This window comes from Equus caballus, chromosome 6 (genome assembly GCF_041296265.1).
Source record: "Equus caballus isolate H_3958 breed thoroughbred chromosome 6, TB-T2T, whole genome shotgun sequence".
NCBI classification, from domain to species: domain Eukaryota; kingdom Metazoa; phylum Chordata; class Mammalia; order Perissodactyla; family Equidae; genus Equus; species Equus caballus.
In genome coordinates, this window is record NC_091689.1 from 56,839,185 (window position 1) to 56,983,363 (window position 144,179).

Genomic DNA, 144,179 nt, shown 5'->3' on the forward strand with positions numbered 1-144,179 from the left:
GTTTCAGATCCAGGACATTTTACCAGGATTGTGTGAGGAGCTTCAGTTGCATTTGTGGGTATTCTGTCCCCATTTGTCCCTCTATTTTTTTGTCGAAGCATGGCTCCTGTTAGCACTTCAATCTGATTTAGGAAAAAAAAAGTTTCTCTGGCTTCCCCCTACTCCTTCCCATTTCCATGGGCCCACGACCGATATCCACACAGAGCAAGGAGACAAGAAGCTTCGTTACAGTCGGTGTCTCAGTCCCAACCCTGAAACCGATGAGGGTTGCTTTTTTCCTACACTGTTTGACTCACATTCTTATAAAGTTAAAGGCAGGCTTGCTTAAGTTTTATCTTGTTTTCTTTTGCTCAACCTCCCTTTCTCAGTTCCGGATGTTCTGAAGATTATGTGTGGAGATCTGACACCCATCTTTTCTCGGCTATGGAATCCTGGCAGATTAAACTATGAACACAATAGCACTACATTCTTTTTAAGGCTTCCAGAGAAACACCCCCACCCTTGTCCTCAGTTTAGTAGTACAAGGTTTTGAAATAAATTGGTCATGTTTAAAAAGGGCTTTTTACAATAAATGTCAAAGTTATGAATAGGTGTAAAAAATGTTTGGTAGTGATTTCTGATCACTTTTAATGATATCCTTAGAATTTCAAGGAAGCTAGAGTTCTAGGGGATAATTTTATAAGTGAATTTGAACTTTATTCTTAAATCATTTAAAAGAATTATACTGTTGCCAGAAAAGTTTTTTCCAAACCTAGTTCACTTTCCTTCTATCTAAAAACCACACTTTCAGCTTAATCTTGAAGCAGTGTCTTTGTTTGAAAACAAAAACTCAAAATTATGCCATTAAAATAATGTGCAGAAATTAAGCAAAGTATAACCTCTATAATTGAAAAATATAAAGTATTTGTTTGAGATGGATAAGACACAGCAATAAACTGGAAAAGGAGAGGTTTTCCTTATAACAACAGCTATTTTTAGCCTTATTGTACAAAAATTAATTTCACTTTCCCTTTTTCCTTTTCTGCCTCATCCACTTCTTCCTTCTTGCTGTTATTTTAATGATCAGACCCTGAGCTCTCTGAAGGCAGAAACTATCCTAATTTTGCTCTCCATTGTATTGCACTAGAATGTAAGTTAGACTCCTTGAAGGAATGTGTCCGTGGCTGTATCTTATAAATGCACACTAAGTATTTGTTGAAAGAATGAATGGTTGAATGGATGGATGAATAAGATGTCATACCCCGCTCATATCAACTGGTAGTCTTCCAACCGGTATAAATTCTCTCCTATTATGTTTTCCCTTAGATGATAATTGAAAGTTTATGTCGTAATCAGTTTCATTCTTTTCATTTAAAAGTTCTCTGATTTTGAAAGCCACCAACCAGAGCCATTCTTCTGCTTTTTGATGGAACAGGAGACATATCTACGTAATGATAAAACTGGGGAAAAGAACCACTGTAGTTATTTGGAATTTTACAAGGAACCCCTAATTTTTGCTTAAATGAATGTTTTATTTTTCAATTTATGTGGCTGCTTTGTAGACACAGCCAAACCCAAAATGCCACTCCCTACGGACCTCAGAAAAGGAGCTCATGCTGCTGCCTTATTTGGCAATGTTTCTTTCCACATGTCCTCTTTCCATAGAACTTAAATTTAAATTCCCTGAAAATATAGCCTTTGCTCTGATGCAATGCCAGGAAAAAGACATTACAACTGAATAACCATGTATCTTTTATGCTCAAATAGACTCACTCATCATTCACTTAACTTTTTTTCATGATACTTATCACTTTTGACAGTACGCTTCTTACTCTCCTCTGGCCTTCTCTGGGCTTGGTGAAATGTCCTAATTTTAAAAGGTTGAGGGAAATTTGGGTTAATGATTCTGTATTCACGTTGCAATTCTCTTTTCTTCTCCTTCAACTTCACAGTGCTACTCTAGCCTATCTTCTTGATGACTTGATCAGTTTAGTGACACATTTCAAACAGTTTCAACCCTTTTAATTTGAATTTACTTTAAATATTTAACTTACTTTACATCTTAAGTTTTCTTCCATTCCTCAAGTTTTCATTTCAAAACCAAAAAGTTACCTGCTTTGTGTGCCTGACCCCATTGTCCTTCAATGGCAGTGTTTATTCCTCTAGAGCTCTACAGCTGATACTGTGAAGATTTGGGGCAAAATTAATTCAGAGGAGTTTTTTGCCAGAGCAGAGACCTATCTGCTTTGAAGGCTTTTGCCCATCGTGATGTTCACACGTAGTAGGTACTCAACATATATGTGACTACTGGTGAAAGTTATCATTAACTATTCATACTGCTATTACAAGAGCAAAGTTTATATAGAGAAAAATCAGTACATCTATTTATCATTCTTTTTTTTTTTTTTTAAAGATTTTATTATTTCCTTTTTCTCCCCAACACCCCTCGGTACATAGCTGTATATTCTTCGTTGTGGATTCTTCTAGCTGTGGTATGTGGGACGCCGCCTCAGCATGGTTTGATGAGCAGTGCCATGTCCGCGCCCAGGATACGAACCAACGAGACACTGGGCCGCCTGCAGCGGAGCGCTCGAACTTAACCACTCCGCACGGGGCCAGCCCCTATCATTCTTTTTTTTAAATAAAAGCAGAGTTGCAGTAGATCACAAATATACAGAAAACCATTATGCATTTTCTTTTAACCTGAACCTCACTGTGACATGTAAATTGACTTGTTTATGTTAATAGCAGCCATTTAGGAGTAAATTCCCAAAGCACTGCATGATAATTAGATTGGGCGTAATTCACACACTGGATGCTACTTTGAAAACAGGTTCCTTCAAAAAGATATAAGCTGGAACAGAACATGTACCTCCAAACTGTCTCTAAAAGGATTCTCATTGAGTAAAACCACACGCACAGTGTGGCAAAGATAATGTCAGCGCTTAATGCAGAAAAATAATGCGACGTGTTCTTTTTTGGTTCATTTACTGCCATGTGCTACTTGAGGAATGAAAACCTATTTGGTCTAGAGACAGACATAGATATAATCTGAAAATCCTAGTCAATAATGAAGCTTTACATTTGCTATTTCGGTAGTGACTACTAGGTGTTTGATTATGAAACGTCTCCAGATTATTAGGAAATTGCATTTGATCTGTTCCCTATAAGGACTAGAGGAGGCCTTTCAGTTTTTTTCCTTCATTACCCAGTTACTGTGTAATGAAAACTCTTCCAAATTTGGAAATGCCTAATAACTATGCAGTTCTGATAGTACTAAATTAATTAATATTTAAACATTTTATCTCCATAAGAGAATGCTGTTAAAGAATTACCGGTTGCCAAAATACTCATATTTATCATTACTTTATATGATGTTAAACAGAACTGTGAATTAAATATTAATTTAAATTATTCTAAAATGTATCAAAAATTCTATTAATTATCTAAATTATTCTAGGTTGTGGAAGAATCTGGAGTACAAATAATAAACTTTATCAATATTTAAACAGAAGAGAATTAAATAACTTATTTAATATTACTCAGAAGCAATGTCTACAGCTCAAATCTGAACAAATAAAAACCATGTTTTGCTGTTTATTTTATACGATTGCAGGCGACAAACTGGTTCCAAGATACGAAAATAATTAGAAACACACAGGCAAATGATGGCAAATATTTTATGAATATGGATTTTTAAGTTTTCTTGTAGGTTATAAAGAGATTTTTTGCCAAGACAAAAAAAATCTGAATCAACCTTTTTTTTTTATAGACTCTTTCCATTCAGCTAGTAAGTTTTTCAGATATTTAGGCAGACTGAAGACCAAACTATGAATCTGTGGTTTTTAATTCAGTTTGAAATTTTGAAATTATCTATCCAAGTCCCTAGTGAATAAGCACGATTGTGTGGGATTATACCCTCTGTTTAAATTAACCTCAAAGATGTTTTTCTATGGTGTGGTCTTAATCCACAAATTTTTATAGCTATCATTCATTGAGATAATATCTTCCTGCTTTGTATAGTATTTGTATAAATTAAAATATAATAAAAATAGGTATTTGAACTTAGCCCCTTAAGCCTCGTACAACTAAAAACAGTGGCTGATAATTACAAAGGGAATAATAAAGCAATTCACAGTGGTAATTTGCTAAAGCTGAATTTTAAGTAGGTATCAAAAAGCAATGAAGTCAAACAAAGACAGTGTTTTACTAAATGGTTAGAAAACAAACTGAGCCCTTCAAAATAGAAGCAGTACCCTCTTTTCTTTCTTGTACTCCTCCCATGAATGTTATTGTCTGAACATATATAAATTGCCCTTTTAGAACCTGGAAAGAATTTAGGGCAGAAACCATGTGGCTAAGGGAACAGGAATTCTGTACTTTAAATTCTGGGTATCAGAAGCACGTCTTGCCTCTTGCAATCCTGGTCACAGACTATGGAACTCTTCCTACGTCATGGTCAGAAGATGGAATTTCTCCAGCTCCGAGCTACTAGAGCTAGCTCTAGGATCTTGAGGTCAAACAGAATCACATGAAGGAGCACACACTGGAACAAGTCAAATAGAATCTCAGAGGAGGGAGGATCCAGGGTGATGTTGAAGTGTTGGTGGCAAGTAAAAATGAAGGAAATGAAAAAAGTTAAATGAAAGTTTGAGGGGAATAGTATTTATCTTCTCTTTTTCCTTCTCTTTTCTTTTCTCCTTATCATTCCCTAACGTAGTTTGGGTGGACAGAAGTGTAAATGTGAGCGGTTTCAAGGGAGGGAAAAGAAGGAACAGTTGGCCTATTGGTATTTTCCCTACTTTTCTCCTCTTTCTTGGCTTTGCTTTACTCACAAATGTTCTCCACCCCTCATTCTTATTTCCAATTTTTATTCCCTTTCCCCAAGCTTCAGGTGGAAGCGGGCAAAGGTAGTAATCTATAAAAATCTAATCAAACCACAAAGAAAACAATCATTCTGCCATCTTTCTTTCCCTTCAACTTTCCTTGCTTTTAGGATGAGAGATAAAGGACATGAAAATTTTTTTCCGCCGCTTGTATCCCCTCTCTACCATTGGCTTCATAACTGTCCATCATGTCAGCCTAAGTAATGTTGCTATTCTGCACTGGGATTTGGGGACCAGAATAAACAAAGTACCGTCTGGAAGAAAAATTCGTGGTCTTATTGAGAGCTGTACTATCAAGTGGCCTCCTCATTTTTTGTGTAACCCCATTAAATACTGAGGCCCCAAGGAGCCCAGTCTAAATATTGTCTTCTCCTCAAAGAAACAGTCTAGTAAACAAGGTGAGTAAAAAGGAATCCAGATCTTTACTTTCAGCCCTCAAAAATCATGAAAGGAACTCTTGCTTACAATTCACAGTTCCACTTCTTTAAATCCATTTCCCACTATTCCTCTTGCTCTACCACTTTCTCACTTGCTGCTTTGAAATCACTTTTTCTCAACTTCCAAACTTTCAATTCCCCACCATAAATTGCCTATGGTGAGGGCCTTTTTCCTTTTCTATTTTTCTCTTTCCTTCAAATTTATTTTATGCTCTCTCTCTAGTAAATTTTTACCCTTTCTGAAGCAAGTCTCTCCATCTCTTGTCTGGTTCTTCCCCCATCAATTACTCCAATATGGCTGATAAGGCTAAGGTAGAGATGAGAATGTGGAGCCTAGGGTAAAGAGAAGAAAAAATGTCAGAATTTCCTTAGCAGGTCAGGGAATTTAAAAATGCTGTGAGTACTCACACAGTAATATGTTTTGCCCTTATTGTAACATCTTTAATTACTTTCTTCCTCTGATGTCTCCTTTTTAATTTCAAGCATACTCAAGTCTCTTATCCTCCTGAATAATCCCCACAAACCTTCTTAAAATTTAACCTTTCATCCTAATCCTCAGGCAATCTGTAAAAATAGCTTACTCATTCTGCCTCTACTTTCTAATCTTCCTTTTGTTTTGTAATCCCACTGAGGCCTGGCTCTAGATTGCCAGTCACTAAATTTAATGTCCTCTTTTTGGGCCTTAATCTACTCGACTTCTCTGAGGCCTTGGCATTCCTTCTTGAACCTTTCCTGTTTCTGTCTCCACAAACTATTTTGTATTTATTTTTCCAATGACTTTTCAGGGAGGAAATAAATAATAAGAGAATAAAGTAATAATAACGCAAAAGTACACTAGAAGTAGTGTTTCCTTTTATTTATAAGTACTTTGGAATCCTTCATGATGATGTTTTATGGGAAGGGACCAAGAAAGTCACCCACTTCATGGGCTCACAGCCTGAAGTTTTTAACCTCTGCTTGTGAGAAGATTTTGCTTTAAAGATGTGACATTTGCAATTGTTTCCTAGATTTGGATTTCTAAGACTAATGCTCTAGAGATCTTCCATAAAGTATGATTTACAAACACTATCACCTAGACTAGAGTCGATGGAAATGCAGATTCCTGGGTCCCACTCCAACATTTCTGTGTGTCCAGAAAGTTGACAAGTTGACAAGCCAATTCCTACAAAAAGGCACAAATCAAAGTTTGAGAACCATTGTCTCAGAAACTGACAAATTACAGAAGCAATGTTTATAACCATAGCAACTCTTCTGTTATCTTCTTACCATATACACATTCCAGATGGTAATCTCAACCATTTTCTGGAGGAGTCCCAAATCTTTAACTCCAGCCAACTTCTTTCTAGAAAGTTACCACAGGGCCTTTTGAGAGTCTAATGAAAGGCATCAACACCTTCCTCAGGAAGAAAAAGAAAAAAGACAACTAGGCAACAGGCATACTAAGTTTTATCTCTATTTTCTCACTTTCTACAGATTCCCTGAGATTCATCCACAGACAACTTGCTCCAAGAGCTATAGACTCAACTGCCTGTTAACATCTCTAGCTGAATCTTCTTTAGGTTCCTTAGATTTGGTCCTTCAGGTCCTTAGCCTTCCCTATGGGCTCCCTATTCCATCAAATCTATGTCAAGTTCCCCCTAATTTCACTTTCAAGTAATGCATTGCTATCTAATGTCCTTTGTCACACAAGCTATACCAGTATGGCACCAAGTCCTGGCAACAACATGGAATTATTTCCTTTTTATCTGCTGTACTTGTCATTATCTTAGTTTGGGCCTTCTTCTTATGTTTTTCTGGAATATTAGCTTATCCTTCAACATTTCATTCTAGATTTCCCTCATAATAATTCATCTACACATTGTCAGTAGAGTTGTCTTTCTAAAATTCAGATCTAAACTAATTCCTTGCTTAAAAAAATACATTTGGAGGAACATTATTGCCTTGAGCAAGGGTCGCAAACTCAAAGGCCCATAGGAGCCAGACAAGGAATATAAGTCAGTGAAGAGTCTGTGTCAGGAAATAGCCTAGAGGTGTGGAGACCAAGGAGACAGCTACCACTCAGTTCTTTTCATTTGTTGTCATGTGGAAACATTGGCCTGATATTGCCAAATATTTCAGTTTTTAGGAGAAGGCAAAAATTGGGACTTTTAAAAGTAAAATCTCTCAAATTTAAATGATAGTCCCTAATTATTTAAAGTATGGTTTAGGAAAAACTATCAAGAACTCTGAGGAGTCTGACACTTTATCCTATTATATTTTAGCCTGATATAGTTTTATGAATGCTGGCAGAACACAGGAGATAAAGGACATTATCACTCATGGTTAGCAACAGCCAGTGTCAGCATGTCTCCTGGTTCCTAGAGTCCAATTCCCACAGGGTGCATGAAAAGGGCCATGAGAAACCTACACACATAGTGGGTTGTGTTACAGAAGGGAAACCCTAAGTTTTGGAACGTTAACCTTTTATAATGGGCAGTACACTTGTCTGCCCTCTGCTCTAGAAGGAGACACTATCCATCTTCCAAGTCTGTTCACTATTCAAACACCTTGTAAAGATAGTGTGGAACAACAAAGGCAGTCAGCTCCTCTGTTTGCATCATGGACAGAAATATGGGCGACCCATGGAGAATTCTCTCTCAACAACAACAACAAAAACATGTTTTCAGAGAAGATCTAATTTGTGGGATGTGAGTCTATGACCTAGAGTATAGAGCCAAGGTCATCAAACCACAGCCTGTAGGCCCATCATCTATTTTTGTAAACAAAATTTTATTGGAACACAGCCATATCCATTCATTAACATATTGCCTATGGCTATTTTTGTGCTGCCATGCAAAACTGAATAGTTGCAACAGAGACAAAGCTTAAAATATTTACTATCTGACCCTTTAAGAAAAAAGGTCACTTTTTCTTTCTTGACCATTTGTATGAAGGATAAAAATTTTAGCATGTCATCTAAGATGCTGTACTCAAACACCTGAATCAACAACTAATTCATTCCTGCGTTAAACAAATATATTTTTAACAGTTACTGTTATTAGACATGGTACAAGACGTTGATGCTGCTCAAACAAAAAATATGGCCCTTATTTTCCAGGTGCTCCAGCTCCAACAAAAGACCCAGACAACAGAGTAGTGAAATAACGTAGAATAGACTTTCCTGTGGTCAATGTAACCACATGGATTTATGGGAGTCCATAGGAGAGGCACCTATGCAGGCTGGGAGAGTAAAGGGAAGCTTCCTAAAGGAGAGAGTCCTCAAAGATGAGGAGACATTTCCTAGACGCACAAAGGAGTAAGGACATTCCAGATACAGGAAACAGAGTGTACAAAAGCATGGGGATTTGAGGAAGAAGATGGCTTTTCACATATAACTGTGTGTGTCTTAGGATGGGAGGGAGCTCTTTACATACTTGGAATTTCCGTCCCCACCAGATTATAAGCAACCTGAGGGCAGGCACCATGCCTTGATCATCATTATATTCCTAAAATACTAGAAAGTTCTTGTACATGTTGGATACTCAGGACACAGCTGGTGAAAGAATGAGTACAATTTGACCTTCTTTTGTACTCATTCATTAAAGTTCAGCTCAAAAAACGGTCTCCTTATAAAGCTAAATTCTCCTTCTCTGCTCCTGCTACTTTCAACAGAGTCCTGTGCTACCAGAGCATGTTGCAGTATTACATTAAATCAAAATGAATAGTCATGGTCTTTGTCAGCCCCAAGAGAGTTTTAGAATTCAGAGGGAAAGTCTTATTCTTTTTCCTATCCTTAGTGCCTGGTATAGTACCTAACACACGTTACGTAGTCATTGCCTAATTAATGTTAGTAAAATGAACATGTATTTACACTTTATCAGATTGATCTTTGATGAATCCATCATCTTTCTAGATAATTCAGACTGACTATTCATCATCCTATTTGGCAATCCAATCCAATCCATGATTTGATTTTCAACTTTGATGTATCTTTAGCCTGACGACGGTTTAATTGTTGTGCTAGGTGGAGCTGATCACAGTCTCAGTATTTCTGCCTGATCAAATGAGTATATCCTTAATATAGTGAAAATTTCAGACAAACTGGATGGTAACAGGAAGTCTAAGAACCATAACAACAAAGAATAATATAGGCAGTTGCTCATTTGTATTATAATTGTATAGTCGCTGTTTTAGCTACCATCGGCAAAATTAGCATATTAAGTTTTTCCCAAGTGTAAAGTGTGAATAGTAGGTGGTTAGTGGGTATTTGGGGCTTACTGCATCCTTTGCCAGGGGTGGTTTGAAGATTCTTGATGCTGCTGCTATGTGCTTTTATCCCCTCTGGGAGCACTTCATTTGCCTCATTAACCATAGGACTTGAATTAATATGAATTATTGAAGCTATTTTTTGTTGTCTGCTTTTCAAAATCATTTGGCTAAATGTCATTGTTCTTTTCACAGGAAATCTTGATTAACCCTTTAAGATGACTGCTTAAAATAAAGAAAACATAATATTGTCAGTTTTTTTTCAATGCCTTCAGATAGTATTAGTAATGAAATATAACCAATTAATTTGGATGACCCTGTTTCCCACTTCCATGGAGAAGAAAGTGCTATGAATGCACAAGCAATGGAATTCCTTTGGGTTACCATATTTCTTTTATCTTGCCATATTTCTTCTTTCTTTTCTTCTGTTTCTTACAGATCCCTCCTCCTATTATCACTCTTAGAATGTCACCATCAATCTTGGATTTCATGCTTCTGAACATTAAAAATAAACCAGGGCATTGTCTTAGACATTCAGCCGCAAGAGGAGTTTGGTAAACTTTATGGTTTGTTTCACAGTGTAGCTTTAGTCATTCACAACTGAGGAGCTAAAAATCCCCTATAAGTATTGTTTGAGATAGATGTATAAACTAGCTGGACCCCAATTGGCAACCATTATCAAGATGCATGAATCCAGAGTGGGTAAGATGGTGGACCTTACATATTGATTCTTAAATATATTTATCCATATCTGAGTGTACTCTCATTACACATGTCTACAGGAGCATGTAGCCTTCTACAGTCAATTGTGTTGACCATGTGTCTCTGATGCCTGAAATAAACTTTAAGGGAACAAAGATAAAACTCACTTCCTTAGGTTGTATACCCTCTTTCCAGAGTTCTCAACTTGGATATACTTAGGTAGGAATGATTCAGAGCTTTGTGCCCAAACCTGCTCACAAAGGAGACAGTATAAAAGAATGAATTCTGACTCTATAATAACTATAATCTGTCTAAACTTCTGGACAAGTTAATACACTTACTTTGAGTCTCAATTTCTTCAATTATACAAAGTGAAGTTTTATGAAGATTAAATAAGATACTCTCTGTAAAGGGCTTAGAACAGTGTGAGCACATAGTAAGTCGTCAATAAATGTGACTTCCAGAGCAGTCAGCAAGGCTCTGTCAACTTGCAACAGGCTTCCTCAGTCTTCTAGGATTTCCTGCTTCAGTTTGCAGACATGACATGGGATCTGACCTTATTTAAACATTGGAGGGAGGAAGGAGAGAAGGAGGGAAGGAAGGAAGGAGAAGAAAGGAAAGGAAAGGACGAAAAGGGAAGAAGGGAGGGAAGAAGGAGGGAAAGAGAGAAAAAGGTAGGAAGGAGGGAAGGAAGGAAAGGACGGAGGGAGGAGGTACTTTTTTCTCACAAACTTTAACTGTCTATTGTAAAGACAGTTTCACTATAGAGTAATTAGCAAACTGTTTTTAAATTTGCACAAAAATAGTTACAGATGAAACAGAAAGCTATGTTTTAACACATTGCAATATTGTGTCATGTTTATCTTTATTCAGTTGATTCAACAGTTGGTATTGCCACCCATCACCTTATCAGTATGCAAAGCTTGGTTTTCCATTTTGAACATGTATTTTTGAAACTTATATTAAACATATCCCTATGAATAGCATAGCACTTCTCTTATATTTGAATGATAATTTTGGTTAATGATGAAACTAGTTTTTCTATAACACTGTAAAATCATTTTATATCTTATTATGCAAAAACAATAAAATTTATGCTAGAGCTGAAGGTAAAGTAAGTCTGAGATATTTCTTCCTGGTTCTAAAAATGAAGTCTTTAGTCAAGAAAGTAAATAACTAATATTTAGCCATGATATAATTAGGAAAGACAAGCAAAAACAATTGTTATGACTTTTTAAAACTCTCATGATTATTTAATTTGATATTTATAAGCTTTTTTATAGTGGAGAATGCTGCAATGAGAAAAACCACAGTATGAACTACGAGCCAGAAGTCGACTATTTGGTCTTAACTTTGGTTAAATAAAGTACTAAAATTCCATCTAGAAAAGAGATAACTAGTTGTATTTTACAAATGTCATGTTTGTACAGCAGTTCACGAATATAAGTCAACTGATATGATTTTAAAATTGCTTCCAAAGGTTTTATTTTTTGACAATTATAACAGCTAAGCTAAAAGTGTTAGGTGATGTTAAAATAGGCACTGAGAAGACACTTTTCTCGTCCTCTTGATGGTCATTGATATAATTAACTGCCAGCAGCAAGGTTAGATATATATTCTGCGGCCTTGAATTTGAGTCCAGCTAACTGGCCCCTGTGGGGCTAATGCCCATGACTTTGGCCTTTTTATGCTATACTTAATAGTACAGAAACATAGATTTCTTTTGCCTCCTAAAGGATTAGAGTGTTCTCTATCTGGTCTTCTCTTTGATACCCATGCTGATCTTTTTCTTTTCTCTTAGCTTTCAAGGAGCTAAATTTGGCAATAATTGGTGAGTGCTGATTTTATAAACTTAAAAAAAATCATATAGGCAATCCTTTTTTTCTCTCTAGTATCAAAATATCAGAAATACTAGAGAGAAAAAATAGAAATATCCTAGCATTCCTGGAGGACCTTGTTCTGTATGCTCCCTTTAGGCTAAGAAAGGAGGTTCTATTTCTTCTTCCTTGTTCTTAAAAAAGGAAGAGAATGCAAAGAATAGATCAGGAGAATGTTCCAGTTTTTCAGTCTTATTAATGTGTCTTTCCCATCACTACTGGACCATCACTTCTCTTCTTTGTCCTCCCCTTCTCTCACTAGCAACAATTTCCTGAGGACAGAGAAACTGATAGTGAAAATAGGGTCACATTTGGAGACAGGTAGGTGATGTATGTTAATATCCACTCTGGACTAGCTGGGATCACCAATTTCATTCGTCTTGTTATCTACACCCTATGAACTGCAGCCTCCAGGGCAAAACGTATTTAACCTGCAATGATACATTGCCCAGGAGCCATTCAGTATTTATGTCATTCTGAATTTTTATTTAGAAACAATTAAAGCTACTTGGATTTCAAGAATTTTCTTGGTTTCAGGTCAAAGTTTATTTTTAAAAAAAGACAGAATGATCTACAACTTTATCAGCATGCAGCTAAAATAATGACTATAACTTTAGATTGCTAGTTCTTCTTTTTTCCTCTGACTGTATTTATTCCTTGCCTTGTAAAGTACGCATGAATATGCACACTGAGAACACGTGTGGCGAAAGATGTGGGTAAGGATGATGGGAAGGATTTGTGGTAGATTTGTACTTGGTGGCAACAAGAAATTCCAATAAGCACAGTTTTCATAGGATAATTTCATCTCTAGAGAACAGTTTGTTGTTAGTACCATAGAGTCCATTCTAACTCCTAGTGACCCCAAGTAGAGCAGAGCAGAACCCTGCCTGTTCTTTGTGCACCATCCTCTCACCTGCTGGCACTATATCAGAAAATGCTCTGCTGCTATTCATAAGGTTTTCAAGGCCAGTTTTTTCAGAAGTGGGAGGCCAAGTTCTTCTTTCTGGTGCGTCTTAGTCTGGAAGCTCCGCTGAAACCTGTCCAGCATGGGTGACCCTGGTGGTATTTGAAATACCAGTGGCATAACTTTCAGCATCACAGCAATACTCAGCTGTCATGGTATGACAACCGACAGACCAGTGAAGTGGTTCCCTGACCAGAAAACTAAATCAGGCCACAGCATGTATTTATTTCATCCTTGGAAATAAATACTTGCTTATATGATAATTTCATTCATGCCTGAAATATGAAATCTTTGTATGACATCACAAGACAAAACATAAAGTCCGTTCAAGTCTGATCCCTTGATATGGACTGAGGTAAACAGAAGCCATGTCCAGCATCACTGAACTTCCTCAAAGGCTAATCTAGTACATAAATCAAATAACCATTTCCAGTGAGGGGAATTGCATGTGCTCTCTAAGTTTTAGTTAGGCTGTTTTTATAGAAATGAATAAAAATTCATCTGAGTTATTTATACACTACCATATTAAAATGATATACTTGGGAATAGGAAACAGTAATCTCATGAGAATCTCATGAATGATAGCCATTCAGCCAGATGGCCTGACAGCCAGAACTCAGAGGAAAAATAGAGTTTAGTAACTGGATGTATCGTCAACCATCTCCAGGGACCTCAGAACAAGTGTTTGTGACTCATCTACTCTCCCTCCCAGTGAGCAGTAATTAAGATTCTGCACACTTGCTTCTCTCTGTATCATTAGTCAACAGGTCATTCTTTCATGCGATTATATATATAAATATATGCCCTTATATCCTCTGCCTACTAATAGTTCTACTTCTTCATCTTACTCATAGTTTATGCTCCCTCATAACTTTGGGTTTTTATGAACTCTGTGGAATTCTTTCATAACTTATTTTCAGTTTTAGCTCTCACTGCTTACTCTGGTTCTTTCCGCCCTTCCCATTATAAATTCCTTAAAAGGAGAATTTCAATTGTTTAATTTTTTTTAATGCCAGGCCTTATCCTTTGTCCCTAACCAGGCTTGGGTTGCATGGCCTGTGCTGACTCAAATCAGTTCTGGCTTATGAATCTGTGTTGAGCTGCCTCTTCAGCATGGGCTATAGGCCAGATCGTCTCACATAGAAGAGTTTGACATGTCTAGTACATTCTGTCCCAAACTATTGTCCTCTGGCTTACCATGTTTACTGAGTTAGTCTTTTCATTATGCAAAATTGTTATCTAATGGAAGTAACATATCAAGTCATTATCAGCCATAAAACCCTAACTCAAATAAATTGATTATGTCAAATAAGTTGATCATACAGGCGCCTGGCAAGGCCTTAAGAGAATAGGTAACACTGGTAGGATTTTATGGTAAGGATATACAACTAGGTGTCAGGAGACCTGGAGATTAGTTCTGTTTCTCTACTAGGAACTGAGTCTCAAAATTGGGCAAGTTGTTTAACCTTTCAAGGCCTCAGTTCTGCATCTGAAAATTTTGGGTATGAGTTACACAGTTCACAAGGTGGCTGCCAGTCTGAAATTCTGTGAGTCCACCTGATGAAGTTTGAGGTCAGAATAAATCTGGAACATGATGAGGACGATAAGCCTAGTGGTGGACTGTGGGTGATACAGGATCACAATGAAGATGCTGCTTTTCTAAAGGAGGAATGCACATCAGGAATGGCTTCCTTGAGCTGATATATGCTGTTGGTTTAGGATGGGTCAGGGCCAAGCCTATTGACTGTAATCAACATAAGAAAATTGTTGAGGCAGGGCTGAGAGAGTCAAAGCCTGAGAGAAATTGATTCATGAAGAAAAATGTCAACCTGTCAATCACTTCCAAAGATGACAATTTTTCATTAGTGAGCATGCCTACTCTTTGAGAGTCAGGAATGGCTACGCCCATTTGATTTACCTCTACAGTCCCCTTGTTCCAGTTGCTGTCAGTTTTTTGTGGCTACAATGGGGCAAACCCCCAAGAATTTAGACATGAATAAAATTGGAGTTATGCTGAAATATTGATATGCAACCTGAGAATTGGTACATAAAGTTATTGGCGGGAGACAGAATGGCTCCCAGGCCAGCAAACTTCATGATCATCTTACTTAATATAAGAGATCTAAAGAAAGACTGCTTCCCTTAGAAGGCAGTGAGCTAATCATGAAGACACGGCCATGGGAGAGTGTCAAAGGCAAACTTGGCCTCTGCTCCTCTGAGCACTATCCAGGGGTGAGAGAGTTTCAGTCAATGGCTTCCACTATTCCAGATTTGTTAACAAAGTAGAGATATATGCCAGGGGCTGTAGCAAATAGACTTCTAGATTTTTGGACTCTCTGATAATTTCTTACTAGAGATTAGTGCGTGGACATTCTCGTTTTGTATATAGATCCTTAAGTCCTTGCTTAGGGTGTGTTTAACCCTAAGAGATGTATTTCCAATTGATTTGATGGAAAAAAACAAATTTTGTCTTACCAGCATAAGGATCAGATACAGGGCAGTGAAAAATTTACCAAAGTGATGGATGCCACACTGAGGCCTTTAACAGAGAGGAACATAAATAGATACAGACAACCTTCCATGGAGACCACCCAGCATCCATGCATTCTCAGGTCACTCTCATGCTTAAAACATAAATTTTAACATTTCCACATTTGCACTTAGAGTAAAACCGAAACTTCTTCCATGGCCTATGCGTTTCTACCTCATCCACCTGCTGCCTCATTTTCTCTAACTCCTCCCTTCACTTGTTTCATTCAAGCCACACTGCTCTTCTTCTGATCTGATAAGATGTCAAGGTTGCCTCTGTTTAAGAGTCTTTGCACTTACTATTCCCTTTGCTTAAAATGTTTTTTCCTAATACTATGTGCCTTGCGCCTGCTCATCATTCAGGCCTTGACTAAAATATAGTGAGAAGGTTTCTGTGACATCTCTATCTAATATAGCTCCCCCCCACTTCACTCTATCTCATTTATTTTTGAAACATTTTATTTATGATATCTAAGACTATCAAAAATGATTTCATTTATTTCTTTTCTTCCTTTTTTTTAAAAAAAATCTATTTCTCTCACTAAAATATATATTCTCCTATGAGAACAGGATCTTGTCTGACATGCTTGTTAGCTCTGAATCCTCAGCACCCAGAAGAGGTCCTGAAATTTATAGAACACTCATTTTAATGAATATGATAAATTTTTATAAGGTTATTCAGGACACTATCTAACTAGCATAAGTGTCCCATATCAAAGAGAACTCACTGGTTTATTTCGGTCAGACAGTGACGGTCCCATGGGATTCACAAATGATCCTAATTTTTAGGACAAAAGAAAGTGGTTTAGGTTGTGCTTCTCTCTAGAACATTAATCCAAAGCCAATAGACAATTTAGCACTACAGAAAGTGTGTGCCCTATCTGGAGGCCTGAGACTATTGTAAATGTTTGATTCATAGGGAATATGTGAATCAGAATAGCTATACCGATAATGCTAGAACCAAGCTTATTTTGGGAAGTCTTTCATATGTTTCTGGCTGGGTAGATAACTTGTATGTGACTTATACAAGGAGACTCAAAGGAAGCTTTTCTAATTCTAACATTACTTTGTATTTCAGGGGTTGAGGAGGCAGTGTGCCATAGTGGAAAGAGCTCATGTTTTGGAAGCAATAGAGCTGGGTTTGAATTCAGCTCCATTCCTTAGTAGATGTATGCCCTTAGACAGGTCCTTCCTTTCTTTTTGAGTTCCAGTTTCCTCATCTGTAAGCTTACCTCCCAGAGCTGCCTTTAGGGAGGTAAAAAAATAAGCATAAAGTGCCTGGCACAGGATAGATACTTACTGACTTGTAGCCACCATTGTTATGAAGACGTCACAGCTTTGCCTGATATTGTGTTTTATTATTTGTTTTATTTATCTAGCTTCAAGTTATAGTGACTGCTTCTAGGAAGATCAAGTTATCTTGGGTCATGGGAAGGTGGATATCTTGAGAAAAGAAATGTACAAAAACCACATCACAGTTGCGTATCATTTGAACTGGCAGTGGATCCAAGGTGGCAGTGGGGACTATATAGCTGGCATTCATTTGTGTGTATACTAGAGAACGCCAATATTAATATGGCCCAGTTGCTCTCCAAGTAATTATTCTATTCTTCTTTTGCTACTAACGTAGTCTTTGTATTGTATATATCTTTTCATTACCTCATGCTTTCTGCTAAGAAATGGAGTCTGCTTCCTTACAATTTCAGGTTCCATGAGTCCATGTCTCCATAGCTCCTCCTTTCCCATTATGACCTGTCCTCTGCTTCATATCTATGGAGTCATACGTTCAGCTTGCATATACCGCCTGGTTCTTGATTTGTTTCACTATTCAATTCTAGAAAACAACTCAGATTGATCTTATTCAAGCTTTACTATCAAACTATGCCATCATTCTCTGAATAGCCATATATTAGTTTGATCCACAAATCAACATTTGCATATGCCAAAATGAGCAAATATCAGCAATTTCATGTGGCACAAGTTACTATATAATGCCTCTGGTGAGGGACCATTGCTGGAGCCAAGGGTAAGGTGGGATCATGTAGAATACAAACAAACAAGAACAATAATTTTTTAAAAAGAGTCTTTTTTCATGCCATGTAGAACGGGTTGTGGCTGCGCAGGCACTGTGATTAGCCTTTTAGCAAAATATTCAATCATTTTTATTGCCTGAAATTTTAGACCCAGAAGGGACCTTAGAGACGCTTTATTTAGCCCAATCCTTTCACTTTAGAGATGAAGAATCCAAACCTCAAATAGATATGTCCCATGTGACACATGGTAAATTAAAACTTGGAAAACTAAGTCAGTGAAAGAATGTTATAAAGAAATTGGATTATTTATGTTGGAAAAAAAGAATCTGAGTATACAAAAATGAGTAAAGACAATTTATTCTGTTAGAAACATCACAGTCTAGTAAGGAAGGAAAAATTAGTTTTAATATATAAATGCTATAATAAATATATGCACAGGGTCAGAATGCCTAATTATAGGGTTGGGGAGATTAAGGGAAATTTTTCCAGAAGAACAGATGTCTGAAGTGAGACTTGAAGAACTGAATCAGTGTTAGGCAGTTACCATTGTGAAGCATGTTCCAGAAAGTGTATTTCCGAGTGATCAGAAAGCGTATCTTGTGTGGGAATGTGGTATGTGTGGAGAACAGCAGGTTGGGCCATAGGTTGTATATGAGAAGTGCCAAAGTCTCTTTCCTCTCCCTCCCCATCCTCCTGCCTTCTTTTTTCCTCATCTCTATTGTGTTCACCTCCAGTGAATCTTAAAATAACTTTACATTCTACCTTTCTCATCAGAACAGCAGTGTGAACAGGTTGTTCAAGAGCATGTAGAGTGGTGGGAGAAAACCAGTTTGAAATTCATCATAGTAAAATCATGAGACGTAAGTGGTCTGTTTCATTTGGGGGTGCCCAATAAAATTCTCTCTAGCCCCCTTCTTGAGAGTGCTGTCATTTCCTTGGTAAAGGTCACATTAAATGTAATGCAAGTCTTCTCAGACGTCTGCCATCTAGACCAAAATGTTGTCATTTTCACACTTAATAAGCACACTTTCAATTTCTTCCCCTAGTCCTGATGCCCTATAGGACACCACTCAATACATCCCCCTTTCCTAGGATGACAGCAAGCCATAAGCCATTGATTACCCTTCTTTGGTTACTCCCCTTCAGATAGTTATGTACCACCTACTTCAGTGTGGTTTGTACCACGTATTCTGAATGCTGCTGCTTTTGTGTGTGACTCAGGTTATAACAAATGATTCATGTGAAGAAAATCAGTAATCTCCCTTGTCAGAAGAGTTGTACCACAAATAAAATCCAGAAAAACCTATGCAGATTCCAAAAATGCAGTTATAAAACTACAATCTTTTGAAGTTTCCATATAACCAAACCAAAAATGACCACTTATTGAAAAAGCCAGAATTTCACATAGGCATTTACATTTTCCACTTCCTCCTCTTTTTGTGGATTAAAAAGCAAATCTTTGCCAAAAATAAGAACTTATTCAGAGGGAGACAAGAAGGAAAAGCTGAATAGTAAGCACTGCTTTAGGCAGGAAAGAGTTTGATTCAATACATTTTACCCTAAATTTAACTACAGAGCTCAACATTTAAATGTATTGAGGGATTCAGAATCAAATCTGAAGCAAAGTTTTCAACAAATGTGCCAAAGCTTTGTGTGTGTGTGTGTGTGTGTGTGGCCTTTCATTTTGTTGGAATATAACTTTTTTTTTGTCATTTCTGTTTAATGATGAGAATTAATTTGCTAAGAAATTTAAATCAACATCAAAGTGAGAAGAGACAAGAAGAATTCATAGGCTGAGATTAGCATTCCAAAGAAAGAAAATCAGGATACAGCAATAAGCTACTACTCTTCGTAGGCTGTAAATGTTCCTCTGCTTTTAAAATTCCCTAACAAGGTGAGCGAAACCATTCCAAGAACACTATTGTCAAGAGACACCTTTGAACTGATCTATCCTGAAGAATAACCCCCAGAAAGGTAGGAAAAAAAATAACTTTCATATGTTTGTGGCCACACAGTGCAGCTCCGACTTCTGAACATTTTTCCCCAATTATTTTTGTAAAGTATTGATCGCAATTTAATTTTGCAGTCCCAACATGAGAGGCGCTTCATGCTGAAACGTCTCACAGGAGATTGTAATCAGGGTGTAGCCTGAAGGTGAAGCGCTGGTACATAGGTTTTACTCTATTTCTCCACTCTTCATCAGCTCGGGGATTGGAGCAGAGGGCATTCTCAAGCAGATTAATTTTTGACGATGGGATCGATGGAAGATGTTTTTTCCTCCTGACATTGAGTCATCTAATTTGCTGTTTATCTTTGGCTTATTGAGTTTTGAGCATTGTTAAATCATACCTTTCAGCTGTTTAATTTCATATGTGAATTTTGCATTCCCCTCTTGTACTTTGGCATAACTCTTTTACCGAAAATGAGCAGGATGAGGGGACTTTTTTGACACAGGGTTACTGCTTTTGAGTCTGTTAAGTACTCCAAGGTAATGTTATGGTACTTTCTAGCCTTTTTTCTTTGCTTGTGGCCATAGATCAGTTCACCTCTAGGGAAATCATTACTTGCCATCATTATTATCCCTAGCACCTTCATCTATTCTCCCTTGTTTCCTGACTCCATGCCTTGATGAAGTGCCTGGATGTGCGAACACCTTATCTCAGGTCTCATAATTAACCCCTTCATAACACAGGCTGGGGAAATTATTTTTCCTGGGATATGCTCCATCTAGTTCAATATTTGGGCTTCTTTATAGTAATCACAGCAGCTTTAACAGTTTCAACTCTATTTTTTGCAATAAGATATGAATTTTCTAAGTGTGCTGATGGCTATAAGAAAAACACTTTCCACCTAGAGAAACTTGGCCTTATATAATCTTTTCTTTTCATTTCTTTTTAAAAGTAATCGAGCTGTATCTCAAGACAGCACCTTATCTATACACAGTGAATATTTCCCACAGTGGCAATATTACATCAGATGTTAGCAATTCTATCAATTTTCATGAGTGTACTCATAATTATCCAGAAATTAATAAAATATGAAAGGGTGTTTTTTTAGTTTGAAAGGCATATAATATTTTAAACTTGAAAATAAAATAAAAGATGTTAAGAGAATATCTTGCTAGATTAGAATTTAGCATTACAAAATATCTGTTAGTTTTATTAATTCAGTAAATAAAAAACATCCTATTCCATACTGGAAACCACTTGCAGATCTGATCAAATGCAGAGATGTTATTCCTATTATCATGAAAAGAACTCTAGACCAAACCTTAGTGAGCCTATTCCTTCTCGCTAACTAGTTGGATTTCCATGAGAAAGTCATAATTTCTCTTTGATTCTCAGTTTCTTTATCAGTAAAATTAAGGAGTTTAAAAGAAGTTTCCTTCTAGATCTAAAATATATAATCTGTGACATATTACTTTGTAATGTTATGTACTTCATCTCTGTCCATCAACCAAGGCCTAGCTCAAATTCTGCCTCCTCCAAGAAGCTTTCTTACCTATCACTGCCCACAGTGTATTCACTATAAGTATACTCTCAACCATTTGTTTGACATTGTTTTCGTATGAGTTTTGGTAATACTTTCTGGTACCTTAAAAAATATTTCATAACTGTATTATGGTTCCATTTTACACATTACTCCAATATCCCCAAAAGATGACTAATATCTATTATTTGAAGATGCTTTTGATTTTTGGAAAAAGCACAAATTTGTTTGTAGGCATTCTTATAATGAAGGTGAGTAATCAAGACTGGAAACTTAATATAGAGCTTTTCAGGTAAACCTCTATATTATCTAAATTTCTTACTGAAAGTGACCATAACCACAACTCCAGTAAGGAGGTCTCAACATGCTTTTAATTATGTCAGCATTGTTAGAATAAGCTTGTAGTCTGGTGAATTAACTGCTTTGGAAAACAATTTCTATTTTGATATAACAACAATAATTATTATTTAATAATATTGATATGTTAATATACCAATAATATAATGATCTTATTGTTTTGTTAATCAATTTCATGTCCTTAGACACACATCGTACATCTTGTCCTACTAAGTTACAAATTCCAGACAAGAAAGTAGTGTTAGCCTTTGAACATTTGTTTTGTAAACCTTTCAAGTTTTTTCTCAGTCCAGACATTTAAGTTGCTATTAAAGAATCAACCAACTGAAATTTATAAGAGTCTGTTACTTCATTAGCTGAGAGCAGAGGTGAGAACAAGTTAGCGTTTAAAAAAAGAGGAAATACATTTTCTGCTCCACAGGAGAATATATGAATTGCACATGTAAATAAGAATTTACAAATGAACATCCATATCTATAAAAATTAATGTGGGTTAATGTCTTTATGAATCATAATGTCGTAATTTGGTCCGAAATGTTTTTGTTAGCTTAGCATAAAAAAAAAATTGCTTTCAAACTTGTTTGTGAAAAAAACAGCTGAAAAGAAAGTACTGTTTCCCCCAAGTGTCTCGTTCCTTGGAATCTGAATAAGTTGTGGAGTTTGGAGTAGAATATTGGGCTTATTAATGATGCTTGAGGCCAAGGGATTATAGCCATGAATTCTGTGTGTGACGAGAAGTTCCATGATGCTGTTGATCAGATCAGTTCAAGTCTAAGTGCTCATCAATCAGATACTAAACACAGAAAAACAAGATCAGAGGGAACGAACAATCTGTGAAACCTGTCTGGTGTTTTTGCATATTCATAAAACAGTAATGGTCAGTTTGTTCAGAACCAAACCTAAACTTATAAGATATTTCCATTCCAATGTTTTTGTCTTCATTCCGAGTATATTTTGTACCTATTGTACAGATCTAACTATTATATACATAGCTTACATATTTATACTATATGTATAGTAAGCATGCCTATGTAGCATGTTCATACTATGGTAATATAACAGTCTTGACAATAAATATCTAGGATAAATAATGAAATAATTATTATATAAATATTTAACTTATTGATCTTTTGCTAATGTCCTTATAATAAACTCTATGCTGAATATCATTTAATCCTCATGCAAACTTGCGGATGGCTACTGTTATTACCTTCACCTTATACATAAGGAAGTTTATCAGGAAAGGATTTTAAAGACCATGGAACCTATTTTATAAGTAAGAAATATAAGACCCAAATAAGCTAACAGGCCTACACAAAACTGCACGGCCAAATCTCAGGTTAAAACAAAGATCTCCTGACCCCGTTGGAATATTCTTTCTACTCTGTCATCCGGTCTCCTAGAGTGGTATGTTTCTTAGCAGATATCCTAAACTTTTGTTTGTGATTATCCCATTATCTCACTGAAAGAAATCAGACTGTGCATGAGAATTTCCTACAGAATATTGTTGAGATTATCTTCCTTTGGAAAAAAGAAAACTCATACTAAACATGTTAAGGTTTTGATACTACCTTTTTGTTTAAAAGGTACAAACACACTTTGATTTTCACTACCAAGTCCTGGCCATAAAAATGTTTGACTCATAAATATGAAGTTATTCTATCACCATAAATTAGGTAAAGTAGTTGCAATAACAACCAGGTCTTAGGTCATAAATCACTGAGAGAGAAATCCTATCATTGGTTTAAATAGCCTTGTGACAAGTGGGCCAGGGAGGAGGAAACTGTTGTGAATGCTGGAACCTGGAAAAAGAGAATCACGAAGGCTCTAAGCCTGCATCTGACATAGGGCTGCAGCAGTTGATGTGTTAAAATAATGTTTTACTGGGTGCTTCAAAACTCCAGTCTCTATCGTGAATGGGAACTAAGGTTCCAAAAGAGCTGAATCATGATCTATGATAAACTATTGCTGTTGCATCTGTCATCATCTACATCCATCCTGAGGAGAATTCCTGGGCTGTGAGACTGTCTAGCTCTAGGACAGAAATGTGGAGACAGAATGGTGATACTTCATTTTCAATTCATCACACACCAGTAAAAATACCTTCCCCCAGTCCATTTTTAGGTGCCTGGTGCTAAGATGGTATTATTTGTTTCAGCCAATCTGAAACATAAATTTTGCCCTACCGTATATATGGTCTCTTTGTATATTTTAAATACTAGCGACTTTTCCAAAAGTATACCAAAAGAAGGAAAAGAATAAATTCAAAAGTCCTAAATAATCCACAGAGTCACAACTAGCCCTTTAATAATTTAGAAGCAATTGTAGTACCTTGTAAGTCCAAACTATATGAACCTAATAGCCTTTATGTCTTGCATTAGCATCATATTTTTAAAAATCTTTGGAATTATGATAGGCCTTGGTCAGGTTTATTGCACTAAAATTTTGAATAAGCCTAAGAAGTCAAACATGGCAGTAGTAGGTTATGTAACAATGGAGCAAGAGATTATGAACCAAGATGTTAAATTTGGGTAATTTGGCCATATGTAACCCATTCCAATCACTCCTCCACCAACCTCAAATGATTTAAAACTCAGTGAGTTCTAGAATCTTCCAGCTTGGTGGATACTTTGTTGTAGTGGGTTGCTAAGACTATCAAACTTTAGGCATGCATTCATGGGGAATAAGACGCCACCAGGCAGCTGCATCCGATCACATCTTCACCTAGCTTTCATCTTGCTTTTATAGACCTTGGACAGAGTCTTTGTTGGGGTCATTCTCACTAATCTTGGAAACTGAACCAGCTTTTCTGGTCTGGTCCATCACTAAAACCTAGCATATACATTGCTTTATTTGATTTTTCCAAACACTAAACGAGGCAGGCAAGGGAGATGATATTAACCCCCATTTATAGGAAAAGAATGTAAGGCTCAAGGACAATAAGTTGTTTATCCAAATTTAGAGCCAGGAAATATGTGTGATAAACTCAAATCCAGGTCTCTTGAGTCCTATTCCTCCAGTGCTCTACAGAGTCTGTGAAGAAGGGTTGACAGAACTGCTTACTTTAGAAAGGGCAGGTATTGTAGACCCAGCCAAATTGTGAATTAACAGAACAATTAATTCCAGATCATTTTGGCTTCTTTTCTCTAGGCAAAACAATGTCCACCTTTTTCATTTTGTGGGCTAACCTATAAACTTTTTCTGGCTGCATTGTGTGGTTCATGTGGTCCATAGTCAACCATGTGCTAAACATAACTCAAGATACAGTGCTATGGGAAGGAGTTTGGGAGGGGAATTTATATGGAGAGATTTGTGTTACAGAACTCAAAGATACTAGGAATGAAAATGAAAACAGACATCGTCCAAATAAGCTAAGGATAAGACCTATACTCTTAAGAAAATTATTAACAGAAAAATATCCAGAATTTATGAAGCATTATTTTCTTTCTCCTAATGTCATATATCTAGGTAGCCAGCCATATGTCTGTTCCTTTGGGAATAACTATCAATTTCTGGTGGCTTGATAGCCACACATGATGAATTTTACTTTTTAATCATTTTGTCTTTGATAAGTGGCTATGCCTAATGCAAGATGCACTAGGTAAAAGGATAGTAGAGAATATACATTTTAGTGCTAGCAATATATTCTAGTCAGCAATGCTTAGTAAGGCCTGTTAAGTGAATCTACTCATCACTTAGCCTAGTAAGACTTTCATGTTCTAAGGAAAGTGGTAGTTTGCCAGGAAGAGTAGGAATGTGAAGCACCCAAGTCAATGTGGCTTGAAGAAGGGGGTTAGCCTGGGTAGAAGGCAAATGCCATTTTGGTTTAACATGTATCTGACATGGACCAATTTGAGAAATATTCATCTACTTGTCTAGGTTCTTACAGTTAATTAGACTTTATTAGAGGATGAAAGTCAACGAGAGCTCTTAGCTTTTGATGACTCAGGGAAAAAAGGGCCTAAATTGACCTGAATCCTAAACCATTTGTCAATCCACTTAACCTCATTTGTTCTATATGTGACCACTAATTTCAGGGCACTTTTTGCTTTTCATTGGCTCTTTTCCCCTTTAGTGCTACTTTATATACAAATTCCTCTCTTAGTGTCTCATTCTTTCTCTCTCTCGCTCACCAATTCTTGGGAAATGACTTTCTTCTTTTCTAGGGTATCCAGACCACTGTGACAATGATGATTTATTTCCCTCCTGAGATTACTCAATTTTTTTTATGACCCCTGGTACATTTATTTAACAACCGAGTGATATTCTGCTAATTCAGCATCCAAAGAAAAATTCTTGATGTAGTGCCTTCTTTCTAATCATACTTTAAGGCTTAGTTAAAATGTTACATTTTTAACAAGGTTGTCTATGACCTCGTAGCAGAATTAAATACTACTCCTTCACCTGGCAGTAACTGGTACACAATTCTATTAATGACTGTATTGTATTTTATAAATTTTAGTATACGTGTCTTCACAAATAAAGTGAGAACTTCTTCAGGCAGGGGCCGAATCTCCCCTATTGGTATAACCCCAGCAACTACTGGTGTCTGTCACTTAAGAGACGGTCAATGAATATTAGAAGAAAGAATTATTTAAATTCTTTTGTTAAAATAGTGAGAAAAAGAGGATTGAGACCAGTTATTCTTCTCTAGGCAAAGTGTTTGGGCTTCTGTTATTTGTTGGAACACAAACGCGTTGGCATTTATGCTTATGGAATAAGTTAGAAATCTATAATTGTAAATTCACGCAAATTTTAATGAAATCAAAACTCAAAGTGTGAAGCCATCCAAATAAATACAATTTTCCCCAAACTGCTTTGATGTGAAAAAGGCTCTTTGGCATGGCTCCAATTAACTATCTTAGTCACTCACACAGAAGCAAAAAGACTCCCTCGATCTGATTGTAAGTTTCTGCAAACAGCAAAAATGCTCAAACATTCCTGGTTGTTCTCTCTGTTATGTGCATTTTCACAACCCAGAACAAACAGAATGGACTGATTCTGTCATTTGCATAGACAGATCTGATATATGTCTCACTTTTCAAGCTTTACAAGCCCTACAGAATGTGGTTTTAGTATTCTAAAGAAATCATCTAAAAATATTCATAAAAAGTGATATTTTTATGCTTAGCCTAATATTTTATGGCCAACACACATCTTCATAGCTTAATTGTAATAGATTAACCTTTAAACATAATACTATTGGTGTGTTCTAGTCTGTAGTTCCTAAGCGTATTTTTTAAGGGTCTTTGTTTTATAAAACGTCAATCTTTTGTTTTATCTTCTTCCACCCTTTGCCCAGTACTGGTATCCCTGCTTCTGTTAATTGTTCCAAACACCTGCTACAAACTCAGCCCCTGAACAAACAAAAACTACAGGGAACTTGACAGCAAAACAAATATATACAGATACAGGAGCTTTATGGAACCTGCCCTCTTACTAAATGTGCAAACACTCTGACTGAAAAACGAGATTGTCTGCAGATGTATCTCCCGGCAAATGGGAAAGAAGTTACCCACAGAGGCCAGTTTATGGAGGCGGCGAAGTCATGGTAAACACGTCTGCTTACCTCTTGACATGTTGTTCCAGATGGTTGCATAGACACAAGACAGACCCAGTGAGCTGGCTCATTTTCTATCATGAAGCAAAAGGAAGTAACCCTCCACCGCGGGCCGGGGCAGGACATTTCAATGTCCATGTGTAACATAACGGACAAGTAGTTTGGAAGGTACCCACCCTCATTACCTGAAGGAAGGAACTTTTCCAGCACTGGGCATATATCAAATGTCTCCCAGCAAGATTAGAGCTTCACTGAAAGTACGAGCATGGTCTTTGCCCATGAGGTGATAAATTTCCTGTGCTAGCAACAGTGAAGACTCGGGAAGTGAATAAAGAAATGTCTCTAAGCATCTCTTAGGCATGTCATAAAAGGGCACATTCAATATAACTCATATGAAAAAGTAATGTCTGATGATACTCGGGAAAGAGAAGCAGAGAATGGTGGTGCTTTTAGTAGTAATTCAGGCAAGAAGCTGTCATAGATGTTTTCATCACTGAATATAGGCAAGGGAATTGTCTCTACCCTACCCCCACCCCCAAAATGATGATGGAGATGAGTTGCCGGGGAGGGTCTGTAATTCCTTCTAACCACTGGGCCTAATTTTGAAAAAGAACAATGCTGGAGCAAGAGATGCAGGCTGGGCGATCGCTTCTTATTTAGATCTTTTATTTTTACTTGATGAATAAGAAGAATACTTAACATAAAGTTTTTCTTGACTTTCATATTTTTTGTTGTTGTTGCTAAAAAGTGAGAACTAAAACAAGTGCCATTCTGAGTATCTCTCTGTATGGAGGTAGAATAAAAAAGAATGGAGGCTGAGAAAAAAAGGTAAAATAGTGGTGCAAAGAAGAAATGTGTTTCAGAACGAAAATTCAAAGGAAGAGTTAAGTGAAACTGAAGGATTCCCTCAGTTTTTAGGGACTTAAATGTCCAGCGAGACCTTGCACTCAGGGAGACAGGTTGGTAAAATGTGCAGAAGCTGAGTGTGACTTGGAAGAGCGCCAGCATGAACGCACAGAGGCACTTCTTTGTGAGGTATTGTTTCTGTGGTAAATGCCAAGACTGGCCCTGGGCTAATTGAAATGAGCAGCTGTGTGGGTCACATTGGTAGAAGGAGCAAGTATTAACAGGTGCAAGGGGGCCACGGGCTTTTCCTTTGTCAATATTGAAGTAAACAGGTAATGCTGTTCATTTGTCTTCTTAAAATGTAAAACTTCAGGCTCAAATTGAAAGCAGCCCTTGGCATCTCCTGTATGTCTGTCAAGGAGTCTAGGGTGCCTCCAGGTTCCTGAATTCAAAACCAGGCAGTTACTCATGTCCAGGAGGAAACAGAAGTTCAGGGGCTATATCTTCAGGTGTGGATGCTCAGGATGGATTGCAAAATCACAGGCACTTCTAGCAGGTGCCAAGTGGCTTCCCCAATACAGATTGCATCTTAAAGTTGTTTTTCTTCAAGAAGCCTCTTGTGGGGGAGAAAACCTCTCTCCCATTTCTGATTCCATTCAGGGCCACTATAATCTTGTTCTTGTTTGTTTGCTTGGGGCATAAAAAGCACCAAGGCCAGCCCTGCTAAGCGTTTCATTCCCTCTCCGTCCCTGGTAGCCTCTGTCAAAGAAATTGAGCTAAAATGGTTGCTGGGAGTTAAAAAATTAACATTCTCACCACAAAAACTTCAGATTGGACCAAGAAAAGAATCTGTGAGTGGGGTTTAATGATCCATCAAAGCTATAGGGTTTCATTTTAGACCAGGAATATTTTTTATTTATGTTTATTAATATGTGAGATTTTCAACAGAGGAGGAAAGGGAACTGGGAGCTATAAAACAGAAGTATAAACAGTTGATTTTATCATCAGGGGCAATAGCCATTTTAACTACACCGAGTCGGAGCGTTCAGGGGTCCACAAAGGTTCATCTCCATCACAGGTTCTTATTCCAAACAACTTGGAATTCTGCCATTTCAGGAGGGTGGATTAGATAAATACATATTTTTTCACTTCTCCATAGCACACTACCTTAACATTTTGACAAGTCTGCTCCTTCACATAATGCGTTGCTTATTTATTTTATGTTCTTTATATGAAACAATACTGAAAGAACTAAAACATGTCACTCACTTTTGTACCAAACTTATACAATTTTGCATGGCTCACCCAGGACCTGCCATAAATCCCACAAGAGATTATTAATAACACTAACAAGGAGTGTCTTGTTGAATCTCAGGTGAAAGTAAAGAAAACATATGACCTTCGTGTGGGACCTTTAGCCTCCACAAAACCTCTCTCTTTTTCCTGCCACTTTAAAACAAAACTGGTGAGTTGAGCTGATGGTATTTTATTAACTTGGATTTAAAGAAACAAGTCTGATTTTACGTTTGCCTCATTATGTTTTGTTTTAATGAACAAAGAGCTGGCATGTAAAAGACAGGACTCTAAGTTTTGTCCATTTTGCTAGGATCATGGATAATCTGGCACTCTGCTTTCATGTTCACTTGTCAGGGGAAAATCTTAAAGGTGAGGGTATGCACAGTTCATACTAGCCTCTGGTGTGAAAGTGAGGCTGTACACCCTCGATTTGTGGAATCGGCATCGCCTGTAGCCATATCATTCAGACCGAGCATCTGGGAGGCTCAGCCACCCATTTGTCTCTATGGGCCCCCCTGGAAACAGGAACATCTGCTTTTCCATGAGCCATACTGTAAATTGAGCCTTGCTTTATTCTAGGTTAATTTTTCCCTAAATTTTGTTCCCCTGGCTCATCAGCCTCTTTGGCACATTATTGAATACTTTAGCCATGAATGATTGATCTGGAGATTCCAGGATTATGTAAACATTCCAGAATGGTAATCTCATTGTCCAGTTGATGTATTAATTCATCAATCTTTTATTAAGCACCTATTCTATGCCAGTTATTGTTATAGATCCTGGAGAAATCTTTAGGCACTCACCGTCTGAAGGACGCAAAACATATTTGCAACCAGTGATAACACAGTAATGTGAGTTCTGTACTAAAGGAACACCAAAGAAGGTGTATCTGACTCAGTCTTCAAGACTAGAGAAGCTTTCCCACAAGTGATTTCTTTAGAATAGGCACTTGGCAGGTGAGCAAGGGTTTGCCAGGCAGAGAAGAAAAATTAGGGCTTTCAAGGCAGAGGACAGAAACCAGAGACATCATAGAACATGCTTATTGAGGGAGAGTGAAAAGTTCAGTGGGCTGGAGCATAGGGCACACGGTAAGGTGGAAGATGAGTCTGGAAAGATACATGAAAACACGTTTGTTATTTTGGGGTTTGGAAAACTATGGAATTTTAACTTTTACTTTAAAGCAGTGGAGTGTCAACTCAAATTGAGCCAATGTTTAACTTGTTACTCCATGTCGTGAAGAAGTAATGATAAAATAACCCAAAAACTAACTATAAATGATAAGTAAATACAATATATCTGTAATAAATAGAGTAATCTAGAAAAAAATAATATTAATTGCATACGTTTGATGTGTATATTTGAGATAAAGATGGTATTCGTTAGAGTATGGTCTTTCCTTCCAGAATTCTCTGGCAACACAATCTTTTATATAAAAGATATTTCTTCCCCACAATATAGCTACTGATTCAAACAAAACATCTGCAATCAACACTGGCTGGATTCCCACCACTAGGTGCATTTCTAATGTGCTTTTCATTTATCTTTTTATTATGTATTCTAGGGGGCTGCATATAGCAAGGGATGGCATAAGAAATGCGAGGCTAAATGTTCCCTTATGTATTGTGTGTAGCAGGGATAGAGATGGCTTTCTAAAGAGCCCGAAAATAACCTTCACATATCAAAGAATATATAAGCTATGATTTTTAATCCAAGAAATAGAATTGCAGGATAATAAAAAGAGTTTTGCATTTTTATTTTTCTAAACAATGACTTTTTTTCTTGGCTTGAGAGAGAGTGTTAGACTTGGTAGAATCAATGGGAAATGATAGCCGTTCTCAACTTGAATTTTCTGTTTCATTTTATCCTATAATAGCACACTAGGTAATCAATTGGGAGATTCATCTGTACTACCTACAGATCGTCCATTCTCCCAGACCTTTTCAGCCAGGCTGTCATATCCCTGAACCGTACCAGATCTGTTAATAATAGTAAACCTAAATTATTTGTGGGAAAGATTGTTCTTGGGTAATCACCATGTGAATGCTCCCCCCCATTTACCCTCAGGTGTTCTTACTGTTCTTAACTTGATAACCTGGATCCTGGCCTTCGACCTTGAACTCAGTGCCAACCTCTGGTCTCCTTCAGGTTTAATTCCACTTTGGGTTTCCTTTCTGGTTCTTTTTTATTTTCCGGCATTTTTAAAACTCTTTTTTCATCTTTTGTTTTGGTCTCCCCATTGCTGTAAGTAACAACTCTTCTTATTTGTTCCTAGCCTGCCTCCCAGTTTTACCAACTCCCTTCCCAAGGGTGGCATTTAGATGTCTCTAAGCAGACACAAAACTGAAAATTATACCTAAAGGGTGGTCATCAATTAACAAGTGGCTTCCACAAGAGTAAGCTGTGGGCTCAGTGTTTAATATAGACAGGTGGCTGACAAAAGAGAGAGCCTACACAACGTGGCTGGAAAAGGTAGTGATATTTAGCAATTTTGGGGAAATACTAAGAATTCTAAAGAATCTTAATATAAATAGAAGACATACTCATCACTGTGCTGGATCGAATTTCAACACGACAGATATGGAGACAAATGTTCACTTGTGACGAAGACAGAGAAAATCAGATTATAGAAACATCATGGGAATTTTCCAGCAACACGTAGAATAATATCTCTGGTCCGTAGTGGCGCTAGGCAAATTGGTCGTGAATTAGTGAAGTTGTGTTTTCATTAGAAAAAAAAGAAGCATGATATTGATATCGTACATAAAGCAGCAATATGAGATGTGGTGCTCATTAGCTATGGTTCTACGTACATTTCACACTGGGTACACTGTGATGCCCACTCTGAGCTCCACAACCAAGAATATGTGTGAAAGCATCAAAAATGTTCAGAGGAAAGCCACCAAGATTATCCAAGTTTCAGAAAATAAGACCTTTGAGGAAAGGTCAAAAGATTGGGGATTATTCTGAATGAGGAACAATTTCAAGATGAACTATGAGTATTTTAAGTTTCTTATTCAGAGAACAGTTGATAAGCATTTTTATCTATCACTACTAAAGGCAGAAGAGAAAGGAAAAGGTTGAAAGTGAAACATAAAGGATTTAGCTTGAAAGGAAAAATGTTGGCTAAAGAGTGCTGTCAACCATTGAAAAGGGTTATTTAGTCTGCTTCTAAAGCCTGGGTAGAATCTCAGGAACTTGGTCTGCATGTGTGTGTGTTCTTAGCTAAAAGCAATCTTAGCTGTTCCTCTTATTAGGATGAAGTCTATGTAATGAGCAATTTCCTTGTTTAGGGACACTTTATTGAGAGAGTTAATAAATGATTTTATCCATTTAGTTTTATACTCTGACTTTGAAGCAAGACCGTAAGTAATCTGTAACACTGATACATGACTATCTGTCATTGTAGTTCACGTGGTTCACTGTGTGTGAAAGAACTAAGCATATAAATGAAATCCAAAATTTCAGAATCATCAATTCCATCTAGTTGTAGCCCGAATAGTCTTTCCGAGGGACAAGTGGAAGAAATGATTTTGAGAGAAGTAAAGACATTAAAGAATAATTCTTGGGGTCATGTAGGACTAATAGAAACGAGTAAATCTGGTTAGAATTCTGTTTTGGTATAAGTAAAAAGGCAACTCTGAAATGACATCTTAATTCTAATTAATATGGTGGGTTAGGATAACACAATCTGTCCCTCTAATTTCTTTAATCTTTTAACCCTTGCATATCCTATCAACTTCAGATTAAATTTAATATTTAAATGAGATTTTTACACTTGAAGAGGTAAGATCTGCCTTGTGATTTCAATTCGTTGTCCAAGTAATGTGATTTAAAGAGCACAGGGTGTTACCTTTACCAACCAGCTGCACAAAATCTAATTTTTTCAGCTTCCTTATCGTGAATTTTCTTTTAAAGTGTAAAAACTTGTATTTCCAAGTTCTATTCCAAGACAATTCCAAAGCAGTGAGTCTAAAACTCATCTTCTTCCCCAACAAACCACCACCCACTCCTGTATCGACTATCTCCTAAGTGTCTTTGAAGTGTACCTTCTCTCCAGCTCTACTCTATTGCTTTTAAATTCTCATTTTCAACTGTATCAGCTGGTCTCCCAGCCTATATTCTCAGCTTCCTCCACTTCACGGTTCATAGGCTACCAGGCTGAACTTCCTAAAATGTAAATCTGATTGTGCCATCCCCTGCCTTATAATCCTTCAGGCACTCCTCATCTTCTATGGCAGTGGTATCCACACCTGATGAACCATCGGAGTTACTGTGGAGTTTTTCAAATATATAGATCTTAGGTTATGACAACATACCTACCGAGTTGAGCTATCTGATGCACACCCAGATATATATACACATGCATACACATGCACTCACGCACACACTACATTTTTAAAGTTCTGTAGATTTGGAGACCACTATCCTACACAAGTCACTTCACTGGATTTTAACCTGTAACTTCTCTACATGCTACTTGCAGTTCCTTTAACCCACAAGACTCCCTCATATTTTGAAGTCTTTGCGCATGCCTGGAATAACTTTCCTTCCTTTCCCTAATCCACTGGAAGCACTCCTACTTACTTCTCAAGACTCAGAAGCTTTTTTCAGAATTTATGACTGATACTCTCAAAATTAAACACTCCTTCTCCTCTACTCCCAGAGTATCCTGTCCATACTCTAAAAACATCACATTACTGTAGAGCTGTTTTTCCCTTGCTTCTCCAACAGACTGTAAGCTACTTGAGGGTAAAAGGTATGTCTTGTATATCTTGGAGCCTTTGCATCTCTTTCTTCTTTCCTCTCACTCCTTTTCTCTCCATGCTTCTGAATGTCGCAGTGATTGGTATATAGAAAGTACTGAATAAGTGTTCCTAGAAGCATGGGGAAGAAGGAAAAAAGATGGATAGAAATACTCTTGAGATGATGCCTTGGAACACAGTGAATTATTAAGTTCACTTTTCTGCTGACAGAGAAATTTATAGCTTTAAATCTAGACAGAATGAAGCATAAGATTCGTTTGGAAGGTAGTTATGAAATGGAGAGGTTTTATTTGAGGAACCCGAGGTTGAAACCAGATTTTGGATCCACAATCAAATAAAACAAAGTAGTGGATTTCACATATTTGCGTATACAGATTTATGTATATACGTATATTTGTAATAAGGAAAACAAAATGAAGTAACTGTTTATTTATCCAAGTAAGATAAAAAACAAAACCTATTATCTACCATCACCATATTTTCATACAAGAAAGGCTATTTCTATACTAAAAAAGTAGGAAGGGTAAATATCAGATTAAAGAACTATTTTTGAGTAAATATATTGTGTAAAATATGTGTAAATATTGTCTTTGTTTTTCCTTTTTTTCTGTAGACAAGGGAAAAACTTTACAGATCAGGAGTGGTCTTCAGACAGGATTTGGGGATAGGCAGAAAGACGGTCAGAACTTCCTTTATATCCAAAGCAGGGATCTGACATTATCTCCTCAAGGTGAAATAACCTTGAATGGCCTGACATTTGCACAATGGCTTTCTTTTTGATCTGTCTGTAGTTCCAACTAATTACTTGAAAATACCTCTGCTATTTCCCTGCATCCTTCTGCCTATATTATTTTATGACAGTCTAATAAGAACTCAGCTTTTCCCGAATGACCATATGTAAAATTAGATAAATTGTAATATTCTAACGGAAATGCTAACTTTATGTCAAAAAGTCAGGGTAGAGTTTTGAGGTTATGTAAGATCAGAGAGAAAATAAGACACACATGCTAGAAACTTTACCTTCTTGCTTCTCTTGTTAGAGGATTATGGGTTCTCATGTGACAGAAGGGAGCTGAATTGAGGGTAGGACGGATTGAAACCATAATGTTGGGTCTTATAAACTCTGTGCAAAATTTCCCTTCTTCAAATCAGGCTAAGGCTGAAACCATATGATACACTTAATAAAATTTTCCAAGTTTCTGCAAGCAGGTATATCAGATAGGGATTTCTTTGGGCTCCATGTAACAGAAACCCAAGCACAGTGACAAGAGGTAACTCAACCCCAGTGATAAGATGTCCTGAAGTAAGCTGGACAGTTGAAGTTCAGGTCTGGTTCAAATCTGGTCTGCTACAGCGGCTCCACAATTTCATCAGTGCCCAGACTCTTTTTAGATTTGCTATTGCATCCTCCTGATCATCTATGCTTTAGACGGTCAGTCCACCTCTATCTCACATTTACATTGCAGACAGGAAGAAGAAGGAAACAATAAAGAGGAAGGAGTAGTGTGTATATCAGGAAAGCCAAAAGTTGCCCAGCAATCTTCTATTGACTCAGTTTTATATCCCATTGTCCAGAACTGTGTCAAATGGCCATCTCTGGATGCAAAAGATGTTGTGAAATGAAAATTTTTGCTTTGGCATCTCACTGCCCTATATGCTCTTAGTAAGAATGGAGGGAAAAAAGGATATTGAGTGGGCAGCTAGCAAGGTCTGCCACACCAACCAATAGCACTATGTTTCATTTTTCCTTAAAAGCCCCCAAAATTTCTAATACAAGAATATAACTCTACACTTTTACATGAAATGTAGTGTTGCTTACATCCACAGTCATCAGAGAAGATACAAGTGCTCTTATTTTCTCTTTTCTAGGTCTGTTTGTTACATTAACTCTAATAATTTAGGGTCAAAATCCCCAAATTTCACAGTCATGTTTGACCTTTCTCCACTGTTCTCTTCACATATAGTCCACTGTCGTATTTGGTAAATTTTGCCTCTTTTCCATTGCTTTGCCCTTCTGTTTATTCTCCAATCGCTAGTAAGCTGTGTAGGTACTTATCTCTTTCCTCAGTTTTTACAAAGGTCTCTTGACTAAACTATCAGCATCCCCTCCTGGCCCTCCTTCGTCCACCCTGTACATTTCAGTTTGAGTTTGTCTTCTTGAACTTTGGCATTCTTTATAGTATATATTTTTTCAAAATCTTTGATAGCTTTCTATTGCCTATTAGCTAGATGAGTCACCACGAGACTAATTTCTTGGTGAACTTAAATTAAGGGCGGTCCCTATAAAAACACCAACATCCCCTCCATCATTCAATGATTCTTCAAGACTGAATATAAATGCCTATTGTGAAGCCTTTCCTAAGGTGCCCAGATAGAATGAATCGCTTTCAATGAAAAACAAATTGAGTTAACTAGGACTAAGAAAATTGTGTTTGAGGTAAATTATAATCATGTTTACCTAAAAACTAATCAAGGTCTGCAAAAACCTGATGATAACAGAATAGCACAAATACGGTCTTATCAAATATCCTCAGTGAATAGTGAGGTAAATTCTTGCAGATATGGGTGGTTATGTCACACTCTCACCTCGATTTATTAGTCTGTATCTTTATTCTCCTCTTTTCAATGTCCAACTAATGTTGTACAGTACTGATACTCTCCCTCTAAGTGATTTCTGTTACTGTTGCTTTTACACTGCGGTAGTTTGGCCTCTGAAGTTTTCAAGTTGAATATCCTTTTCTGCAACAGTTCACCTTTTGCTCACCTTGTGCTGCACTCTGCATTTTCTCTCAAGCTCTTTATTTTTGGCTTTCTGGTTCTCTAAGGCAGTGTTTTTCAAAGCAAACTTTTCTGATTGACACATACAGTAAAAACTACACACACACACACACACACACACAAATACTTGACACATAAACTACTAAATGCACCTGTAATGCATTTGAGTCTATGAAAGCCATGAGTCTATGATTGTACTCAAAAGAGAAGTTAATGTAAAGTATAAAAAATACTTATAATGCGAAAAAACTAAATATAATGGGGTATGTACCCTGTTTCTTCTACTGAATGTATACATATTTATACAGAATCAATTTGTGTTTGTCTCTATTTTCTAAGTAGAGAAGATTAATGTAGAAAATTATAAGTCAAATCATGCCAAGAACACAAAGCACACAGGTGGTAATGCATTATAATCAGTTCAAAAGAAAGTCTAATAATTTGTGCAAGAAAGAGGATTAGCTGAATGTCCTAATAGAAAATTTGACTGAATAGATTCAGTACCTTATTTCTTGGGAGATAAAAATCTTTAAATGATCCTATAGCTTATAATGAGATATAAAATGACATACATAAGCTTCCAATAATGCTAACCCACATCAATTTGGGAAAAAGCATTGAGTTACAGGAAATTATAATCTATGTGAAAGACTTAGACTTAAAAAAGTTCCTTTAGAGGCCAGCCCCATGGCCTAGTGGTTTAGTTTGGCATGCTCTGATTTGGTGACTTGGGTTCAGTTCCCAGGCACGGACCTACACCACTCATCAGCGGCCATGCTGTGATGACAACCCACAAACAAAACAGAGGAAGGTCGGCACAGATGTTAGCTCAGGGTGAATCTACCTCAAGCAAAAAGAGGAAGATTGGCAACAGACCTTAGTTCAGGGTGAATCTTCCTTAGCAAAAAAAAAAAAAAAAAGATTCCCTTGATGTAACAAGAAATGCATAATTACTAAACGGTTGGCCAACTTGATGAGCACTGGCTCAAGTCTGAATCATTTAGGAGAGAGTAGCTCATTCTCATGCTGCAACCAAGGTTTATATGGTCAACAGCACAGATCCTGTAACCTCAGCCAGATGAGACAATATTTTCTAATTTTTAAAAGGATTTACTAGGGGCCAGCCAGGTGGCATAGCGGTTAAGTTCGCACGTTCCGCTTCTTGGTGGCCCGGGGTTCGCCAGTTAGGATCCCAGGTGCAGACATGGCACTGCTTGGCACGCCATGCTGTGGTAGGCGTCCCATGTATAAAGTAGAGGAAGATGGGCACAGATGTTAGCTCAGGGCCAGGCTTCCTCAGCAAAAAAGAGGAGGACTGGCAGTAGTTAGTTCAGGGCTAATCTTCCTCAAAAAAAAAAAAAGGAATTATTTACTATTATTGTAATCTTAGAAAGATACGCAAAATATAGAAATATTCATTAAATTAATAATTTTGGTTACGGCTTTAAGTCGTTTTTTTTAAGATTTTACTTTTCCTTTTTCTCCCCAAAGTCACCCGTACATAGTTGTGTATTTTTAGTTGTAGGTCCTTCTAGTTGTGGCATGTGGGATGCCACCTCAGCATGGCCTGATGAGCAGTGCCATGTCCATGCCCAGGATTCGAACCTGTGAAACCCTGGGCCATCAAAGCAGAGCACAAGAACTTAACCACTCGGACATGGGGCCAGCCCCTATTTTTTAAAAAAATGTTTTGGCTCATTGAGAATTTCTGCCTAGTTTTAAAGTACTAGAAGCTTATTATATGGAATTTTATTGAACTATTTAGAAGAATTTGACTAAGATTCTAATCAATGTTTAAATGGTTGGATCTGATTTATTAAATTTACAAGTTTGGGTTTATTAGCTCTTTAAATGGTGTACAAATGTTTAGAGAAATTGCATTTGTTAGAGTTGTATGTTTAATAAATTGGGCATTAAACAAAGAATAAATAGCAATGAACATTATAGTTCATGCACCAGTCTCTCAGGCAGAAAAAATTTAGCAATGCCTAGAATGGTGCTACACACGTTATAAGTCAAGGTTAACTTTCAGACAACCTAGTAATGCCACCAAATGTGGGCTCTGAAAAGCTTGATGTTCTTAAGGTATTTTAGCAAATCATGTTGTAGTTAACCTAAGCTATCATACAACTAAAAATTTCTGGGGCTTCCACCATGTCTGCTAGGTTGAGGAACAACACATTGTTTATGCAATCCAATTTGACCACGTTCCTCCGTGATTCTCACAGCTCTTCAGTTTAGGTACTAAATCATATGCCAAAAATACAGGAATACTCTCGTGTGGTGGAAGTTCCCATTAGGACCACTTAATCTGGAGTGATTTAAGTTCAAAAGGACCCCAGTATATGGAAGTGACTGCGGTAAAGGCAGCAAGCAGTTGAAGCAGTGGAAGGAAGAATGTCTTAGAGATTTTTCTGTGATAATATAAGGATGTAAATAATCGCATTTTGCTCTGATCTGTGTTCAGGATAACTGCTCTGCCCACTATTACTTCAGCCTGGCTTGCCATTGCAGTTCTGAGACTGAGTTCCTTAGCTATATGGCCGCTGACTTGGATCCAGCATCCTATACAGCTTGTGTATTTCAGACCAGTGAACACACAGCTTGACACAGATTGCTATTCTGACTTTAAGTTTGTTTTCATTATCTTATGGAAGTAAGTTATAAAATACCAAAGACAGGTAGCATACTAATTTTATTACCTTGACTTCTGAGACTGGTCTAGCCTCACCTCACCATGGTATGTTTATCCTGATGCAGAAAATTGCAGCTTTCTAATCCAAGTTATGCTTGAGTCTATGCTGACTGCTTCTTGTTCCTGATACTGCTATACTGGGGATCCCCTATTCTTGGTATGCTGGCTTTGCAGACTCAAATAAATTCCCAAATGCTGTGGTTGAAAGAAAGAGCTCCCAAGTAGAATGCATCTAGGAAAATACGGTCACTCTCATTCTCAATTTTCATCTTTAAAGATGACATTAACTCTGAAATGTCTGGAATTTTTGCTCAAGCATTTATTTAGAAAATAAAAATAATAGTGATAATAATAATAATCATGACAACTGTATAAGAGATGATCTATATGGCTAAGCCCTACAGCCAGAAAACCTATGTTTAAATCTCACTATTTACTTTTATTTAAAAACTGTAAATAGGGGTAATAGTACTTATGTTACAAGGGTGTTGTGGAAATTACATGGGTGTGGAAAACAGCCTGATACATGGTAAGTGTTTAGTAAATGTTAGTTACTATTAAAAGCTATTGAAGGTGGTTATAGGATGTTATATGTTACAAATTAACTGTTTTATTTTAGGTTATTTAAATTCTTCTGCAGAAGCAGGGTTTAAAAACATTTGGATAATCTGTTATCTGCACATTTCTTGCTCCCATGTTTCTTTGTACTATGTCCATTAAATTTGGTAATAGTTAATGGCCACCACCTCACCAATAGAGCCAAAATACTCTGTAATCAGTTCTGCTATGCCAATTTCATGAGTATTCAGCTCCTCAGCCCAGAATACCAATTGTTTAAAAATGCAATGAATTCCAATTCACTTTTGATGCCAATGATCTGAACCAAACATGAAACCTAGTTGATCCAAGAGGATTGGGGTTTTACAATTTTGTGCATTACGTGATCTGCACACTCAAAACAGGAGAATGTTTGAATTTAACATATTTTCCTTCTCAGAAAACAGAATTCTTTTAATTAAAAACATTTTTAAAAATTTCAGTATGTGTAATTGTTAACACCTGCTATGTGTTACCAACAGATGTTTCTTAGTTACCTAAGGGAACTGTTATAATTATTCTATAAGCTTATTGGCATGGAATTTACCAAGATAGTTGGGAAACTTTCGTTGGTGACTTTGTAAGAAATGTTTGATATTTCTTCTAATCTCTTCCCCTCTTGCTGTCAGTCCCCATACACCCTCCCCAACCGGGCCTACCAAAACCAAAAATGTCCTTTTTTGTAAACCGAAAACATTTACAAAACTGGTCATGCACATTTTAATCTTCGTGAAAAGTTACTGAAATTAAATTATGTGCATTCTAAAGCATTGTAAAATTTACTTTTAAGTGTTTTAGCAGCTAATCCTTACAATGTTCAGCATGGAAGTCTTACATCTTAATTATAAATGTAAAAGTAGACCTTTTAGAAAGAGAATCCCCTTCTAATAGCTTGGCTTCAAAGGAAGCTAAAAACGAGACTTTTATTTTTCTGACCATTTATAAGGTCTTATAAGCAGTAGACTTCCTGAATTCTTCATTTAGGATACTAATCACATCACTACCTACAGGCATGTGCTAAATATGACACTGGTTTTAGCCAAAGAACAGGCCAATCACAAATGATGAATAAAGAGAAGCAGCTCCATTTACAAAGGCTGTTTCCACGAAGCTCTATTGTAATCACAGTGATCTGAGGGTGACTCATTAATTAATTGATGTTCTTTTTTATTATGTGCTATTGAGTTAATGAGTAATTTGTGTGAGATAATTCTCTGAACACATTGATTACTTGAGAGATTTTTCTGGTGCTTTCAATGACATGCTGAATAGGTGGAAGATGGTATTCGCTTTTGTGTGCTCATCATTAGTAGGTTTGAGATGGGTACAAACCAGTGCAAAGACACCTTGAGCTTATCTGATGTATGAAGTACTTCAAGTCTCCCCAGTAGGAGGCTGAGTGCTCAGGGCAAGGCCTGTCACATAGTAGGTACTCAATAGATGTCAACTGAAATAAGGGTTATATTCAAGCTTTGCTTTCTATGACCTTAAATTGCTCTAAAATCACATTTAGGAAACATCTATAACAGTGTTTTTAAGAAAAAGTAAAAATCAAAAGGCTTTTGCTAAAATTGTATTCTGCACTAACGGCCTATTGCAATAACCATGCAGATTGTTTTCGCAAATTACTGACGTACACACCAAACATATTTGGACCCTAACATTTCTATGAAATTGTTTAAGTGACTCTTTGGAGAGTGGTTTGCCTAAGGTGAGAGTTCAAAAGAAACCACCTGTGTATGGGATGTTTTACTACAGATATAATTTTCAGCACCCTGTTTCAGTTAAGGCACAATATCTCTTCCCTGAAAATGGAACATCTGAGTTTTTTGTTTTAATTCATTATACAGGAAATAAGAAATTTGAAATTTAGTCTGACAACAACATAGTTGCTTTCAGAAAGATCACTTAAAATTTGTATAAATGTACAAAATTGCACCCAGCAATTGCTACCTTCATTTTTGACAGTTTTATTTTCCCTACAAAAGTAAATAGCAGTAAACTACCTCGTTCAGAGATCCTAAATATAACATTTGGAGAAAGCATTTGAGGTCCTTTAGCTATGCTTGTTATGATTTACCTATTGAGAGTGTCCTTACACAATTTTTTTCCTTTTTCATGAACTTAACACATGTTGTCTAGATATCATCTTGGATTTTGCCAATTAAGCGCAATCAAATAGTGTAATACCCCTTTTATTAAAAACATAAATCCGAATATAAAAAATGAATGAAAGAATCCAGCAGATATTTATTAAGCAAGATGAAAGTGAAATTACAAACACAGGTCAGCTTTTAAGCTCAGCCAAGCACTCTGGTGGAGTGGAGGTGCCTGGTCCTTCATCATAGGCAGCCTATATGAGATGCATGTTAGGAAGGGAGCTTTCGCTGCTTGAGAAATCAAAGCTCCATCAGAGGTGTCCTACTGGAGGCAGCGATAACAAGCTAAGTGACGTCAGGTCTACACAACACAAAGAGGAAAGTTGACAACAATTCAGGGACTTTGAGTAGTCAAGACAATTAGCATAGTACTTCAGGTCAAAAATGCTACTATTTATGGGCAATTAGCTGTAAAACGGACTATTTCTGTTGTTTCACAATTTCATGGAGATTAAAGATAATCTAAAGAGATTAAGGCCTTAATCTTTAATCCAGGTGAGTAATTTTGTTTGTAGTAAAAAGCAAAAGAATTAATTCCCAAAGGATTAGGCAAAAGAAAAGGCAGTAAAAATCTTGTTTGGTCTTTGGGTGGCAAGGAGCACTGAACAGCTTCAAGAAGCTGAGAGCAGTTTGTTCCCAATTTACAAGTATTTTGACATATTGATAAACATAGGCAAAACCATTTAAATCTAAAAACGATCATTTGAAAAAGATACTGACAATTAAAATTTTACATCCACATGAATTGCAAACAACTCTTACTGGGGACTAACAGGGCTGCTTTATGAAAACCACTTCTCACGTAAGCCCCCCTCCCATTTGTTTTGTTTTGTGTTTTTGGTTTTGGCTATGCAAGTCTTTTCATGAAACAATTGTAAGGCTCTAAGGCTAGAATAATAGTTATTTTGTGGGCCCCAAATAGCTATTTTTGAAATTCTTTTTTCAGTATGTCTCGAATTTAGGGGACATGTGACTTGAACACTCTTAACCATGAAGCATTTGTAAAAATACATATTCACTTTTCACAGAACCATTTTCTTAAAAAATGAGAGGCAATATCCAGATTCACATGCATGTTCATAAGAAAGCTTTGTTTTAAAACAACTCAGATCCACACCAGCATTATTTTCAGCCTAATATTTTGGCCCCAAACCAAGAATTCAGGTATCACATTTAATTTTCATTTGCAATGCATAGATTGGCAGAACAAAATATGTATGCAAATAACACCGGGAAATACTGTCTCCTATACAAGTGATCAAGAAAAAGTAAAGCAAGAAGAAAACCCACAGCACTAAATTTGCTTGAGTAAAAATATGCTTCATTGTACCTGTGTAGAATTAGATTTGTTGAAAAGTAGTTAGTTCTATTACGGAGCAGAGGGAAAGAAGCAAAGTGTGAGCAATGCAGAAGAAGGGACCATAGTCTTACTTTTATTTCCTTAATTGTAATTTAAGTAACCAGTCTGAATAATTTCTGTTTCTAGATAGCTTTCTTCTTTATCAGCTATCACATAGGTAAAGGAATAATTTTTCACCTTTAAAAAATGGAATGACAGATTTCAGCCTAAGTGTGATATATTCTGAGTGGGTAATTACTTAAAGAAAGCCATGAAGAGTAAGACACGTCAAACTTTTAAAATGTTCACTTTTGAACATTAAAATAAGTGGCAGGTAAATACAGAAAAATATATAATCACCAGTTCTCAGCTTTTTATCAATCCCTTTGTTTCTCTTCTTCTAGAAGATTCTGTGAGCACTTTGTTGCTCTGATCAAAAGTACCTTCACTACTCAAATATCATCATAGCTTCAATCTGCATTATCATGGTTTCAGTAGATTCGCACTCAAATCCTTTTAGTGCCCAAAATTTATCAAGCCATAAAGTTACTAAACCCTTAGCTCTTATGGAGAGAGCTGGGCAAAATTTGTACAGAAATTTAACTTATCATTTTAAAATTATCTAATAATTGTGGTAACACTTTTTTAAAGTAACCCTTTGGAAAAATTTTAAATGATACCCAAAGGCACTAGTTCATATAAGGGGTGAAGGGCTGAAAAATATAAATCAAAGCCATTGTATAGGTAAAGAGCACAAAACAAGGATATTAAAAGGATAACTGTTAAGCTTTAAAGTTATTCTACAAATGGCACTTTTCATGTTGGTATAAAATGAAAGTGCTTTAAGATGAAATTTTTATGCATTTTTTTTAAAGCTGATCTTTAACCCCCAGAAAATAGGGGATTATAATGAGACACTGATAGACTCTAAATCATAGTGGCAATTATAGTGGATGTTGCTAAAATGCTTGTGTGTGTCTTTATTTTTTAGTATTTTTAATGTTGATAGACTTGCTTTATCTATATGCGTATCATTAGTGAGATTTGCTCTTCAACTCTTTACTAGAAAGTTACAGCTCATTTAAAATAGCTGGTAGATACAGAAAGCATAAATATACAGTAAGTTTAAACACTGATTGTACTAAATGCAACAATACAAAGAAGCAAACAGAACACAAATGGTAACACAATAAAACTGTATTACATTTGTGCTTCAAATATTACAATACATTATATACAATAGTCCAAAATAAACATCTCATGCCAAGTGACACAAAAACGAATAGCAAGCAAAAAAATCCAGCAATATGTACATTACTTTTTTCTTTAATAATAAACATTCAACTCTGAACTGGGGCAATTTCACTACATAGAGATGCAGTCCGCCTTTTATTCCGTATAACCATCCTGCTTTCCTATATCTACGCTATTCAGTAGGTTCCTGTGTCAATTCTTATATACATGTGGAGCCAAAAGGATAAAAGAATGTAGTGCTTTGTATTCTTAATCGGGTGATGTTGATAAATCAGCGAACCTGGGGGGCATAACCTTCTTTCATTAAACCTTCCTCGTAGTCCGTCTGGCAAAGGATCATGTTATTCTTTAGGAAAAATTTGTCTCCAACACAAAATCTGAAAATAATTTAGAAAATAAAATGTGTTAAGATCATTTCACTCACGTCTAAAGATTTGAAGATTTCTTTTCCTAATAACAATTTCACATGGTTAATTCCCTGAATTTAAAAGCTTAGCTTAAAAAGTGGCCTTTATTGTCAAAATTAAACCATTTAGGTTATTTAATGAAACACTACACACAAAATTTGAAACCTTACCTTTATATATAAAAATCATAGGAACATGGAGGAAAACACCTGGGCCAGCAGGTAATTTTTTTTTTTTTTACCACATTGGAAAGAAAATAGAACTGACGTATATTTACACTCATTAAAATAAAAGAAAGAAACATAATAATACTTCACCACAGCGATTATGGAGGATTTCATCATTGGCCATTTATCCACTTTATAAAAAGAAGGAAAAGGCATTAAAATGAATCTCATGATTAGAAAATAGCCTATTTTAAAGCTTCCCATTTAAAACTTCCTTTTACTCTGTTATTAAAATGTGATTAAATTCTAGTAATTTGGAAGTGATTGCTCTAAAGTAAAGTTGTTTTAGCATCAGACTCTGATACTGGGCCATATTCCTTTGTTTGTAGCAAGTTCACCAACTATGAAATAGTAAATGTCATTTCTTAGTGCACTTCCAATTAAACCAAAGGGAATAACCTGAATGAACTTCTTAATATTGATGTGATAAATAAACTAGTTTCCAGTAGCTAATTATGTATTTTATTCTATAAAGCATTGTTTAATGTGCAAGATTGTAATGTTTTTAATAAGTGCTCTTTTTGTATAATTTCCCAGTGGTGACACTTTGGACACAATTAAGGTCAGAAATAAATGCTTGTGCTTTTTCTGGTACATTTAACAATAAAGTAACTCTGGGGAGATCTGTATATATTTTTAATTGTAACAATTTAACCTTCAAACAGCAGTGTCTGGTAGAGTTGACCCAGTAAAACTACTTGTAATTATACAAGTTGACCTCACTGACCTTTGACAGTGGTCCCTCTTTATCAGATAGTCAATTTCGAATGATGTTTAAGCAGAAATCTTAGTGGCTAGATTAAATTGTGTCGTGAAAGCCACCCTTTAATGTTTTGTGAAGTTGAAGTTTTAAATGAGGAGCACTTGGACTGATTTACATTTGCAAAGATTGGGATGCTAGACAAACAGTAAACCTATTTATTTTCCAACTGGGTAGCTCTGGAAATTTATCCTTCTTCTAGCTAAGTAGATAGAGGGGAAAATAGTGTAATAAAAAAAGTAGATTGAAAAGAATTAGCTTTCCTCTTAAAGGAAAATTGGTCTGTTTATTTGTGGAATTTACTTCTTTTCCCTGGGATTACTGCCTGCTGATGATGTTGATTGAAAGTACAGACTATGTGCTGATCTTGAAATCCTGGAGTCGTTTGTGGTCAAAGCTATTGGATACAAAGAACATTCAAGTTTGGACTTACATATATCTTCTTTTTATTCATTGCAAACTATAAACTTTAAATATTGTGCTTAAAAAGTGGTGTTTGAATAAACCAGCATTTGTAGATCATCCTGTTCACTAAGATATGTTGAATAAAAGGAAATATTTCTTTTGCTGGACAGGCCTAAGTAGCCAGATTAGATACTTATCTTTTATGTGAGATTTTTATCAAACAGCATGTAGAATAAATTTGACTACTGTTCAAAATTTTTCTATTTATGTTACTGTTGAAATTAATTTGAACTGGCTAATAAGCTAATAATAAAATATCACATAAAAAATAAACGAACTCAATAAAACACTCTTGTATTCCAGCTGATGCTACTGAATCTTTTTTTTTAAAAAACCAACTAAACCGGAAATACTCTTTCAACTTCATATTGTCTAAAATTTTGCTTTAAACTTTTTAACAAGCCCTCAAATTCTATTAGCTATCAAATAAAAACATGTTTTTTCTCTCATGTCATGTCATGTCATTCTTACCATCGGAGACCTTGAAATTTATATAATTTTTATTTGTAGATTAATACAGTGAGAAAAGCACGGAACCAAGAGCCTAGGGATCCAGTTGTCAGCCCTGCTGCTATAACATGCCCAAAGCCAGAAATAGGGGACATTTCATACTTTCTGAGTCAGTTCTCTGTGTGTAAGATAAAACAGATACATCACCGGATTGTAGGGATGTTAAAATAAGAAGTATGTGGAAGGCAGAGGAGCATACAGCAATGAACAGGGTTCAAATCCCAACCTTCCAATTATGGTACTGAAGACAAAACTTCAGTTTTCTTATCTGTATGATCAGTAGCATTTGTAAGTCTGTGGAAATGTAAAGCCTTATCTCAATGTTTAGAATATAGATAATTCAAACAGCCACCTTTTACAAACTACTTACCATGTGCTAACTAAGCAGGTACATACATGATCACTTTTATTCCTTATATCTGACCAAGAAAGGAGATATTATCATTGTCTTTTTCAGATGAAAAAACCTAAGGCTTCCTAGTAGAAATTGAAAAACCTGCCCAAGGTTCCATAGCTAGGATGTATGTTGTAGAAGAATGAAAGGGACCAGGTCTCTTTGGCTTCAAGACTCATGTTTTTTTGTTTTTTTTTTTTTTTGGTGAGGAAGATCAGTCCTGAGCTAACATCTGTTGCCAATCTTCCTTTTTTTGTTTGATTTTTTATTTTGATCTCTGCAAAGATTGTCACTGAGCTAACATCTGTGCCAGTCCTCCTCTATTTTGTACGTGGGACGCAGACACAGCATGGCTTGATGAGTGGTGCATAGGTCTGCGCCTGGGATCTGAACTGTGAACCCTGGGCTGCTGAAGGGGAGCATGCAAACTTAATAACTATGCCACCGGGCCAGCCCCAAGACACACGCTTGTACCTGGAGGCAGAAAAGCATGTAGACTAAGAAGTTAAACCGTTTTTTTGTATGACTATTATTCCTTTGCATAATTTTTTAAAGTCTGCCTACTATTTAATGAGATGTTAAGATAAATGGAATTCATCTAAATTAATCCTACCTGAAATATTTTGTTACTAATACGTCGTCTACTGGACAAAGTGCATTTGATGTGCATTTAAATTTATACTTAACGGTCAGGATGAAACAGAACATAGGTGAGGGATGTCACATGTACACATATGACTAAAACAAAGCAGCCTTGAAAGTGATGGTCAAGAGCAGATTATGACTGGTATGCAATTAGGATCGGTGTCCTCCTTCAAGATGTTCCATATATAAACATGAAGAAATTAGAGAAACAGCAGTGCAGATATTAGACACCTAACAAAATAATCTATAACTGTGATTTTGTAAGAAAGGCTAGTTTCCAATGTTATATAACCAGCTCCTTATAAGATTTAGCATTTACAGAAAAAATATTATAAAAGCAGTGCTGGCCAGAGGATACTGTAAGTATATTAATAGATCAGGCTAAAATTCCAGAAAATAAACTGATAATCCTCCTTGTAATCTAACCCTAATTGCTTGTGGTAAATCAGTTCAATTAATTTTGCCTTCACTTAAAAATATGTTAAGAAATAAAAAGATGCCCAATCAGATTATTAAACCATCTAATCTTGACGTTTTGGAATTAATAATAGATTTAATTTCCAGATATTCTGGAGTGATTCTAGTTGAATTCATATGGTCTTAGAGACTTAAAAAGTACATAAAATAAGTAAAATTAATAAACCACCCCCATAAAATATGGGGCTCAGAATAGTTTTGAGCAGGTTATCAAAGGCCCTGCTAAGAAGCCTCCGTTTGTAACATCCTTTCTAAGAAATGAAAATGTTAACTTAGTCATCTTCTTTCCCTAAGGTTAGTGACTGTCAATTATAATTAATTTCCATCTCCACAACACTTTAAAAAGAAGAGAAATTCAATCTGTATTTCCGTCTCTACTTTCCCATTCAGCATCCTCAGTTACTAAAACATGGAAATTTCACTACTGAACCTTATTTTCAGTAAGAGGTGCAGGTTATATATACTTAGTGTCCCACCACTATACACTTGCAAATTTACTGCCTTTTTCCAATGACAGCCCCATTGCCATTACACACTTTATTCCTAACGAACTTTTCCGGATCATGTTACACTACACATATGTCAAATGTAACTATAAATTATTCCAAGTCTACCTTACTTTAACCCCACTATATCTATTCACATTTATATCTACTTAAAAAATAAAATATCCTTCTTGAAACAGACCAGGGTCCTCATACTGGCCCTGAGTCCAGACTCTAAAACTAGACTACCTGAGTTGAAATCTTGAGTCTACCATTTTCTAACTGTGTAATCTTGGGCAAGTTACTTAAATTTTCTGTACTTCAGTTTCTTCATCTGTAAAATGAGGCTAATAATAGTACCTACTGATGAGTTATTGTGAGTATTAAATGAGTTAGTACACACAAAACAGGCTAGTGTTTGGCATATGATCAGCACTATATAAGAATTTGTTATCATTATTTGCTAATAATAATGCTTTCATCCTTGTGTAAGCTGTTCTCTAGCCAGTGACATTTCTCCCTCTTTTCTATCTACTTAAATTCTAAAAATTCTTTAGTTTCCATTTCCTCCATCCATACTCCCTGGCCATGTCAACTCATTCTGATCTTTCCCAAAGTACTTACTTATTGGCGGATCATTTACTTTGGCATTTCAAACTTTCTCATGAATGCGTAACAGGTTTCCCAGTCTGGACAGCAGTGCTGAGGTAGATAACCATGAGTTATATTTCTTTTAAACCCTTTAAAAGGCCACCATAAATTGTACTCCTACTTGAGGCAAGTGGTCAATAAATATTGGTTAAGATAGATTTATTCCAGAACCAAATAGCTTTAAATAACAAAAATATTATAGATGGAATAATTTAAATTTGTATTCATTTTTACTTCCATTCATTGACTTCTTACCTTTACAATTTCATCTCCTGCTTCTCACTCCATTCCCCACTCCCTATCACTACCTAACTCTATCTCTCTGAGCATACCAAGCTACTTTTTATTTCCTGAGCATATTAAATCTTTTCACACCTCCATGCTGTGCATTCTGCTCCATCTATCTGGAAATCCCTTTCCTCACTGCTCCCTGGCTTCCTCATCTTCCCTACTCCCCCACGAGACACACTTCCTCTGTCCCAAACAGTCCTAGGGAATTCTTTTTTAACACCCAGCACATCAATCCTTTGATGCTTGCCTAGGACTTCAAAAGGATGGACCTCTCTTCCCTTGGTATAGATCTGTTTAGCATCGATTACACTCTTCTGTGAGTCTTTGATGTCCTGTCTTTCTTGTAGCTCTGAATACCTCTAAGAGAGAAACTGGATTTCATTCACTTCTATTTCCAGAGCCCAGCACAGTGCTTTTATTCTTTAATGTTACACAATTCTACATATTTGAGGCAATTTCATTACAAACAAGCATGTTTTCTTCTTCTCTTATAAAACCATCATTTAGATCTACGGAATTTTCTCAGATGCAGGTGCTTATCCACCTTTAAGAAATTAACCTATTACACAGAACTTTCCTATTCTGGAATGAGTTTCAAGTTATCCTACGAGACACTCAAAATAACCTTCCTCTGTTCCTTTTACACTAGAGAAACTTCTAGATTTTTAATTCAGGATTCACATTTTTTAGCCATACCCCCTCTAAAAAGGGCAGACAGGGTACGTACAAGGGACAGCAAATCCTGAAAGGTTGTTATTACTATATTTGTTAAATATTCAGAAATGCTTTAGATGTTAATGATATTTTGATTTGAACATTAAGAAGAAATGACTGCTAGATAAAATTCCTAAGCATTTATCCTACCACAATTTCAGACATCAATAAAGTTTGCTTAGTTTTAAGTGCCTATAAATTACCTATTTGCCTTGTGTTTCACTTGAAAAGGTACAATACTATGACAATGATTTGACTACTGAAAGTATAGGCTCGTGTGGCATATTGGAGAGGATTTCCCAAGCAAACGTCAGAGGAATAGGAGAATCTCCTATATTGAAAAGCTTCTGTATTCAGAGTAACAAAATTTGTCTGCTTTGCTTGACTGATGAAGATTAGCTGACTTCTTGCATTAAAGAAGTTTGTCTTGTAGGGGCTGAAGTGACAAGACAATAACTAAGTGCTAATTGTGCATAACCAGCACTAAAGATATGCAGTCCCATTATGGCAAGTAATAAATGAAGTGAACACAGAAATATATTAGGGACTTTAATAATGATACTAGAATAGTATTTTGCCTCAATAAGAACGTGAACAGTTTTAGAGTCCAAATTTAGGAGTGTTTGTCTTACTTGACTGAGTTCTATAGAGGAGACAGACTTAATTGTGAATGCAACTTTTTATTTCAATAGTGAAATAAAATTGATATACGATTTGTAAATAGCATTAACAACCTACAATTACTTTGCATCATAATAGAATTTAGGCTGGGTTTAGCACTTGAGTGATGTTTTAATTTTCTGTGTAGAACATGGATAATATAGGTAAGCCTGCCTTAATAGAAATATGGACAAAGAGCATAAACAGGTAGTTCCCTAAAAGAAGAAATATCAAAGGGCTGCTAGTAATCAAATAAGTGCTAATTAAAAACAATAATGAGATATATCTTTCATCCCTCAAGGTGACAAGGATTTCTTTTTAAATAATAATTCCCAGTGTTACAGTGAATGTGAGGGAATGCATAGCTTGTACATTTCTGATATGAGAATAATTGGTATAACTTTTCTGGAGAGCATTTCAGTAAAATATAACATAAGGTTTTAAACTATTATACACTTTGTCCAATTAATTATGCTCCTGTGAATTTATCCTGACATAGATTTGAGTATTTATTTATGTCCATATTATATTAATAATATTGATAATATAAAAACTTGAAGAAACAATCTATACCTCTGATGATAGAAAACTGATTTAATATATGAAGCTCTATTCATAACACTGAACATAAGAAACCTTAAAATAACTTAAAAGAATTCTTAAAGGCAGGTAAAAAGGCATACTATATTAAGTGAAAAAATCCAAATATCAAACATTAGGATTCTTCCCTCTCCTTTCCTTTCAGCTGCTTAACTGTGGGTATAAAATAAACTACATGCTATATATCATTTGTCAAATATGCATAGAAAAATGTGTGCATATACATTTTTAGCTATACATCAAAATATTAAAATATTTTCTTTTACAATAGTCAGACATGGGACAATGATATTCTCTATCCCTTTCTATTTTCTAAATATTTTACTTTGACTATGCAATCTTTTATGAGGAGAAAAGCAGGAATGTTATTGTATAAAGATAACTCTTGTTAGTTAATGCTATTAATGAATCAATGTGACAAGCAAAGAAATATTCTAAATTTACTGCTAATACACCTTTAAAATGTATACACATACGCGTACACATGAATATCAATGTGTCCGTATGGATGTATGGATACCTGTGTTTGCGTATGCATATCCTTACAACAAACAACGTGTGCATTTGCTATTTTACTTTTGGCTAAATGTCACCATGGACAGAATTAATCTACTTTGATTCCAAGCATCTATTGGGGAGACTCAAGATGCTGTAAGATGACTTCTTGAATTATTTCCTGGGTAAATTATATATTGCAAGATACATTGGGCCACATTCTGTACATCTACACCTAGCACGAGACATTATTGCAATACATACTATGTGTAAAAACCAAGTTAGTGGAGTATTATATGGTAAAAGTAAATTATAAATATCAAGGTCAAAGAACTAATTTTTGAGAACCTACTGTGTTTCTGGTACTTATAAATTATTTCATTTAATTTTCAAAATCTGCACGATAGGTGTTAATGTCTCCATTTTAAGGATGTGGAAACCAAACTCACAGAGATTAAGTATCATATGGTGGGGCTAGAATTTGCATCCAGTTTTCACAGCAAACATCATATTCTTCCTACTAGTCTACAGAGCCTCATAGGAAGACACTGCACTGAACCGTAAAACAGGGCAAATTACAGTAACTGAGGACTTGACAAAACTAATATTTACTGAGTATATGCTATGTTCAGGTGTTTTCACACTTGCGTTGAATTTATTTTCACTAAAATCCATCAAGGGTACTAACTGTTGAAAGTATTTTTAAAGATAGGTACATTTTAATATTCTAATATCCTCTTCATTTGTCACATAAAACAGGTATCAGTAGTATATAGTTCCCACTAGAAATAAAAGTTATCATTTTCAGTAAGGAAGAGAGAGATGACGTCATAATACTCTGAGACAAAAGAGTTCTCTGAGACTGACTAATCCAGCTCCCTTACATTATAAATGGGAATCTTGGGGTCCAGAAAACTAAAATGGTTGGTTTATGGTCACACACTTAATTAGGGGCAGAGTCCAGACCCGAATTTAGGTTTCTAGATTCGCTGTGTAATACTCTTTCCATTCTCCAATACTGACTCTCCAATGCTGATAATTGTTTGCTTATTAATTATATCCAGCCTCGTTCCCAAAGAGATGTAAAGCAACTTAAAAAGTACATATAAAACAAGGTTAAAATCCAAAATAAGAAATCAAGAGACAGGGCAACTGTAACAAATATGAAAAATAAGATGAATACACATTACTAGTCACAACTTCCTCTATATTTTCCTCAGTGCAAATTGGTTTGCTCAAAGAAGTACAATAAAAAAAGAAGATATTTTAAACTTACTTTTTAAAAGACAGAAAAACAATTAAGAAAAGAATGAATAAGAAGACTAAAAGTTGATAGAAGCATTTTGATTTCCTATCACATCCTGTTATATGATGCATTTCTTTTAGGTAGAAGTGTAATCTCAAGACCTTTCCCCTCCGTGGTTTGTTTCTGGCACTGAATGAATGATTGCAGGAAACAAAAATGCTGAGATTAATTGCTTTAAGTAAAGTGTACTAATATAATTCCTACCTATTAAATAAATAGCAAAGAAAGGTTTAGCATTTTTCAGAATCCAGAAGGAAATCTGCTTACCTCTGATTACAAAGCTGACATGCAAAGCAGTCCAGGTGGTAAACATTGTCCTTGGCCCGCATCACCATCTCAAAGGCAGGGATGAGCTTACTACAGGCAGCACAGTTTCCCGTTACGCCGAAAAGCCTAGAACGATAAACATTTTTTTCAAACTCTTACAGGGAAATCTGAGATGGTGACTAGAGAAGACATTAATAACACCCTGTAAAGCTATCAATACACAACGCCTGATGATGGACACAAGTGGGTTTTATCCTAGGTGTACACACAAATATTCTTCTGTGATACATACTCAGTTGACCTTTCTTGATGAAAATCACATCTTGTTTGAGAAGAAAAGGAAAAGACAAGTACATTAGGAAGCTTACATAACCACACACACAAGTCAACAGGGGTGAATTCAGAGCCAAAATCTTCTACTTGCTAGAATATACAGTAAATATAAAAGTAATGCAACTTTGATATTAGTGCCACATATTAAACATTTTAGTTGGAAAAGAAATCCATTTGAATGTCTCACTGTTTTTTGGCATCTAGTTACTAAAAGGTTTGCCATTATTATTAAAAGAACATTTACGAACAAGCCATTTAAATAGTCAAAAAACATTAGAGGCACTGTACCTTATGGCCCTATCCTATAGTTATAGCTATGATTATATTGTTCAGGTAGCACATTAAAGTAAATGAGGCTGTAAACTATATATAGCTAGACCACGAGTAGAAATATAATACACTGGAAGAAGCACTGGAATCATCTGGAAAAAAGGTATTTAAAAAAAAATCCTATTTGCTGTAGATTCCTGAAAATAGTTATCGTAATGACCTAAAAAATAGTGCAAAATAAAATGTCTCTATAGTTGCATAATGGGAGGAAATAAAATATTTTATCCATTTGCACTGGCAATATTGAAACCAAGTTTCTTTAAAGTTGTTAATGGTGGTGAAGAGTTATTATAAATAATATTCTGTGCATAGTAGTTAAGGCACTTTTTAACTCGGAAGCAAACTAGATGAAAAACACCACATCTGCCAGTTTTCTTTTTTCTCCAGCATCGGGCTGACAGGAGAAAAATATAATGGCTCTCATGGGAAAGACCAAATTAAAAGCAGTTCTAAACTAATGAATTCAAAGGTGCTATGGAGAAAACTCATTTTAGTTATAAAAATGTACTTTAAAAAATCTTAGCCTTTCATTTTATTGAATTTAAGGATTACGCACAAATATGCTGAAGTTTCTCTTCTCATTACTTTCTATATACTCCAAAGATAGGTCTGTGCTTAAGCCATGCATATTCATTTTCAAGTTTATAACTATTTCCTCTTACCCAGAAAATGACAATTGTTGGGAAGAGTTACAAGAACACCTTCTAAGTGTTGGCAAAATGTGTAATAAGTGTTTATGCTTATGTTTTTTGAGTTTGCCTCTTGAAGAACATAAGCGCCTTGAGGGTAGAAACTGTAAATGCTTTTCAAACAGTTTGCTAGCATAATCTGTGCAGTCGATCAAAAGTAAGCAAGGTTTATACTCAAGAAAACTAAATTCAAAATAGTTCGACACTTATTTTCCTGAAAGAATTTTTAAAATGTTTTAATACGCTTATTTTAGGGACTATAACTCTAATAACCTTTGCCTTCTCATTTCATAAGCCCTATTTTGGGCAGTAATTTTTCTTTAAAACAAACTTCACTGAAAATGTAATATCTTGCCTCTCCTACTGTCATCATTAAAAATGAAACCATCACAAACAAAAGCTTTCATCCTATTCTTTTGTCAGCAGAATTTTTTTTCCTTCCAACATTTCACATTTCCTTTTCAGGGTATTCACATGATCTATTCAGGACTCACATCGCTCATGTGTGCCGTTCGTTTCTCCTGTTCTTTCATTATTATTTTTCAGAAATAAGAAAATCTTCGAAGTACTTTATTCCATGTATACAGACGCACTTGTGGATATAAAATGTGGTTTGGAGGAGAGAAAGCAGTTTTTAAGAACGACTCAGTTTGCTTATTCCTAATAAACATACACACAATGCCAGTTTGAAATTCTGGACATAGTTTCCCCCAATTTCAATTGCTCTCACTAGCTGAGCATTTATCAGCTACCTGATTAGAATTTGTTTCCACACAAACCATTGATCATCAGCCTATTACTAGGCAAATGACAGTTAATTACCCACTACATTAACCACTGGGACCTGAGACCTGCTTCTGCTGCCATCAGTCAACATGATAAATGTGGCAAGTTCAGTAATGCATGGCCAGCCCTGAGCTGCCTGCTATACTGTGAACAACCCTCAATCTCACTTCCAGGCCCAGGAAAATCTATGGCAATCTGCATAATTACAAGCTCTGGGTTAATAACAGACAAATGATTTGTTGCATCTAAACAAAGTCCTTGGAATGGTCCCGGTCTCTGGTGGCTGCCCGTACAGCAGGCTGCCACTAGTGTACTTGCCACTACAATGTGCACAAAACCCTTCTCTGACGTCCTAGCCTTCCAATTTGTTGCCCTCCAATTTATGGATTCTGCATATGTGATTTTTAATCATTAAAGGACTCTTGAAGCAATATTATCTTAATTATTCTCTGCTGTAACCAGGGAATTAGGCTTCAGATAAAATTTTCTTCTTCCATGCACTTTCCCTGCCTCACTGGAGGCCCCATCAGTTTCCATCTACACCTGGACTCTGAAATCCTAATGATGAATTATTGCCCCTTTTCCTAAGAGGGCGAACCTTACAAGGGAACATTTTACTGAACTGTCAGCTCACAGACTGAGTGCGGAGATGCGGAAATCTGATCTAATTTACTGCAAAACGATGCATTTGTTAGACTTTTTCCTCAGTTTTGTCCAAGGATCAAGAGATCACGATGTAGCCACATTCATGCGCTCCTTTTTCTCAGTGGGACAAACTCAAGATTCTTGGGGAGAGGAAACAAAGTCCTATTTTCCAAAATGGGGTTTTCAAAATATAGAATGTTATCCTTTGGTTTTCAAACATGACATTTGGATTCTCAGGGAAAAGGAATTTTTATATATATCAATTAAGCTTAAGGCTTGCCTAGTCCTCATTTGTAAGATTTTTTTCAGATATGTCTAGGAAATATTCAAGAATAGTCTCTTAATTATCTAATTCATTTAAACTATTCATAATCCTGGAAATTCTTGTAACCCCTTCCTCCCCAGTCTTTACTCCCCGGCTCATTTATAAGGATGTTAACACTGATCCACTTTTCTGTTCAAGTTAGAGATCTCTGTAATCTCTTGCTTCCAGTGCTTACACAGTCTCATCCTCACGTAAGTGGAGAGTCTAAGTGTAATTATTAAGTAGTACACTGAGACAGGCAAAGTTTTATTTAAAAAAGGAATCATTGTGAAATTTTGACCTAAATCAATCATAAAGTACCAACTCATAAATTTATAGTAAGGAAAAAAGTCATCGATCCATTTTGCTCATCTTAAGATGTCCTGCAGATTATCAAACTATGGCAGGGGTTAATTTGCCAATTTATGGGCTAGATTGTTCCCTACCATTTATGCTCATAATAGGCTTTAAGCAATATGACCTTTATCTTGTTTCTGACACACTACTAAAAGTAGATGTACAATATAAAAAGTGACAACTATCATCTATACAGTATCAGTGCATATTATAATTTGCAGGAATCCCAAAGGATGTTTCTAACCCTTTTCCACTCCATTTTCACTTTCACTGCCTAGTATTGACAATCTAAACACAGACACAAAGATAAAAACCAAACAGACAACTTTCTTATGGGTATGAACTCAGCCTATCTGTATATCTGTGTATGTGTAAAACTTCCCACACCATAGTGAGCACACATAGAGAAATAGTTAATAATTTTTGTTTATGGGTGGCATAGCAAGAAATAAGACAGTGCATATTTATATTTTTTACAGGTAGCCAGAAAATTTCGCATTTTTACTAAATGTTCAACAGCTTTTGCAACATAGACATAAATCAGGTGAATTCTGTAGGGTTACTATATATCCATTACTAAAGTTCCTGGGGGTGGTGGGAGAGAAAAACTCAAGACATATAATCATTTAACATAGCAATAATGAATATGGTTTACTACAGGCATCAGGGGAAAATGAGTGTTCATTGTGTTAGTGTCTTTTATTTCACAGCACCAGATGTTTCTATAGATTTTTTACCAGGTCAGTGGCTGAAGTCACTAAATCAAATTCCCCCAAGCCAATGGAAAGCATAGCATTTGACTCAAATTAATTTATTATTTGGGGGAAAATGCATAAATAAATATCATTGTAGTAAACCTTAATTCTGAACAAATTTCAAGCACTCTCTTCTAGTATTCAGGCAATCTTCACTTAGTGACTTGAGTACACATAAATCTAACAGAAAATATTTTTTTAAATATTGAGGATAAGATTTAGTTTAGTTATCATACTATGCAGAAAATCCTCTCTCTGCAGAATAACTCGAGATGAACAGAGAAAGGAAAGTTTAGTTTTCTAAGGACACGAAATTGTAATCAATTGAAAAGATCTTTAACTTTTGACTGCTGGATGGTGAAGTTTTATTGAATATGTGGGAAGGAATGGAACATTTTCACAGACTGAGATGGGCAATTGCTTTTTTGTCTATTACAAATATACTTCTCCTTTTCTATTTCACTTTTTAAACGAAGGAATGTAGTAATAGAAAATGAAAACACTTTAAACATTCAATTCTTTTGTTTTAAATGTAAAAATCTCACCCATTACAAGGCTGAAGAGAGTTGAACCTATTGTTCTCTCTCCTGTTGGGTCTTAGCATGGGCTCCACTGTCATAGAGATAAAGATATTGTGGGAGTTAAAAGAAGAAAAAAGGAAACACTGAACATTTGAAACTGTACAAAGGAAAATACAAAAAACGTTTAACATTAGTTTGAACTAAGCTTCTAATTGTTACACAGTTAGGCTTTGCACATGTGTTCAGTATACATTTGTGCACATAGACGACTTTGGTGTTTTCTAAAGTTAAGCTAAAAAAAGCTTAAAAAGTTGACTATATTTTAAAGGAACTAGATACATCTCCTGTTTAAAGGAAACTTAGAGATTATTTCTTTCATAATTAAGTACATTTATTCTATGAAATCTACTTATTAAGTTTAGCCTTTGTTATGATAATTTTTATTAACATATACAGATCATACCAAATAGAAACATAAAAGTCATTTGCTGAAAGTTTGAGATATGTATATTTATATATGTATAGTATATATGTATATTCTCTTTATATATATACATATATGTGTGTATATATATATATACACACACACAAACACATGTATGTGTATATTCCCTCTCTGTTTAAGATCTTACATGTATATGATAGGTTACGATATTGATCTTATATATAAGATCTCTAGATAGATAGATATGTATGTAGAGAGAGAATACACACATAAACATACTCACAAGGTAGGCAGATATTACATCGAAAGAAAAGAAAAGAAAGAGTGAGTGGAAAAATTAAGTAAAACTTACTAAGTGCCTAACTATAATTTCAGTAAAGAGCTACCAAAGGCCCACGTTATATAGTTGTGTATATGTCAAAATATACAACTTGCTACCTGAAATCTCAGAGATAGTTCATGATACAGACATAAAGGTTCAATGAACCCTTTTTAATGAAAGTGGATGCCTACTGTGTGCAAGGTACTTAGTGAGGGATGTTAAGATGACTATATTGCTGGGCGTGTGCTATCAAGGAAGCAGAGAGAAGCACAACACAAAGGCAGAAGGTGAGAAGTGCTGTGCAATAAAGGGAGGATGGCCTGCCACTTGGTAGGCCCGTGCTGCAGTACCAGGGAAGACATGCTATCTGAAGCAGGATCTCTATGACAAATTGCATTTCAGAAGGTAGAGAACTGGTGGGAACTGAAAGAAAGGCCTCTCAGGCTGATATTAGAGGGTAAGCAGAAACCTCGACATGGTCAAAACCAGGGTTTATTTAACGAATCCTTAAAAAATGGCAAATATGATACTGCTCTTTTAGGCTGAGGCTAGGTCAAGAAGGAAGAAAAGCCTAGACAGCCCGGATGACTAACTCTGGACCCGATGACTAAGGCTTCACATTTGGTGCGGTAGAATTTTAAGAGTATCCTAGAAAGTGTCCCTCTGTCATGCTCAGGCATAATTCCACTCTTCCTTGAATCAGACAGAATAGCCCTAGGCACATGAGCTTGGGTGCTCACAGCCAGCCCAGAGGGCTAATTCTTAAGCATCTGCCAACCACCAGTTGGATTTACTGAATTATCAGCTCATGATCCAACTCATTTAAACAACATGGTTGGGATAATAAAACTATAGGTAAAAAATCTTCTCTGAACAGGAAGGGAGAAAATTCAACGTTTTGGTTTTTGGAATTGTGGGGATCTATACTTAGTACTACATTGGGAACAAGAGACAAATAAAAAGGAATGCTAAAAGTGAAGAAAGATTTTGGTGGAAGCCATAGTCATGTGTCTCTCTGGATCTTGCACTTTTAGGCAAAGGAAAGACTAAGGAAATATTCTAGGAAGATTTTATTATAGACTTACAGGAATCTATCATTCTAGAAGAACCAACTCAAGCTCCACGAATGACTGGTTAGGTATCCTTGCCCTAAAAAGTCACAGAATCTACTTCCATCTGGGGACTTTGATTCCAAATGGGTTGCTTTAGACTTGAGATAGTCCAGGAAAACAAAACAAAACAGTAATACCCTCTACATCTTGAGTACAGATCTTTAATTTCACCATAGAGCTGATTCCTTCTCCACCTCCAATCAACACATAAGTGAAATTAACTACAGTTCCACTCACTGTCTATAGCACTGCTCACCAACATGGTAATTACTCGCCACAAGTGGCTTCTGACCACTTGACATATGGCTAGTCTATCTCAAGATACACTCTATGTGTGACATATGCACCACATTTCAAAGTTTAGCACAGAAAAGTAAAATATTCCATGAATAATTTTTAAATTTACATATTGAAATAATCATCTTTGGAATCCATTTGGTTAAAGAAAATATGTTTTTAAAATTAACTTCCCCTTTAAAAAGACTTTACTTTCAGTGAGGCTATTAGGAAAATTAAAATTGAGATGCGGATCACATTACGTTTTAGTGGACAGTGCTGGTCTACAGCCTCACCTTTCCCTGTACCCCTGGATATACAAAGCTTGTGATAGTTACACGAATGGAGATCTAGAATTTTCTAATTGACACTCATCCTAGAAATCCCTCTTCCAGGGTTCTATGCCTATAGATAGAAAAAAGGAAAGTCCAGAGATATTTTATTCTAACTTAACTTAAAAGTACGTATGTCAATAGTGTCAATCATTATAGTGCACCCATAATCTGAAATGGATGACAATGTCCCAACTACCTTTCCAGTTTTAGGCTTACTCACTGTTAACTCCTTTCTAAACTTACCATTTTCTGCTCCATGAAGGTAGCAACATAAATAACATGTAAAGAAAAATGAGCTTACATTTGGGCCACAAAGGGCAGGAAGTATCCTAGGTCTACACAGAGAAGCTTACACCATTATTTAGTATCAGAACTAGCATGACAACCTAACCCTCTTTATCCAAATCTGGTCCTTTTTCTCACTATATTTCTCTGTTTTATCCTATACAAATGAGGCAAGAAGGAATTTTAATGGACAAAAGTCTAGGTTGCTGACCTGACCAAGGGCTGATTTACTTAGAATCATAATCTCTCCCTCCACACTTGACTCAGTGAAAGTTGCAAACAGTGTCTAAATACACGTTTACTTTCAACAAATAACTGCCAATTTTACCTCATGCCCATTTTCCAAAGCTTATGAGCAGGTGTTACTGCTACTGCTGATCAGCACAGCAACCTCCTGGGAGGAGCGATTCAGAGAAAAGTAAAATTGAATATTGTTCCTTCAACATTTGATGAGGATAATACTTCTGGGCAAATATGGCAATGGTACCAACATTTCATAGAATCATAAAATCTTAGTCTTCAAAAGAATACTCTACCGCTAGAACAAAAGAAATGTATCAAGCTTATTATTTATTATTGCGATATTTAGAAGACAAGATTTTTCAAATTTTTAGATATAGTTGTGGAAAGGGCTAGAATAAGAAGAGGTAGAAAAAACAAGAGATGGTAAAATAAAGGGTAACATATATGGCCTAGAACTAGGAATAAATTTTTTTAAATAATAGAAGCAGATATTTCATCCAGTCACTATAGCATTCCTGCCCTAATTTTAAGTTTTTTATGAAGCAGAGGACAAATTAGTTGCAATTATACAAGCATAAAAATCTATGACTATTTTTACAGATATTCTGGGCAATTTAGTTACTATATATCTCTCCCTTAATATAACTGAGGAAGTGGTTGGTAGATCAAAAGAAATTACATACTAGTTTTAGCCACAGTACAATAAATGCTAATTGGAACGTGCTATACATAATTTTATAACAAAAGCTTTTAAGCACTTCTTAAAGTGATAATCTGTTCTATCATGAGTCTCAAAAAGCATTGTTAACTTAAAATTATATAGGTCTTTCAAGGTGGAAACTTTTTAAGCAAATAATATTTTCCTAAAAATCAATATTGAAGTCTTTCGATACCTTTATAGACTTCTTAGAGGCCCATAATTACCTTCTCTTTTATCTTTCTTTTTTCACACTTTTTTTTGCATACGCTATATATAAAAGTGAACAAGAAAGTAAGTGAAGAGGTATCTTATTTGAAAATCTTTTTACTCATCTCATAATTAATAAACTTGAAGTACTGAAATGTTTCAATAGAAAAGAAAAATAGGATGAAAAACATTTACAAGAAGATGATGAAGGTCATTTTGTAAACAGTTATTTGAGAACTAATCATGGGAAAGACTTTTCCTTTCATCTTTTTGAAATAAGCCACTTAATATTTTCACGTCAATTTCACGATATTTCCAAGCGCTACTCACTCATTCCTTCAGGCACTAACCAAGACTCACGAAAGTTCCACTGGGAAACACTGACTTGATGATGACGATAGTGTAATTGGAACTGAAATGCAATGCTCATTTGTTCTGCTGTAAAGTGTATCTTTCACATCGAGAGATTATGAATTACTGACAGTAATTGCTCGATTATTTATAAAAAGTAAACAAATCACTTACCTAGAATAAGTAAGGCATTTATTTATTCTCACAACTAGCCAGTAAAATTTCAGACAAACATTTCTTCTAGGATTAATTATTATGACTTACTACAAACAAAAAGTACTTTGTAGGAGACTAGTGACAACCTCTAATCTACAATTTAGTTTCAAATTTAATTTAAATTTTTTACCTTTATTCTTTGAAGAAACAGCCTAATTACAATGTTTTCTTTTAAGATAAACAGCAGGATTTGAGATATCACGTAATTTATTTTATAAGTTAAACTTACCAAAGAAAAGAGGTGCAGAAAATATTATCACAGATAGTCATCCTTGTTCTAAACCGAGGACATTTTGCTATGGAGACATCAGAGTATCTATCCTAGCTCTGAATTCTATTAACATAATCACCAAAGGTGCACGGAATATATCTTATTTGTTCTCTTTTTAAAAAGTATTTTCTGCAAAGCAAATTTGACATCTGACATCATTTTCTTCTTTTGGATTTTAATAGATAATTGTTCTTAAATTCTTATAAGAAAGTACTGTCAAAATTATTATTCTTAAAAATCCTATGTGGGTCAACTATCTATAACAAGAGAATTTACATGTCACAGTTTGCCCAGGACAATCCTGTATATATACCTGTGGCCCAGTCTGATTACTAGCAGTGCTCTCTTTATCAAGTGTCCTGAGTTGGATAGAAAATTACACGGCAACTCTAGCAATAGCCAAAGATGAAAGCAAATTCAGAGCTTTCAAATTTTCTGTTCTTCAGTTCCTTTTTCGACCCAAACAGGCAGACTGAACTAAATACTCTTGAAGCGCTTTTGTGTAATTTTAAAATTCTGTGATTCTTCTAGTTGAAGTGTAACTGGATGACTCAGGTATAAGCAAATTTGGAGAATATGACTTTTAGTTGTCAGGCTAAATTTGTAACATTCTTTTAAAACCCAGTTAAAAGGGAAAGCATACAACTTTTATTCAACGTGGCTTAGTATTTAAAAAAATATTTATGTATATCTATGTTTGAGAATATATATTACATATATTCAAATTGAATTTTTAATTTGAAAATCCTTTAAAGGATTTTTGAATTGCCTTAAAGTTGGATTTAGAAGAATTATCATAATAAAGCCATGAAAACAATTATTTGTAGGATTAGACGAGTTCCTTTTTGGAATAAGAAATCAACAAAAGATTGAAGACTCAAAAAGACAAAACAGTTTGGTGGCAGGAAGAGGTCTAATTCTTTAGTATTACTTTATCCAAGCTTGATGCTTTCCATAATAAATTAGCACAATACTCAACAAAATATTACAGAGGAGAAATATTATAGTCACATTTTTGTGTAGTAAAACTATACAGAAAGAATCACAATAAAGCCTATAGATTATATGTTTGTATATACACATACAATATCATTCAAACACTTACACAATGTTTTCTGGATAGTTTTTAAAGCATTCCTTTTGTAAAATGCTATTTCCACAGCACTGAGTTTAAGTAAAGACTTCGTTTTTGGAATGTACATGTATTTTCTTTACAAAAAGATGGAGCTACTGAGGTTTTCCCTTTGTTGTGTCACCTTTAGGACTTATTACTTGAAGTAACTTATAAATTGCTATGCCACAGTGTCTAGAATTTTAACTATTTCTTACACACTTCTAAAACTGGATGTTAAACCCTTATAAATAGAGAGTGTATTCATAGGGTGTGTAACATGAACATACATCCAACTTCCAATTTACAAAATACACTGAGTTCAGTTATCTCTAGAATCATGCATATATTATTAACAATATAAAGCTCTGCTCAGTGCCACTGAAGTAAATATCTTCGTTAAGAAACCTAGGCAAACCACTATGGGAAAACCTGTTTGTGGAATATATGTTAGAATAATTTGCTCTAAGAATATTATGTTAAGGCAGAATCTGCTAAAATATTTGCTATAAATTCATTCATCCAATTTTCTAACAGTATGATAGTACCAAGTGAATATGAAAATAGGTTATCAAAATAGGAAATTACAAATATGAAACCTATAATGACTGAAAATAGAGATATTTTCTAAGCAATTAGTACACTTCTCAAAGTACTTTTTTATGCTTTTAGTATGTGTTTTTGTATCCAGATAAATTTTACGAAGGAAAAAATTATGTTTAAAATCACTTGAAATTTTAATTTTTTCTATTAAAGTTGGGAATAAGCCATTTAGTCAAATCATAGATAGGGAAAAACCGTACTAAATATATTTCAATATCTATTCATAAATGTCCATTACATACACCTCCTATTAACATATATTAGTCATGTAAATATTATCTGGGGTTAAGAGAGAAAATATTGAATAAGGCATGAATAATCTAAAATCATTACTGCACAAAGTCAGACACAGTAGAAAGAAACAGTTTGAACTCAGACATATTGAATATAGAGAAAGGAGGTATTGGAATCATTTGACAACTGATATTTTCTGGTAACCAGAGGCTCTGAAAAGACAACTTAAAAGATATTTGAACGTGTGCATGCACGTCTCTCTATGTGCTGTGTGTCCACATGTATAAATAAAGTACTAACCTACTAGTTATCTCTTTTTACTCTCAGCCTGTCAAAAAAACCTGTCAGCTGCAAAGGCGATAAGGGGGGCAGTTTAAAGAAGATACTGGAGCCTTAAGCTTCTTAATGTGCCAAGAATCAATCCCATGAAAGCCAGCAACTTGAAAAAGGGTTATATGTATTTAGGAAAGCTCTCAGGCTCCCTTCCCGCTCTGCTCCAGCCGGAGCTAGTGTTCAAGTTTTCTCACCCTAATGACCCCTGAAGCAGCCCTGAGGGATTGCAAAACAAGGCCGTTACACAAGGCAGCTTGCTAATTGAGAAGTTGATCGGGGGTAGAGAAATCCTGCTTTACCACGTTAAGTGTCGAAATCAAGCATGACTAGATTGACGTCGCCAAATCACCGTCTGGAGGCCACTCCACGCCAGGAGCAGCAGGGCTGTTCACACCTGATGGGCCCTCACTCCATCTCCATCAAGTCACATTAAGAAAGGAATGTATTACGGAACTGGAGCCCGCGCCGAAGAGTCTAATTGCTACTTCTCCGCTTTCCCCAAGTTACAGACGTGCCCACGTGGTGCATGGGCAGTTTACCTGTTCCCTTTGGAAAAGCAGCCTTCCTGCACCCACTCTGCCGATTTTCGCTATTATAAAAGCGTGAGCACCGAAGCCCAGAATGAGTTAGAAGAACGCAGTAGGGTTAGAAATTTTGTGTTACATATCTCAATCACATTGATTTAAATGACAGAAACCTTGGCTCTTGGAACAGCTTATAAACGATGGCTCTTTAAAGCTTTTCTTTTCTTTTTTTTAATGAAATTGCAGATTCACGATGTCTGATCAATGAAAACGCGCAGTGATTTAGAGGCCTCCTGGTGCGTGGAAGAGAGACCTTCTGCTTTTGAACTTTGAGCCCCCAGTCACGGATTTGTTGCTCTCCAACCTAAAATCTCCCGTGACAGATGGCATAATAGATCGCCCCCATAGCCTGGACTGGCAGGCTGATATCGCTTGGTATTTTTTCGCGCACTCTCTTTCTGACAGGCTCAAAGCTCTTCACCAACAACGTGTTTCACGTGTGTGTGTGTATGGTGGTGCTGGTGGGGGGGACCCGAATTAGGAACTTCCCTTCCTAATCTCCACCACTTTTTAATTTTAAATCTCAGTTCTCTTACTGAGACAATGGAAATAATTCCTGTCTGTCCTCTATTAACTACATGACACTTAGGGAAATAAACAGCTTCTTTCCAACTGCAAAGTTGGTATGGTTTTGTTTGGCCATTAGAAAAGAAATCGTATATAAATTTGTAATATAAAAATTAATCTTTACCATGCTTATTGGGAGGTAGAAGGTGGGAGCCATTCTATAGGTGGGGAAACTGAGGCACACAGGGAGCAGTGACTCACCTCAGATCTTACAGTCAGTTAGTAGCAGTGATGGAAACCTGGGAGTCTATGTTTTCTGATACCCAGGCTGGTGCTCGCTCCATATTGGACTTCCTTTCTTGTCCTTAATCCAAGTATGATGGATAAGATAGTGTGATAAAGTGGCGACCAAGAAAGACAAATAAAAAATATACAACGGGAAAGGTATTTTCTTACCTAGCAAAAGACAATGGGGTAATCCATAGTATTAAATAACCCAGACTGATTTATGAGTTATAATCTAAACTTAACCTTTCGATGTCTGAAATGTGTTATAAAAAGCTCAACATTCTCTTTTGGAGCTCAAAATGAATAAATAAGGCCACAAGAATAAAACACCACTAAAGTTGAGGCTTTACTTATTTTAGAAAACACAAGCATAAGATCAATTTCCGCACACTAAAGGTAATACTGTCTACAAAGCATTTTTAATGGAAAAAGCAACTAAAAGACTAAGTCCTCTCTGATAATTACACCTCAGCAAATTAGACAAATCAGTCAAAAGATTTTCCTGGCTTACATTTTAAAGAAACATCTCAAATCAATATCAATATGAAATCTGATCAATTATGTAAGGGTTTAGCACGTAAGGGCGAATGTTTATTCGGCCCTGTCTGTGTATCTGACACTGTTCTCAGCGTTTTACACAGGTTCTCTCATTAATCCTCAGCACAACCGAATGAGGCAGGTGGCAGTCTACTGCCCCATTTTATAGATGCGGAAAATGAGGCATTCAGACTTACGTGCCCAGATGGTTAACAGAAGAGCTGAACTGCATGGATTCCCACTCATACCTCAATGGAACAGAAGGAACCTCAGAGGCAATTCACTGCTACCATCTCTTAAGGATCTCTTTTCACTTCCTGACCTCTAGGAAGGGCTTACACTTAACGCTAAAATCTGTCTCCGGAGACCTTCCACTCACTGGGGCTTTATGGAAGCCTTTGTTGTTAGTGTCATGGAGTAGATTCTGACTCCTCACGACCCTGTGTACAGCAGAGCAGAATCCCGCCTGGTCTTTTGTGCCATCCTCTCACCTTCCGGCACTCTATCAGACAATGCTCCACTGCTATTCAGAGCGTTTTCACGGACAATTTTTTTCAGACGTGGGTGGCCAGGTCTTTCTTCCTAGTCTGTCCAGGCTGGAAGCTCCGCTGAAACCTGTCCACCATGGGCGACCCTACTGGTATACTGGTGGCATAGCTTTCAGAATCACAGCAACACGCAGCCAGCACAGTACGACAACTGACAGACGAGTGGTGTGGGTGCCTGACTGGGAAATGAACCTGGGCCACGGCAGCTCACCACTAGACCAGCAAGGCTGGTTTATGAAAGTCTAGTTCTCCTTATGTGTGCATATAACATCCTTCTCTTCTGCACACTGCTTACCCACCCCCGCCCTCTCATGTTCAATGTCGAAATGAATGTCGGGATAATCGGCAAGTCTCTCAAAGCAGAGGTCTCAAATTCATCTCTGACTGTTCCTCCTCTCCTCAGACCCCGAAAGCCAACCCTACCAGTTCTTGCTCTTACGTGCTGTATGGACAAATCGTTTTTTCTCCCTTCTCAGTGACCTCCCTCTAGCATGTGTCATTTCTCCCCTGTACTCAGGCTATGATCTCCTAGCTGAACATCTTTTCTACCAGCCTGCCTTGCCCTGCTCCTTACTTTCCACTCTGTAGCCAGTTACCTTTCTATAACACAGATCCAATCCATTGCCTCTGCCTATAACCTTCTATAGCTCCCCACTGCATGCAGGATAAATGCATTAAGACATGAAAGGGCCAACCCATCTAGCCCCAGACTTCTTTTCTGTCTTCTCTTACACAACTGCGCCTCACCCCCTACATACTCTCTCCTCCCTGCACTTACCATCTAATTTCATGCCTGATCTCTATCATTCTTGCCTGGTAAGCCCCTAATAAATCTATTCTTCCTGGCAAACTACTACTCCTTTTCCATATTCAGCTCAAAAGTCACTGGATCTATGAGGACCCTGAGATTTCCCTGAGGCAAAATGAATGACACTGTCCTTTGGATATTTAAGCATTTGTGTTCATATACTACATGGACCTTACAGCATTTGTACAAGCTTGTGCCTCTCTGTTTGTCTCTTTCTTGCTCAACAGTAAGCTCCCTGATGGCATGCCCTCTCCTTTACTCAGTGCCTAACATATGAAATATTCAGATACCCTGAAATTACCGAATTAAAGAGTAGGGATATAACTGGAAATTAGCACTCTTCATTTGTCAACTAACCAGATTTCATATAGGAATTTTACTTATACCTACTAGATTCATACCACTTATTTTTAAAATCTCATTTTGAACTCAGTGTATAATGGAAATAACACACGCAGGTGGAAGTCAAAAATAAAGTATTTAGAAGCTGTTAGAAAGAGATGATTAGACCACCCTCCCCATGTCCTTTCCTGAACTATATCTTATGGAATAACCTCCTAAGGGCAAAGCTACACTATATGAGTAACAGCTATACCAGGACTTCATCAGGCAACATCATCATCTACTTGCTGAAACTCAGAACAAATTAGGTCTTTGTCACGTTCAACATGGGTTAGCTGGCAATATAGCAGAAGCGTTACAAGCAACTGTAGAAAACTTGTAACTGGTATCATCTCTACCCATCATATCATTTCTTTACCATCATTACCCCATCACTCTAAAGAGTAACAAAAAGCACAGGTCATGATACTATATATCTAACTTAGGCAGGCAGCTCTGAAGGCACATGAACATTGAGTCTAAATGATGGGGGAATCACCCCTCCTTCTTATTCTCAAGATCCATCTCCTAAATCTCCTTTCCAGCTTCCAGGATCCGTTTCTCACTGCAATCCCTCCATGAAGCTCAGTTATTAAGAATCACATTTTCCTAACCATCTGACAATTTTTTCTTTTTTCTTTTTATCATATATGTTGTCACTTTAGTGCAATCATTTAAGCATTGCTAAATATCTAATTCTACCCCACTCCCTCCTCCTGCCCTCCAGTCAATATTTATTGAGCACTTCTACCTGCCAGGTTTTCTACTGGATGCTAGATATAATAAAACAAATAAGACATTCTCTGCCCTCAAAAGGTTTGCAGTCACAGTGCTGGAGATAGACAAATAGGCATAACACCACCAAAAAGTACATTCTCTCTTCATAACAAACAAGTTTGCACACAGCTGGAAAAAGATTTTTCCTTAAAGCACTGATTTCCTCATTTCACTAATCTATTCAATGACTTAACAATGGCTCCATATTATCCATATACTAATATTCATTCTGCCCAGGATGGCTTGTTGGACCAAATCTATAGGTCGACAGTTCTCTCTTTCATCTAAATGAGCCACTAACTAGGGTTGCCAGATTTAGGATTCCCAAATACTGCATGGGACATCCTTATACTAAAAACAAAAACTACCTATTACTTTTTTGAAATTTAAATTTAACTGGGGATCCTGTATTTTTTTCTGGCAACTCTACACTTAATTTCACCAGCCCATTTGCCTCATCATCAAATTTACAGTGGACTCCAGCACCCAGTACATGGCTGCTTCCATCTGAGATGTACTATCTCTTCATCTTTCAAGCCAATTTCATCCCCTCCCAGAAGTCTTCCCAGGTCTCAGAGACTGTGCTTTCCTTTGAACTCTTATAGTTTAATTAAACTTAGAAAATATTAAGTAATTCCCTAAAGTGACAGTACTGCAGTTTTCTCAAATTCATTGACACTGAATATTTGGGGGGATTCTAAGAGAATATTTTTTTCTTCTAAAGGTCATATAAACTACTCAAGTTTGAGAAAAACTATTTTTACTTAGTTCAATTGAACAACATAAATTCAAAATAACTTCCCATCTCTTCAGTGTTAAGAGGGGGAAGAGGCAGGAGTCAGAAACGAGTAGGAGGGAGGAACTGGTGTTCGCCTTGGTGCAGACCCATCTCAGCCTGGCCCAGGCTGAGGTCTGACTCTCAAAATTTCAAAGCACAACAATAATCACTTGAATTCACTAAAGGAATATATTCAAGAAGAAACCATTCACAGCAATATATTAAAGTCTCATTTGAAATAAAAAGGAAAAAAAAGTCCTTTATTCCAACTAAATATATTGCAATGTTGAGGTCTAGTATATTACACTTATACACACTCTTGACAGAATATATCATTGCAAATAGGTGACCTTTTCCAACCCAAACATTCTCTAGAGCCTAGTTTTTAAAACAGGCATTGATTACAAAGGTCATAAACTTCCACAGGGATTTTTTTTTAAGAGAACAAAATATCTTCTCTTCTAGCATTAAATTATATATATATTCCCTTACATACACATTATTAATACATTTAGAGGAACCGTTATGAAATGGTTTGGCTTTTTTCCAATAGGCTTTAGAAACCAAAGAACAAAGAATTGGCTAAATTTCTCTATTTGTTCAGAAAATTATTACCAGAAAAACAATAGGTATGCTTCACAGGGAGCTGTTTGATGAACCTCAGAACAGAATTAAAATCTAATGTGTCTGATGCTACCGATGAGGAACAAGTTTCCTGGTAGGTTCTTCATACCCTCCCAGGTGTACATTTAATTGATTGACAATTTAGCAATGGTATACCAGTAGCTTAAAAAGGAAACACAGATGTGTAAGTGAATAGTTCCCTTGCTTCTTCTTGGCAGCATTATGGCACACTATGACTATGGTTACTGCCCACCAACCACAGCCAGACATAATCAGTCCTGGAGGCACACCATCTTGATTTGAATCCTAGCTTCACCTCTTGCAACTTAGGAATCTTGGCTAAATAACTGAATAATCCAGCGCCTCAGTGTCTTTGTCTCTAAAATGGGTATAATAATAGGTTCCCAAAGGCTGAGATTACATCTGTAAAGCACTTAGCACAGTTCCCAGCTCATGAAAAATATCTCATAAACAGTACTAAAACATAAGATATGCAAATGCAAAGGTTTTTGTCCATTATTTTCACTGCTACAGTTCCAATCCCTGGGACAGTAGCTGGAATCCAGTAGATCCTCAAGAAATATTTGCCATTGAGCCATAGTTTTGTGGACTTTATTTTACAATGTTATAACAAACCCTCATAATTCCATTGCTATTATAACACCTCTGCCCTCAGTCCAGTTGAAATTTTTTCTATATTTACCCAGTATATGTAAACAGAAAAATAGAGGACAATTTTGAGTAGAGTTTTCCTTTGAAAAGATTTCTTCTGGAAATGCTGGACTCTAATGCCTATGTATTCTAAAAGTTTTATTACTACCACTCAATGAATTTCTTTTCTTGTCCTTTTCACGGTTGTTTTTTGGCACAGAGCAAAACTACAAATTCTATTTCCCTTGTCTTTTATCTAGCTACTCTGCCAAATTTTCTTAATTCTTGGGTTTTCCCAATTATCTACAAATAAAATAATTCTTTTTAATATTTATACTGATTACTTCATTTTCTTATCTCGTTATATTAGGTAGAATCTTTAAAACAACATTTAATAAAAGTGATGACAGTGGCTATCCTTGGCTTTTTTTTTATTTTAAGGGAAATGACTTAAGTATTTAACTGTTTTATATATTCGCTATTAGGTTTCAGTAAATTTTCTTAACCATATGTAACTGGTTTCCTCTTATTTCTCTTTAGCTGGAAGTTTTGCAATGGCCACTGAATCTTATCAGTTGCCTTTTTGGCACATATTGCTATAGCCATGGTGTTTCCTCCTTTAGTTTGATAACGTAATGAATTAGGTTGAAACATGTTCTGGTGTTCATTCTTTGCATATCTGTTCCTAGTGTGTTACTCATCTTATACACTGATAGATTAATTGCTAATCTCTTTCAAGTTTTTATATCTGTAATCATAAATAAAATTAGTTTCTATATATTTTATGTTATCTTTATCAGTTTAAGGTACTATATTAGAGTTATGTTAATTTTGCAAAAGTTGAGTTTTAAACATTCTGAGCTTGAGATTCCTGTGTAACATAAAATTGCAGTGCCAAGGAAGTTGCTAGATGTCCAGGGCTTAAGCTTGGAGGAGAGTAATGCACTGAAGGTAGAGCTTTAAGTGTCATCACAATATGAGCAGGAATTAAAACCATGAAGACAGGTAATATCTCCTAGGAAAAAGAAGTATACCTCAATAAGACTAGCATTCCTAGGGTACTATCTTTCACTCTTTTAAGTGTCTAATGGGGGTGAGATACCCAGAAAAGAATCTGAACTGTCTAGGGTCATGGCATTCAAGATAGTAGAAAGCTTTTAAAAATGAATGGTCAACACTACTAAAAGAAAAAGGAAGCTATAAGATGGTCCCTGAGAAAATGTCCATAGATATCAGGTAGAGCAATTTCAGTAGAGTCCTTAGAGGTAGAAGCCAGATCACAAATGGATGGAAAGCAAATGAGGTTGAGGAAGTGTGGATGACAAGGGTAGATTTTTTTTTTTTCGAGGAAGATTAGCCTTGAGCTAACATCTGCCACCAATCCTCCTCTTTTTTGTTGAGGAAGACTGGCCCTAAGCTAACATCCGTGCCCATCTTCCTCTACTTTATATGTGGGACAGCACCACAGCATGGCTTGCCAAGTGGTACATAGGTCAGCACCCGGGATTCGAACTGGTGAACCCTGGGCCGCTGAAGCAGAATGTGTAAACTTAACTGCTGCACCACTGGACTGGCCCCTAGATTATTCTTTTTAAAAATTTGGACAGTAAAGGAATTGGATAATACCAACATATATTTGAGGGATAAGGAATTTTTTTTCAGAATGGGAAAGTGTTGAGTAGATTCATATGTTGAGAGTCAAGTCTATAGAAAAGGAGATATTAAAGATACCAAAGAAAAAGGAAATACCTCAAAAAAGAAGACCCACAGGATATTGAAGGGAATGGAGCCAAGGACATAGAATTGGCCTTAAAAGGAATAGGAGCACCTCATCCACAAAGACAAGACAAAAGAAGTTAAAGATAAATGGAAAAGTAGATGAGATGTAAATAGTTGTAAAAGGCTGATTTATATTAAGTCTGATCGCTTGAATTCTGAAGGAGGCAATAAAGGCATCTGCTGAGAATGAGGATACAGGACAACTATCCAAATAAAGTCCTCAAGGGGAACATGAATGTTCAGTAGAGCTGTTAAAGGTCGTGGGCAAGGATGGTAGTCAAGTACGAATAACTGGCTCATCCCTTGACTCTGGGTGAAAGAAGAAACCAATTATTTGTGGGAGCATCACACATATATTTTATTTGCTTGTTTCCGGCAATACTCAGCCATGCTGCAGGAGTAAAAAAGAGGGAGTGGTATACCAATGTCAACTTGCCAGACTAGAACCTTGGGAGCGCTGAGAGAGAAGGACAAGCATGGTAGAAGGGGCTAGAATGGGGACTTGAATTCCCAACAGTGGAATTCATGCTAGGCAGAGAAGGAGAAGCCTGATAGATCTGACTAAATTAGGAGAAAAAGACATAGTTTGAGAGTCAAATGTCTGAAATCAAAAAGCAGTTGTATTGCAAGTGAGACAGGATATTGTGGAGTTCAGATTTCTAAGATGGAATATATTTCTTTAAGGAGAAGAAACTGTATGTGATCCTGGGAAAGGAGGGTTGGATATTCAGTAGGGTTAAGGAGGTTCAACTAGTTAGAGCTAGGTTTCAGATGGGTCAGCTAAAAGCCTTTTAAAATCTAGAATTATGGCGAGAGAGAGAAACGATAGGAGTGAGCAAGGGCAAAATGTAGTACAATTAGAATGTGTGAGTTTCATTGGAGGATGCATTTTTATTAGTGAGTGGAGATGGTTGTGCATATCCAAGAGTATGCCAGCTTCTCCTCTTGGCTTCATGGAACAACATGAGATTTACAAGCGTAAGTAGTACAGTGCCCTTGTTGACAGCTGAAAGGAAAACCGCCTCCTTAAAGGAGAGGCAGGTTTCAGTTAAAGCAATGGATAATAATTCAAAAGATGATGTTTTGATGGAAAAATCATCTTGCTAAAAAACTGTGGACATAGGCAAGATTACTGACAATGGCATGAGGTTTCCAGAGGTCCCAATGGAAAAGTGTTGAGCTCAGGTAACAGGAGAAATTGCAGAGAATGAGGAAAGGAATGGAAATGAGAGAGGATTAGAATCAACATTGGTGGGTGGGAGTGGTGGGAGTGGATTTGCCTTTCATTCAGTGACAAATAATTATAGGGTTGGTAGGCCTGTTTAGAAGTGGATGGCCTCAAATGTCTTAACTTTGGCACAGTGAGGGTCCCAGGAAATATCTTGCTTAATCTCAGGGAAATTTTAATGGCTGCCATGAGGTTCAAGAAGAGGCAAAGGAGCTCTTTTCTCAGGAGGCGCTGCCCCCCCCCCGCCACAGAGCAGGGAATTCTCCATCATAGTTCTCTCCATTACAGTTCACCCATTCTAATTATTTAAACTATTTCATTTCAAAGATTTCAAAATCTCCCAGGAGATTTTTGAATTAGGGATATAATTGGCTTATGTGGGTTGAAGTTTGATGATCCCCTTTTTAAGAATTCAGGATGCTAAGAAATATCTTCAAACACCTCAGCCAATTGTATGGATTAAAGAGCCTGCTCAGTTATTTGAAATTAGAATTCTAAGGTTCTGATTAAGAGCTTATGTACTAGTGGCTTGTGTACCACATTAGAATGAGTTGCCAATATCTTAAATCCAAGAGATTTTATTTAAATATCTAGAAAAAAAATCCAGTTTATGCAGAGAAATCAGCAATATTAGGCTCATGGTCCCACAGTCTGCTGGCATAAGTCATGGCTGCTCCCTTTGGATGGGGCACGCAAGCCCCAGTTCACTACATTATTCTAGCTGCCTGGACCCTGGAACCTGCAGGCATTTGAGTTTATAATTCCTGTCTAAGCCTTCGGTGAGATAAATATTCAGCCTATTTTACATCAAACTATCACTGTAAAAAACAAGTTATTGATTACTACTTCATGGAATAAGATTTGCATACATATGTTTATATTAAAATAATGGATTAAATTTACGCTAAATAATCACATGACAAAAAGGATGAAAATTAAAGAACACAAAAGGTTATATCTGCTACAATCCTCAACCTGCATAGAATAAGCTCAAATACTATTCCAAATATTGCTAAAATTCATCTATATTTTATATATAATATCCAAACCAGAGAATTAATTTCCTCACATCCTTCTTTTCCTCAATTCCCTTCAGTCAGCTATCTGAGCATTTCTCATGCATTAGGCCCTGTGTTCCCACCTCTATTTTCTCTCCATTATTGTTCACTCATTCCAATTATTTAGACTATTTCATTTCGATGATTTCAAAAATCATCCTCAGATGAAACAAATAACTCCAGATAATCATAATAAAGAAAAAATATGAGTAAGAGAATACAAAAGTCTGGAGAATATATTAACATATCATATAGTTCTGAACAGTTGTCAGAAATAGAAAGTAAATTTGGATTTGAACTTCCCAAGAGACAAAGAAAAGAGGAAAAATGTAAACAATATATGATTCACAAAGCCCACGAAAAACACCATTTAATCATTTAGAGTCTCAGGAACTTTTCTTATTCTAAGATCTGGAGGAAATTTCAACAGTGAGTCTGTAGGACATTGTGTATAAACAAAGCCCACAAGATTATCCTTAAGACACTGAATTTTTTGTACCTGTTTATTAGAATATTCTTCAACACAGGCTAATGGTGAACCCCTGATGTACATTCTGTGAAAATTTTTGAGAGGCCAAAACAACAGGGGTCAAGGTCAAATGCATAGCTCTGAGTGATCCAAAGGGTACATTTAAAACTGTCAGAAGAAATAGTTTAACATCCATTTTTTCAGGCATGTCACCATAAATACTATTTACTCCAGATAACTTTTAAAAAAATAAGAATTGAAAAGCAGTATTTGAAGTTGCAATCTCTGGCAAGAACACAGAGTGCAGAGATACCATGACATGATAAAATCCACGTATAGAATTTAGGAAACTTAAATAAAACATACATGAATGGAGAGCCACTGCATGGTTGTGGCAAGGACAGGTGAGGATCCCAGTCTTCTTAAGGAAGCATTTCTGTGTCTGTTCTAACACACAACTGAGTCACAGAGGCCCTGGACAATGTGTCTGGACAAACTTCACAATAGGCACTACCTTCCATGTCCATAGAAAAATCTGTTGTGCAATATTGTCAGATTCAGGCCCACTCAATTCTGAATGATGTCTACAAAGACACTGCATTTCATCTTTTGACCTCCTTTCTTGGCAGGATCAATGGCCTCCCAAGGCTCAACCTAGGTATGTCCATAAGACTATACCATCAGGGTAGAGAATGCAAGATAAGCATCTTTGATTCTCCATAGCAGTGGACGATGTTTTTCCTATTTCTCTGGTACCGGAGTTAAGCTCCTTGAAGCTCACATTATTTATTGCATTACTTCTATAAACTTTCTCCCAAAGGAATATGTAATCTGTACACAGTTGGCATCAAATATTACTGGATGGCAGATTTGTTTTTAAAATGGTAAAATTAGATAATACATCTCATCTAAATTCATGGAATTTTCTCCTCTAATAATAGAGCCATGTGATAGCTTAAAAACACATGCTTTATCATCTTTCAGTAGCAGTTTACTCATTAGAACATCCTGTACATACTCTTCTGAAATCCAACATATCTCGTCCCATCTCACATTTGGTTATTTTCCTTCTCAAAAGGCCTTGTTACAAATCTAATGCATTTAGCGACCAAACTAAGCCCATAAGGTTACTTGGACAATAGCTTACATTTTAAATTGTAGTAATTGTGGGTGCTGCTGACTTGTCAATCTCAAATATATTTATAAGCCACACACACAAAAATGAAATGAACAAAGTGATTCCGATTAACCAGCTCTGACTACACATTTGAAGAAAATCACTGGGTGTGCCTAGGATCCAATGCTAACAATTTGTTACGCACGGCAGTGTTACAGCTTTCTAAATGGTAAGTAACTGCTTAAAAATTCCGAAGCATTCTTAAAATGTTTCACTTAAACATTTCTGCAATAAAATCTTATTGAACTGTTGCTTTCATTAATTTTCTACAGACTAGAGAGCAAGGAATTCAAGTTCGATTTTTTTTTCCTTTTAACTTTGCCTACTACTAGCAAATAAACTGTGCCTCTTTTTTAAATAAACCCTTGTCCTTGAGTTTTGGCCCCTTAATAGTAGCCTACATGGTTGACTACCCTTGGTGTTAAATTTTCTTAAATTGTATTTCTGTCAGTGTATCATTTTTTTAAGCAATGGACCCTATAATAGCAAGCACTGGTCTGTCAGGAGTGCATTTTAACAGCACGACACAGGTATTTTTCACTACAGGAGACAAACAATGATATGTATTACATGCAGTAAACACTGCCTTTGGTACGTAGGGTTCTCTTACATTTATCTGTCTAAAATCTCACTGTGTCCTGAATAGGGGGTTGTGGGGGAGGGAGAGAAAGTCTGTCTCATACTAATGTTGCCAGTGGCTATAGGGTAGCATTAGAAAGAGTCCACATGCAATGCCACATTTCTCAAGAAACAAAACCTTCATTTAATATTAAATGAACATAGCAAAACATATCAGCTCAAGCTTGGAAAGCGCTTTTCTTTCAAACAACCACCACTTCTCTCTTTTACAACTCTTTTCCCGAGTATTGGTATTTCCCCCTTTTTCTTCACAAGTATCACTACCTAGTAACTTTCAATTAAGCTTAAAAAGCTATTGAGAAATAATAGTGCTCTCTAAATTGGGGATGCGTAAATCCCAGGGATGTTTAAACAATTATTAGCATTTCTATTTCTATTTATTTTATATCTTATCCTTTAAACATTGTTTTCCAAATTTAAAAAATGTACAGTGGAGTATTTATGTTTTAGAAATATATATTTAAATTGAAGGTGAACACTTAAACTTCTTTAGGAATAAAGACAAATAAAATATTTAGAGAACACTGTGAAAAGGAATATCAGTAAAAAGATATTGGCATTCAATTGTCCTTGCCGCTTGAGGAAAAAGACAGAAAAATCAGGACTATAAAGGAAAGCTAAAGCAAGCTAAAATTTTATGTATAATTCTACCCTATGGGATATTAAATATAATGCTTTACAAGGCCATAGAACTTCCACATGCTAAAATGTGGAGCGCGTGGGCATGTAAGATATTTAAGACAACTACCACTTCAGTTACAAAGAAAATCATACGTTCGGTAATTTCCTGAAAGATTCAAATTCATCTTAATTTATGTAAAATATACTATAATCTTAATTTAACAACCCATTCCAGTTTCCAGTAACCTCCCTTGTTAAATATTTTTTCCTATATGGCTTCAGGTACACATGGTATTTAGGCATTTCTTCATCTATCTTCTTTGTAGATGAAAAGTTAGTAAAAACTCTAATTATAGTAGTAGCCTCTCATATTCTTGATTATTAATCACTCTTAAACTTCATCTTAATCTGTTTCTTTAATCTTCTGCTCATGTTTAATTTTCCAACTGTCTTATCTTCATAACTCAGTGCTATTCTTCCCTCATAACAACAGAAGCCCATAACAACAGAAGTTGGCCAGTGTGTTCAATTCTTTCCCTATGGTGTTTCACTGATACCCCCTGACACGTCTATGAATGGGCCTGTTATTCCTATTTACAGATCAGTAAACTGAGGCTTGGAGAGGTTGAGTAACTTGCCTAGGATCTATAGCTGGGACATAGCAGAACAGTCCTTCAAATCTGGATTCCTCACCATTAGGCCAGTTCACATGCCTCTGAAACCTCTGGATTAGATCTCACTTCACCTAATTTGGGAGATGTTTAAGGAATTAGCAAGATCTGGTGAGACATTTTTCTTTTCATAAAGTGACATTCACAGAAGGTAAAAACCAGCAGATAAATGCCTCATAACAGCAATATATGACTAATTTGCCATTAATAACAGTTGGTGGGGGAGAAGCAACACTCAATGTGGTTGAATAATGAGAAACACAGTGAAATAACTTGAAGTACACCACATGCATTAAAACGAATGTAGGATAAGCTCGTGACTTTAGAATCACAGTAAAAAACTGAAATGTGGTGAAAATAAAGGCTCTGTTTATTACTCAGCAGATCAACCCTCAAAGGAAAATCAAAAATATTTAAAAAAATTTTAATCTCAAAATGTATAGCTTTTTCGCAGGTTACTGAAGAAATCCACAGTTAATCAAGACGACAAAGCATTTAACACTTTCAGTCAAATAAGCACGTTATCTCTGTTCCAAAGATAATTGTTAGTTTAATAACTATCACTGACAAGATAAAACACCAAGTAAACTATTAGGTCATGATCAGGCAACTTTTCCTTAAAATCAAGCTTAGATTGATCCATTTTGGAAGATGAGAATCACAAGTGATTAGGAATATAGATCTTCAACTCAACTAGAACAAGATGGCAGTTACAACAGACGTCCCATCCACCAAAAGTATAGGAGGGCTGCTAGAAATTATAACACAAAAACACACTGAGGATGCAGAGCGACAGTAGGAATTAAGACTTGTGAAGCCATCGGGCCACCACCTCCCAGCTTTCTGAAAAGTATGTTTTGAATTTGTTTGTGCATGAGGTATAGATGGCTGCTATTTGGAAAGCTCGCCCATTCCGCTGTGGCACTTTCTAAGATTCAAGTAACATCAGCATAGCTTCTCAGCCAATACCCTTGATGCATCCGAGCCCATTTTATAACTATAAATCTAGGCTCAAGCACTTTGACTTGTATTTAACGTTTTACTTAAACTTTTTAATTTTTAAAAGTAAAGAATTTGTATATACATATCCCACTCTCGCAAACAGGAATGCATATTAATCTTTTAGTTTTGAAGATTAATGCTTAGCTCTTCTTGAGGTGCTACTAAAATTAGTGAGCTAAGGTTACATTAGGGGTGAGAAACATAAGTATAAACAGAACACATATAGCATTTGTCTCATCTCATCAAGGATGCGATTAAATAGTTTTAAATAACAATATGTCTTTGATGTATTTTCTCTAAATGCTGCATTTGGAAATATTTATGATAATTAGAGCACATATGTTATTTTAAATGTTTCATATTAGAAAAGAATTCAATTAAATAAAACTTGGTTTGACTTGAAAAATAATTTAAAAAATCATCATTCAGACCTAGAATAACTGATGTTTCCACTTCAATAGCAGAAAATTGGCAACCTTTGAAAAATCCACGTCTTTGCAGTTTTTATTAGTAAGTATTCAAAAAATATCAATTACCTTGTGATCAGGACAGAGTTTAATGACATCTTTGGCCACGGTGTCACCCTCATGCGTGCTGCATGGCAGCTCGAGCTCATCAATATGAGGATTCCTTGGTATTTCACACTGAGATATTATGATGTATAAATAGTCCATTAACGATTTTAGGAGATGTATATAGATGTGTTGACTTAAACATACAACCATACCATCACCCATGAATTAGCAACAGATAGTTAAGTGACGAAATCCTAAGGTCTTCTTGAAATTCACATTTCACAACTACTACTTAATCACACAGTGTCATCCTACAGGCCAAATAAAAAGACATCCAAAAGAAAACTACCAGTAAATAATAAATGAAAACTAATCCCATTCAAATTAGTAGATGAGTTCTGCAATCCTAAACGGAATTCAGCTCATAGCAGCCTAACTGAATAAGTTTCAGATTGGTTCTCAAATGGAAGTATTACCACCTCTTTAGAGGACATTTAGAAAAGTATAGGGGCATTCTAGGTTGTGACAGCAACAGGGGACACCATAGGACCACACAGTGCCTGCCTCTAACCCTTTCCTCTTCTGCTCTCACTCACTCTAACCTCATTAGCATCCTTGATGTTCCTCCAACACAGCAGAAAAGCTCCCATCACAAGGCCTTAGTACTGGTTGTTCCCTATTCCAAGAATGTCCTTCCTGTACAACCCTGTGGCTAGCTCCTTCACTTTCTTCAGGTCTTTACTCAAGTCTCCATCTTAACAAGACTGTCCCTATCTGCCCTGTTTACTTTTTCAAATCCTTATCTCTCTCTCTGTCTCACACACACACAAGCACGATTGTGCATTAATATCAATTTTGCAAACCTTATATACTGTTCTATTTTTCCCGTAGCGTTTACCATCTCCTAATGTACTCAACACTTATTTTGTTGACATCTGTTTCCTCTAACTAGAACAGAAATTCTACAAGGGGAAGAGGTATCTCTGTGCTTTATTTAGTACTATATACTAGGTCTTTGTACAGTACTTAGAGTACATAGAATAATGATGCTTGTTGAAAGGGAAAACGGGGACCAAGTATGCTAGGCATTTTGCAAGGGGTGTCAATTGTATATCTATTGATAGCTTACCAATACCTGTGATAAGAGATGAAACGATGCAAACAGCATGAAAGTTACAGAGCTAACTATCTTACTCTGCAGCCAAAATATAACTGTGAAGCTCGAAGCTCAGCTTTTAAAATAGGACTACTGGCTAAAAAAGGATTTTTACAGAGCCTAGGTTTTATTTATTATTTGTAACCTGCCTTCTTCAGAAATTGTTCTAATCTCTCTTGATTATACCTATTCTCATTCTCTTTATTGATTTCGTGGGCCATAACTAAACTCTTTATATATTTTACTTAGTTATTCAACAACAATGGTGACTTCATCAGTTGTAGAAAACTTGAAAAATAACTTTCCTTTAAGTTTCTCCCAAATTTCCAGGACTGACTACCTTATTCTTTACATAGTAAAATATTAATAACTTTATATATTATATAAAATCAATTAGAATTATAATATTCTACATTACTCATAGGAATGAACTTTTGGCACTCAAACATTTGTTAAGTGACTAAATGGTGTTCATTTTTTAACTGTTAGAGCAAGAGAAAACATGTAATCATAATACAATTCCCAATACTACCCACTCAGCAAGGATGCACTGTGGAGAGTAGGGATTCTTGAGCTCACAACATTTCTAAATTTCTTTTCCTAATAAATGGCCACAGGAAATACTAGTTTATAAGTTTTAAGGTAATTCAATATCTTATAATTTCTTTGTGTCTCTCAAAGCACAAATGATCCCTCAGTGAATATTCACATGCAATACTTACAGGCTTTAAAATTATGTTCACAGTATAGTTGAACTTCTCACCTGCAAAATACAAATAAATCTGCCCAATGAAACTAATTCCCATATTTCGTGTTAGACGTTATGATTACTTTTTCCATCTGCCTCTCCCACCCCTGCCCCACCTACCCAAGGAAAGAAACAGGTGCTAACCACTGATCTTGCCCAGTCTAAGATGTAGCTGTTGGCCAGAATATATCTTTATTGAGCAGGTGATAAACACAAAATAAGCATTATGCTCAATGCCATAAGGCATGTCAAAGTACAACAGCCTTGATCCTGTTATTTTTGGTGAAACGTGAGCAATCTATCAAAGGACATTACTTAATAGGTTACAAAATCTTTTAAAAAGAAGAAAAAGGATAAAATAATTTCAAGAATTGTATGCATCTCCTGTTAGAATTGCTATTATGAGAAACATAGTATTGTTCTAAAAGTTTTAGAACATAAGAATAAGCTAGCAATGTCTAAAATCTGCTTTTCTCCCCATGAAGCTGCCTGTTGGAATCCCACGGCATAAATGAGATGGAAATTTATTTTTTCTCTGTGGTATTTAGATTACCATTAAATGTTGGCATTAGCACATTTTATGAAGTTCCCTGCCCCCTTACTAGTCCTTGTCATATCTGATATTTATGTTTACTAAAACTGATTTTCTGTTTTTATTAATAGGATGGGTTTAATGTAGCCGATGCTTTACTGCATTAGTAATAACAATTTTACTTAAATATGGCTTTGGTGTACTCCTCTGCAAATAATCTTTGAGTTCCTAAGAGTCTTTTATTTTCCCAGTAGCCCAGTTGGAGAGTTTTTAATATTAAATTGAATCATAACAACACATGCTGGTTAGATTCTAACTTAATACATGCAGCCTAATGTTAATTTTCCAACTTCAAATCACTGATCTGACTATTCCAAGATGATTATTTATCTCAAGTGTGATTTTGCTTTAAACTAGGGAAGTCCACAACTTTTTTTATGATGTAAAAAGAGGTTTTTGTACCATTAAAAAGCTAACACTATGGAGGAAAAGAATTCAGCAAAAGATTTAGAATCTTTACAAAACTACAAAAGATATATTGTTGGGAAGGAAAAGGTCTATCAAGAAGTTTTGACACTATATGGCAGAAAGCAGAATGGATAGGTGGGGGATGTGGGTGGTGTGTGAATATAGTAAATATGTTTGACAAATATAATGAAAGGGTATGCTTGTCCTAATTCCTTTAGAGAAAAGTTATTAATATTGTTAATAAGGGGCCAGAAAACCTTCAGTAAGGAAAAGAAATTGCTTTGGGTAAGAAATGCAAAATCTAAATGCCACATTTCTTGCTTCACGATATAAACTCCCACTTCAAAATAAATTTCTTATAAATATCTCGAAAAGGGTACCCATATGGTTAATCATTAAAACAAGTATGTTACGATCATAGAAACAGAATGGAACGGACAGTATCAAAATCCATCGGAGCTGAGAAAAACAGAACTGGGTGATAAAAATCACAAGGGAATAAATTTAGGCATTCTATAGGATTAGAAAACTTATCTTTCCTCTTAGAATGGTAAGCACTCTATAAGAATAAGTCAGTACTATCGTTTACAATACTAAGAAATTAGCTGGCTTCAAGCATCTGAACTTTACAAGTCTTAAAACCTGCCAAACTATGGGAATCTGGGGAAAGTCAATTATGACAAAAGTTAATGTTCATTCTAAGGTTTTATAGATTCTAATATCTGTATGTGCAGCATACAGATATCCACCTACACCTCTTTAAATGCTTAAGGGGAAATTCCACCTCAGTTGGAATAATCACTTATACAAACCAATTTAAAAAATTTAAAGGAAAGGAAAACATTTTTTTAAAGAGACACGGCTAATGCAAATGTTTAAAAAAAAAATCTTGTCAATTGAATAGAATACTGCTGTTTTTATTTTTACTTTCTTTGTATTCAAGATCTTGTCCTGTATTTACAACTCATATATTTTAACATTTATTGATAAAAGTTAGAATGTTAGCTAATTTTTTTTTTTTCTGGAAAATGGGATGAGGTTGCAGTACATAATTTTGAATAAGAGAAGACATTCTCATAGGAACTGGAAAATGTTTTCAAACCAAATACCAAAAGATTTCAATGACTCACAGTGTAATGAAGAAAAATACAGTGGTCGTTTAGGTTGGTTCAATTGTTCTTTTAGGCTATACAATTTTTATGTGAGACCAAAATACTGCACTACACAGTACATTTCTACAATGCGTATATTCATCAAAACCATTTGCAAAAGGACTACTTTCAGCATATTTTAAAAATGAGATTCCTTAGTAAATTATGTTTATGCAGTCAAAACACAGCATTAAAATTTATTATTAGTCACTTAATGGAAGTTAATGACGAGTTTATAAATGAAGTGCTGGCTTACTTTGACATACTCTCAGAGCAACCAAAAATAGAGATTCTTTTCCAGAGTTCTATGTCTTTATAAAATGCAAAATAAGCACTTTTAGCAATTCTCAAATGTACGTCTTCCACATGCATTTAATCCTAAATATATTTGTAGAAACAGAATATTTTTCTGCTAAGTCAGGTATGTCTGACTTATCCATCTTATGTGTAAAAACTATCCAAACTGAAGTACTACATGCTTTATAAAAAGATAAAAAATAGTGAAGATATAGAAACAGTGTGAAGTATTTTTGTATTTTAATATTCTTGTGGGGGGCGGTATTTTCAGTGAAAATACAAGTCTATAAAACAAACCAAAACAACAAGCCACAAAACTGAAATAACTAGCTACTTTAAATACTCATTCACTGAAAATAGATGCATCACAGAATTAAGGACAAAAAATATTTTAGATAAATTTACAAATATGAAATCCTGTATGTAGATGAAATATTTTTAACAGAGATTGTTACAAAGAAGTTGTCACTCAGGAAATCTAGTGTGAATCCACAAATTTTTTCCAAATTGAGGGGCACTCTATCAAAGTTCTGTACAAAACAAAATTATCACTTGATTTGTACTAGTCCATGAACGCATATCATCTAAAATGTTTGAAATAGAATTCAGTAGTGCTTTCCTATAATAAATGGAAAAATGCACTTAAAGCTTTTTATAAAGCTATAAAGTATGATAATTTACAAGGAATATAAAGTATTTTTTAACAGACTATGTTGTCTAACACACTCATATGCCAAAATATTTCATAATCTAAGATTAGCTTAGATATTTAAATATAATAAAAGTTATTACTATAATAAAGTAAGAAAGCTCAAATGAAGCTCGTAGAAAACAAAGTTTATTTGGGACAAGTTTCATTCCATACAAAAGCTTAAATTTTCAGAATCTAAAACAATAAAAAGTGCTTTTTCAAATAACAATAATGCAATGTTTTCTGGGGAAGATATTTTTAATTCCCTAATATTAAAAAGGTGACAATGAAGGAAAAAAACTGAACACTTTACTCAACATTAGAAAAGAACCTGTGCAGTGAATTGTCAGATAAAATAATGTTAACAATATATTCATGTTTACTTTCAAGGCCTTAATTATGTACTAATATAAATTTAATCATATAAAAATTGAGGCACTATGTTTGATCAGTGTGAAATAAGTTATAGCTAGATTAATGCTCTATGCAGCATTTCATTTTAATTTTCTATTTTAAAGTTATTATATTATTATATTAAAGTATATAAAATTTGTAGTCAGCATGGCAGCTTCGAATCCTTTTTGTTAATTGGCAAGTACGGTGGAGCATTAAGCATCGCACTTTCCCCATACTTTCATTTTAAACAAATCATCCTCATATATAAAAATAGCAAATTGCATTAAATTTTATATAAGACATTTTCATCTTGCCATATAGGAAGAGCTATAAGCAGCTTCCATGGCACATAGCACAGCAAACAGCTTTGAATACACTCTCTGGTAAAATACTATTTGTAGAGACAGAAGATACAGCCTATATCGACTTAATGCTTAAAATATACCACAAGTAAGAGGTTGCAGGCTTAAATAAAAAAACAAGCAAAAATTGCCCAAAAGCTTAAGTGGTAAGTTCTAATATTCTTTACTGCCTCCAAGTTGAAAAGTATTTTGTCATTTCTCCTAGTTCTGACTGCTCAACACTTGCCACAAAATCTTAATTCTAAAGCTCTGATTATATATTAACTACTTCATTCATATTTTCCAGACTAAAATATGGATGACAGATAGTTTAACAATGACTACAGTCTTGTAAACATCATTACTAAAACTGTGCTATTTTTACACAAAAACTGTTAATCTACTTTAGGCATTCTATTAGTTCTGAACTCTAGCTCAAGGTACAAAGATGCTTCCATGTCTAATTTGTCATAAGCTCAACTTTTAAAAATAAGAAAGTTATAAATGTAGTGGATATGTTTTGAACAGATACATTTCTGGGTCTTGGCATATAAATATTGATGGGCAGATTGACTTCATGGTTTAAGTCAGAAAGCATGTTAATAGAGGAAGTTTTTAAAAGTCAGTCCTTCTGTTCCTTTATCTAATGAGTTTCCGAAGGCGGAGAACATCCTACAAACTGGCGAATTCTCTCTCATCAGATATGTGCATTTTATATTCTACAGAAAAATAAAAGATAATATACCAGCCCCATCATGGAAAGTGAACTGTCAAGATCTGAAACTCAGGACATAAATGTAAAATCTTTTCTTCTTCTTTAAATTATAGCTAATTGTGCCACAAAGGAGAAAAAAGATCAGAGAGAAATCAAATTTACCACAATAATAGTTTCTATAAGCCTTAAGAAAATATCTTATGATTTAAACTCTTTATTCATCATTCATAGAACTTGTAAAAACATGTCATCGCTATCACTACTCAAAGTAACGCAAAGTAAAAAGTTAGAACTTCAAGACTTGTTCAGCATTAGAAGTGTTTTCTGTTTTCTTTTTTGAAAGAAGTTAATAAAGAAGTTAAATACAATTGGTAAAAATATTTCACTCTTCTCTCAATATGAAAAACTTATTTAGCACAGGATAATATCTATAACCAATAATTTACAAGTACAGATAAACTATTATTTTTTATCATTTTTCATATTCTTACTTAGATGCCTAGAGATTTAGACAGAGTAATACAAACCTGTAAGTTATTTATGGCTTGTTTGGTGCCTCAAAGAAATTACATATATCTAAACACCAAAAACAAAACCAAACCACTTTTTAATAGTATTTAAACGTTATGTATTGACTGTGCAAAATACAAAAAAGGAAATGTGAAATAAAAAGGAAATAAGAAAAATTATTTTCAAAGCTCAGGAAAATAGCCATAGACAACTACTTGCTCACTAATCATATTACAGATTTTGTGTAATTAATAAGCAATTAGATAGTAACAATTTTAGGTGCACCTCCCTTTTTCCCTTAATTTCATCCATTACCTAAAATTAGGCCTCTCACACAGCAGGCATTCAAAAAACATTTTTGCATGACTATTTATACAGATCCAAAGAAATTAACTAGTAAAGAAAATTTGCTTAATTGTATTTGTCTATTTGACATTCAGAATCAGATTATTTTAATTTGCCAGTCAGAGACACATGCTGTTGAACATCGACACAATTTCATTGAGATACATGCTTTCCACATAAAGCTAAATACCACATCTGCGGGATAATCTATAACACGAAACAGTGTTTTACACACATACCACTTCCTCATTTCACTCATGCAATTTTTAAGTGTTGATGAATTACTCATTGACAAAGAAGTCATGTTATATACAGCAAACCTTCAGTTTAAATAAGGGATAAGCTTGCTGTTAACAACTTGGTTTGAAATGTTAACAGCCCTTAGGCTGTTAACATAACAACCAGCCATTAATATGGTAATAACCGATTTAAGAGGAAATTGTAGTCTGAAAAATGAATATATTGGCCATCAGGACCAGGGTTTCTATTTGAAAGAGTTTCTATTTGAAAAAGAAAAATAAGTTAACGAGCATTAAAACTTTGAGCCTATCAGAAATTAACTAAAAGTTCTATCATAAAAAGCAACACAGAGAATCTTTCAGAGATAGATAAGGATTTCTGAGATGAAAACTATTTTGATAAATTCCCTCCAACAACACACTTACTTGAGACTTTCAAATAGCAGTTTAACATCATATTTTTATGACCATAGGGAAGAATAACACGAAGCAAGTCTAAGGTTACTTTCTCTGCTCGCTACTCTATTGCCAACTACCAGAAACAGTTTCACTCACAGTACAGGTATTTCACTAGCAAATGTATAATTTGATTTAAAAAAATCCAGATATTTCAAGAGACTTTCTTCAAATTTTACTCAATTTTTGTCTTTATTGCTTACTAGAACACCTTAATCTTGCCCAGACTGTATCAACTCCTTGCTTTGGAATTGCTGTAAAATAAATCCACCTGAGATTCTGCACTTGTAAACAAATGTAAAAGTTAAAAAGGGTCAAAAAGCTATGGATATTGGTTAGTAAAGATAAAGCAAAACTGGGAAGCAATGTTAAATCACTAAAAGCAAATACAAATGCTTTATGTGGAAATGAGGCTCTAATTCACAATGAGCACAGGAGAAATTTTGATTTCAAAGAGGAAAGTTCAAAGACTGCAGTTCTAAAAGAATACGCAAAATAAATTAATTCTGATTAGTTGTGCCACCACAATGAGGGAATTTCTAGCTATAGAGAGTCACTTCCCATTGTTGGCACTTGCTCCTGTTTTGCGCACTCAGGGAACACAGAGAAGTTGTAACAAGTGGTCATAATTAGTCAGGAGGCTGTCAGATGAGGACGTCGTAAGAGGGGGAATAGTAGAATCTGATAAACACTACTGCTGCATTCATCCTCTTCCACTAACGTTAATCAAACAATATACACATAAAGGTTAAATTGCACTGAATATAACTGAATTATACACTCAGAAGCACCAAATTCCCTAGAAAACACCCTCAAAATGACCACGATGGTTAAGGAGTTACTGCTGATTGATAAATTTTGTGTCATGAGGGAAAAAAATTCCAAATAAATCGCTTGATGTCAGACTAGAAAAATGATTAATTGTGTCAAATATGAAAACCCAAATGATGCCATACATCATTTCTCTAATTTGATAGATCCTACTTTATTAATATCAGTAATTTGTAGCTGAATCAAGTCACAAAGTTCCCTGAAAAGCAAAATAATTTTTCTTAAGTAGAAGTTCTCACGTTGAGTGCTAAAGGCTGAGAAACAAGCATAGTCGGTGTCATGGCTTCATAAGCAAGAACATCTGAGTTGTCCTGAAACTTACAGTTTGGAGAGCGGCTATCATTTCCCCATAATGATGGAGGGTCTTTACTTTGTTATTTTCCATAAAGCTACAGGCAAGGCTGAAGCTGGTCAATGCTCAGTGCTATCTTTGTGATGCATTCCCACTTGGGGAAAGTTTTCAAAACTCTACATAAATATCCTAATAAATACCAGTTAAAAATTTCAAACAGACTTTCTCTGACAAATCTAAAACAGAAAGAGAGTGGAATAACTTTGCATTCTATTCAGCTTACCTTGTCCCTTATGCTCTAATAAAAAAATTGTCTGCTGATTTCTGCCAAATACATCTTTGACCTGAACTGGCAGTTTCAGTACAGGCAGGGAACAGCCTACCCCTAAATAGGAGCACTTTAGATATTGTGTTTTGCTGGCCATTGCTTAAGTAGTAATTTGCATAACAGGCACCTGGCAACATGTGGAAGACTCCCAGGTCAACAGCTTTCAGGAATAGAAGCTGGTCGTAAGGAAATGAACAAAAAAATACACTTACAAAAGTATTTTAAAAGGAATCCAGTCATCACTGGTGTGCAAGGGTAATTCCTACCTCAGATAGTCTCTGCGACAAAGGATAAGATTAGCTTTAGTGTACAGGGTGGAGCCCACCTCTCCCAAGCGACAGTCACAGCAGGCACACTTCAGACAGTCTTCATGCCAGTACTTGTCCAGTGCCTTTAGAAGATACCGGTCCTTGATCTTTCGGTTGCAGCCAGCACAACCTTTCGGCTTGGTGTCTGGCTGGACTGAGAGCATTTGTATACCTAAAGGAAGACAAAAACAAAAAAGAGAGCTGGGACTACAAGAAAGAATCCAACGATGTCCAAAGACCTCAAAACAAGTTAAATATTTAATGTTGCCTCTTTCAAGAAGGGTTAGACTTTCTGTTTTAGGGCCATACTGAAATCAAACTAAGTTTTGGAAACAAACAGGTTCAAACTTTACAAAGTCTGTATTAAATCACTTAGAAAGTCACACATATAAAGTGGTAAAAATAATGAATTCATGTTGTACATAGTAGGTTAACATTATATACACGAAGTTAAGTAATAATAAATAATTGTATCATGTCCCCATTCTCTACACAGAGCAGTTCCTGTAGGGAGAAATTGTACATAAATGGCTAACAATCTTAAAAGAAAACTGTTTAACAAATCAGTCCGTGCACAGTGTAGAGGAGTCAAAAGTGAGTTTTTCTTTATTGGTTAAAAATTTCACTTAATAGGAGCTTGATGGTGGAAGGAGAAAGCACCCTTATGGGATGACACTATCCTTACTTAGCAGTAGAGATGTTTCTAGTTACGTACACAGGGCAGTCACCCGAAAAGCTCACCAATCCTATATTACTTGTTTGCATCCAAATATTTGTTCCTGTGCCCTTGATATAAAAAGTATTCATTATGTTAAAATTTTAAGAAAGTATTTGTACTCATAGGCATCGATCAGTGCTCCTATTAATGGCAGATTACCTAACTATATACCACACGCTTTTATATAAAACTAAAGCATAGGATTATGTAATTTATTGCCATGAACATGCACTGATTTATTTTTTAGGAGAAAGAAAAAACAGAAGGCAAAGTCTAAATATATATAAAATTACACAAACCTACATACATAAATATATTATATACATACTATACTAGACATAGGGACATTAATATATTTTAGAGATATACCTCTGTCACAAATAAGGAGTCTAGCTGGGTTCTATGGGTTTTACAATTTGATGACATTTTCTCATTGAAAGGATATTTGCCTTTGAGTTTCTCCTTCTTTCCTAAGTGTCAAACACCTAGCTTTAAAAGCAGCTGGACCAACTATTCAGAGCTTGAAATTTATCAAATAACTCACTTAAGCACCATAAAATACTGTAGACATCATTGATTCCAAATTCCCTCATTTTACAAATTATGATACAGAGGCCTAAGAGGACCAAGGGACCCGCTCAAAGCCGAACAGTTAAGCCCTAGACTTGGTGGCCTCCTAGTCCAGAGATCCCACTGTTATATTATGCTTCCTCTCCTCCGCATAAAGTTTTAAACTTGGACATAGAAGGATACAAAACACCAAATGTGCATACACTTGAAACAGTTTCAAGAAAAGAAATGCCAAACTATAATCTGGAGCATTTTCTGCGTATTTCCCTACTCCAAAAGAACTAAACCTTCTTCAGTTTCCTCTGATGCCTTATGTTGAAGGCTTCACCTCTGCTATCTTCACAATCCTTTTTTTCTTTTATCACATTGATAAGAGACATCAAGGCACCGTACCCTCACAGCTGAGGAACTTTTCTAGCAACAAATAATACATGAATTGCACATAAATATTGTGAGGATGTTGAACTTGCATTAGAAAACTTCTCTGGTAGAGTAATGGAATAGGGAATGGCAGGGAAGAAAGCCGGGTGGCTGTTCCTTCTGTATGACATGCATAGCCGTGGTCGTTAGAGCTGCAGACTAGCAGCTGGATCTGTACAGAAGAGCAGGTGGTATTCCTATAGCCCGCTCTCTGTTCCTTTTCTTTGAAGGAGCTAAGGGTCTAGTGTAGATTAATCATCACCCTTGATAGCTCAGCTAAATCTTACTCTCTAGAACTTCTAACAAATGAAGTTCTTTTGATCAGAACTAGTTACCGTCTTCCAGAAAGGTTCCACAAGAAATGAATCCCATTAATTACAGTACAGAACATACCCAAGTGCCTCTTAACCATATACCTGGGGGAGGGGGAAATTCTGATTTACTAAATGACATTCTGGATTTCATTTCTGAAAACAGCTAGAGACATATTAAGAGTGGTTATTCTAATTATCCAATTTATAAGGCTCTTATTTTATATCACAAAGCTGAAAATTTTTTGTCAAAATCCTAAGCTACATTTCCCTGAGTTGTGTCACTACCATCAAGCATGGAAGGTCAGCTATCTTTACTCAAAGTGCTTTGCAACCAAAACGAGGAATACCAACATTTGGCACAAGTAACACTACCTTGCTTGTCTTCACAAACTGTTTGTGTTGTGTTGACATTTTAATTTAGCACTCAGAGGCCAATTAATATTTGAAACTCTTACATTCTGTTTGGCCTTGGGCATAAAAGGACTTTGATATTTTCCACTCCATCCTGGTACTTTCTTTTAGAGATCACATTTGTCTTGAAAAGGAAATCTTTTCAATACTACACGAGTTAACAGTTGTAGAAAAAGAACTATTTTGTAGTCACCACGGTGCCATGTACCTAAAAAGGCATAAAGGGGTCAGCAGCCTCCCTTCACCATCCAGAAGAACATGTCTGGGTAAAGTTATGTGTTCCGAGCTGAGAAACATTTCACAAGTTGCTCATAGCACATCAGCACTCATAACTAGTTTTAGATTGGCATGTAAATTGTTCTGAGGGAAATTCTTATTGCCTCTGAGACCCTGCCATTCTGAGTTATTTGACAGTTTAAGGGAAATCATAATTAAAAAAAAGACATAAATAATAGCCTGTGCAGTGTGGTGTGCAGAAATAAGTAGAACCATTTCATTTAAACTCTGGTGAGCTTTTAATTGCCTGGATTGCATTGTGAGGCGGCCTAACGGTTGATTGCCTCCATTATGTTCCCTTGTTCTGTGCCATTCATCCGCGCAGTCTCAGCTTCAGTAGTTAACACAACAAAGTAACCACAACTCCACAACACACAGGGGTTTAAAAAAATAATCATAATAAAAGATTTGCAGCACTTAGACCCAGTCTTTTATATTTTTGGACTAACTACACATAGTGAATGGAAAACATTTTGTCCCCGTCGGAAGATACACAGAGAACAATTTGGGAGAAGGAACAGGAAGAGGGAATCCATAAAGGGGGTTGGCAGAGATGAGGTGCCTCAGGAAGATGCTAAAATGGGAATGCAGGTTCTGCAGCTGGGAGCAGTGACACAGATTAAAAGAATTTGGCCAACACGGCCATTCGATTGCCAAGAGGTACCAAACAAAAGATTTTCTCTCCTCCTGCCCATCTTCATCCTCTCCCCAGCCCCCAGCCCGGACTGGAGAACTGGATTGGGCCTAAAAGCTTGTTTCTCTCTGTTCACTGGCCCAGAGCATCCCTACAGGCTGCAGCCCCCTAAGGGACAACAATGCAAATAGATGTCCCCAGATCTCAGGCGCTGGAGCTGCTTAACTCTGTTCTGCCCCTTCAACTCCCAACCCCCCTCCCCATCCTTCCACTACCCCCCCTCCCCTTTTTGAGCAATGGAGCTGGGAACCAATTTGATTCCCTTTTTCTCCAATGCAGCTGCAAGGCTCAGAGATACTGACATTTTTCCACTCTTATCAGTTTAATTACAGTTACCATGGCAGCAAAGTGCTAGTGCTTGGCAAAGGCCAACAAGAGATTTGCAAGACTGAGTTCAATTTTGATGCAGCTCACATGCAAAATAAAAAAAAAATAAGAAACATACATACACTCTAACAAAGAATCCCTTACGGAGTTTATGCTCCAGGCTTTTGTGGTTGTGTCTTTGCAGCCACACAGGGATGATTTGCAAAGAATGTAGCAGTATTTGTTGCACCTAGCAAGATTAATTGGTTTAAGCAGCCGTCTTTCAAAGCAGTTACAACAATAATATTTCGGATCTTTCAGAAAGACACAAAAGCAGCGGAAGAGCAGGAAGGCTTCTGAGCAGCCAAGAGTGCCGAGCGCCGGTAAAGTGCATCTATGATAGATTGTAACCTTACCAAAACTTTTCTCCTTTTTCTGCATGAGTTGACTTAGGCGTGCCTGAGTTGCAGCAGCTTCGCATTGAGCACCCAGCCCAAAGGTAGACGTAGAAGGGGGTCTCCTTGATTTAGCTCAAGTGTGGACCTGGTGCGCAGCCTACGCCGAGGACCGACTATTGTGAAGCCACTTTGGGAGCGGGTCGGAGTGGCGGTAGGGGGTGGGGGAAGGGATGAGGGCGGCCAGACGAGACACGGCGCACACACAGAGCCCCTCGCAGTGTGGCAGTGTGCAAAATGATGGCGAATGACAAAGCCACATGCTTCCCTAACTCTGCCCGTAATCCTAAAATCCCAGCGGCCCCTTTTAGCTTCGTGGTAACAAATGGATTTGATTAAACTGTCACATGCGGCGTTAGCATAGCATATCATGTTCAATATGAAAAAGATCATAAATCTGACTTGTATTTCATAACAGCAATCTGGGCAGCCCCCGTAAGAATGTGCCGCATCAGTTTGAATCTCAACCTATTAGACATAGGCACCTTGTTCCACGGAACCTCTCTCTCTTCTGGCTACCCCAACCACCTCCCCCTACCCCTCCAAATTGTCACTTTTCTATCTCGTAGGAGCAACATTTTGTGCTTATGGCAGAGTGGGGAGAGGCAGAAGTGTCAACAAGAACCAAAAGATTGTCATTTCAACTCTTAAGGGAAGGGGGTGGGGGGGTCATGAATTTCAGCAAGTAAGGGGAGGGCGTCCGGAACCCCCTTAGGACTGAATCCCTTTCCTAAGGGCCTGGCCAGGGCCAACATTTCCTAATTGCAAACTCTCCCTGCCCCTCTCTCCCCAGGAGTCAGGGATGTGGAAATGCTGCAGTTCAGCGTGAACTTTGACTATTATCCACTCGAGTCGTACTTGAGACGTTCCGCGCCGCAGCCGCACTCTCTCCTTCCATCAACATCTTCCGCCTGCATCTATTTCATGTCTCATCATAAAAATAATGAAGCCTCACATGATTTAAACAAAACCGTCTCAGCAGAGCTGCAGCCCGAGTAAAAGTTGCAGTGCGGAGCTGGGCTGCAGCTCCCGTTTATGCCTCATTAGGAGAGGCTGGGGAAGAAAAAAAATACCCACATCCGCACACGCACGCGCGCACCCGCAGACACACACACCACAAATAAGCCGACGCGTGTGTACACAGCTGCTGCACTTACCTTCTCAATTAAGCGATACAGGGGGAGGCCGTTCAGAAAGCACAGTGGCTGCTTTGTAGCGCTTCTCCTTGGGAAAGGTCAAAAAGAAGCATTGTTTGAAAAAAAAAAAAAAGAGGGGGAGGGAATCTCTATTTTTTAAGTTTAAAATAATGAGGTCCTCAAGGATCCGCCAAGTAATGGTGTTGACCGCATCTGAGCCACAGGTGTCCTCCTTTTAGGCAACTGCAGTCCGAAGCTGTCTCTCTCCGTCCAGGCTCCAGACAACTTACCCCAGCAGCACGCGAGGAGCCGAGCCGAAGGAAGCCCCAGCTCTCAGCTGCAAAATGCAATCCCTTCCCAGCCAGACATAATACAGCCAAAGAAAAGGTCACTCAGTTATTACTGAGCCGGCGGAGCCCAGGCAGCGCTTGTCAAGACCACAGAGAAGCTGCTCCCTTCCGATTTAAGACTATTTACCTCTCGCCCCCACCCCTCCCCTCTTCTCTCCTTTCCTTCTCTCCCTCCCTCTCTCGCTGGCTCCCTCGCTCGCTCTCGTGTGCCTGTTCTGCAGCTCAGTCAAGTACAGCCGCCCTCGGAAAGTGCAAAGCAGCCACGAGACAGATCGGGCTTTGTTGCTAATTTCCCAGGGTGAAAATTTACAAGCCTGCGAGCGCAGTCAGCACAACCACATGCATATGCTGCTCACAAACGCTGGGGACGACCCCGCGCACAAAAAGTGACCTCTGCAGGAGTCGACTCAGGAAGGACCCTACCTCCTGGACCCGTCCAAAAGAAGTCCTGCGAAAGAGCGCCGGAGGGAAAGGGTAGGGTTCCTATAATCATCAGGGCATTTTGGACCAGGTGGCCAAATTTAAAGCAAACTGTCTTCCGAAGCCGTTTCTGAAGCTACCAATTATGGAAATTAAAAGCAAGGGAATCAAACTGCTACCAGAATACACTGGAAAAGCACACAGCCCTCCCCTTTAAGAAATGTCTTGGGGGCGGTTGCAGTTGCTCAGTCTCTGACTTCCGTGAATGAACTCTCTAAAGTCGCTGCTTAGCGGGGCAAGTCTGCCCCACAAGCCGGTCTAGCGGATGACACACTGCCCTTCCTCCCTTCCTCCAGTGGCCCAAGAACCAAACTGTGAACTCGTTCCCTATTAAACAAGATTGAACCCCTTCCCACCCTCCTCTGAAACACTTCCTGCAATTACTTGAATTTCTTACAATTTAAAATTCACATGCTAGAATGAAAAATAGCCCGGAGCCCTGAGACTAACTTGGTCAAAGAGCCATTGAATTTCTTCACCATTACTGCCCCGTCTTCATAGGCTTGTTTTTGAGGCCTTGACAGATTCTTTTTTTTCTTGAAATAGGTCCCTTTCTCTCCAACCTCTTCTCCTTTTTACTTTGCATCTGTAAAGACCACTGGCAGCTTTAAAATATCTCATTTTTCTAAGTTTTCAATCTTCCAAGTCATCCTCTCTTTTTGGCCACTATCATAACAGCCTCACCAGATTTTAAGAAGTCCTGTCAAAGGTCAAGTTTTAAAATAGTCCACATTTGAATGACACTGGCTGAACTGTTTCAAGGGCCAAGAAGGATTCGATTGTTGAACTCCAAAAAACTTTTTTTCTTCTCAGCACCCTCAAGTTTAATCTAGTTCTAGTATTAAAAAAGATCAAAGCACCCTTTTCCCCATGAATATTTAGGCTAAATGATGCTTCTGTTCATAAAGAATAATGGCACCACATTGCTAACTTATTTTTTATCCCTTCCCTTTTTTAAAGGCTCACAAGAAAATAGTATGTGGTTTGTTTCCTCTCCCTTTAAAAGGCAACAAAACTCAGAACTAACCTGAAAAATAACGAAAGTCACAGACGGCAGATTAATAAGAACCCTTCAGTTGATTTGTTCTGTACATAGGCAGATTTCTTAAGTTTGGCTTTTCTGGCCCGTCTAAGCAGGAACACATGCACCTCACCCATCCGCACAGCTCCCGCTGTTCTACCCTACCTCTCTGCTCGAGCCACTCTGAAAACACCCCAGAGTGTGTGTGTGTCTCTCTCGTGCATTCTCTCTCAGCCAATGCACTGAGAAGAAGAAAAGAGGGAGGGAGGGAGAAGTATGTGTGGGGAAAGGGAGAAATAAAATCAAAACAAATGGTACAGCTAATGAGGACAATTAAATTAATTATGTTCAAGGAGATGAGATTTTTTTTCCCTCCAACTGTATGATCTGTTACCCCTCGCTGGCAACTGCTGCTCTGTAATTCATGGCAACTGATTAGTGCATCTATGCAAATCTTTGTTTAAATCATTCAACTAATTAAATGATGGGATTATTCCTCTGCCTACGGTGACATCATTCGCAGTAATTAGTACTCTATTTGGACTGTGGCAGTAAGATTCCCGATATCAACACCAACCTGCAAAGACATTAACCATTTTGTCACCTTTTTTTAAGGGACAAACACCCAGATCTCTAATTGCATTTCCCACCCCCCTCCTTTTTCCCCAATCTTCCTTTTCCTCTCAATTTTAGTCCCCCCACACTCCCCCCACACACACTTGTACTGGCAAGCAAGGAAGAGAGAGAGAGAGAGAGAGAGAGAGAGAGAGAGAGAGAGGAGGAACTTAGTGAATAATATGCCAAACCACATGTGTAAAGGAATAAAATGGAATAGTTAACATTCAGCTCCATGCCATTCATTTTCCCCTAAAATGTAATGATAATTAGATGGGTCATAAAATGCTCTTCTTTTCATTATGACTGATGAAATGCATTAAAGCTGACAGGGTATTACCTGACAGTAATTAGGTTTTGTCATGAATTAAATTATTTGAAAGCAGGCTATCTCCCCAATCACGCAATTTACAGCAAGATTTTTTTTTTAATCTGTGCTACAGAAGAGAGAGAGAGAGATAGAAAATAGCAGTTTTTCTCTTCATAATCATATGAATTATTCACAGAAAAAAAATCATCAGAAAAACCCCGTGCAGATGAAGAGGCTTGCCACTTAATGTACTGCACAGATGTGATCATCAGCGGTTGCCGACAATGAAATATACAAGTGCACACAGTGATCTGGTGAACAAGAGGTGGAATTTAATCATCTTCTGCTGACACTTTGCGAAAAACACCATTAACCCTCAGCAAACCCCCTGTTTTCCTGGCTCCCCCCAACCCCAAAGTCTCACCCCTCCCCAGAGAGAAAAAGTGAAAGAAGAATTTGTGCTTTTGTTTACTCAGCCAAGCTAAAGGTTGGATCCAGCCAGGCAAGCAGTTTCTTCATTTCCTGAGAGTAAACTACCCAGTTTAATTACAGATCCTTCGGAAATCTTTGCAAAAGGATTGCCATAAAGAGCTAGATCTTCTTGGTCCGATTACCTTTCGCCTGTGCCCTGTTTCTGCTGCTCATCATACATTTGATGAGAGAATTTACTTAATCCACCCCCCACCCCAACCCTTATTAAAGAAAAAAAAAGAAAGGCGAGCTGTCTTTTTCAGGGATCTTATTTGGTGATACCTCCATGAGGGGAAAAAGGGAGAGGAATGACAGAATGGAGTGGAGGGGGGTGTTGAGGGGGTGATCAGATATATACTACTTACCTTTGCTCAAAGGAGATCTCCCACAAGAAAATAGTATATGTATATATATATATATGTATATTTCTAAATACGTCTTCAAGTTTTCAGCTGTCTCTTTCTTTAAAACACACCTCACAGATTACTTTTGTGTGCGGGTGTTCAATAATGATTTCTGTGGCGTCCCAAAGATGCTTCTGTTCTGTTGCCGTCTTTTTTGAGGGCAGCAGACAGGTTGTGGGGGTAGGCAAAGGAGAGCACGCCCTGAAAGTCCAGGTGCAGTCAAAGGTCTCAGTCAAGGGGAGGAGGAGGTGGCTGTGGCCCCCACCACATACACTCCCACCATCACTCTTCGAAATTCAGCCACACAAATGCAAGAAGCCTCTGCCTCTGCCTTCCTGTCTTTCTTATTGCTTCTCTCTTTCTTACTTTCTTCCCGAACTGCATACAAAACCTGAGTGGGCCAGCGCTGCTCCTCCAGTATTTAAACACCTCGCCAGGTCCCTAGTTAGCAGCTTCCTTCAGCTCATCCAAGAAGCTGACAAGTACTGTTAGAGGAGGCTGTACATGTTGCTCTAATGGACCTCATTAAGTTCTACTTACAGATGTTCTCTTAACATAATTGATCTGCGGTGAGTTGAGAGGGCTGCAACTTATTCCCTAGCCCCCAATTATGGTTGGGTAATTAGATCCCCAACCTCCAATTTTTCACATTCACCCTTCTAACATTCCAAAATATCAAAGTATATCTCTCTCACTAAAGCTCCCCCTTACCGGACTCCACTCTACTCACTGTATTGACAGTTAGCTCTGCTCTAACCTTTGTAGTGACGCCAGTTTTAATGGCGCATTCAGTCCATTGACAGAGCTGTGTTTCTTCCCCCAGCCTCTCCTCTCCTCTCCTCTCCACCCTCCCACCCTCCCACCCCCTGAACCCTCAGAAACAAAAGGGTAAAAAAAAAATCCTCTAACTTGTATAGTTGGTACTTTTGATAAAAGGTTTCGGGGATGAGCTTTGGCAGTGGCGCTTCTTTTCTAATGTCTTTTTATCTGTATTAATTCCTCAGATGAAAACTTTAAGGAACAATGAAGGAGAGAGGTAGTGCTCTGAAACGGTGAGAAGAAAAAAATTACACAGCACACCTGGGACAGATGAAGCCAAACTAGTGCTTTTATAATGCCAATCAGCAGGGCTGTTATCATCTCTCTAATTAGGAAAGCAGCCTAAAACAGAGAGCACTGGGGAAATGGTAATGTTATGGTTTTGCACTTAAAAGGAGAGACATTTCCTGCACTGTAAGAATCTAGGATTGGGGCTGACAAGTCCTTTAATTAATGGGCAGGATTCCCTGTGTGTGCAAGTGTGTGTGCATGTTTTAATTCATAAAAGTGGACAAAGGGTGCTGGGAGGAGGGGGGACGGGGTGGTGGGGAGGAGGGTGAGTCCATTAGTTTGAAGATGAACAGAGTTCATAGCTACATTCATCTTTTTTTTAACCCCCAAAGGACTGAGGTGCAGAACTGGAGTGAGTCGTTTTTTTCTAGGAATTTGAATGTTTAACTGAATAAAAGCCCAAGGCCAAAAGCAAACACAAAGTTGGAGAGCACCCATATTTCAAGTTGGCAGACAGCTGCGTTCTGGCTTCTCCTTTGCACTGTCTTTTTGGACTGCTGTTTCACACAGTTCGTCTGGGCTTTAGTTTGGACTGTTCGCTCCCGCACAGGTGACTAGGAATCTTTTTCATTTCGCAGTACTAAAGAAACATGTAGCTTCAATAATTCTAGGAACAAGATTACTCTTACTGTTTAAAAAAAAAAATGTGGCCTAGTATCCTAAGAAAAAGAGTTAATATTTGTCTTTTTGAGGGTTTTGAAATTGAACACTTTGAACCTGGCAGCATCGGGTTCTCAATACTGTTTTAAATGGCTTTTTAATGCTTAGGAAAAATTCTCCAATGACTCTAAGAGATATTTCTCAATTTCTTCTTTCCTTCTCTCTGCAATTATTGGCAAATATGCATACACTTATATATCTTGATACATAACTGCGTACGGGGTAGATGAGTTCGATGGGCAGTTGATCTGAGGTTTGGTGAGATCTTACCTGATTTATAATTTCTTTCCCCAAAATAAATCCAAAATGCTCTATTGCCATCTCAGATACACCAGTGTGCTGCCTAAAAATAGCTATTGTACTTACACGAGCAAACTAAAAGGATGCGGATTTTATGAAAGTTACAGTGATTGATTAAACAATCTTATCTTACATCGAACTAGTGCTTGACTTATAAATTTCACTATGTAAAATGAATAAGATTCTTAAGAAGAACATAGCTTATTCATTCAATTTTTTTTTTGGTCATAGTATCAACGTCTTTTTAAGGGAAACATAGCTTCAGCTCTTAAAATATTACTAAATTTAGAACTCCTAAATTTAACCTGATAAGAACTAAGGAGCTTTACAGCAGTGTTTATTTTATTTGAACATTTTGTAAACAAATTGGGGGGAAGAATAATCCTTAAAGAGATTAATGGTGTTAGCAGTTCTCTTAAAGACTTGAAATGGCAAAACAGCCTTCTTCTAAATCAAAGGAAGCAGAAAGTGAAACCAAGTAGTCTAATTTTCAATATCTCAATAAGATGAAAAGAATAAACCAAGAGGCGGCTCCCAGATTACTTTTATAATTTTTCAAGGGTTATTTTCTAGAATTTAAAACACAATAAATATCAGATGGTTAAAACTTATTTGAAAGAAATTTTCACCTCTTTTAACGAAAATCACTTCCTGAACAAAGCAGTAGTACACTACATTCTCATGTTCCTCCAAGCAGCTGGGGAAAGATGTTATATCTGAAATGTCCTCACCCAATTTATTTAACCATTAAACAACCAAACCAAGCTTTAATTCACTGATGATGTTTTCCATGGAGAATATTTTTTAAAAAGGGCAAATGATACTTTAGAAGGAAATGGGAAATGAGTTTTCACTCAGTGAGCTAGGGTGGCTATTAAACCTGAGAAATGATATTTTAGTAGGCAATACTTTACTTCAGTTTATAAGAAAGAAAAAACCAGCAAACAACAAAAACACAGGCTTGGTACATTTCTTCTGAATCAGTTCATAGGAGCAATTTGCTCTCAGCTTAAATTGCGTTGCATGAAAAAATTAAACTTTTCAGTGTTACCAATATTCTAAATGATCTCCCCAAATATTTGCTAATTCTTTACCCGCATATCACAACAGACTTGTTCGTATGTAATCACAAGTTAAGAGATCAATCCACCGCCACACCTACAAGTTTTGTAAGTTTTCATTGTTCGATCAAATTTCTCCTTCACAGTTGCACACTTCTGTTTCAATTTTCCACATATTGAACAGAATCATCAGCCACTGCTAACAGAAAACTTATCTGAGGCTTTAAAATGATAGTATCTTTTAGGAATCTGAGCCATCCACAATTCTGGCCATTGATAGTACCTCTTCAATTTGATCGAGAGATTTAAAAAAAAAAATAGTAATAATGCTTATGTGGAAAACATTTGTCACCTCTTCATATTTCAGAAACAAATTTAATATGTTTATCCTAGTTGAATTGGTTTAGAGGTAAGACATATACAATTCAAAAGAAGATGACATTTAATTTATAATCCTCAAACTGTTTCTTTGTGAGTCTGCATACTGGTTGGAAAGTTTACATCTATATATGGCTGGGAGCCAAGTAGATAGGCAATGCAGTTTGCCAAAGGAGCTAAGTTTAATTCAGATCATGGTCTTCCTTGTCTTTCTCTTAGTACTAGATTGCCTAATTATCTCCCGCCTCCCTGTCCCCCCAATAAATGGCTATACGGATTTTCAAGCAAAGTTTCAAGTATACGTCATTTCATTTGTTAGGCCCTCTGAACTGATATAGATAATGCAAACTTAAAAATATATCCATTTTCCAAGATTAGAGATAATGTACAGGAAACATTATATGCTACGGTGATTAACATACAGAAGCTTCTGGAAAATGGTACCAATTATTATATTCAATATGGCCCAGCTCAAATTTTTTCACTCCTCAATGAAGAGTCATTAGTATTGTAGTTAATCTTCTCTGCTACTGTGCATCTGTAATACTTTGTGTGCTTTGTTGGAAGTTAATTATAGTCGGTCTGTATTGCTTGCTATAGTCTGAATGTTTGTGTCCCACCAAAATATTTCAATCTTAATGCTCAATGTGATGATTTTAGGAGGCAGGGTTTTTGAGAGATATTTAGGTCATGAGGGTGGAGCCCTAATGAATGGAATTAGCATTCTTATAAAAGAGACTCCACAGAGATCCCCCACTCCTTCCACCATGTGAGGACACAGGGAGAAGACACTGGCTATGATCCAGGAAGAGGGACCTCACCCAAATGTGACCATGGTGGCACTTTGATCTTGGACTTCCAGTCCTCCAGAACTGTGAGAAATAAATTTCTGTTGTTTGTAAGCTACTCAGTCCATGGTATTCTGTTATAGCAGTCCGAATGGACTAAGACGCTGCTAGACACAAATCCTGAGGATACAAATTTTGTCCTAATTACCTTTGCATTCCATACAGTGCCAAGTGAAGTGCCTTGCTCACAATAGGCATTTATTAAATGCAGATTACAATGATTTGTATTAAACCAAGAAGTCACAGTCCTGATGACAATATTTAAAGTGAAATTTTGAATCCAGTTATTGATAAAAATAACAACCTAAGCATATTAAAATTAGATGCTGCTTGACACTAGTGTTTAGATATTTTTCACACCATAGACAGTTTCAGAAAGCTTTACTAGAGCATGATGTAAAGGTTTGTTTTGTCACCTGTCTTTATGATTATATCATGCAGGACATACATCTCAGTGTCTGCAGAGTCTATCACAGTGCCTGACACATTGTAACCACTTAATAAATGTTTGCTGCCTGAATAGCTAAATGGAAAAATAAGAAATGAATAGGAAGACTCAAAGGATAGTATAGCTAAATAAAATTGTCATTACTTCAAATCATTAGCTTTGTAAGACTAGTGAAAAAGGAGACAGAAGAATGGAAGTCAGTGGAATTTTCAACACAAGCTAGATTCACAACAGTTTCCTGTGATGTACAGAAATTTTGGGACTTTTGGAAGGTTCATAGTGGTAAGAATGTTTAGACCGATGATATTTATTAGTTGTTACTATCAGGTAAAAGTGACACCTTTAAGAGGCTTTATAGTGAAAGAACATCTAGGGGAACTTATTTTAAATAGTCCTAGGATGTAACTTTTGCTAATCATGTCTTAAGATACTTAAGAAAACACTTAAGAAAAAGACGAAACATGGCATCAAGTCTCAAATAACCTAAGGCTAGAATCTGGGAAGAATTTCCACTAACCAATGGTAGGTCAATTTTCTTGGCCTCCTTGGGTTTCATCTCATGACAAAGAGAACACCTAAAACAGATAAGAAGACACTTTGTAGTTCCCTCGTGTTATTCCTGTGGATACCCAGGGTGCATACCCAGGGTATATAGCAACCAATGAGAGAGAATACACATATGTTGATTTTTGATGTCTTTAAGGGTCTATTCTCAGACCTTCCCCACCTTCCCGATTGCCATCTTTCTTACCATTCAGACAGTGTGTCTTTCAGAAACAGCGGGGCAAGAGCTACAGAGTGGGACTACTGGTGATTTCTCATTGCATACTGACTGCTTCTCTCTCCATAAGCAGAAGTCTGAAGATAGTGACAAAGATATCCTGGATAAGCGAACGGCGGGACTTTTAGATTGTGTCTATTATATCTTCTCAGAGTTTCAGAGGACGAGACAGGAGGTAAGAGAAATTGTCACCTCAGTAGAGTGAAAGCCTGCTAGAAACAGAAAATTTTATTGCAGTCTGGGCACCTCAACTTCCTTTTAAGTTGTCATTTATTCATCAGAGAATGTGGCTCAGGGTAGTCCATCCATCCTATATTCTGAGAGTCACTGAGTTTAGGAAGTGTCCCATTCAATAATTTGTAAAGAGGGAGAAGAAAACAAAAGAATAAGCAATAAAAATTACTGTGGAATAACGGAAAAGAATGATAAACTTGAGGGCTCAAAGGAAGAGTATGTTTCTAAAATTGATTTCTTGTAAGACTCACCAGAACATTCTGACTCTTGTTTGCTATACTCAATAACATGCAAGAAGAATGAGCCTCCAAGAAGCAGGAACAGCAGGCAATAAAGGATACAAAAAGGAGTTAGATAAGCTAAAGAAGAATTTCAGCAAAATTAAATGTATAATAGGAAAATTAAGGCCCACATTTTAAAAGGCACTGGGAATACTGAACTATAGTAATGATAATACAGGAGCATGAATCAGTGATGTGAATGTTGGACGTGGGAAGCTATCCTAGAATGTACAAGAAGAGATGAAAATTATGAAAGAGAACATGATAGTTAAGAAGACCTAAAGTGGAGCTTTAATATGTGACTAATTATACACAATATGTGTTCCTGAAGAAGGAACCAGAACATCTGAAACAGAAGTCGTAAATAAAGATATGATAGAAGAAAACTTGACCAATGGACCTGGATATGCAGATTTGAGATACTTTACTAAATTCAAAATAAAACAATGAAGGAGACCTACAAAACTCATATTGACAAACTTTTGAATTGCAGGGGAAATGAATAATAATCTAAAAACTGTGAAGTATTCAAATAAGGGGAAAAATGAAAAGAAAGGAATATTCACAAAGGAAAAATGTATCCAGCTAGCTTCAGACGTGCAACCGTAAATATTCTAATGAAAAATGAAAAAATCTAAGAATTTTGAAAGGACAATATTATGACCTGATGATTTCACATCCAAACAAGTTATATTTTCTTCTATAATGATCACTAAATTATGATTTCAGATGCATAAGTGGTCAGAAAAAGCGCATTTATGTAACTTCACAAATTATTTGAAGAGTTGCTCCAAATTAATCTCAAAGAATCACACTTAAAAACCCAGAAATGGGAGAGTTGTGGCACAAAAGGATGTTAATGTTTTCCTGTCTCTATTTGATCAGAATGTCTGGAGTCCCTTTACATAGTGCATTGGTAGGATGATTGTGTAAGCCAGAACTTCTTTCATTTGTTGCTTTTCAACGCCCACCCCTTCACCATCACCAGGAAATGTATTTCTCATACCTCATTCTTCACTCCACAGTTCAGATGAAATTTCTCTTTTTTTATTTTGGAAGATTAGCACTGAGCTAACATCTGCCACCAATCATCCTCTTTTTGCTGAGGAAGACCGGCCCTGAGCTAACATGGGTGCCCATCTTCCTCTACTTTATATGTGTGATGCCTGCCACAGCTTGGCTTGACAAGCAGTGTGTAGCTCCGCACCTGAGATCTGAACAGTTGAACCCCGGGCTGCTGAAGTGGAACGTGTGAACTTAATTGCTGTGCCACTGGGCTGGCCCCCAGATGGAACTTCTCGTTTGGTCCCATGACCTAGGAGCTAACCCGCACTTGTGAGATGGCTAAAAAATTATATTTATATGGCTGAGACATTATGCTTTGCAGAGAATCTGTTTGCTATACATAAAGTAATATATTGGCAATTTTTTTTCACTAATTTTTTTCTCATTAATGAGGCCTGTATTATGAGTAAGTTTGTTTTACAAATTAGGAAACTGTTCCTCAAGAAGGTTAGTCGACTCTCTTAAAACCCTACGCTTCGTAAGAAATACATTTGAATTTGCATCTTCTGACTTCAAATCAGATATTTACTCCATGACTTTTCTAATTTGACTGCCTCATGGATTTTCAGAAAATGGTATTTTATATTATATTTTTTATTTCATCAAAAAGAAATAATCTTTATGTCACTTAATATTTGCAATTAGTTTAACCTATATCGTTCAACTCTCAAGTGTATAATTATCCTCCATAAGGATATTTACATCTGAAAAATCACTCTTGTCATTTCCAGTTGGTGTGATAGATTCCAGACTGCTTTTTTTGACATCTATTCTCTTGATTACTGTTAATCAGATTACAGCACAGCACTACAATTTTTGAAGTGAAATTTGAGAACCATTAGTTTTAACTACAGTAAAACATTTTACAAGACAAATTTTGATATAATTTCACAACTGTGAAGATTTGCTAGACTAGTACAAGGAACTCCTATACATATTTACCCAAATTCACCAATTATTTGTATGTTGCCCCATTCACTTTATCATTCTCTTCTCTCTCTCTGTATTTATATATATGTGCATATTTTCCTTGAAGTATCGAAAATACATTGGAGACATCATGTCCTTTCACCCTTAAATACTTTATTGTGTGTTTCTGGGGGAATAAACCCAGACATTCCCTTACGTAATTAAAACTCAGTTATCAAAATCAGAAAATTTACCATCAAAAAATACTGTTATCGAATCCTTAGTCCACATACCAAATTCAGTAACTGTCCCATTAAGATCCTTCGTAGCCCACCTCCCTCCTTTCCCTGTCAAGGATACAATCTAGGCTCATGCATTGCATCTAGTTGTCATTTCTCTTCTTTTCTTTCCTTATGGAAAGCTTTGAAATCCAAAACACATTTCTTTTCATAGTCAGTGAAAGTTGAGGCAAACCAGTTGTTCACTATCCTGTTTTACACTCAGACTTATCTGGGGAAATTTATAAAACAGTTTTTCTATTCCCACACCACTCTTACTGGCTCAGAATCCTAGGAAAGGGATTGCTCCAGACCTTTTTTGATTGGTTGTTTGTTTTGTTTTGTTCTTCAAAAGATTTAGCAATTCTGATGATCAGCTTAGAATCGCTGAGGTTGAAGAATGATAAACTTGAGAGAGGACAACCCTGCTGGAGCTAGTAGTAGAGAAGAAATAGTGGAGGATAGAGAGGAATGAACAAAGGAGAAGGAGGACATAAGAGGTGGAAGACTTTCCATCAGATACTGAGGAATGTTTACCCCAAAAGCATAGCTAGTACAGACAGCTCTGGGGAGAGTAAAACAAAGAGGTCCAGTTGACTTTTATAATTTCAAGATCCGTGAAAGCAAATTGTTTCTCAAACAATCATGAGCTATTCTGCAAGAAATCATTTCTGTAACCATGTAAATTTGAAGAACAAAATTAATCCAGTTTCTTCCTCAGAGCCTTTAATATATTAATATTCATCATAAATCTACAAGAGTACAAAGCATTCGCCCAATTTGCTAGACCACATAACCCTTTTTGGAAGATAGCCTGTTAACATCAGTTTCATTGTCTAATTGCCTTTAGAAGTTGCACTGAATTCTGAAAAACTGCACCATATAACCCAGCTCAGATATCCTTAAGATTGATTCAGAAAGGTAAAATTATAAAGAAATACCTTTTCTTCTCTTGTTCTTAGTTTAGGATTACATATAAGTAAAGGAAAACTGATACAACAAAGTCATACAGACAAAAAATGGTGAACAGAACTATACATGAACAATTCAAATGGCTAATGAGGAAGAGTATAAATGATTAACAACATGAAGGTGATGATTAGCCAGGTCAAATAAAATGTACTGTGAGGCAAAAAGTGCGTGATGTTGAGACCTTTACTCCTAAGGATTATTCTGCTTACCTCTCATCACTAGGCTATAAGGACTAATATTAACTTTTACAAACTTTGTTTATTAAAAGCTCTAAGTCCCATTGGAGTTCCCATAATTTTTAAAATTCCACAAAGGTAAAAAAAAATCCAATAAAGTCTGAAAATCCTAGTTAGTTTGAATAAGAGACTTGGTACCTTTATATCGCCTCTAAAAAGAAATATTAGAGTTTTCCCTCTAGTGAAACCAAGGAACATAGTCATAAAAGAATACGGATTGGCATTCTGGATTATCTCCAGTATTGCAGTTTAAGGAAAGCAAATACATTTTTATACTTTTAAGATTCTGTCATTATTACATTATTACTCATGTTACTCATATTATGGAGACAGGGTGGGAATTGGCAAGAGGCTTTGACTTAACTGTGCTTTGCTGGTGGTTTTCTTTCTTTTCTTTTTTAACTTTATTGAGGGATAATTGACAAATATAATTGTATATATTTAAAGTGTACAACATGATGATTTGATATACATACAAATTGTAGAATGGTTACCAAGATCAAGATAATTAGCATGTCCATCACCTCACATAGTTAATATAGTTAGCTCTTTGTGTGTGTGTGTGTGTGTGTGTGTGTGTGTGTGTGTGTGTGTTGAAATGCTTAAGATCTATGAATTTGCTTGTGTCACTTGTATTTAGCTAAGAGTTTGCTGGGGCTGGAACATCCAAGATAGTTCCTCATCCTCCAGGGTCTCTCCTCCATAAATCACCTTTCTAGCTTGAGCTTCATCACACCTCTACTTGCATCATGCTTGCCACTGTCCCCTTGGCCAAAGCAAGTCACATGGTTAAGCCAAGCCTAGAGTGGAAAAGGACTATAAGCATGTAAATACCACGAGACATGGTACTTTAAGAGTCACCAATGTAATAGCCTGCCACAAGGGAGAGAATTTAGACGTATTTCTGTCTGTGTTGGCCAATCATTTACATCTCATCATCCATCTTCAAATACTGCTTCTTTAGGTAACGGATGAAGACAGTAATAAAGAAGATGGGTGTACATTTATAAAAGTGCTTAGAAATATTTTGGGACATATACAAATTTTGTGGCTAAGGAAATTCATTACTCTAATTAGAATCACATGTTATTTGAATAGCCAAGACTAGAACTGAGAGTTGAGCTCTTTCTAGTATATTGCCACTAAAATTAATATGATAGTTAATATCATAATGTAGTAAAAGAAATTTGGGGCTAGGAAAATTATACACAGAGCTGCCATTAAACTGTGTGCCTTTTAGGATGTCGTTTAAATTTTCTAGGCCTCAGCTTTTGATACATTAAAAGAAATGTCTTGAGTTGGATTACCTCTTAGCACCCTTCCAGCCCTAAAATTTGTCATGTCCTTAAAAATTCTTTGAGTAGCATTAGAAACATGCAAAAACTAAAATATAACACAGATTCCCTCATCAATTAGTCAGCTGTGCCAGGGATTGTGACAAATACATAAACATTGATTTGTGGTTATGAAGATTCTAATTTAACCAATTGGGCCCTTGTAGCTGCCTATTAAAATCTCAGTCACAACAGAAAACATGGTCAGAGGGTGTTTCCATGGTCTATATTCTCTTAGATATCACCAGATAGCATCATGATTAGAACTCACTAATAATCAAGGTTCCTATATGAGGCCTAGAGGATACTGTGTATAAATCTGCAAGTATTATAATTAAACAAAGAGAAAGAGGGTTTACATTGTCTGAAAGTGATGGAAGTCAAAAATGCTTGGTAATCCCTGGTCATCAAAGATAGAGTACAAGAGAGTATTCATTTTGCATTTTGAGAGTTATTTTCTTGACTTTTCTACACTTAGATATTTTTTACACTTGATCTGCCCTTCATTACTTTCTTAGTCCAGAAAATCCTACGCATACTAGTAAGTCTGGATCTGGATTTATCTTCTACAGGGCATCTCCCTGACATTAAGTCTGTCCTGCTCTCCCCCTTCTTGTAACACTAACTGTGCCACTCCTCTGGCAACTATTTGGCACTGTTATGCATTGTAATTCAGCTGCTTCCCAAAAGTGTGTTTTTCTCCATAATCAGACATAAAACTCTTTTGAGGACAGAAGCTGTGTCTAACATTTCTTTTGCATTCCTCTTGGCAGCATAGCATACGCTGGGCACCTGGTTGCTGCTCAATAAATATTTATTGCATGGATAAATAAAGTAGGTTACATCAGGGAGCAGGGTGACAAGGCAGATGGTTCCCAAATGACAAAAGCCCCACTTGTTCCTCCTAGAAGTGATGGCATATTTTGATAATTTTCCCATAAGATTCCAGAAAAGTCTCTAAGAACTAGAATACACAGTTAGGGAAACTGGAAAGTAGAGATCTTCTTTTCTTGGAAATTGTAATGTACAGTTCAGCAGGATTGCACATACAGGTTTCCCTGATTCCCTCCAAATAGAAAATACACCTAAGCAGCACAGCACAGGAGTGAAATTTCAAGCTTTCTCTCATGTGTGTAGAAAGCCACATGGTGGCTCCCACCACTAGTGATTTCAGATTTGTGTAATACTTCTGTTTTGACTTTTTACAACTTCTCAAAGTTGTTGGCTATGTATTTTGTATACTGTTGTGTATTCAAACTGTTAGTGTGAAGACTATTACTTCTGAACTTTCTAGAACTGAAAGGGACAGAAAACAAAAAGATAACGCAAATAAAAATAATGCAACATACTGCTAATGATTTTAAATCATCCTGACACAACATTCCTAAATATCACGTGAAATTATTGATAAGTTTGAAAAGATATGCCATATTGCAGTACTAATACAGTGTCAGTAGCATTTTTTAAAATAGTCAACAATGTTTAGTATTTGTTTATACATATGGCATGCATTTTAGATGTAACAGCCGGGAAAACCTCATTATTATAGACTTCGCTGGAAGATCTCTGAGGTCCCTTCCAGCTTTAAAATGCTGAATATAATTCAGAATTTATGATAATTTGAACTGGGCTAGGCTGAAATTTACTTTTGTATGATCTATGAAGCAAGGATTTGCTAATAGTGTAAACAAGATTGCTTGAGGCTTTTAACCAAGCTGTTCTTAAAGATTTTAACACATTGTGTGATACAAATGGGTCTGACTAATTTCAAATGATTCCCACCTATTTATTAAAGCACGCAATGAAAGTCTGTTACTTAGAAGTGCTTTTATTAGCAGCTAAATTTACTGTGTGAATTTGAAAGTAATATATCTGCATTTCTTATTAGAGTCTATAGTTTATTTTTTAATTCAGATTGGTTTCTTCAAGGGTGGAATATATCAATGAAGTTTATCTATAATCAGAAATGACTATTTAAAACACAATAGTCTATTTCAATAGTTTATTTTTACTTCTTCTTTATTGTATCTGTTCTTTATCACCTTGATCTATTTTAAAAATATATTTATTAGGCATTGATATTATTTCACTGCCAACCCAGGTGAGATTGGGCTTTTCTGGCAACCTAATTACTTTTTGAGGAACATTTAAAAGCCCAGAGCTTCTTATATTTATCTAATATATAATTCTAATATCCGTTTACAACTCTTCAAGAGTACAATGAATTAATATAGAAACTGTAAGATTAGGTTGATTCCTATAAAGTCTTAGTTTTTTTTTAACAGGTTGTCATCTTAATTTGGTTTTCGTGATGTTAAAATAATTCTCCATGTATATAAAGGCTAAGAAATAGTCTACACTGTACTGGGGAACTGAAAATTTACTCTAGGCAACAGGGTTTGACAATTTATTTTACTTAAAAATAGCAAAAATTCTTCTAAAGATCTGTACAGACTGTACATATGCTGTGCTTTATAAAAATGAATTTAAAAAATATGTAATCTGTAAGATCTTATACATTTTAGAATGATAATTTGAAAATCTTTGAATTTAAAATGCAGTGTAGGAAATATTTGGTATCACTTGCTATAGCTAAAATATGAAATCAGTTCTACCAGCAGCCGTCTCCATAAAAATCTCTGTGGTCTCCCTCTGCAAGCATATTTTCCAAATACCATGGGTTTTCCGGGAACATGTAGGACAGTGGAACTTTACAGCACCATTGGCTAGATTCGAAGGCCATGGTTTATACTAATAGGCAATAAAGCTTATGATAATATCAATGACGTATGATTCAGTGCAAGACTATTATCTCTATAGTGCTTTAAACATTTCAGAACATTTTAAACATGTATTATTGCAGTTTTCAGTTAAATCACATTTATTAAATATCTGATGTATTGCATGTCTTGGCCTAAGTGCTCTGGATACATTACCATCCTTGATCCTCAGAAGAACCTGTGGAATAGGAGCTATGATTATCTCCATTTAATAAATGGGGTAATTGAGGCCTTCAGAGAGAGAAAATAACTTGCCCAAGAGATGCTCAAGTATGTGGCAGAGGAAGCACTTGAATACACATCTATCTGTCTTTAAAACCTGTGCTCTTATCCTTCAAGTTACATATTGCCTTTCTGAATAAAGGTTTTTTATTTATTTTTCTCATGATGTCACTTGCACTAGTTATGTTAATGCCTTAATCACTCCATGTAGGAAATACGAATAAGTCACTAATGTTGTTAAACAATGAGAGATATTTTTTGAAAAGTCATGGAATTATTCTATTGGAAGAGGTGAAGGAACTAGTCTAAAGCCTTAAATGTTTTGGATAATGGTCTAATAAAATTTGAATATAGCTATTGAGACATTTTTTTGCTCGTCAGTCCAAGTGGGCATCTTTTAAAATTCCATCTGATTCCATCAATTTTTCAATGTTCAATTCTCCCTCTGAATTTCTTTATACCAATGAAACGACTTCTTGTATCTCATTCAGTTCAGTACCTCTCCTTCATGCTGGTTGGTTGGAAAGGGTGAGTTTCACTCATTGCGTCTTAACATAAAGGAAGTGCAATGATGTAGAAAATATAATCTTTTGAAGAAATATTGGTTTCTAGAGATTCTAATCTACTGGGCTTAAAATTTAGTGATCTCTAAATTGAAATTTAGTGATCCTTTCCTGCTTCATCTTTCTCTTTTTGTTCTCTAAAGTGAGTATTACTCCGGATTTTGCAATGTGTCATCGAAACGCAAATAGCACCGAAGTCGAAGCAAACTACTTTGATGCTACCATTTTAATCCCAATGGCATTTTGGCTTGGTGGTTCTTAATAAATGAACTTGCTAGAAATAATCAAAATAAGATGAAGAAAGGTTATACCTGCACATGAAAAAATTTGTTATTAACTAAAAAGAGATGAAGAATAATATCTTATTGAAATATTTATGTACAATATTAGATCCAGGAAAATTTATCTTGGTAGAATAATAACCCCAAACAAGCCATCATAAAATATAATTATTAAAAAGTTTTGATTTGGACAAAAATTGATTTATTAATCAACTGATACCAATGAAACATTTTCAATAAAAGAAAAATAATAGAAATCAGGAAATTATTTAACTATAGTATATAACAATTTGATCATGGCGTTAAAATGGCTTAATGGATTTATTCTAAAGAATACCTAAGATATTTATTCTAAAAAATGAATAAAAATGTATCAATGTTTCCATAATGATAAAATATTTATGTTTGTAAATAGGGAGTCAAACTATCAAACTGTCAAAGTTAGGTCTCAAAATATTAACCCATCAAATGGTGGTGTAAAAACAGCAGGTTCAAAATATTTTGTATTCTTCCCAAATCTATAGTTTCCATTCCAAAATTTTCTCACTTATAAAGTGAATGTGATAATGATAAGTGAATGTCCTGCTTACAAACTCATGGGATTTTTGTGGGGATCAAATGAGGTGAAAATTATAAAAGTGCTTTGTTAAATTCAAAACATTATTTAATGGCAATTATTATTTTAAAATCCCAGTTAGACATTCTTAGGTGAATGCGTAATTAATACAAACTGAACTTATAGCATATTCCCCAAAACTTAATCTCTTTCTGTGACTTCTTTACTCTGTCAATGACACCACAGTTCTAACAGATCTTCAGGATTTGACAGTTGAAAGCTCAGAATTCCTTGGGATTCCTTCTGCATCATACCCACAGAAGCCGAATAGAACTGCAAGTCAGTCAGACTACAGATGCCACAAACAAATAGGTGTCACACCTCAACTGCTGCTCAGTTATGGACGTATTCCATTTTATATAATAGACACATTTCTAGAAGTTGCAGAAATTTATTTTTTTTACAAATGAAACTCTAGACTTTATGCAAAAAAGTGATTTTAAGGAGTCTACTTTGAAATTTTGGGTAGGGTGAAAAATTCATTGTCACTGTAGATTCGTCTATATGTTCTATCATTAAAACATGACTCACGAATGTTTTCCTTTTTCAGAGAAACTCTTGTAAAGGACATGCCAAATGTAGTTCATTGAAGAGTTGCTTCTCTGGCAAAGCGAGCATTCGATGATCCATTGAGTTATTGTCACTGTGGTTATGTGGTTTGGTTTTCTACTTTATATTAAACCTTAAAGCTTTAAATAAATGAATGTGATTAATTGAAAGTTTTAAGCAGTAGTAAAACAAGGGCAAAGAAGAAGGAACAAAGAGTTTTCTTGTACTTTATATTTGAGGCAGTGCAGATGACATTTAAGATATAACTGTAAGGGACAACTAAATTATAGTGACCATAACGTAGCTGTGTGGTCAATTTTATTTTCAGTGGGACTTGGAATAAAACAGTATGTCAGTAGAACAAATTTTGTTACCCAGGATAACTGTTGAACATATTTGAGTGAATTCAATGTGTGTCAAAAAGGCACATTAATTTTTTTAAATAATAAAACTTTAAAAAATGATAATAATGCATGTTATTAAAATTGGTGCAATAGAGTCATCTCAAGCATTTGCTTTCTTATGATAGGAAATTTTTCTTATTTGTAGTTTTTTTTCACATGATTTCATCATTTCTTATATATTCTTTAGAAATTTCTAAGAATATCAATGAATCCACATTGATGTGATTATAATCAACTTAAATAACACGGTCTTTGTTCAACTGTACAGTTAAGCACATACTTAAGCTTTCCTATGTAGCTACTGAAAATAAAAAGTGAGAGACCCAAGTCTTGGGTTTTCTGTCTGACTAGTATAATAGAAGTCAAATCAATGCATGGAAAATACTTTAAAATATCACAATATAATTCTTTAAGTATTTTAATGAAATCTAGGCCTGGCAATAGGTAAGGATATAATTCAAAAACAATGAAGGCATCTAGACTAATAGGACAAGCCACATGCATTTAGGTTATAGCTTTTAAGATGAAACTATATGGATTGCCACGTTTCTCTGTGGAGTGGGGGAAGAAGCACAAAAGAAAAGAATTAGAACAAAAGTTTTGTATTACTCACCCAAAGCTGCTTTGGACCAAGTGGGAATCTGAGTGGTACAAGCAGCACCTTGATTTTTTTAATGCCTAAACCAGATATGGAAAGAAACCAATTCTCTAACGAATGATATTAGTCTGTACCGGTCTAAGAGATAACACACATTAGCATGTTGAGTCACAACGTTATTTCCAAAGTGTAAAGTTCAAGTGGATAGTGGTGATAACCAAGCTGACCTCCGTCCCAGCAAAATACATGTATTTTTCATGAAATGGTTGAAGGTTTAATGACTAAAGTTATGTTTTTATGTGTTTTTTAATTTAAGTGATCAATTCTTCTGTATATTACAGAAGTGACTATATAGTCTGGATTTCCAAATCAGTCTAGATTTCATAAAGATGGTCTCTTTTAAATGAAAGCAAGTCTCTAAATGTATAACTAAATGTAATTTACTCTTTAAATTTGTCGTGTGTAATTAAGTTTACAATGATAAAGAAAAAAGAAGTCTGTTATCAGTCATGCCCTGGTTTTAGATCTAGAATATATGGACATTTTATCTATGACTTAATATCGTAATATTTTAATTTGTGTTTTCATTAATTACCGGCATATATTGTACCTTTTACACTATTAGTTGAACTATAATCTTCGAGGTCCTCAGCTATCATTTACTGGTTTAAACAAGGAATGTTTGAAGTCTAAATTTGCCTGAACTAGATAGTGGGATGTAAACATTTGCTTCCTTTCAGCCTTGAGTGATATCTTCTCTATTTTCTCCCTCAAGCCTTGTCTTTCTTCCTTTGTCATTCTGTGGCACTCCCACAGGATTAGCAAAACCAAGTCATGATGTTCCTGTCCATCTGTCTGCTCTTTTGTCGTTGTTCTCATTCAGGCCCTTGTTATTCCTCAAGTGAACGATTAAACTTTTGCTTTCCATTTCTGCTTTTGCTTCCATTCCCCAGTCTATGTTCTGTTCTGCTACCAAAACTATCTATCCGAAATTTGAATCTAACTAATTACTTACTCTGTAGAACCTTTCAATGTCACTCTCAGGTAAACGATCACCCTCTCCAGACTATTACTCCATACCTCACAATGGATATTCTAGTCACACTAGGTTGTATATCACTCCCTATTACTCCACTCCTTTGATGTGCACATCCCTACCATATTCATACATCTTCTTCTCATATTGTATTATTGGTTAAGTAATAGGGAATGCATTCTTTTTTTTTTTAAGGATTGGCACCTGGGCTAACAACTGTTGCCAATCTTTTTTTTTTTTTCCTGCTTTATTTCCCAAACCCCCCTCCCCCCATACATAGTTGTATATCTTAGTTGCAGGTCCTTCTAGTTGTGGGATGTGGGACGCCACCTCAACGTGGCCTGACGAGCAGTGCCATGTCTGCACCAGGATCCGAACCCAGGGCTGCCGCAGCAGAGCGCGAGAAATTAACTACTCGACCACGGAGCCGCCCCTGGAACGCAGTCTTTTAACAAGCTCCTTTCATGGTCTCTTGAAAATGGTAGCTGGCCCTCTAGTTTTTCTTAAGCCTCCCTAGGAAAATTCTTGAGGAGAAGAGAGTAGAGAGCCTATTTATGGGCAGCCGCGATGTGTTAGTCATTTGCTGTGGATGGTCTTACTTAAGTCTTCACAGTAACTGTATTACATGAGTATAATTTTTATTTTACAAATAAAAATATTAGAGCTCAGAGAGTTTACCTTGTCAAAGGCAATACTGTGGTTAAAAAGTGAAGCCAAATGTATATGTATTTCAAAGCATCGTGATGTACAGTTTAAATATCTTACAATTTTATTTGTCAATTACACCTCAGAAAAACTGAAAAAATTATTTTTAAGTAGAAAAAACATGTAGTCTAGAATCAATCATTTGATACCAAGGACCAAAATCTTTGTGTCGTACTGCACTCAGATTCTAGATATGCCATCGGGGTCAGGATATCTCACTGCCTGGGAACAGATCAGATTAAAGTAACTTCCTGTGATTCAGTCATGACGCCATAGAGATTTTGGTCTGAGGATTGCCAAGGTTATTGCTCATCATCTTGCTTTCACAGACCACAATGGGCTCACAATCTCTCTTTTCGGATACCTTGATATTTTTGTCCAAAGCGACCACCGATTCCCAGTGGAGTCCCTGTAGAAGAACCTTGGGCAAGATCTTGTTTGGGTCTGTGTTCACTGGCTAATGCATTCTATGTAGTTGGATTACAAATCATGAGTCAACCATATAGATGGGAAATGTCAGTGAACAGTGTAAATCTCAGGATCCAGAGAAAAAAATGTACAATGCCTTAGTAAACCATTTAAATAATAATTATGTATAATTGTATATATAAATTATGTATAAATGTATATATAATATAATATGTGTGTGTGTGTGTGTGTGTCTTCAAAACTTTATACGGACCATCTGCCTAAGGAATATGGGGACACTAGATTCAACTTATAATCTTCTAATGTTTGGGAGGTTTTAATTTTCTTTGGAAAGAGACATTAATCCTTTGACATGAATCTGACCTGGTGGCAAAAATAAGGTTAGAAGGATAGAGGAAAAGCATTATGCCCATTCCCTTGCAAAATGTTGCTTGAAAGAGAAAAGAGTTCCCCAGAGGCTATATCTCTGGTGGATAGAAAACCACCAGTTTGTGAAAGAATAATGTGGGTAAGGATCATAGTTTGCTAGCAGAGAAACTGCTTGTCACCAAAAAAAATGTCTAAGCAAACAAAAACCTTGTGTTCTGGCCTATCGAAAATTCTAAACAAAGGTCCATGATGGATTGGTTGTCATCACGGACAATGCTTCCCCTGATTTTTCCTTATTTTTCCTCTTCCTCCATCTTTTTCTTTCTCTGTTGATTTTTAACTCTCCTCTTTAATCCCTGATACCTAAAAAATACCAAGTTTGTAGGGAATATTTTGGTTCAAACACTGACACATAATTTGGAGATTTTTAAATTCTGAGGACAATAGTACTGTGTTCTATGTGTTAGAACTGAAACAGCATAGAGTCTCCCAGAAACCCCCTGTGTTTCACATTGAATAGTGTGCTAAGCAAAATAACCAACAAGAAACAGTTCATTTGGTTAGATGTTGTGTAGGTTTAGGGTAAATTTTAAATTTTGCTTGTCTCTAAATTGTTTACTTTTGTAGTATTTAAACTTCCTAAAAGCAGACAAATATTAATTTAATGTTAATGGTAAAAGAAAAAGCAACATGGCAGATCCTATATTTTATTCCACTTTACCACCAATTTGTAGACTGGGAAGGATGTAAGTTTTTGCTGCCTGAAAAAAAAATATATTTATAATGTCTGTCTTCTTGTGCAAAGTGAATAGAATTTATATTGGGAGAGAAAGGACAGTAGCTATTTCTTTCATTTGCTACATTGATGGAAGGAAGCAGGCAAGTGAAATCATCCACAAGGTGTGCAGACAAACTTACTGTCTTTATTCAGTTCAGGTATATGTAATGTTACAAAAGGATTACCAAGTTCAATATGGTCACAATTCCTATTTTCATACAAATTACTTTGCAATATTTTTCCTTTTTGCATGGCTTAATATTCTTTTTCTTTGATAAGAATTAATAATCACAAAAATTGTCACATTTTTTGAATTATTTCCAATATTTGTGAGGACAGTTAGGGGTAGAGGGGAAGAACTTCTGAAGTTAATGTTTTATGGTACTAAATGAACTGATTCAATATTATACGTTATATATGTTTGTATATATATAAATATGAATGTATCCATATTAGTAGACTATTTCCATGTATCTGATATAGATATTGAGTCCTTTATTGACATATATATGGAGAAGACTAAGACAAGTTTCCTGGTGAACTATGTTGATATTGGGCTTTTCCTGTAAGCAATTATATTGTAGAAGGGAGGTGGTGGATGGAAGTGGAAGATGGTCAATGATAAATCCAAATTAACACAATAAAGACAGAAATTGATAGTCTGTTGATGTAGCATAAGATAAATATATGGCAGATGAAAAATGGAATGATTTAAATAACTTAAGTCCAACTCAGTATTAAAACATGGTTGCATTTAATAAGATAATATTTTATGAGCCACTCACCCAGACTTTCTGTATTCAAATCCTCTAGAAAATATCAGCTCTTCTTATTGAATATATTGGTTTTAAAATCTTTTTTATAAAATTTCCAATAAAATAAAGCCAGCAGAACAATGGTAAAAATTGTTGGGTAACTATGAATATATATAGATATTCCATTACAGGTAGAGGCAGTTTGTGAGGATTTTAAACACAGAGATATTAGAAGTCCAGGACAGGATTTTTGTATTTAGAGAAGTGTTTGTTTTACGTGTTTTTTTTTTTTTTTATGATGGGAATAAGAGGAAAGTACTCAATAGACTAGGACCTCTAATATGAAATTTACCAGCAGTGTAAATAACTATTCCCAGTACAACTTTAGATCTAGAATTTAATGTCATATCATAAGAGCTTCTCCTTTACTTTTGTAGGCATGCTATTATTTCCCCATACGTTGAGCTTTCATATAGTCAGTTTTAGGAAGAATAATACTATATTGTGTTATTTATATGTCAGAGGAAGATGGATACATTTAAGTGATATGGGATAGACATATAATTGCTATTGTCACATATTTTAGTGCTCTCTTAAAAGATTAACGTTATTATTTACAATAGAGATGAGTGCATTCTCTATTTCAAAAGCTGTGACATTGTGTGAGACCACTTATTATTTTAGTTATCTAGAGTAGTTAAAAAAATCTTCCATTATATATATAGACATTTAAATATTTGACTTAGTTTCTTTGCTGAGCATCTAATAATCGTTTTTAAAAAGCTGAATTTGGATTAATTTTTTATTATGCTAAATGCTACCACTGTCTTGAAATTTATTGGTAGAGTACAAATGTGAAGTCTCAAATGGGCTTGAATTAAGTTATATTATATTTTTTATTGAATAGGATTTTTAAAATGAAATTTAGAGAAAATAAATATACAATATTATAAAATCACACTTGGTTTTTAACTTAATATAAAGATTTTATCCTGGTTGGTGGAAATAGTATTTGAAATGTTTGTCTCAATGTTTCAACATATGAAACTCTTCACCTTGAGTGTTATGAATTCTGGATTGTGGTGGTCATCAATTTTGTGAAGAAAAAACAAAAATTGCATTAATCAATGATTCTTTGTCAAGTTGTAGTACAAAATTTTATTGCATTTTGCAAACATTCGCTAATATTAAAAGCTTTGATTTTAAAGGAAAGCTTTAGATTCAGTGCCACCAATGAAAGAATTCTCAAATTTGAGATGTCCTATGTGAAGCCCAGGTAGGCAGTTTCATATCTACTATTATTCTTGCACTTGAGAAAAAAAATCAGTTATTAACATGTAAACTATTTCTTTGAATTAATTTTGTTTTCAAATTATTTATAGAATTCTTGTTTTGCTCTAGGATTACACTCTATGTTCACAAATTTTTACAGTAAAATATAAAATACAAAAATCAAAACTCTCTTTTGAACCAAAGTGGAGGGCTGATTCTCACTTACATATTCAGGAAAAGAATACACACACAACTCATATTTTACTTTGAAAAAGTCTAATGAATTTTCAGGATTGTTTGATTTAGATCTTTTTAGTCTTGAATAATCCAAAGTCTGTTGATTTACGTGTTGTACCAGTTGGTAGAAATGACCATTCATGCCACAACTCATTTTGAGCATCCTTAAATAAGTTCTATTAAATACAATCATGGACATAAAGGTGGAAGTGATGTCTTCCCTAAATTCTCTGAAGGAATTTAAAATGTGGTTAAAGAGAAAAATATTACGTATGCGAACCAAGAAGGAACATTTTGGAAGATGATAACCTGACCACAGCTTCTTCTCAAGGAAACATCCCTATTTCCAGGCTCTGATGGAGGGTTATTCTGAGACTGCCACCTTCTGAACCATGGATGATTGGAATAATGGGAATTCTTGATTTTAGGGAAGCCAAATCACAGACTTCCTCGCAGCCCATTAGCTAAAATAAAAGATGAGTTAAGCCAAGCATATGCATTTTGGGTATTTAGGTTAGTAAATGCCGTAAGAATCAATTCAGGTAATCACAGTTGCTGCACCTACCTGCTTTCAAACTAGCTGACCTGAATATGACCCATGTAAGTAAAGTTTCGAAATAGCATAGAGTGAAAATAAACCAAAAGAGCCAGTCGTTACCAAGAGAAAAAGAAACACTCATGAGGAGTATGGCTATCAAGTACGACAGAGCACTAGGACAACCGTTCTTGATTTCTTGCCTCCAAAGTAGCTAGAGCCAACTAGAATTCAGAAACACCCTCTAGCTCCAGCCTCCACGAAGTCTTTTCAATGATGTCTTGTAAATCTGGATTTCCCTGAGTTCCACGTATATCGCTAGTATTCGCTTATGCTTCAGCTCACTTGAGTATGTCTCTATTCCATGCAATCAAATTACTTTGCCTAAAACAAAGAACAATTCAAGCCCAAATGAGTGTTATAGGAGCTGTTTGAATACATTTAAAAAAACTGAGTTTGAGTAATTGGAAATTATGTACACATTACTTTTTAACTGGTAAAGTCAGAATGCTGGCTTCAGGACTTATTTCTTAAACTTATTTCTTGACATGCTATAATGGTCCACAAACTTTTTCTGTAAAGAGCCAGGTGGTAAATATTTTTGGCTTTGTGGGCAACAGTCTCTATCACAACTACTCAATTCTGTTGTGTGAAAGCAAACATAGCCAATATACAAATGAATTAGGTGTGGCTGTTTGCTAATAAAACTTTATATATAGACACTAAAATTTGAATTTCAGATAATTTTCATATATCATAAAATATTACAATTTTTAATATTTTTTTCAACTAATAAAAAGTGCATGAAGCATGCAGGCCAAATCAAAACAGATGGCAGGTATGATTTAATCCATGGACTGTAGTTTGTCTGGCTTAAAAGTCTGGGATTCAAGAGTTCCAGATTGGTCTTTGCTTCACAGCGCAGGTGGTGTTCTTTCTGGGCCTCAGTTTTCTCTTTTACAGTGAGATGATGGAGAAAATTAGCTTAGAGACCCTTCCACCTCTAGACTCTAAATTTATTTTATATGTTAATTCTAATTTTATATTCTAACGGTTGATTCGTTTGATGCTTTGAAACTTCTTTCCCTCATATTTTGTGTTAATTGCCATGAAAAAAATCTTACACTTTTTGTCATTATTAAATAAATGAAAACTAACATAAATAAAAGTATGCCCAGCTAAGATTTGTTTTTTTTTAAAGGTGTACTTTTTGTTGAGGAAGATTGGCCCTGAGCTAACATGTCTTACCATTTTCCTCTTTTTTTTCTCCCCAAAGCCCCAGTACGTAGTTGTATATCCTAGTTGTAAGTCCCTCTAGTTCTTGTATGTGGGATGCCTCCACAGCACGGCTTGATGAGTGGTGTGTAGGTCCCTGCCCAGGATCCGAACCTGTGAATCCCAGGCTGCTGAATCGGAGCGTGAGAACTTAATCACTACACTACTTGGCCAGCCCCTAAGATTTTTCTAACCATAAAATTTATTTATATCCCCATTTTATAAAGAAGATTCTGGCTTCTGCTTTAATTATCACTAGGTTTAAGTAATGATCTTTTCACAGTACTTTCTCCAGCTTCTATTTATTATTTGTAGTCTGCATATAAGTGGGTTGACCAATTGATTTTAGAGGGGAGAGGAGGTCATGGCTTTATAACTCGTATGCTTATTTTGGTGTCTATATTGGATACCAAAACATGGAAAGTAATCAAGATTTAAAGACATTCGTCTTATTTTTTTTTAGTTTTTCATTATTGTAAGAGCAAGTTGATTGCCAAAGATAGAAAGATACTTTTACATTTTTTTCTAACTCTTAGTGTAATCTTTCCTCCTTGTCCTCCCAAGAAACTATAATTTAGCCTATAGCACCTAGCGTGCTGAGGGGGATTAAGAGAACTAAGAGGTTAGCCTCAATGATTGCTGAAGACATGATTTCTTTTCAAAACTAGATCCCTATAATCACAAGTCCAGTTTATGCCATTGTTTGAAATCTCCATTTCATCTTTTTACCATATTTTTATTTTCATTCTGGTTATAAAATATCCTGTATTTCTTTATTTTCACTCGCAACTATAAACATTTCTTAGTTTCATTCTGTTTTATTAAAAAACAACCTGAAAAACTGAAATGATTATATTAACATTTAAAATGTAAATGTGTTCTCACTTTAGAGATTCAAGAAACTGGGTGGAATTTGTTTTGTAGACTCCCAAATCTTTATCTTTGGTTAGAGCTGGTTTGACCTGGCACAATTGTGACATAGGTGAAGTGAAACTCTGGTATTCCTCTGATAACCCAGTGCCCTTGTGTGCACCTGTGCCTCCCTACTGGGATACTCACTCACCCCTCCTCTCCTCGTAGGACTCAAGCCTTAGAGCTCTCCTGTCCTCCTATCCTCTCTCTGTTTCCACTTCTTACATCCTGTTCTGCTCTGCTGTTATCTAATAACCTACTGACTACATGTGTGCACATTTGTATTTTAATGGGAACCTTTCCAGAACCACTAGGCTATCTTTAGAGGTAGTGGAGGTGATATCTGAGGTAGTTGCCTTTAAGCCCGAGTCCACTCTGCCTACACACAGGGAGAACTCTGCTTGGTCTACATTACTCTTTTAACTTTAATCTAAAAATAAACTCTATCCATTCACAAAAGATGCAGCAATCCTTTATATATCATGCTAAGGAGTCCTTGGTATTGGTGTGAAAATGAAAAGGATGAGATCTTCTCAGTATTAAATCACTCCTGTACCTACAATGTGCTAAACAGTGTGCTAGAGAATGCACAGATAAATAAATTATGATATTTGCTTTCAAGGCACTGGCTATTTGGTAGGAAATATAGACTTGCAAATAAAGAATTTCAATAAAATATTTAAAATGCTGTAATTGCACTACTAGGTACATAGATGACACAAAGGAAGATGTGATTAACTCTATTGGATGGGACGGACAAGGCTTCATGGGAGACCTTTGAGTTAGATTTTGAAAAATGAGCTTTCCAGGAGGAGAAAGCAATTTTGCATGAAGACATGGTGACATGAAACACACTTGTCTGTAATTCTGAATAGGAAACTAGTCTTGTAAAGAATCGAAGACAATAGAAAATCCATGTTGGCAGTGGCAGTAGCCGTGTGCAATATTCGGGGAAAAGTGACCATGAAGCAAGCGTCAACTCCAGCCATAAGAGGCTTTGGTAGTGGGCTGTGGTGTCTTTGCTGGTGGATTAAATGGTGTGATCACAGCCGCTTTCTGCCTGCCTAGCTTCACTTTGTCCCACCATTTTCAGAGCTGCATTCCAGCCTTCCTGACCATTCATGTAGTTACCCAATTTCCTTCCAATAGTTTTTTTTTTTTTTTTTTCTGGCTTAGATTAGCAAGAGTTGATTTCTATAGTACCTAGGTACCCTGGCTAATGGAGCAGCAGGGAACTGAGCAAAAAAGAACTGGGATTCTGATTTTTGCTTGTTTTTTCAGAGGTGAGGCAGTTCAAAGTGTTGTACCCTTGGATGTGGGTGGGGAAGAGTGGATCTGGACTCCCTGGAGTTGAGGAGGTCTATGGGACTAGGGTGTTGGGTAAGTTGTGCACATGAGCATTGGAGACACTCATGACCATGACTGTACTTCTGATAAGAGAAGTCCAGCATCCTTAAAGAATTTGGATATGTCACCGAGAGGGAGAAGAAATGACAGATAAAGGAGATGTTGAGAATATGTAGCCAGGCAGGTGTCATGAGCCTGAAAAAGTAATTACAAGAAAGTGATGTTATGGTTTAAAAGAAGAAATAGAAATTAAGATGAATGTCTACTCTCCTCCCAGACTCCATGTGCTTGGGACTTTTGAGAAAGTTGTAGGAAAGTACATGAGCATTCTGTGATGAAGAAGAGATGTAGAATAGTCTCTTTATAAAGGAATAGGATTCTAGAGAGCACAGAGGAAAGAGTTGAGAAGGCAGCAGTGGCAGAATTAGTTGGAGGCAAGAAGTAGAGAATAATATCAGAATAAGATTCAGAAGATGATAGGTTATAGAAAGGGAATTTATTTGGCCAGTATCTGGATATTCCAGGATGAGCAACATGGCAGGATTAAGTAGACACTATATTTTTGGTCAGAATTGGGGTAGAGAGATATTTCTGTATTGGGAAAAGGAGTCTGTGGATGGTGAGAAGGGGCATTTAGAGTCTCTTACGGTCAGCAGTGTTGCAACTGCTTGGACACCTCAAGAGAAAATTGGTAAATATTTTGGTTTTGCTGGGTAGCTTGACTTTATGCAAGAGTTTGTCAACCTCAGCACTATTTTGGGCCTGATAATTCTTTGCTGTGAGCGGAGTATCTTTTGCATTAAAGCATGAAGAGCAGCATACCTGGCCTTTATCTACTAGGTGCCAATAGCACCCTCCTCCCAGATGTGACAGCCAAAAATGTCTCCAGACATTACCAAACGACCCAGTTTAGAAACCATTGGGCTAAGCTCTGCCCCAGTTTTTAGGCAAAGGGATGAATTGAAATTCAGTCTGAAATATTAATGAAAGCTTTCATTTGAAATTCTTGGTTTAGGGGTAGGAATAGTGCATGGAGATAAAAAAGTAATATGTAGAAGCCTAACTCAAAATTTCTAGCAATTTCTTATTGCCTACAGAACTAAATTCAAGCGTAGCACATTCATTACATTTTCTCAATTGCTTCTAATCTTAAGCTCTGCTTCCATATTTACCTCTCTGGCAACCTTCTGTACATGGCATTTCCCCAAATAATCTTTATAATTTCTCGCTTTACTTTTAGCTCTAACTATTGGCTGCATATTTCCCCATCATCAGCTTCCAAAGAAATCTAGCTCTCAAGGCAAATCTTAGTTGATCTCTCTGCTGTGAAACCTTCTCTAATTCCATTGGTAGGATTTAATCTTTTCCTCCTCTGTACTGACATAGTACATTGTACTTTTGCACTGTATGTCACATTCTTCCTTCTCATCGATGATATAGTTTTTTCCTGGATGTAATATCTCCCTATAAAGTGTGGACTCAATTCTTTGATTTTAGAAATTTTTCTTGTAATATATCATTGGAAACTTCTTATATCTAATTTGTGGTGTTGCTTACTTTGGGGAAACTGGTACCGTTTAGATTGGATCATATTTGTACTCCATATCTATTATCTTCTCTCTAATTGTTTTAATCATTTTGATTTTTTCTTTATGAATTTATCATGATTATATCAAGTGTTTGTTCCAAGGTCCCACTTTAGATGTTGGTTTTGCCTATCCACTTTATTAAACATTTTACTTATTACGTTTTAATGGTACTAGTTTTATGAGCTTATTAAGAAGCAAAAGAGAAGTCAGAAGGAATACAAATAAAATCCCTTCATCCTCAGCCCCAAAGTAAAAATGTTAGACATATTTTCTCTATTCTTTTATTTATTTATTTATTTATTGAGGAAGATTAGCCCTGAGCAAACTACTGCCAATCCTCCTCTTTTTTGCTGAGGAAGCCTGGCCCTGAGCTAACATCCATGCCCATCTTCCTCTACTTTATATGTGGGATGCCTACCACAGCATGGCGTGCCAAATGGTGCCATGTCTACACCCAGGATCTGAACCAGTGAACCCTGGGCCGCTGGAAGCGGAACGTGTGAACTTAACCGATGCGCCTATTCTTTTAAATTTAATTATAAAATAGTGTTCTTCAATTTGTGTCCTTAACTATATAATTACTCTCTTATTTTTTTTCCTGTTTTTCAAAAATAATTTCATCTTTGTGGATTAAAAAAAATCGAATTTGTGTTCTAATTAGGCAATGATATAGAAGGATGCACTCATATAGAAACTTTTCATTACCTTTAGTTATATTTTTTCCATGATTTCCCATACTGCCTTTTTATTTTTTTTACCTCTTCCCCTACTCTTTCTCTTTCTCTTTTCTTTTTTTTGTCTCTTTTTGGCTGTTATAGTTTACATATTTGACAACATTTTTTTAAACCTGTTGGTACTTAACATGGTCAGCTCCATTGAAACACAATTTGACTTCCTTCTCACTTTGGATGAGGCCTTGAACTTTCAGATATGCAGTTTGATGACTTAATGTTACATGCTCAACTCATTCTTCTAACATCTAAGGGCACAGCGGGATGCTTGGTCATTACCGGAAACGAGGTACAGTTTGTTTGGAGAACTCGACTCTTCTCTCTCTCTTTCTCATCTGAGATTTCTTTAATCTTGTGAGATTCATTCATGCCACTCAGTTGGGAATGTACCTTACCTCTGAGAGAGTTTCAAAATTATTCCACTGACACAGCATGGAACTCAAAAGCCTTTGCTTTCATTAAAGTGGTTCGTTTTCTATGTCTGTGCTTAGCAACTCTTGACAACCCAACCCCAGCTTCAGGAAATAGGATGCCAGAAGGTTTAGAATGGAGTACTGAGAAAGACTGAGACTCTAGCATTATTAATCCCTTGGATTCTAAGGGGTGGAGAGAGAAATATCACCTGACATCTCTTTACCTGGTCTCCTGCTCCCTCAAAACATCTTGTCACTTATGCTCTCCTTTTTCCTTCTATAATTAAGTTTTTCTGATTTTTGCCTTTATGCTCTGCTTGACTATGCCAAATCATGAGTTCTGGCAGTTATTCATGCTACTATTGTGTTCAGGAGCTGATAAACAGATGCTTGTCTTGTCAAGAGTTTTTCCCACTTCTTTTTCTTCTCAAGTCCCTTAATACTTTCCTCCAAATGGGAGAGAGTTCCCAGGTTAATGAGTTCCCGGGACATTGTGTTCTTGCCTTTTTTCCTCTGACCTGCTTCTGGGTTGGGTTGGAGTGGAGGAGGTGAAAAGGTAAATTTAGAATTAGGTTCCAGCCACACACCAATCTTTTGTGTCTTTCAGTGGCTACTACTTTTTAAAAAGTTTTATTGAGGTATAATTGACATTCAATAAACTGCACATATTTAAAGAATACAATTTGATAAGTTTGACATAAGCGTGTACCCATGAAACCATCACCATAATCAGGATAATTGCATGTCTATTACTGACCAAAACTTCTCATGTCTTTTTGTAATCCCTTTCTTTTATCCCTCCCTGGTACACTTTCCTTACTTCCATTACTAGGGAAGCACTGTCACTATAAGTAGTATGTAGTAGTATTTATTTTTATAAATGAAATCGCACAGAATGTACTTTTTTAATCTGGCTTCTTTAACTCAGGATGATTGTTTTGAGATTCATTGATGTTATAGTGTGTATCAATAGTTTATGTTTTTGTTTATTAGTTTATCATAGTTATTAGTTATTGTACTATGTATCAATAGTCTATCCCTTTGTATTGCTGAGTAGTATTCCATTAATTGGATATACCAGAGTTTATTTATTCATTCACATGTTGATGGACATTTGGCTAGGTTCCAGGTTTTGGCTTTTATAAATAAAATTGCCATAGCAGTCACATGAAACCTATGTGTGGACATATACTTTAATTTTTTCTTGGGCAAACCTGGGAGTGAAATGGCTAGATTATATGGTAGGTGTAAGTTTAACTATAAAAATCAACCAAACTTTTTCAAAGTGGTTATACCTTTTACATTCCTATCAGCAGTATGTGAAAGCTCCAGTTCAACCATATCATCACCACTTCTTGGCATGACCAATCTTTTTAATATTAGCAATTCCCAAATGTGTGTGGTGGTATCTCACCATGGTTTTAAATTGCATTTCTCTCTGACTAATGATGTTGAGGATCTTTTCACGTGCTTAATTGCCATCCATATGTCCTCTTTCATGACCTGTCTGTTCAAATCTTTGTCTTTCTTTTTTAATTGGGTTGTTTCTTTTCTTAATATTGAGATTTGAGAGTTCTTTAAACATTCTGGATACAAGTCCTTTATCAGATATATGACTTGTGAATATTTTGTCTCAGCCCCAGTGATAAGTACATGAGGTCAATTGAAGTTGTTCCACTGGTATTACTTTCTGGCTTTGTTTGGTGGGACTGGACAGCACTTAGTCTATGCCCAATTATTCCCCGCTATTGAGGCAAAACCCTTCTTCATACTTTTGTGTGCTCCACTCTATGCCCCATGAATCTGGGTGATGGGAACAAACACTATTTGTAGCTCTGTGTAAGGTGGTTCTTTCCCGACCCTTGGGTAGTTTCCTCACATGCATGGGCTGATAAGTACTCAGCTGAATTTTTGTAATCTACCCAGTAGAGGTCATTGTAGTTTTCTCTGTGTATAGTTCCTTCCTCTTTGATACTCTGTCCTTTGAACTCTGGCCCTGTTTGTCTACCTGGTGTCTCAACTCCATCTGCTCATCTCATGGACCCTGCCAGGCTCTGCCTGGGCTCCCCCTCCCTGTGCAACAACCTGAATATGCTCTCACAGAAGCAAACTGGGGCAATCACAGGGCTCACCTTATTTGCTTCCCATCTCTCAGGGATCACTGACCCTTGTTGCTTGAAGGCCAGTGACTTGAAAACTGTTGTTTCGTATATTTAATGATTTGTTTGTTTGGTCAGACATGGAAGGGGTATAATTTTTGTTTTTGTTTTTTTTGGTGAGTATGACATGAGATGTACCTTTCTAAATGTTTTGTTGCTGTTAGTATGATTTTTATTAAATTTTAGCTTTTAAAAAATTTATAGTTATTAGGGAACAGCAATTCTGTAATCTGCCTTTTATCTAATAGGTGTACTCTAATGTTTTTATTTGATTATATATCTATTTTTATGACTAGATTTTGTATTCCTGATGTCAGCTGGGCATACTACATTCCTTAAAATCTAGAAAAAATTGACTTGAATCCCTATTTAACATCTTTTAAAATGTCTAATGCTCTTCACCCTGGACTCAGACTTTAGTGCACAGAGGTTGAAACTACATTTGTGCATGAAAAGAAAGAAAGAAAGCAAAAAAGAAAGGAAGGAAGGAAAAAAAGAGAGGATGGAGAAAGAAAGTAAAGTTGGTTGGTTAGTATGATCTTGTAAAACCATTGTAGAAAACTTTAGGTTTAAAGCCTAGTTGGGGAAACTGACATATATATAGAGAATGTCAATATAATGAGTTAAAGGTGTGCTAGTGTGATATAATAGTAAGAAATATTTATTTGGTTTTCATCCCAGGTTCCTGGCACAGAGCTCCTAAAACCCTTAAAGTTTCTTGAGTGATATGGGTGAAAGGAGCATTTTTTTATTATTTATAATAAGCCCCTTTCAAACATACTTGAATTTATGCTAATAAGGTGACACTTGGAGGATGAGGAATGGCTACAATAAAGAGCAAGATAAGATTAGAAGTTTGAATTTTCAGTCCCCTCCCCCTCACCTGCAGGAAGGAAGAGGGGCTGGAGATTGACTTAATCATTAATGGCCAATGATTTAATCAATCATGTCTATGTAATGAAGCCTTCATAAAAACACTAAGCGACAGGGTTCAGAGAGCTTCCAGGTTGCTGAAAACATCTAAGTGTTGGGAGGGTGGCGTGCCAGGAGAGGGCATGGAAGCTCTATGTTCCTTCCCCATACCTTGTCCTATGCATCTCTTCCATTTGGCTGTTCCCGAGTTGTGCCCTTTATAATAACTGGTAATAGTAAAGTGTTTTCCTGAGTTCTGTGAGCCGTTCTAGCAAATAAAAGAATCCAAAAAAGCGGTCATGGGAACCCCTGAGTTATAGCCACTTGGTCAGAATATGGGAAATCCGAACTTGTGATTGACGTCTGAAGTGGGGCAGGTTCGTGGGACTGAGCCCATAACCTGTGGGGTCTATGCCAAATCCAGATAGCTAGTGTCAGAATGAATTAAACTTTTTTCTTAAGATTTTATTTTATTTTATTTTTTTCCTTTTTCTCCCCAAAGGCCCCCAGTACATAATTGTATATTCTCAGTTGTGGGTCCTTCCAGTTGTGGCATGTGGGATGCCACCTCAGCATGGCCCAACGAGTGGCGCCATGTCCACGCCCAGGACCCAAACCAGCGAAACCCTGGGCTGCACAGCATGCAAACTTAACCACTTGGCCCCAGGCCAGCCCCAGAATGAAGTAAACTTTAAGACACCAGGTTGATGTTCACGGAAAGCTCAAGAATTGCTTGGTGTGGAAAATCCACACATTTGGTGTCAAAGTGTTGTAAGTACAGAGTTTTTTCTTTTATAAGGAACTAGTATTGGTGTTTGAGGTAAGAAAGGTGAGAACGGCATGAAACTGTGAACCACATAATATGTATAGAATTCTTATTTTTGTCTACTCAATATCTTGCCTTCTTTTTCCTTTTGGTTATAGATCTTAGTTCTTGGACCAAAAATATGGGCCAATCTATCCTACTCTGCTTGGCCACATGGATGGTCCCTGGAGGTAGTGAGGTTGAGGAAAAGTGGGAGCTCTTGGCATAAAATAGTTCAATCCACTCCTTTCTATTCTGGAATTTAAACCCTGAGCAGAAACATGAAAACAAATGATAGTTGGTTTTGGTCCTGAGTCATTTGATGCCAACTTTCTAGAGAAAAGAACCTTATCTTCAAAGGGTTTTTTATTACTTAATTTAGAACCATTTTTATGAATTCTATTTTTGTTAACTTAACCAGATTTTATTTCTACTTGCTTGAAATCAAAGAACCTTATCTAATATAGGTTGTATGCAATTTGGTATTATATGAAGATGAAGTTTGAAAATATGATGAAAACTTAAGCTAAATAAGTAGGTGGGCCAGGTAATGGAGGGCTTAATATTTTATGTTGTAGTACTTGGTCTTTATTTGGTAGCCTACAGAGCTTCAAGAAGATTCCTAAGTCATTGTCAAATTTTAGTTTTTGATCAATCACTCTTACAGTTCTGTAGGTCAAAAGGCTGACATGGGTCTCATTGGGTTAAAATTAAGATATCATGAAAAATCATTCAAGCAAGAAGACAGTGGAGTAAAATAGTTAAATATTGAAAGAAAAAACATTCATCAGCCTAAAATTCTGTATCCAGTGAAATTATCATTCGAATGTGAAGAAGAAACAAGAGCTTTCTCAGAAAAACAAAAACAGGGAATTTCTTTCCAGTAGACCTGCTTTGCAAGAAATGTTAAAAGTGCTTTACAGAGAAGGAAAACAATATGGATTAGAAACTCAAATTATGTAAAGAAATGAAAATCATTGAAGAAGGAATAAAAGAAGGTAAAATAAAACCTTTTAACTTTCTTATTCTTCATTGACATTGTAGATAACTTCAACATAATAATAACAATGAAGTATTGGGTTATTATAGTTTAGGAACACGTGAAATAAATGACAGGAATATTATAAGGGACTGGAAAAAGGCATTGGAAATACTCTTCTGTAGGGTAACCTGCACTACCTGTGAAGTGGTATAGTGTTATTTGAAAGTAGACTTTGATTAGCTATAAATATATACTGAAAACTCTAGAGAAATTACTAAAAATGTGAAAAAGAAGTATAATTGAAATCCTAAGAGAGCAGAGAAAATGAAATCACTTAAAGTGCTCAAGTTAAACCATAGAAGACAGAAAAACAAGGGGCTATAAAGAAAGAAAAAACTAATTAATATTTAAAAAGTTACAGATATAGTAGATATTAATTCAACTATACCAATAATCACTTTAAATGTGACTGGTCTAAATACACCAATTCAAAGGCAGAAACTGACAAAGTGAATAAAAACGCAAATGTAGGTTGTCTACAAGAAACCCACTTTATGTATAAGTTGCAAATAGATTAAAAGTAAAAGGATGGATATGCCATGGCAACACAAATCAAAAGAAAGCTGGAGTATCAAAATTAACTTCAAGAAAAGCAGACTTCTGAACAAGGAAAATTATCAGGTATAAAAGGGGCATTATATAATGATAAATAGGTCAATCCTTCAAAATACATAGCACCCTTAATGTGTATGTACCCACCTACAGAGCATCAAAACATGTCAGGCAAAAACTGAAAAAACTGCAATAAGACATACTCAACTCCACTATTATAGTTGGAGGCTTCAACATCTCTCTATAAGTAATTGACAGGTCCAGCAGGCAGAAAATTAGTAAGGATATAATTGAGCCAAACAGTACTATCAATCAACTGGATCGAATTGACATTTATAGAATATTTCATTCAATAAGAGCAGAATACAAATACTTCTCAAGGTCACATAAATGTTTACCAAAATAGGCCACATTCTGGGTCATAAAACACACTTCAACAAATTTAAAAGGTTCGAAATCATATAAAGTGTGCTCTCATAACACAATGGAATTAAACTAGAAATCAATAACAGAAAGATAGGTAAAGAGTCTTATTTGGAGATTAAAGAACACACTTGTAAATAACATGAGTCAAAAGAAAAAATCTTGAGGCTGGCCCCATGGCCGAGTGGTTAAATTCGAATGCTCTGTTTGAGTGGCCCAGGGTTTTGCTGGTTCGGAGTCTGGGCACAGACATGGCACCACTCAGCAAGCCATGCTGAGGCGGCACCCTACATGCCACAACTGGAAGGACCCACAACTGAAAATAGACAGCTGTGCACTTTGGGGAGAAAAAGGAAAAAATAAAATCTTAAAAAAATAAGAGACAATAAATTATTAAAAAAAAGAAAAAATCTCAAGAAAAATTTAAAAGTATTTTGAACTAAGTGAAAACATTACTTGAAAAATCTGTGGAATGCAGCAAAAGCAATGCTTAGAGGGAAATTTATAGCATTTGAATATATGCACTAGAAAAGAAGAAAGACCTAAAATTGATAATCTAAGATTCCATCTTAGGAAACTAGTAAAGAAGTGCATTATAAAATTAAGCAAATAGATCAAAAGAAATGATACAAATTAGAGCAAATAACAATGATGATGAAAACAACAGAGAAAATAAATGAAACCAAAAGTTGGTGTTTTGAAAAGACCAATGAAACTGATAAATCTGTAGCCAGGCTAGCCAAGAAAACAAAGAGAAGATCAGAAATAAATGTCAGAAATGAAAGAGGGGCCATCACTACTGATTCCATAGACATTAAAAGGATAATAAAGGAATATTATGAACAGCTCTAAGGACTACAAATTTGATAAATTAGGTGTCATGGACCAATACCTTGAAAGATATAATCTATAAAACCTCATGCAAGGAAGAATAAATAATCTGAATAGGGTCATATCTATTAAAGAAATCAAATCAATAATTAATAACCTTTCAAATTGGAAAGCACCAGGCCCAAATGATTTCACTGGTGAATTCTGTCAAACATTTAAGAAAGAAATGATATCAATTTTCTACAGTCTTTTCCAGAAAATAGAATCAGAGTGAATACTTCCTAACTTATTCTACAATGCCAGTTTTACCCTAATACCAAAACTGTGTAAAGAAATTACACAAAGTGAAAACTACAGACTAATATCTTTCATGACCGTTAAAATCCTCAACAATTTATTAGCAAATATAAACCACAACCTAAAAAACAAAAAAAGAACTGTATACCATGATCAAGTGATATCTATTGCAAGTATGCAAGGCTGGTTCAACACTTAAGAAATAATTAATGCAATCAGTCACGTCGACAGGCCTGAGAAGAAAACTCATATGATCATATCAATAGATGCAGAAAAAGCATTTGACAAAATCCAACATCATTTCCTGGTACAAACTCTCAGTGAACTAGGAATAGAGGGAAACATTATTCTGCCTGCCACAACCAGGCGATTAGTAAAAGAATGAAAAAGGGAAGGTAGATTCCAGAAATATTTAGAAGGAAACATACAGAAGACTTTGTGTTTGGAAGTGTATTTGAAGTATTCATGGTCTCAGGGATGAAGAAGAGGAATAAGTTCACAATCACTTTCAGGTTATTAGCTCGAGGACAGGTAGTGAGTAATCCATTGAGACTTCCTGCATGATTTCATGGCCCTTTAAGAACAATGCAGTTAAGAAACAAACAAGAAAGACTGGCTCATAGACTTTCAGAGTTTACCGATTTCATGATTCCTGGCAAAATGCTTTGTGGATTATAGCACAGATATTTCTGACCTAACACAAACATGAAAAGGCCTTTTTAAATATGAAAAATAAAGTTTTCAATTTCTCTCTCCTACCATGTTTATCATGACCTGATGACCCGGTAACTGACATCTTTGCTTCCAATTAGGCGTGCTTAATGACTTTCCCTAGAGATTCAGATCTTTATGATATGGTCCTTTCTTCTCCAATTTAAGCTCTATTTTCCTCTAACTTCTGATTGGTTTTAGACACACTGGACTTCTTTCATTAAGCCATGTCCTCTTCTTGCCTCAAATCTTTGAACACACTCTTCCTTCTGCACAGAAAACTCATCTCACCTTTGGTTGGCTAATTCCTTTGGGTTTTCTCTCAGCAGTCACTTCTTCCAGAGGGCTTTCCTAACCTTCTGAATCTGAAGTAGGTAGCCTGCTTGTGCTGTAACAGCCATCATGTATTTTCTATGACAGTTCTTATAATCCTAAAAAGTAATTGCCCATTTAATTGTTTTCATCCATTAACTAAAAACTTTGTGAGGGCAGAGACACCACCTGGCCTGGTCAACATTTTATCCCAGGTGACTACCGTGGTGTTCAGCACAGTGTGGATGATGCATAAACATTAAATCAGAATATTAGGCGATGGTATCTTGGGTGTCAATATTTTCTGAAAGCTCCCCAGGTAACGCCAATGTATGGTTGAGGTGAAGAAACACTAATATTTTCCTCCCTCATCTTATAAATTTCAACCTTTCTTCCCCACCCCCATATCAACCAATCCCCAAGCCAGGGAATAAAAGTTTCCCTGATGGGAACTAGACTCAAAAGATGTTAAGACTAATTGAGATAAAGGATAGAGGTGAAAAAATAGGTCTTGAGGGAAATGTGTTAAGTTCAATTTTAGAATGAGTTTCAGATTGCTGTACGTTTGATAGATAAGTTTGATATATTTCCTGAAGTTCAGAGGAAAGATAGGTCAAGGCTGCTGGTATATATTTAGATAGAAGGCTACAGGATTTTTATTCTGAGTGTTATTTATAATTTTTGCCAGGATAATTTTATTCGGAGGAATGGGGAAAGAAACTAAATTACAGGGAGAAAGAGGGATTAGCCAGTAGAAACCAACATTCTAAGAACTTTGAGTAAAGGTAAAAGTTATTGAATATCAGTTTAAAAGTAGATTAAAGGAAGAGTATTCCTTTTAAAATAATTATTATTTATCTATCTATCTATCCATCTGTCTATCATCTATCAATCTTCTATTATTTTAAAATAGGAGAAAAACTTGAAGAAGTTGAAGAATGTTACTTAGAATGAGAGAGTTTGAAGATAGAGGGGTGGAAAAGAGAGCATGGTAGAAACTGTTCTTGAAGGTATGGAAAGGGAGAAGGTCAAGAGCACAACTAGATGGAGAGGGCTCCCTACTTTATGAGATTGGAACTGAAGAAGGACAGTTTTGGAAGGAGGAATTTGAAAAGGATGACCCTGGTAGTCATTTTTTTTTTTTGAAATAAGAATCAAGGTGTTCCATTAAATTACAATGAATTTGTAGAGCTTGTGCTTACCAATTTATTAGATGTAATTGAATACTAAATATAACTCCTAACATTTTGATAAAATGTATACAGTGCAAATAAAGAGAAATTAAAAGCAGAGGCCAGCAGAGTGGCGCAGTGGTTAAGTTCACACGTTCTGCTTTGGTGGCCCGGGGTTTGCCGATTCTGGTCCCAGATGTAAACCTATGCACTGCTTGTCAAGCCATGCTGTGGCAGGCGTCCCACATAAAATAGAGGAAGGTGGGCACCGATGTCAGCTCAGGGCCAGTCCTCCTCAGCAAAAAAGAGGAGGATTGGTGGCAGACGTTAGCTCAGGGCTAATCTTCCCACAAAAAAAAAAAAAAAAAAGAAAGTGAAAGAAGAGAGATGAACCTGAGTTCAACGAAAGAAAAAATACTTTTTGTAGAAATTTATTTTAGGTTTTTTTTTTTGATAGCTTGTGGTAGGCAAAATTTCAATAAATCTGAATTTGCTTTTAATTTCAAGGAATACATCTAGCTCCTCTCAATCATCCTCCCCCTGCCAAGGTTATTCTGCATCTCTAAATTTAATTTCACAAGTTTTATGCTGTATGTCAAAATATCTAGCTGATAATGCTTACCTAAGTTTAATCTGACTACTAAGATATCTTGGGAGCATAAACTAAAATTGCCTGAAAATCTACACTTATCATTTACAATGAAAACTACCTCAAGAAGCAGTACTATATGTTAGAGGGTTTTTATGAATAATGAAATTATACACACTGCTTGTATCATATTTGTGCCAAATGGACTCAAAAAAGAAGACATAGAATAAATAACAGAATTCTAGAGTCATAAAATGGGTACATCTATTTTTAATTATTTATAATGTTAGAAGCAGCAGAAATACAGAGGCACTGATAATTTAACACGTTGAATTATCAAAAATAATTTACAATTTGGATTTGGGTTATCCTTTGGTACTGAAAGTTGAATAACAGATTCCGTGATATTTTGGGCAATTTCTTTACATAAAATAATTATGGAACGATGGGAAAACTCGATTTTGAAGGGAATACTTTTCATTGTCTATGCATGTATGTATATATCTATATCGGTCTATCATCTATGTATGTATGTATGCATGCATGTATCTAATCTATTTGCCTATTTTTTGTTCAATAGTTATCTGCAATGTACTTGATTCTAGGAATTTTCTATTTTCCCTCAATTATGTGCAAGATCTAGCTCTTTAAACCTTCCTAAATCTGGCCGTGTGGTTAAATGTTTGGTTTTCAAAGGTCTTCTCTGTAAAGAAAGTCAAGTAAATTTAAGTAAATGAAAGGAGTTCTTAAGTCAACAGATCTGGAATTAGTACGTGCTAATTGTCAATAGTCATTGTCTAACACATGAATAAAACAAAAAAATTGAGTGGATGCTACCAACAAGCTCAGAATAAATCACAGGTTTACCAGACTGCAATCCAAAGTTTATCAGATTTCACCAATTTCTTATTACTTCAACTGATCCTAAGCGAGCAGAAAAACATGCCAGAAGTCTTACATTATGACTGTTTTTTTCCTATTTTCCTTTCTTGTTACTGATTTTTATTCCATTCAATGAAAATTCCCTTATCACTTAAATTATAATTTTATAGGGCATCAATAATTTCTATTTTGGATGCTAAAGAAGCATCCTTTATTTTTTCCTCAAATGATCTATGTTTGCATTCTCCTATGTTTAAGGGGTGAACACATAAATAAACAAGAAGGTTAGTTGAGGTTATAGAAAATGCTTGTGTTAAAGGATTGGGAAAATAATTAACAGGGAAATCTCCCAAACTACTGTATCCACACATTCTTTGACTATGAGATTGTTAATATATAATGGAGAGAATGTGCTTATATTTTAAAGAGAAAGATTTACCAGTGTTTGAAGTTGTTCCATACTTTATTGCATGTTTGCGTTTGCAAAAATATAGACTACCTCTCTCCAAATGTGCTATTTGACAAATGTTTATTATAATATAGATTTAAATTAATTTTGTTTGCATTTCATGACATTATTGGAGATTTCTTAGTAACACACATAGTTCAACGTAGAATGTTGTTTAGGAAACGCTTTTTCAGAAAGGAGAAGAGAGAAGTTTGCAAAACTAGTTTTATCAAATTAGATTGTCTTTCAAAAACTTTTAAATGGAAATGTAGATTCAAGTGCAAAACTTAAGGAATCATTTTACCTGTTATTAAACTTCATTCTTGAATCTTTATGATGCTTAATTTTAACTGCTTCCTTTAGCTTGGTCTTTGTGCATATCAACATTCTTTGAACAGCAACTTTATGCCAATTATTAGAGACACAAAGATATTGAAGTAGAAGGATAAATAAATTGTTTTATTTAAACGATGGATTGCTGGACAGCAGTTAAAGAACTAGATCTAAATGAATTAAGAAGTAAATCTGAAAAAAAAAGTAAGTTGCAAAAGAATAGCAACAACATGCTACCATTTATGCATAATTTTAAATACACAAAAATAAGAATATACATTGTTTATGACTTATACATATATGAAGAGAAAGTATGGAAGTAGAGGAAGTAGAAAAGAAACCAGAAAAGTAATAGGCTGTCCAATCCCAAAATACTTAGTAAGCCCCAGAAAGAAAGTCAGACAATACCCTGAGGGCTATGAAGAGTCATCGAAGGGTTTTAAGTGTTTGAGGAGAGGAGCAGGGGCATGCTTGGCATAATTAGGTGAGCATTTTCGAAAGATCACTTAGACTTCTGTGTGAAGAAGAGATTGGAGGGATAATATTAGAAAAACAGAGACCGGTTAGGAGGCTGTGGTTTTAATCCAGCTGAGAGATGATTGTGGCTTGAACTAGGGAAATTGAGGGAGAAGGAAGAAAATAGGCAGATTTGAAAGACTTGAAAGATTTTTTTTTTAAGGATTGGCACCTGGGCTAACAACTGATGCCAATCTTTTTTTTTCTGCTTTATCTCCCCAACCCCCACCCCGACCCCCCCGGACACAGTTGTATATGTTAGTTGCAGGTCCTTCTAGTTGTGGGATTGTTAAAGATTTGATAACAAAGGACTTGATTGTGAAGGGGAGCAGAATACACCACTTTCAAATATGGCATTTTGGCATATTAGTTATTTTAAGTAAAAATTACCTAAGAAATAGCCAGTGCAAGAAGGAAACTCTGACCCTTTTTCGTGCCCCTGAAAGTAGGAAATAAATTCCCCATGTGAGGGGACCCTCCCTGCACCTGGAGGGTGGAAGGTATCCTAATTGCCAGAAATAGGGAATTCGGGGCCAAGAATGCTGTATAGACAAAGCTTGCTACTTCTTCACTAATTAGCTACCCTAAGTCACCCCTTTGTTTTATCAATTGTTCACAGATTTATTTCTTTGTCTAAAAGGTATAAAAGCTTCCTGCTTTGGTCACTTCTTTGAGCCTCATATCTTTGGGGCTCCTTTACATGTGAAATTAAATTTGTTTTTCTCCTGTTATCTGTCTTATGTCAATTTAATCATTAGACCAGCCAAAGATCTGGAATTGGAAGAAGAAAGTTTTCTTCCCCTACAATTGACTTGATTTCGTGGGTGAGAAGGGGAAGAAATAAGAATGGATATCTTCAGCCACGTATGATGTGATCAATCTCCTAAGTCCAGCAGTTTACGAGAAGTATAGGGGATCACAGCACGTGTTACATTACACCAGGGAGATGCAATTGTCAAAATCCAGATTGTGTGACACTCTACACAACAAACCTGTCAAGCTCTTTGACAAATAATCTGCAAGGGAGAAAAAAAGATGGGGGTGGAGGGAGGAGCCTACAGATCGGTGGTTGTCACCACAGGTGGTTTTGCCCTCCATGGGACATTTGGCAGTTTGGAGATATTTTTGGTTATCACAACCAAGGAAGTGCTACTGGAATAGAGATAGAGGCCTAGGATTATGTGAAACATCCAACTTGACACAAGACAATTGCTAAACATTCAACTTTACACAGGACAGTCCCCTACGACAATTATCAGCCCCAAATGCCAATTGTGCTAATGTTTAAAAATGCTCCTATAAATTATAAGATACTTAAAAGGCATATCAACCAACTACAATTTGTGGACCTTCATATGAAAACAAGTTTAAAGAATTGACATTTATGACATATTTGTGAACATCGACTGGATACTTGATAAATTATTGTTGTACTTTAGATGTGATAGTGGTATTATAGTTAGTTTTTAAAAAGTCCTTATCTTTTAAAAATACAGGCATACCTCGGAGATATTGCTGGTTCAGTTCCAGACCACTGCAATAAAGCAAATATCGCATTAAAGCGAGTCACACAAACTTTTTGTTTTCCCAGTGCATATAAAAGTTATGTTTACACTATACTGTAGTCTATTCAGTGTGCAATAGCATCTAAAAAAAAATGTACACACCTTTATTGAAAAATACTTTATTGCTTAAGAATGCTAACCACACCCTGAGCCTTCAATGAGTAATAATCGTTTTGCTGGTGGAGGGTCTTGTAAAAAATGCCCTATCTGTGAGATGCGATAAAGTGAAGCATAATAAAATGAAGTTTGCCTATATATATTGAAGTACTTATGAATGAAACTATATGATATCTAGGATTTGCTTTAAAATAATATGGGGCAGATAATAAATAGATGGAAACAAATGATGTTTATTGGGACTGGATGAGGGTACGCAGAGACTTGTGACTCTGTTCTACTTTCATGTATGTTTAAAAATATGCATGTTAAAAAAAAGACTCCAGATTTTTTATTTTACATGATACTATTTACTAAATGGAACAAACAAATAAGCATAAATCATAAAATATGTTTTCATTCTCTTTATTCTCAACCTCCTCTTCTTTTCTTTCTGTTTTTTTACAATTGATTTAATGATATAGATACTCCTTTATTATATGTTTTGTTAACATATCTTATACATTTATTCATAGCATTAAATACTTTTAAAAACATTATTTAAAATGCTTCCCAATGTTTCACATTGGGCAGATACTATTATTCATTTACTTTTTGCTTTAAAATAACATCATAATGGGGCTGGCCTGGTGGCGTAGTGGTTAAGCTCGTGCGCTCTGCTTTGGCAGCCTGGGGTTTGTGGGTTCAGATCCTGGGCACAGATCTACACACCACTGGTCAAGCCACGCTATGGAGGCATCCACCATACAAAATAGAGGAAGACTGGCACAGATGTTAGCTAAGGGACAATTTTCTTCACCAAAAAAAAAAAATCATAAAATAATTATGTGTGTGTGCATGAATCTTGTGAGGGGCTCTGATTATTTCCTTAAGATAAATTCTTTAATGTGGAATTACTTTAATTTTAATTAGTATCTTTAAT

The 144,179-nt window shown here is 36.1% G+C and overlaps 1 protein-coding gene across 13 annotated transcripts; it reads right to left on the minus strand.

The window, feature by feature from the left end:
* Positions 1 to 42,263: 42,263 nt before the first annotated feature.
* On the minus strand, positions 42,264 to 117,301 carry LMO3 (LIM domain only 3). 13 transcript variants are annotated; one of them, XM_023643185.2, is made up of 5 exons: positions 98,507 to 98,695; positions 96,671 to 96,737; positions 91,308 to 91,521; positions 54,140 to 54,265; positions 42,264 to 45,162 (listed from the first exon to the last, which is right to left on the minus strand). In XM_023643185.2, exons 3-5 carry the CDS (start codon positions 91,511 to 91,513, stop codon positions 45,057 to 45,059), a joined length of 438 nt encoding a protein of 145 aa, XP_023498953.1. In that variant the 5' UTR covers positions 91,514 to 91,521; positions 96,671 to 96,737; positions 98,507 to 98,695; the 3' UTR covers positions 42,264 to 45,056. The 13 variants fall into 13 exon arrangements, with proteins under 13 accessions (XP_023498953.1, XP_070126101.1, XP_014596003.2 ...); XM_070270000.1 differs by lacking the exon at positions 98,507 to 98,695 and adding an exon at positions 97,930 to 98,144; XM_014740517.3 differs by lacking the exon at positions 98,507 to 98,695 and adding an exon at positions 97,423 to 97,795.
* Between the last annotated feature and the right edge of the window lie 26,878 nt (positions 117,302 to 144,179).

What these genes read in the sequence shown, in the direction of transcription:
- LMO3 (XM_070269999.1), bottom strand. Translation starts at nt 95,499, where the DNA reads ATGCAGAAAAAGGAGAAAAGTTTTGGTAAGGTTACAATCTATCATAGA. An exon ending in AAGGGATTCTTTGTTAGAGT is followed by an intron (nt 91,522 to 95,201) that starts GTATGTATGTTT and finishes GTCTTCCTTTAG; the next exon opens with GTATACAAATGCTCTCAGTC. An exon ending in TGTCAGCTTTGTAATCAGAG is followed by an intron (nt 45,163 to 54,139) that starts GTAAGCAGATTT and finishes AATTATTTTCAG; the next exon opens with ATTTTGTGTTGGAGACAAAT.